The sequence below is a fragment of the Akebia trifoliata genome, chromosome 4, assembly GCF_017979445.1.
Source record: "Akebia trifoliata isolate Shusen 1 chromosome 4, ASM1797944v1, whole genome shotgun sequence".
Classification (NCBI taxonomy): domain Eukaryota; kingdom Viridiplantae; phylum Streptophyta; class Magnoliopsida; order Ranunculales; family Lardizabalaceae; genus Akebia; species Akebia trifoliata.
In genome coordinates, this window is record NC_141378.1 from 23,419,376 (window position 1) to 23,530,747 (window position 111,372).

Consider the following 111,372-nt stretch of genomic DNA (forward strand, 5'->3'; position numbering starts at 1 on the left):
GGCTACCAACGGTGCTCTAACAACAGAGTTCTAATACCATTTGCCATGGTCGTTTTCTTTTGAAACGAGGTCGTATGGCACAAGGGGGTGCTAATCCACAAGCAAGCCTGTAAAAATGATCATGCACTACGAACGTAGTAACCAAACAAGATAATGGGAAAACACGAAGTAAAGTCTGGAGGCAACTTTGTTGATATAATATTGATTATGCGGGATAACACGTTACAAAAGCAATAAGGTGTGTTACATTGCAAATGATGATCCTATGACACGCAAGTTCCACATAGCTTGGCGCGAGGGCTTTCGTCAACGTGGGTGTAGGTCGGGGATTGGGAAGCACTAGACACCCTTCTTACAAAAAGTATGCTAAGTATTTCCTAAGTTTCTAGAAGGAAACATCAAAAGTAAAAGCTGATCATACTTCCTTATTACTAACATGCCACTAAGCTAACAGATATGCCCTGGCACAAGGCTGATATAACTTCATAGTGAACCTTACATAATGTTACATGGGTGCTCCCGGGTGACTCCGCGATGAGCTTACACCTAACTTTAGGTGATAGAATTTAGGCCATCACACTTAGGCACATGTTAAGAGGCATTTAAAAGAGAAAAACACTTTCCTTACTAACCTTGTAAGATTTGAAGTCTTACTTATTAAGGGTCTTTTTGCTAAACTGGATAAAAAAGGTGATAAAAAGAAATTCAAGAAAAAAAATTGGGCTTAAGATTTTGAAAATGGACAGATATCGAACTTCCCTGAAACTCCTAAATTTAAAAACTAAAATTCAACTGTGAAAATAAATTTTTGTTTAGAAATTATTTTTTTGAAAGTTCATAGAATTTTGTCCTTTACAACCTTAAGCATGGAATCATATTTAAGGATGCCACAAGGTGAGTAAAGTGCCCTTAGTAAGGGTGGAATCTTTACTAACTTACTAAGGCTAGTCAGACTTGTTTTAAATACCTTGAAAATAAGCATTTGAGGGTGTTTTTGGAAGGTAAAAAAATGGATCTTGTTGTCTTGTGCCCTAGGGAAAATGGGGAAAACGTTAAAGTGCAATAAATACACTTTGGAAATTGGAATGTGACGATATTTCTGTAAAAAAAACAATTTTTTAACGGCATTTTCAGTACAAAATTCAATTTCCAAAGTGTATATATTGCACTTTAACGTCTACAAGACCCAAAAAAAAAGTAAGGACGTTTTAGGTTTTAAAATAAATTTTGAACAAGTGTATGTGATGCATCTTAATGTATGCCCATGGACACATGTTAATGAAACCACTCGCCTAACTAAAAACAAAAATGTTAATGATCACAAAATTCGTTGAATTTTTCAAAAAAATTGTAAAATTCCCTGAAATAGATGCTATCGGATTAATTCAATGAATTGAAAATTAATCATGGAATATGGTAACATTTTTACCCTTCTCCTCCAAAATTTTGGTTTTTTCAACATTCATCAAGAAAAAGATAGGATTTAAAGAAGTTAAAGATGATAGGTTTAGTTAAGAAATCAAATTTTTAAAAACAATTGTATTATCTCCAAAATTTTATTGAATTTTTATGAAATTTTACCGAATTTATCTGAATTAATGGAATTGAACCCTCACTAAATAATAACCCAATCCGAACTTTGTGACTATGAACGAAACCACTCATAATTTGAGTAACCTAGGTGATTGGTAGCAAACTGCAACTCTATTCCATCCATAGATAGTTGGAATGAGCTAGCCATAATTCCTGCATGATTACTATCCAAACTAAGAACAAGTTAGCATGGAACAAGAAAATACAAACATACAAATTAGTTAGGGAAAATTACTCAATAGTGCTTACCATGCACCCTAAGTTTTGGGGTGTCTTATTAATAACCTAAATTCAAATTGCCGAAGATAAGCCATTGAAATAGTCGATCTTGACAATTTGAATTGTTGATTTTTCAATAATTCATGTTCAAATGTCATTGAATCAAAGGTTGATCATAATGATTTGAATTTATTGACCTTGACAATTTGAATCATCAATCTCTCTTAGATAGAGTTGGTTAAGTTAGTTTGATCAGTTTTGATTAGTTGTCAAAGTGGTTAGAAAGTTAGTTTTAACTGATTCAGTTTATACAGTTGGTTAAGTTGGTTTGATTAGTTGTCACAGTTGTAAGAAAGTTAGTTTTAACTAATTCAGTTTATACAGCTGGTTAGATGTTTATATATTGATCAATGTAAACCTTTTGTAACACACAATTTTCATAATATAATTTTTAATTCATCTTCTTCCTTTTACTTCTGTTATGGTATCAGAGCACATTTTTTAAGCAAATTCTCAGTTTTCTTCAAGAATGGGTGAAATTCCTCATTCTTCCTTTCCGCATTCATTTTCTTCTGAAACTCCATATCTTAATGGAGATCAATCCAGTCCTTACTATCTTCATAATGGTGATAGTCCTGGTTCCATCCTTGTTTCTCAACTGCTGGATGGTGAAAATTACCACACATGGAGTAAATCTATGATGATGGCTCTGACTGCGAAGAACAAACTTCATTTTGTTGATGGAACATTAAGCATGCCAGTCAATGATGTAGCATCAAAAATGGCGTGGAATCGATGCAACACAATGGTATCTTCTTGGATCCTCAACTCTGTTACAAAGGATATAGCAGCCAGCATTATTTGTATCACATCTGCAGCAGATGTTTGGATGGATCTCAAAGAACGTTTCTCTCAGAGTAATGGCCCTAGGATTTTTCAAATCCAGAAGTCAATCTCTTCTCTTACTCAAGAGAACCTCTCTGTAAGTGTATATTACACTAAACTCAAAGCTCTTTGGGATGAGCTTCATACATACAAGCCTGTTCAATCTGTTCCTAGTTGTTCTTGTAATCTAACAAGGCAACAAGAATATGTCATGCAATTTTTGATGGGCTTGAATGATACTTTTTCACACATAAGAGGCCAGATATTATTGTATGATCCTATGCCTCCTATAAACAAAGTATTCTCCCTTGTTCTTCAAGAAGAATGTCAACGTGAAGTTTCTTCTTCAGTTGGATATTTCAATCACAATACCACTGCATTGCTGAGTCAAGCATCTCCAGCATCTTCAGCACCTCAACGATTTAGCAAATCCTTTAACAAGAAGGAGAATCGTTCTCTTTGCAGTCACTGTGGCATTCTTGGCCATAATGTTGAAAAGTGCTATAAGCTTCATGGCTATCCACCAGGGTATAAATTTACAAAGAATAGGTCTGCTCCTCCAGTTGCAAATCACATTGAATCTGCAAATCAGACTTCCAATGTTCCTCAATTGTCTCTAACTCCTGAGCAGCTTCAACAAATCATGGCAATAATCCACCTTCAACCATCTGCAAATTCACATGCTCCTCATGCATCTGTGCATCAAGTAGGCAATTTACACACTCCTGAAGATCATCTTATTTCCAAGATGTCAGGTATATCTTCCTTGAATATTAAACATTCTGTTTTTTATTATTCCAATTGCTTCAATGCTGCAATCTCACTCAATCATAATCTCTCATGGATTATTGATACCGGGGCTACAGACCATATGGTTTGTTCTGTTTCTTTATTTACAACCATAACTGCTGCCATTTCTACTCATGTTAAACTTTCCAATGGTCAGCTTGCATTAGTCACACATATTGGTACTATTCGTATATCAGATTCTCTCATTCTCACTGATGTATTGTGTGTACCCTCTTTTTCATTCAACCTCATTTCTGCCAGCAAACTCATTAAGTCTCTTCATTGTTGTTTCATATTCCTTGATACTTTTTGTTTTTTGCAGACTCTAATTCCTTGGAGAACGATTGGAGTGGGTAAAGAAAGGAATGGGCTATACTATCTACTGCAACAACCATCTCAATTTTCTTCTTTATCTCTTCCTGTTTCTAGTCCTAAGATTTCTGTACATTCTGTTAAAAATGTTTTGGATGATCTATGGCATTATAGGTTAGGTCATATATCATCTTCCAGATTACACTTGTTGTCTTCTTTCATTCCTGAAATTTCTGTTAAACAAAATAATGTTTGTACAATATGCCCTCTTGCTAAACAACGTAGGCTTCCATATCCTGTTAGTGTTTCTAAATCAAATAAAATCTTTGATATGGTGCATTGTGATATTTGGGGACCATTTGCAGTTAAATCCCTTACTGGTTGTCAATATTTCTTAACAATTGTTGATGATTACTCAAGATTCACTTGGGTACATCTTATGCATACCAAAGCTCAAGGTCGACCACTTGTCCAATCTTTCTTTCAAATGGTTAAAACTCAATTTGATTCTAATATCAAAGTTTTTCGTACTGATAATGGTCTAGAGTTTTGTATGGATGATTTTTTTAGTTCCAAAGGCACCATCCATCAATTAAGTTGTGTTGAATGCCCTCAACAAAATGCTGTAGTTGAGAGGAAACATCAGCATTTATTGAATGTGTCTAGATCATTAAGATTCCAAGCTCATTTACCTTTACATTTTTGGGCTGATTGTCTCCTTACAGCAACTCATATCATCAACAGACTTCCCACACCTCTCTTATCTAACCAATCTCCTTTTCAGCTTCTATTTTCAAGAGTACCAAATTACTCTCATCTTAGAGTCTTTGGTAGTCTTTGCTATGCTTCTACTCTTGACAGGTCTAGAAGTAAATTTACTACTCGTGCAATTCCATGCATCTTCATTGGTTATCCTTCAGGAACCAAGGGTTATAAATTGTTTAATCTCTCAACTAAGTCAACCATCATTTCCAGAAATGTGGTTTTCTATGAGCACATTTTTCCTTATGCTTCTAATCTGTTAACATCTAATTCAGATGGTTGCTTTGTTTTTCCCACTGCTGTTCCTGATTTAGAAACAGAAAATTTTGAACATTATGTTATACCTCATTCATCAGTACCTCCTACAGTTCCTATTTTATTACCTCCTGTTGTTTCATCACCATCTAATGTTCCCACTCGACAGTCTTCTAGAATTAGAAAAATTCCAGGTTACTTGCAGAACTTTCATCATAATGTATCTATTCCATCTACATCACTCTCATCTGTTCTTCAAGACAAATCAGATTCTACATCAGGTATTAAGTTTCCTCTTTCTCAAGTTCTTAATTACTCAAAACTTTCATCCAAACAACAATTTTTTAGCATGTCAATTTCTGCCAATGTTGAACCACAATCCTTTAAACAAGCTGTTCAGTATGCAGAATGGCGTGAGGCAATGAAAAATGAGATTGATGCACTTGAGAAAAATAAAACCTGGATTCTTATGGATCTTCCTCCTGGAAAAATTCCCATTGGATGTAAATGGGTTTATGAAAGCGCCCTCGATCCGCGGGGTGCGCGGATCCGCTTTTGACCCTTGAGGTTTGGGAGTCGCCACCTAGTTATTGTGGTCTAGGAACCAAATTGACCCTACAATGGATAAAAAGAACTAATCTACTATAGAAATCTGAATCCGGGGATCATGTTACGGGGTTGGAAGGTGTTAGGCACCAACCCCGCCCGGCCAATGCCGGTCTCTACTTATCCCAAATAGATCTACATTGCTAATGATAAACCTAGATTAAAAAAATAATAAAAAAACCTTACCTTCGATCTGTAAAAGCACTATTCCCTCAGATCTGAAAAACAGTTCCTTGCACCGTATTCCTTGCTTCGTTTTGTCTCCGGATCTGATTTCTGATCTCCGAGGCAAGGTGTCTCCTTCTTGGATCTGAATGCTTTGAATTTGTGGTGGATTTTTGGGATGTTTTTGGGAGGTTTTTGGATGTTTTTTAGGCTAAAATAGGAGTAGGGGTGTTAGGGAAGGAGTTGGGGCTCCAAAATTAGGGTTTTGGAGGGGTTGTGGGGGCTTCTTCACCTACTTTTTCTAGGGTTTTTTCTTTGATCCGAAAATAGGGTGTGGAGGCTCCTATTTATAAAGTTTTTAGAAGCATTTAGGGTTTGATTAGGGTTTCTTTTAGGGTTTCAATTAGGGTTTTGACTTAGTCTTTAGGGTTTTAGGGTTTTGACTTTAGTCTTATGAGATTGACTTGATTAGTTTTAGATTAGGGTTTGGATTTAGGGTTTTGACCTTAGTCTTATGAGATTGACTCGATTAGTTTAGATTAGGGTTTTTACTTTAGTCTTACTTAATTGACTTTAATTTTGACTTCAGTCTCACTTGATTGACTTTAATACCTTGACTTCAGTCTTGCTTGATTTACTTTTAATTTTTGGAGAACCTCCCTCTAAAATATCTTTAATTCTTTGGACCCCCAAATGGAGGGGTCCTTAAAGAAATATCCCACGAACCCTCAACAATTTTGCCTGAGAGTCCAATTAATCGATTTTTGAGGTTCAAAGTTTTGAATTAATTTCATTAATGTTTCACTTTAAATATTTAATGTTTTATTTATTAATTTCGAATTTTTTAATTATGAAAATTGTGAAATTATCGTTTTGCCCCCGGAGAGGACTTTTCACGTTTCAAGTCAGTTTTTAATGTTCTAGGATGTTTTAGAATCGGTTTTTTCGTAAGGAATTCAATGGGAATGTTGGTTTGTGTCATTTATGAAAATTTTTATGTGAAATTATTGTGAATTTTATGAGGGGCATTTTCGTAATTTTGTCAAATTCTTGTTAAAATTGGTGAAATGATTTATTTGGTTCCGATTTGTTATTTTATGTGTTCGAGAGAGTTTTCCTAAGCGTAACGTAGGCTCTAGGGTTGTTTTGAGGTTAGGGGTATTTTGGTAATTTAATCATTTTTAGTGATTTTTATCGTGAAGCTTCTTTTTGGTTTGCAAGATGATGATTTCTATGTTTCTGGGGTCGCATTTTCCTAGCGTAGCGTGGTTTCTAAGTTTTGTCAGTTCGAGATACCTTATCCGGATTTCTGAAACATATCTGGTAACAAAATAAAGCATTGGAATAGACATCCATCATTGGGAACCTTTGCGATCGGGTCGACGAGTTGATTAATCAGGCGAATGCAAAAATGGGGTGTCTACAGATGCCCCTCTTTGGCAGAGGGTTGAAGCAAACTAGATAGCAAATCTATTTTGGTAGATAGTGCGATATCTGAATGCCAAAGCTAGTGACAGTTCATTTTGCAGCCTGATTTAGCAATTCGTCGGGGTGTTCGGATCCTTGAGGGTAAACTCTCCCCGAACTAAAAGAAAATGTCAGGTCCTTGAGCGCGAGCTCTCACTGGCAGTGTCAAATCCTTGAATTTAAAAAATTCTCATTGACTGATATAACAACTGTGCAAGTGTGTGATTTAAAATCTGAGATAAATTTGAGTAAAATATGAGTATAATTTAAGCATAATCTGAGCATAAACTGAGCATAATTCCGAGAAAACTTTCGACGAAAACTGAGCAAAATCCAAGATAACCCTTGGCGGCATCTGAGCAAAATCCAAGATAACCCTTGGCAGAAACTGAGCAAAATCCAAGATAACCCTTGGCGGCAACTGGCGGAGTATTATCCGAGCAAACCCTCGGTGGCATCTGGCTGAGCAAAATCCGAGCAAACCCTCGGCGGCAACTGGCTGAGCATAATCCGAGCAAACCCTCGGTGGCATCTGGCTGAGCATAATCCGAGCAAACCCTCGGCGGCAACTGGCTGAGCAAAATCCAAGATAACCCTTGGCGGCAACTGAGCAAAATCCGAGATAACCCTCGGCGGCAACTGGCGGAGCATAATCCGAGCAAACCCTCGGTGGCATCTGGCTGAGCAAAATTCGAGATAACCCTCGGCGGCAACTGGCTGAGCATAATCCGAGCAAACCCTCGGTGGCATCTGGCTGAGCATAATCCGAGCAAACCCTCGGCGGCAACTGGCTGAGCAAAATCCAAGATAACCCTTGGCGGCAACTGAGCAAAATCCGAGATAACCCTCGGCGGCAACTGGCGGAGCATAATCCGAGCAAACCCTCGGTGGCATCTGGCTGAGCATAATCCGAGCAAACCCTCGGTGGCATCTGGCTGAGCATAATCCGAGCAAACCCTCGGCGGCAACTGGCTGAGCAAAATCCAAGATAACCCTTGGCGGCAACTGAGCAAAATCCGAGATAACCCTCGGCGGCAACTGGCGGAGCATAATCCGAGCAAACCCTCGGTGGCATCTGGCTGAGCAAAATCCGAGCAAACCCTCGGCGGCAACTGGCTGAGCAAAATCCAAGATAACCTTGGCGGCAACTGAGCAAAATCCGAGATAACCCTCGGCGGCAACTGGCGGAGCATAATCCGAGCAAACCCTCGGTGGCATCTGGCTGAGCAAAAATCCGAGATAACCCTCGGTGGCAACTGGCTGAGCATAATCCGAGCAAACCCTCGGTGGCATCTGGCTGAGCATAATCCGAGCAAACCCTCGGTGGCAACTGGCTGAGCAAAATCCAAGATAACCCTTGGCGGCAACTGAGCAAAATCCGAGATAACCCTCGGCGGCAACTGGCGGAGCATAATCCGAGCAAACCCTCGGTGGCATCTGGCTGAGCATAGTCCGAGCAAACCCTCGGTGGCATCTGGCTGAGCATAATCCGAGCAAACCCTCGGCGGCAACTGGCTGAGCAAAATCCAAGATAACCCTTGGCGGCAACTGAGCAAAATCCGAGATAACCCTCGGCGGCAACTGGCGGAGCATAATCCGAGCAAACCCTCGGTGGCATCTGGCTGAGCATAATCCGAGCAAACCCTCGGCGGCAACTGACTGAGCAAAATCCAAGATAACCCTTGGCGGCAACTGAGCAAAATCCGAGATAACCCTCGGCGGCAACTGGCGGAGCATAATCCGAGCAAACCCTTGGTGGCATCTGGCTGAGTAAAATCCGAGCAAACCCTCGGCGGCAACTGGCTGAGCAAAATCCAAGATAACCCTTGGCGGCAACTGAGCAAAATCCAAGATAACCCTTGGCGGCATCTGCGCAAAATCCAAGATAAACCTTGGCGGAAACTGAGCAAAATCCAAGATAACCCTTGGCGGCAACTGAGCAAAATCCAAGATAACCCTTGGCGGCAACTGAGCAAAGTCCAAGATAACCCTTGGAGGCATCTGAGCAAAGTCCAAGATAACCCTTGGCGGCATCTGAGCAAAATCCAAGAGAACCCTTGGCGGCAACTGAGCAAAATCCAAGATAACCCTTGGCGGAAACTGACTGAGTAAAACTGAGAACAAAGAAATAAATCTGGGAGAGAAACGATTGAAAATGAGTCTGGAGAAGAGTGGTTGAATCTGGGAATGAATAAATTTGGGACAGAATGGATGTCCTATCTCCTATGTGAGATTCAGAATGCATTTGTTTGAACCTCTAGGTTTTTAAAAAAGTTTTGTAAATTTAAAATCTGAGTTTGAACCTCAAGAGTTTTTTGAAAAACTGCTATCAAGAGGGTAACCTTAAGTTTGGAATTCTCATTTTAGGATTAACATTGCTCAAAAACAAAATATCCTTAGTTTGACAATAAACATGGCATTGAAAATAATCGAACACATCATAAAGAAGATGCCCCTGGTATAAGGAGGAAATTACATATCTAGAGGAGAAAGAAAAAAATGCCCCTTGTATGAAGGTTTGAAATATTTGATTACCACAAGCGCAATAAAGATCCAACTTTTAATTTTATTAAAGATTTTGAGTCAAGCTCAAGAGAACAAAATATTTCCTTTTGAGACTCATCATAGAATTCACCATTCTCTCCATTGGTTCACTTGGGGAAGTAAGAATTTTCAGATCGATCGTAGACAAGATACTTGTGGCTTCTGAATCTATGCCTGGTTTAAGTTGAGTATTGAACTTGATTATTCAGATTTCTGACGTTTCAGCTCGAACTGCTCTCAGCTTGGGATTTTCTTCTGTTTTTTTTTTATTGCTCTAACTTTTGCCTAGATCGCCTTTCCAGGTTTTCAATCTATCGAGCTTGCTCTAACTTTTGCCTAGATCGCCTTTTCAGGTTTTCAATCTAGCGAGCTTTTTCTTTTTTCTTGGCTCTGATTGTTGCCAAAGTTGTCCTTTCAGATTTTCAACTTTGCGAGCTTGCCTTAATTTTTGCCTAAGTTGCCCTTTTCGGGTTTTCAACTTAGCAGGCTTCATCATTTTTTTTTATCTTTTTCTTTTTCTTTTCCTCTGACCTTCTAGAATTACTGTCTGATCATGTTCTACTACCCTCCTTAACCTTTTCACACGGTACTTAGGAGGACTTTTATAGGTAGGCTTGGGACTAGGCATAAAATGAAAGGGATTTTGAGGCTCAAAAACCCAAATGCCCCTTGTGTGGCATTTCATTTAAACTTTTTCTTGAATTTTCTTTCCCATTCTTTTGAATTTTTTCCTTTTTAGATTTTTTCTTCATCGGGGAATCTATTTTTTTATTTTGGTGTGGTCGGGCCTGAAGTAACTTCTCAGGTTGCCTACGTACCCCAAATTTTTGGGATCAGACCAAAACGTAGTTCGGATCTTCCCTCCCCTAGGTTAGGTGATCGGGCTGAGAAAGAAAAAAAGGCATCATTCATTTTTTTTTTTTTTTGAAAAGGCTGCAAAGGGTTGAGAAAGGAGATAATGAACTAGGTAGCAGGAAAATTGATTCGGCCAAAGATGGCCTCCTTAAATGTAGTACCATTTGATCTGGTCAAGGTTGGTTGACTCTGGTAGTTCACTTCCATCATGATCTTGAAGTCTGACGACTTTTCCAGACAGTATTTCCTTAATGAATGAATTTCTCCAATTGGGTTCAGACTTTCTCCTATAGTCGAGGAGGAGTGTTCAATTTTGATAGTTAAATCCTTGACTTGTAAATGATGAGCTTTGACATTTTTGTCAAATGCACGAATGATTTTTCTTAGATAAGCTTGCACATGGTACAGGGCTTTAACTCGTTTTCTTCGATCAAGTTTAATTCTTCATACTGCTGACGAACCCAGTCTACTTCTGACAACTGACTTTCCATCAAGACCTTGAAATATAGGATTTCCAATTTAACTAGCAAAACTACTTCCATATCATATACTGGAGAGTAGGGAATAGCTTCAATAGAGGACTGCATTGAAGTATGATGTGCCCCTAGTGTGAATGGTAATTTTTCTAACTAATCCCAGTGTGATTCACACATTTTCTTGATAATTATCTTGAAACTCTTACGAGTTGCTTCAACTGCTCCATTAATCTGAGGACGGTAGAGTGATGATCTGCGATGCCGGATTTTGAACTTTGTACACAGAATAATGACTTCTGCTTTGAAGTACGACCCATTATCAGAGATCAATTCAAAAGGTATCCTCATATCGACTGATAATATGTGATTTGCAACTCAAGATGTAGTAAGGATAGTGCTGATACATTTTATAACATCTTCTTTGATTCCATCGATATAGACGAGTCAATATATAATCCGTGTTAGACAACACCCAAACTTGCACTTAACATATCATCATAGGCCCACGTGAACAAGTCTTTGAAATTTCTGAGTAAATTCATTATCCCCTCGTGTTCCTTTAGGGATAAGATGGTTTCTATTTGAATCTCTTTAGGAATTATATTTTGTTTCGAGGTCAAAGACCTTTCCTTTCTCGATTAAAGGTTGAGCCCGACTCTTATCTTCTTGTTCAGAAATGAAATCTATCAAATTATTAGTTAATTCGTTAATGCGCTTGAGGTATTCAAAAATTTCTTTTATCCGATCAATTTCAGATAGGGCAACAGACACCTCTATAGACTCGATGAACTAACTTGACTCAATAGGAAAGAGTAGACTCATTCTAAGGAAAACATGACCTTGCTGGAAAAAGGGACTCGAGCTAACCCAAATGACTCATAAAAACTCAAGATAAGTACTCACACGAGTTTGATTAGGATTGAGGACTGAGATATTGCTTATAACCGGTAGGATTGAAGCACTATGATCTTTAAAGAACAACTGGACGATGTTGAGGTCGTTTCTGACTGTTGATTTGATATTGACGTTTACTCTAACTGACCGGATTTACAACCCTACCTAGACGATGGACGATTGAGCTTAGACACAATGATAACCCTTAAACCTCTTTGAAGGTGAATTTAACCAATTTCAGTGTCACCCCCTTGATAACATTTTAAATGAACCCTGAGATTTTATTGAATTTTGTGCACCAATCCATTAAAAAATTCGTCCATTCAATGATTATTCAGAAGAAAAATAATTTTACTGCACTCTTGAAAAATATTGACAACTAATGTTTTCATTGAATAACAACTTCAAACATATTTCAATAATTTTTCATGCAAATATATATCTTTTGTAAATCATTTTTCCTTCATTTTCTTTTCTTTTGGAAAATATTTTCTTCTGAAAAACATTTTTTCTCTGAAAAATAATTTTTATTTGGAAATATTTTCTCTTGGAAAATCTTGTTCTTATGGAAAACATTTTCTAGAGAACACTTTTTTCTTAGAAAACATTATAACACTTTTTCTGGAAAACACTTATTTTGGAAAATACTTTTTCTAGAAAATACTTTCCCTTCGTAAACCATTTTTCTTCTTTGAAAATTTGATTTCTATTTCGATTTAAATGGTCCAGTCCATCAGGATTGTTGGATCGAGTTGGGCTGGGTCATTTGCAAGAGATGGATTTTTTATTGGGTCGGTGCACTCATTTTGATTTTCAAAAACAACATTTTTTTCCTTGAGGACAATCATACACTCTGATCTCATCATTCACATACATTCATCCAACAACAGACATTCATTCAATAAACAACCCGGGAACACCCACGATAAGTTCGAGTCGTGACCTATGGGGAAGGTTTCTAGACTCTAGGCTTATTACGTGCAATGCATTTTTATCTGGCCACCCTTGCCCAAGCACACCTATATACCTTTCGATACGTGGTGACTTGGTTTGATATACCATATAGGTGATAATCTAAAACCTCAATTCACTTCTCTGAAGCCAAAAACAGCCCGTTTGATCTCCAGTTGAGAGGTGGCGCACAATGCTGAGCAAGGGCCCACTTAAATACCTCTCGTCTAGAATAGACGTAGTCTATCCCCCTCGTACAGTAGGGTACAGCGGGGCAAGATCTGCTTAGGCACCGGTTTTGACCAAGAAGTGCAATTGATATACTTAGATTACTTTTATACCCACGGGTACGAGTCAAGAGTTGTAGCTTTCATAAATGGTTTGGCATCCCACGAGGGGACCGACCACGTACTAGTACTACGTTGGCAATCGGGACATGTGACTGTGTGGTTCACAATAGGTCAAAGGCTCAGGTCACTCCAGCCTGGGTGCATCAATATGTCTCTCAGAATCACCTGATCAGACGGTATTGATGCCCCAGTTTGATATACCCTAAGGTACGTGACTGGAGTTGTGGGTTTCATGAATGACGTCGCATCTCCGAAGAGACCGGGCCACGCACTAGTGCCACGTTGGCTAAATAGGACGTGTAAGTGCTCAAAACAGTAAACGTGCATGTGGTGTGTGCAAAGCAAGGTAGGGTGTGCCCGGGGCCTTTTTTTTTTTTTTTTTTTTTTTTTTTTTTTTTTTTTTTTTTTTAAACACAATGGGCCCATGGGCCTGATCACACTATCACAATATGGATATTAGAAAAAACACAATCATCAAGATCAAAAATAAGGCATGCACATCAAAATATATATCAATCAAGGCCATGATATATCAGATAGGTAATCGATCGAGGCAGTGCAAAAGAGAATACAGATGATCAATCAATCAGGATTGCACTAAAAAGAATATCAATCATCGAAAGCATCAAGATCAAGATTTAGGCATGCACATTAATGACATATCACAATAAAAATCCCTTTTTTTTTTTTTTTTTTTTTTAAATTGAAAAATAATTTAATTTGACCAACACAAAGAGATTTCAAAATTTACTAAGGATCACTAGGCCAACGTGGTCATTTCATCGGTAATCCAATACCATAGCTTTCTAGACTTTAATGGAAAAAACTCGGATCTAAAAGTGAAATTCACACATTTTTTTTTTTTTACTTTGATCCAATGTTTTGAAAATGAGTGGCTATAAAATCAAATTTTAATTCAAAATTCAAAATAAAAATTAACTTTGGAAATTTAAAAAAAAAAAGTTTTAGAATTTCATCCGCCACAAGCACGTGGCATTGGATCACTTTTGGATGCCACGTGGCGAAGTCAATGACTCTTAGTAAGAAGGAAATCTTACTAAGCTAGTAAGATTAGCTCATAAAAAAAATTTAAAATTTGATTTTCATGTTGCTGCCAACCACACGCAAACCCCAATTAGCATGTTTTTAATATGTTGCTACCATTACACAATAAAAAGAAATTTATACATTGCTGGCAGCACAACAAAGAAAATGAAAGTAACATTATGTAACACAATTTTTCTTTGCTGCCAGCACACCATGTATCTCAATTTCCAGCACACAACCAACACACCACTCTATTTTAGATCGTCATGTTGCAACCCCACACATGTTGCCAATACAGCACTTCAAGAATTTTATGTGTACATTATTGCTAACAACACACATTTCAGATTTTTATTTTTCTTGTTTTATGTTGCTGTCATAACATACATCCAAAATTTTTTTTTTTTAAAAGACTGAGTAAAAAATCCAGCGATTGTAATCCGAATTCCCCAACGAAAAAAAATTGCTGAGATCAACAATGATCAACATATCTTCTCTCGGAATTCATCAAGGAAAAAATCGAAGCACTCCGAAATGATCCAAAAGTCCAAACAACTTGTGCTGTCCTTACAGCACTCAAATTAAAATCTCATCGAAAAAAACTTCGATTTAAAATGTTGATTGGCGTCCAACCTATTTTGACATTGCAGCACTTAATTTGAAATCAGATTGAGAAAAACGAGATTAAGAATGAGCCAATTCTTTTCGAACAATTCTTGTGATATGAAAATTTGAAATATTCGGGTTCTCCTTTTTGGAAACCACGGATGTGTTCCAAGACTTTCAATTTCGTTGCTTGGAATTGCATCTTTGTTAGACTGATCGGGTTTCACAACGGTATATTTGAAGTTTAAAACCACACAATAGATGAGATCTAGATCCTAAAAACAAACACGAGCATCGATAATCGTTCAAAAAACTCAAAAAGTTCAGATCGAGGAAAAAGTATTTGAGGAGAAAAAAAATTCAAATCGAATCACCCATTACTGATTTCAGATCAGACTTCATTCAATCTTCTCGAAATCAAAAACCTTTGTCTCATACTTCAAAGCTTGTTCACATCTGAATGCTATGTTATAGCAGATTACAAGACTTGTGATGTAGTCACTCATCTCGTTAATTCACCATTTAAGCCTTCGCCTTCGAGGTTCCAATTAATGGGTCTTGTAAAGGATTAATTTGCTTAGCAAATCATTCTTATAATCATATGTACAATCCTCCAATAAAGGCTGCACTGATCACCGATCTCTCTCTTTCTCTCTTCTTCAAACAAGATCATGCCAGTTTATTATGAATCTTTGCATCTCTCTTCGACAGAAAGAAACAAAGTCGATTTTCTCTCGGCAAAATTGTTTCAACTCGAATTGACTTCAAGAATGGATAACGGTTCTACACTGAAATCGACGGCTTTGGTGAAGTTTTAAGTCGATCTGAGCCGACTTCAACCGATTGAAGATAGAGACCGAATCGGTCTCTGTTAAAACGATGAAACCAAGTGTAGAAGAAAAAAAAAAAAAAAACCTTTTAAGAAGATGGTGTAAAAAAATAAAGAAATTGATTTTATTTGTGGCACACCGATCCCACCAGCACATTGTTGCTGTTAAGGTGGTGTGAAAATTTTTTAAGAAGAAATTTATTTGCGGCACACCAACCACATTGTTGCTGTTAGAAAAACTTTTATTCATTTTTTTTCCTTTCTTGCTGTCAATGGACAGCACGACTTGTCTAAAAAACAATCAGTCAACCGATCAAACACCAAAGATTTTATTATTTATTGTTTCTTTAAAACAAATATTGTTGAAAGGTATATCATACCCTCCCTCAAAATATTGTCGAAAGACAGATTGCACACAATAAAAGGAAAATCTTTTTTTTTTTTTCTAAAAAATATCTACACAAGCATCTAAAAAGAAATATAAAATAAAAAAACTTCATTTATCCATCATCATTATCCTCCCATCCGTGATACAACCATCCATCTTGAAATATCACACTATTTAGGATCATTCTGAATGGCCTTTGATTAAATCATAAAGATTAACATTTTAATCAAAGTGCTCCGAGTAGAATCAGATAATTAATGATGTACTAAAAAAAAAAATAAACAAATAATAAAAAGAAACTAACTAAGAATTAAGTAAAATAAACTAAAACAAAAAACTAGGTCGTTGGCAATGCTCCCATACTTGGGGTTTTTCAAGTCTGATCCTCAATGTCCCCAGTGGAGTCGCCACTGAAAGCGCCCTCGATCCGCGGGGTGCGCGGATCCGCTTTTGACCCTTGAGGTTTGGGAGTCGCCACCTAGTTATTGTGGTCTAGGAACCAAATTGACCCTACAATGGATAAAAAGAACTAATCTACTATAGAAATCTGAATCCGGGGATCATGTTACGGGGTTGGAAGGTGTTAGGCACCAACCCCGCCCGGCCAATGCCGGTCTCTACTTATCCCAAATAGATCTACATTGCTAATGATAAAACCTAGATTAAAAAAATAATAAAAAAACCTTACCTTCGATCTGTAAAAGCACTATTCCCTCAGATCTGAAAAACAGTTCCTTGCACCGTATTCCTTGCTTCGTTTTGTCTCCGGATCTGATTTCTGATCTCCGAGGCAAGGTGTCTCCTTCTTGGATCTGAATGCTTTGAATTTGTGGTGGATTTTTGGGATGTTTTTGGGAGGTTTTTGGATGTTTTTTAGGCTAAAATAGGAGTAGGGGTGTTAGGGAAGGAGTTGGGGCTCCAAAATTAGGGTTTTGGAGGGGTTGTGGGGGCTTCTTCACCTACTTTTTCTAGGGTTTTTTCTTTGATCCGAAAATAGGGTGTGGAGGCTCCTATTTATAAAGTTTTTAGAAGCATTTAGGGTTTGATTAGGGTTTCTTTTAGGGTTTCAATTAGGGTTTTGACTTAGTCTTTAGGGTTTTAGGGTTTTGACTTTAGTCTTATGAGATTGACTTGATTAGTTTTAGATTAGGGTTTGGATTTAGGGTTTTGACCTTAGTCTTATGAGATTGACTTGATTAGGGTTTTGATTTAGGGTTTTGACCTTAGTCTTATGAGATTGACTCGATTAGTTTAGATTAGGGTTTTGACTTTAGTCTTACTTAATTGACTTTAATTTTGACTTCAGTCTCACTTGATTGACTTTAATACCTTGACTTCAGTCTTGCTTGATTTACTTTTAATTTTTGGAGAACCTCCCTCTAAAATATCTTTAATTCTTTGGACCCCCAAATGGAGGGGTCCTTAAAGAAATATCCCACGAACCCTCAACAATTTTGCCTGAGAGTCCAATTAATCGATTTTTGAGGTTCAAAGTTTTGAATTAATTTCATTAATGTTTCACTTTAAATATTTAATGTTTTATTTATTAATTTCGAATTTTTTAATTATGAAAATTGTGAAATTATCGTTTTGCCCCCGGAGAGGACTTTTCACGTTTCAAGTCAGTTTTTAATGTTCTAGGATGTTTTAGAATCGGTTTTTCGTAAGGAATTCAATGGGAATGTTGGTTTGTGTCATTTATGAAAATTTTTATGTGAAATTATTGTGAATTTTATGAGGGGCATTTTCGTAATTTTGTCAAATTCTTGTTAAAATTGGTGGTGAAATGATTTATTTGGTTCCGATTTGTTATTTTATGTGTTCGAGAGAGTTTTCCTAAGCGTAACGTAGGCTCTAGGGTTGTTTTGAGGTTAGGGGTATTTTGGTAATTTAATCATTTTTAGTGATTTTTATCGTGAAGCTTCTTTTTGGTTTGCAAGATGATGATTTCTATGTTTCTGGGGTCGCATTTTCCTAGCGTAGCGTGGTTTCTAAGTTTTGTCAGTTCGAGATACCTTATCCGGATTTCTGAAACATATCTGGTAACAAAATAAAGCATTGGAATAGACATCCATCATTGGGAACCTTTGCGATCGGGTCGACGAGTTGATTAATCAGGCGAATGCAAAAATGGGGTGTCTACAGTTTATAAGATTAAACATAATTCAGATGGTTCCATTGAAAGATATAAGGCTCGTTTAGTTGCTAAATGTTACAATCAATGTGATGGAATTGACTACATTAAAACCTTTTCTCCTGTGGCTAAACTCACTACTGTGAGAACTATGTTGGCCCTAGTTGCTTCTAAGAAATGGCACATTCGACAGCTAGATGTGAATAATGCTTTCTTACATGGAGATTTACCTGAGGAAGTATACATGGAACTACCTCCAGGTTTTGATTCCAAACATAAAGGTCGTGTATGCAAGCTCACAAAATCATTATATGGTTTAAAGCAAGCATCAAGGCAATGGTTTTCTAAATTTTCAAATGTCCTTTTAGAGCATGGATTTCAACAGTCCATGGCTAATTCCTCTCTGTTTACTCGATTACAAGGAGATTCTTATATTGCGCTTCTTGTGTATGTTGATGACATTCTGATAGCTGGTAATAGTTTAAATGCTATCAATGTTCTTACTACATTTCTAAATTCCAAATTCAAGCTTAAGGATTTAGGACATGTCAAATACTTCCTTGGTTTGGAAGTTGCTCGCAATTCACAGGGGATTTCTCTTTGTCAAAGAAAATATACTCTTGAAATTCTTCAAGACTGTGGTTTATTAGCAGCCAAGCCTGCCTCTTCTCCAATGGACTCCAATTTGAAACTCTCTCGTGAAGATGGTGATCTTATTTCTGATCCCACTGTATATCGAAGATTAATTGGCAGGTTGATTTACTTGACAATCACAAGGCCTGACATTTCATTTGCAGTCCAAATTTTAAGTCAATATATGGAAAGTCCAAGACAACCACATCTTGATGCAGCTCACAGGGTCCTTCGATATCTAAAAACAGCTCCAGGACAAGGAATTTTTTTCCCTGCTACTTCTAGTTTTCAGCTGAAGGCCTTTTGTGACAGTGATTGGGCCGGCTGTATTGATTCTCGAAGATCAACTTCTGATTTTTGCTTGTTTCTTGGAGATTCTTTAATTTCTTGGAAATCTAAAAAGCAAGCTACTGTCTCCAGGTCCTCTACTGAGGCAGAATATCGCTCCATGGCATCAACAACATGTGAAATTACTTGGATTTTCTCCCTTCTTAAGGATTTTCGAATTCATCATCCTCAACTAGCCTTACTGTTTTGTGACAGCAAAGCAGCTCTTTCAATTGCTGCAAATCCAGTTTTTCACGAACGCACAAAACATATAGAAATAGATTGTCACATTGTTCGTGACAAGATACTGTAAGGTTCCATTCGCACAATGCATGTATCATCTAACAACCAACTGGCAGATTTGTTCACCAAAGCCCTTGGAGTTGCTCCATTTCTCTTCTTACTTTCCAAGATGAATGTCTTAAATGTTTTCTCTCAACCTTCATCTTGAGGGGGGCTCCTAGATAGAGTTGGTTAAGTTAGTTTGATCAGTTTTGACTAGTTGTCAAAGTGGTTAGAAAATTAGTTTTAACTGATTCAGTTTATACAGTTAGTTAAGTTGGTTTGATTAGTTGTCACAGTTGTAAGAAAGTTAGTTTTAACTAATTCAGTTTATACAGCTGGTTAGATGTTTATATATAGATCAATGTAAACCTTTTGTAACACACAATTTTCATAATACAATTTTTAATTCATCTTCTTCCTTTTACTTCTGTTAATCTCATAAAGAAAGAAAAAGTAATTTTTACCAATTAGTTAAGTGAGTTTACGTACATGAGTATATTCAAGGGTTGGTTGGATGAATTGGACGATTGAGCAAAAGAAGTGACAGAGCTGATGGAGCTGAGGTCCAATTTCATCACTTGAAGCTTAGCTCTGGGGTTCTCTTTGAGAATTCTTTCTTTAGCCCTCAAACTACTCTCCAAATTTCTACAAGGGATGATGACTTTTGCCCCTCTTAAAGCCATGACTCTAACGGTTTCTTCTCCACGCCCACGTGTTGCTCCTGCCATGCATAAATAAACGTTTTCACTAAAAAAATTATATAATTTATTGTAAGTACTTCTTCTAGGCAGGACACGTGCATGTGTATTTCGTTGCTAGGAGTATCTATTTAAAGAGAAGAATAAAAGTCATGTAAGAAATGACTCTTCAGGTCTAGGTAGGGTTGTCAATGGATCATGGTTGATTTGGTACCAATTTGATAAGAGGATTGGATCGGTTTCATAACTGATTCGATAATTATAATAGATTATTGGATCTCAATATTATATTAAGGTCCAATCCCAGTCCGATAACAATGGAATCAACTCTGGATCGGACCAAACCCAATTTGATGTCCAAAACATCTAAATAAACTTCATCTTTTTAAATAAATATATAAAATAATCTATGTAATTTCGAACATTTATCGGGCCGGATCCTTATCAGATTGGGAAATAGTACATTGGATCCCTTTTCAAAATCTAAATCATCAATCCATACCAAAGTTAACCACCAGATGGGTGGCCAAGTGGTAGCACTTCGGGATCAAGCAGGGGTGTGCTCCCCCTGTGGTCTCAAATTCGATTCCCACCAACTACTAATATCAGTGGTCACGGACCGCAGGATTAAAATCATGTTTCGCAAGCCTTATTCAGGGAGGAGGGAATGGCCCAGATACCCTTCTAATCAAAAACAAAAAATCCATACCCAAAGTTATCAGAACATATCATATTTCAGTTCTGACCTTATCCATAGATATTCTAATGAGAAATAATCAAATCAAATGGGCAAAGATCACCAATCATGATTATTTGTTGTGGTTGGATTGTAGGGAATTTCAGTAAAAGCCCCTGAGAAATTGGCAATAGTAGGGTCACCCCATAAAAATGTAAGATGAGATCTACCCAACCTCGAAGGTTGTATTATGTCTGTTTAGATAACGTTGCATTTTCTAAATACTCCTCCAGAATTTAATTTAACAAAAATGCTATTGATGATGTGCCCCCTTACCTAAATATCTCCTCACAGATTAATGGAAAATTATCAAACTTAGAAAGATATAAATTAAAGGACTCACAAGACAGATCAAATTAGAATAAATATTAATTAATGAACCTTAAATATCTCTATCTCTTCATCATTTCCTTGTATTTTCTTTTAGAAAAAAAAAATTATAAAAAGAACTTTTCTTCAAGAATTACAGAGAAAAGAGAGAGATTTCAAAATCTTAAGTGAGAAGAAAAAAAAAATCATTTCTTTATCAATCATTTGAAATCAATCCTCCTTGAAAAACACCACACACAATCATTTTCTCTCTCTCTTTCTTTCTTTCTCCCTTAAAATCCATAAAACTCCTTTTCATTTTCTTCAAAGATTCTCTCTTGTACAAATACAAACACATACAAACAAAACATTTTCGACTCCGTGGTCTCTCGAGTTTAGCCGTCCATCTAATTTAACCATTTTTTCACGTAGTGTTTAAAAGAATTCGACCCCCTATTTTTCACATGATGAACAGGTCGATCATTTGGAATATTTTGTTGGTTAATATAATATATTATATTAAATTTTGGACTTTTTCTAAGCCCAAACCATGGTTGAGGCTCTCAATAAAATAAACACTAGTTGAGATAAAGATGAGAAAAACATAGATTTACTAGAGATCAGTACTGTTTTTAAACTTCCAAATAAAATGAATGTGAGAATGAGAATGAGAGAAAACATATATAGAATAATGAGCAATGGAAGGAAGAGTGAACCTGTGACAATGGTAGTAAGCCTGTTTGCGTCGATCCCATCAGTGACTTCTTCAGCAGTAGAGGATGAACAGAACCGGGTCGAGTTTCCCCACCCAAACCAGCTCCAAACACCCATATGGTATATCTTTAACACTATCTAGCTAAAGTTGGAGACCAAAAGGCTTTTTTAAGTATTTTGTAGGGTTGTAGAAGGAAGAGTACAAAGGGGTCCTCTATGTCCACCATCTTCATTGTCAACTGAATCAAAAGCCTGTAGCTATTCGTGTTGTTGCCATCAAACAGATGAGATGAAAATTATTGGGTGATTAAGTTTTAGATATGCCACCTCAATGTTTTGGTCAATATTAGGGATACCCTTTCACCTAGGTCTTTTATCAGAGACTAATGTAAATAACTTAAATGCCCTCATCTTCGATCTTGAAACCCGTTGAAACATTCTCATTGGTCCGTGTGTATTAAAAGGCATTTCAAAATTACAAAAATATTAGATCACGTTGGTTTGCTTTTTCAATAAACATGCACAATGAGAACGTGGGGTCTCCAAAGGTCTCCAAAATCACACTCCGAAAAATCTAACTTTGTACTTGTCCGAATCTCTGGTCTTATTCTTAAAGTTTGAAAGGTGGAAGGAGATAGAATTCTAAGGTTAAAGATGATTGGTAGTAGAGACAAAAGCATAGGTCTAGCAACGGATCGATTTAGTACCGACAGGGGCGGAGCCAAGCTTTTCCTATAGTGGGGGCAAACTATGGTTAGTTTTTTTTTTGGAGAGTAAAACTATGGTTAGTTGTAGAGTGAAGATGAATGATTTAGGGAGAAATTAAGAGATTTTTAATTAGAAGTTGAAGAAAATGACATTTAGGTCATTTTTAATTAATATGTCATTTTCAATTAATATTTGAGAAATCCCGATCAAAAGGCAATGTCATCAACAAACAATTGAGAGGTGAGGGAGTGGGGACAAATGGGACGTGTAATTAGTTGAAAATATAGGGGTGTCTCAAACTTCTGTGGGGCCAAAAATTAGAGGAAGGTGAGGGTGTGGGGCAAATGGGGAGAGAGGTGAGGGAATGGGGACAAATGGGGCATTTAATTAGTTGAAAATATAAAGGTGTCTCAAAGTTCTGTGGGGGCAAAATTTGGAGGGAGGTGAGGGTGTAGGGGCACATGAGGAGAGAGGTGAGAGAGTGGGGATAAATGGAGCATGTAATTAGTTGAACGTATAGGGGTGTCTCAAAGTTCTATGGGGACAATTGCCCCCACCAGCTCCTTACTAGCTCCGCCCCTAATTACCGAATCAGTGCCACTCCAATACCAATCCGAATTTTTTTTCAAGTGTACCTAATCCAATCTAAACGGATTAATGAATCTGTGAAGCAAATTTGATCCATTTCGTTTCATCCTTTATCCGAAACCGATCCAAACACATGCCGTATTTTCAAATTGTAAATGTTCAAAAATTTTAAAAATATAAAATCGCATAAAATTTTAGAAAATTTACTTTCCTACTACAAATATAGAGGGAAATAATAAAAAAATAAAAAATAAATATTAATAATATTTTGTCTATATATATTTATATGAAATTAAGAATTAAAAAATTATTGAAATATGTTCAAATCGTATTGGGGTACATCCGAATCCAATACGAAAATCTGAATTTTCATATTTTTTGGATAAGATCAATTTGGACATCAAGTATATTTCGGATCATTACTAGCTCTAGTTACAACTAGAGTTAAAGATGAGGGTATTTGATGATCGCCTGAGGGATGATAGATGACATACCCATATGTATAGAAGATGAGGCACTCAAGTCCAATGGACCTTGCTTGGATCATTATCGGTTTACGAATTTTAATCTGGTGTTAAAACAAATAGTTGTTCTACAATAAATTGATAAACGAATAAAGGAAAAAAATAATTGGGCTTCTTGATTTATACTTGGAACAATGAGATGAGCTTAACCTTTAAGAATTACTAAGAGCAAACAAAAATTTATTGGCGCCAATTACTTACTAGATTGTGTTGTGAGAAGCATTGAAGCATAACCAACTTTTCTAAACCTCCACTAAGAAGAAAAGGAGTGATTTTTTGCCCACATAATTTCTCCTCATAGTGCTCACAAACTCTCTAGGGCGTGCCACATCAAGCCTAATGAGGGTAATTTTGTAAATTGGTACATCATTAAATACACGGGCACATCTGATTCGTGGATCCTGGATTCTGTGAGAAAACAAAAATCGAAGTTGATGATTTGTCACAAACACCATCTTTTTTAAGGATAAAAACCTCTCAATCTTTCATAAGCATGTGGGTTTGAAGATATACCCTCAATTTCATGGCAAAAAGGATCTATGATTAAGATTGAAAATATGTTCTTCGAGATCTGGAGATGTAGATCTTGTACAATAAGTTCAAGGACACCGAAAGATGACAAGGTTGGCTTTAATTGATGCAGTTGTGATGCAAATTTAAATTAATATGTGCATGAGTGATTGGTATTGCTGCTTTGCCACATGAATCAATCTAACGGCCAGGGAAGAGAAAATCTGAGTTTGACCCAAACATTCATCAAAGCCATTCATATTAAAAGAGTTTCTGAAAACAAACAAAACAAGAATGAACAAACTAAGATTTATTTTCTTCTTTTGTTGTTGGGAGATAGAAGTAGCGACACTAACCAACAAGCAAGATAATTATTATATCTTATATGGTTTTTTTTTTTTCTAATGTATTTATTATTTTATCTTTTCGTGAAAATTAAATAAAATTATTTTAGAATTTATAAAATAGTATCGTCTAAATATCTAAAGTCAAAATGGTTTTTTTTTTTCTTTTTTGTATAAAACCTTGCTAGGGTGACATGAAATAACACTCAAAGTAGCAGTACATGTGCAAAGAGCCATCAATTTCCTCGAGTGTTAAGTGTCATATCTTGAGAAAACGCATCCATAGTTTTCTTGCACTAATCGTCCTCGGGTAGTGCTATTTCAAATTTTTATCGAGTCACTTGCAATTTTATTTTGTATAACCATCTATTGTACAAACATTTATTACAATTAGGCTGGGTATGTTTGGAAATGGTACCTTAAAATTCTGATTGGTTGTTAGGTTCACCAATTTCATGGAGTTGAAAACTCCAAGAAGATCCTCAACTCCCATTTTTAAAGGAGTTGTTGTAACTCCCACCTATCGAGTTGGCTTACTTGAGTCATCTATTACATAAATCATTCAACTCACTTTACATTATTTATAATCTAAATTTCTATTTAAATAATTTTAATTTTCTAATAAAATTAAGTGATGAGAATAAGACATAAAATAGGTCAGATTTTCTCCCCAGGTCATACCTTTGATTCTCTATATACCCCTCCACATAAAAGTGGCTATATTTAACTACTGAACACATGTTAGGTGGTTGGTACGTGTAGTCTGCAAAAAGAAAATGGGTTGGATTTTATCCGATATTCAATTGATTCGAATATAAATTTAGTGGATTTGGACCCTTCGAAGTAGATCCAAATAAAAATATGGGTCGGATATGGATTGATGTCCTTTAATCCGAGTCAGATCTAGGTCAAATACGGATCCATCCTATATCCACTTAGATCCACATGATATTTTGCTTTGAAAATTATTATTTTTTACTTTTCAAAATATATTTTATCTACTATTTTAATATAACATGAATTCTTAAAAAATAAATAAATTGTAATAGTAAAATTTAATAATATAGCAAATAGAAAAGAAATGTTGATCAGTCCAAAATTATTCAACCCAAATCAAGTAATTCTGTCGAGTGGCTTCAAATATGGATTTTGTGTAATCAATTTGATTTCGATATGATTTTAGCTAATAAGATCCGAGTTGGATTCAGATTCAGATCCAAATAAAAAATTCGGATATAGATATACTCATATTAGAATATATTTAATTAAAAAATCATATTTATTTAAGATAATAAATATTTAAATTATCAAAAATTAATTATTTTATCAAAATATATAAAATCCTTTTGAGTCGGTCAAATTTTATTAAGTATAACAATATTTTCCTGGTAATAAAAGAGTTATATCGGATCTCAGTCAAATGCGAACAATTCATCATAGTTGAATTCCTACACGAAACCAACCACTAGAATTTATTTAAAGTGTTCGAATAAAGTCCAACTCCAACCAACACCCACTCCTAAACGTTTTATCACTAATGACAAATATTAGTTATATTTCAATGATAGTATGAAAAGTTGTGAGGTTTGCTAACGTCTCCAAGATGCATTGTATGAAAGAATTCCCCTATAGAGAGAACTTCCAACATCCCATATTTAATAATAATATACGTGCTTACATTAGATGCAACATCTAGAATTTAGATTTCTCATCTCAAGGAGAAAAATAAAAGAGTCGTGATAAACGTATGTGCTAAAATGTATATGGTCTGTACGTGACTAACGTGGCAAAGGTACAAAATCATAGATCTTTTTCTTTGGGATACACAAGGAAAAAGATCTATGGTTATGAGCCCTTACCATGTTAGTTATGTACAGATCACATATGTGTTAACGCATTGTTTTATCATTTGTAAAAGAGGGGGGAGGGGAGGGGAGGGGGTGGAATAAGGGTAAACTTCAACATAATTAATACAAGTCACACCCAGGAATTCACATTGATAAATGGACCATGTCTCCCTTAATATATAACAATATGCTATTGATCCACACTTCTTCACTTCAAATACATACACCTCTTATGGGACAATAAGGGTGAACTTGAAGATAATTAATACAAGTCACACCCAACTTTTTCACCTTCTCTGGAATTTACATTGATAAATGGACTACGTCACTCTTGATAACAATATGTTATATATGCATCCACAGTTCTTGACTTTACATACACCTCTTATGGGAAAATAAGGGTTAACTTCAACATAATTAATACAATTTACACTCACCTTTTTCACCTTCTCTAGCAGGTCAAAGCCAAGATTTTATTGTAGTGGGCCAAAGTATAATAAATGGTAGAATTGAAAAACTTGAATATGAATAGTTTGGGGGAGAAATTAAAAGATTTTTGGTTGGATGTTAAAGAAAAGGCTATTTAGGTCTTTTCCAATTAATCCACAAGAAAAGGCCCAATCAACAGACAATGGCATCTTCAAAAATTGCAAGGGGGCTGTGGGAAAAAATTGGAGGGAGGTGATGAGGTGGGGCAAATAAGGAGGGAGATGAGTGAGTGGGGGCAAATGAGGCATGTATTTAATTGAAAATACAAGACTATCTCAAAGTTCTATGGGGGCAATTGCCCCACAAGCTTTGTCCCTGTCCTCTGGAATTCAAATTGATAAATGGACCACATCAACATTGATAACAACATGCTAGGCATCCACACTTCTAATACATACACCTCTTATGAGACAATAAGGGTGAACTTCAACAAATGTAAAAACTCGCTAATTAACTTATATATACCCCCCATTCAAGCATCATCATTGTCACGTCCTAATTGTCAGTGTCAAGCCCTTTCTAGGGCTAAGAGCAAGCTACTGGAACAATGGCCGACATATCATCAACCTAAACCTTATAAGCAAAAGTTTAAGATTATGTGCCTTAAAAGAAAAGTTGAGATAAAACCAATTGATGGGAAAATGGAAATAAGTACTTTATTGTCAAGTTATACTAACAAAGATTGGGAAATATTAGTGTCAAAGGTCTTTAGTTTGGTGTCATTTTGGGCCACTAGTGCTCTTAAGCAAGTCATTGCTGAAATCCCAAAGCTTCATGCCCAAATCCTTATTTTGAGCCTGAGAAGAAGGTTGAGTTTCACAGCAATTGGCAAAGTATTTTCCAGTGACACCTTTCAAGTCAGGATGGAGAGCCACATAACAAGTTGTCGATGCACCCTATAAGACATCAAATTTCACAACCTTAATTAGTCAGGTCAAGTGCCAAGGGTCTGTTTGATTTCCCATTGAAAACTAGTGGGAAAATGTTGTATTTCCCCTTGAATTCAATTTTCCACCTTGGGTGATTTTCCACCCTGGGAGGAAAATTGGATTTCCACCGCCCCCCTCCCTTTTTCCTCTACAAAATGATTTTCTGACATCTCAAAGCTATTCTTTTTTTTTTTTTTTTGTAAGGTATCATAATGTTTTTCTCTCATAGTAATTAGCCCACCCTCAAAAAAGTTAAAAAATAAATAAATAAATAAATAAATTTAGTTGTAAAACTCAAAATCTCGACTTCACTTGGATGTTTATCGAGTCAAGTTGACTTGAATGGGTCAAATAAAAATGTATTAAATTTATAATATTTAAAACATTATTTATAATATTCAAAATATATAAAATATTTCTCCACAAAAATATTACATATTACCAAATAACTCAATCAAGTTTCTAACCTAACTTAATTCAAGTTTATTTTTTGAGTTGATTCTTCCTAACTAACGATTGACTTGATATATTCCAAGTTGAAGTCAATTAATTCCATGACTTCACTCGAATTGTAGGGCTAAATCACCTCAAAATTCAATCCAATCAAGTCAAGTTAGTTTCAAGTAGATGAGTTTTAAATCTATGCAATAAAACCATGATCGTCATGTCATCATCCTCAAAAAAGTTGAAGATAATTGATTTTGGAAAGAAAAGTCAAAGAGACCAACAAAAGTCCACAGACTGCCTAATTAACCCCAACATATTGAACAAACCTTGTGCTTCAGGACCCGCAATAAAGAATGTGCTAAACTATTACTATTAGAAGGCAGCTTTGTTGTAATGGTTAAGAAAGTGCAGCTAGGATTTTTAGATCATTTTGTATTAGTCTATAAGAGAAGACTAAGATCAAATGGTATCTCTAGATTTGAAAAAATAGGGGAAGAAAAAAATAAGGGTTTTTATATCATTTACCATTAGCTTATAAGAGAAGACCAAGGTTTAAAAGTCACGTCATTCATAGTTTTAATACTCAAAGGGTATTAAGTGATTTAGGCTCTTAACTTTCACAAGTTAGGAGTTCGGGCCTTATCTCTTATGGTTTGGGAGTTTACCCTCAAAAGTTGCCACGTAAGCAAAAAAGTTTATTTTCACATCCAAAATGCCCTTTACCCTAATCTGACGCTAAACTTGTTATTACAGTCCATTGTCAGTGTAATTATTGCACTTTTTCATAATAAATATATTTCTCTCACCTCTCTATCATTTTCTTTAAAGCTTTCATCAAAATGGTTGAAGAAGATTTCAGACAGAGAAGTGCATTCAAAAGAAGATTGGAAACACATATAAAAATTAAGAAGAAGATTTCAACCGGAGAAAGAGAAGTAGTTGAAAAATGGGAAATCGTCTTTGTTACGAAGTGTATTACCTTCGTACCGTAGCGTAATTTATTTATAACACAATGCTTAATCGAATTATATCAAACTTTACAAAGTTATCTTGTGTATATCATCATGTCATGCTAAGTCGTCACACATCTTTTCAGATGTCAAATAATTTCCTTTACAGGTGTAATTATTATATTTTTTTCATAATATATTATATTTCTCTCACCTCACTGTCATTTTTCTTGAAGTTTTCATCGAAATAGTTGAAGAAAATGAAGATGAAGATTTCAGATGGAAAAGATGTTTTAAAAGAAGATTGAAAACATAAGTACAAAGAAGAAGATGTAATTGAAAAATGGGAAAGCACCTTGGTAACGAAGTGTATTATCTTTGTACTATAGCGTAATTTATTTGTAACATAACATATCATCTAATGATATTAGACTTTATAAAGGCGTCATGTGTATATTGTTATGCCATGTTGCGTAATCTTATTTACTTCCTCTTTTTTACATTTCTTACTATGAGGAAGAGGAGACAAATGGATGGAAAGTATGGAGGTTGGAGCCAATACCAAAAGTGTAGTTATATAAAGATGGAGTTTCTTTACTTAAGAATGGAGCTTCGTTGTTGTTAATCATGTAAAAATGGAGGAACGACCAATATACCAGTAGCTTAAAGGTGTAAAAATAAAGGAGAGAGCAAAATACCTACAACCAAAATTTCATGGAGAAGAGAAGGAAGATGCTTGTAAAAATAACGAAGTAAGCTTCAATGAGAAGTTTTGCATAAAATTATCTATACCATCTGCTACAAACTTGACAAGGTTGAGGAATATTTAGGTCTTTTGGTAAAGTATAAGGGTAAAATGCCAATTCATAAGAGATGAGGCATAAAATTCTAGCTTGTCAAAGTTAGGAGCATGAATCACTAAAAACCCCGAAACTCAAAATCTCTACTTCACTTGGATGTCTATCGAGTCAAGTCGACTTGAATGGGTCAAATAAAATGTATTACATTTTTTATTTTTAATATTCTAAATAAATAAAATAGTTCTCCACAAAAATAACTCAATTAAGTTTCTAACTAACTTAACTCAAGTTTAGTCTTTGAGCTGATTTTGCCTAGCTAACAATTGACTCAATATATTCCAAGTTGAAGTCAATTAATTCCATGATTACACTCAAATTTCTTAGGGGTAAATCACTACAAAATCCAATCCAATCAAGTCATTTTCAAATCGATGAGTTTAAAATCTATGCAATGAAACCATGATTGTCATGTCATCATCATCAAAAAAGTTGAATTTGAAGATGATTGATATTGGAAGGGAAAGTCGAGGGTTGTTTTAGTTCATTTTGTATTAGTCTAGAAGAGAAGACCAAGGTCAAGAGGTACGTCCATGTTCGAAAAAATAGGGGAAGAAGAAAAAAATAATGATTTTTATATCATTTACCATTAGCCTATAAGAAAAGACCAGGGTCTAAGCATCATGTCACTGATTTGAAAATACAAGGAGATATCTCAAATAATTTCACAAGGCAGAGCCATTCACCTTAAATGAGGGAAGAGTTAGTGCCACGCTCCTGTAAAGAACTGTGGTGCTAAGCATTTGTCTTTCAGTTCCCCACGTTATGATGAATATTTGTGATACCCTTATAGTTTTCATATTTTCTCTAGAAAATCATTTTTAGGAAATTATAAAAAAGAAGATGAATGTGAAAAATGAAGTGTTTTCATACCTGGGCAATGCTTTTCAGAAAAGGCTTCATTAAGGGAGAAGCCCAAATAAATGCTGGAAAAAAAAAAAAAAAAAGATAAGATATAACTAATAAAATTTGGAGGTCATTTTTTTATTAATAATAATTAAAGCTCCATCATACTCACCTTTTAAATTTGATGAATGACGGATTAAATCAGTAATTATAGCTCCTGGATGGAGAGAGTTTGCTGTCACATTAGCTCCTTCTTCCTGATTCAATTTGTTTGATAAATACTTGTTAGGATTATCTTAGACTAATTACTTTGTACATAAAAGTGTCCCAACAACCAATCAACCTGTCTCATAGGTAAAGAGAAAGGGATCATAGATTGGCCCATAACTCTCTGTCCATTGGGTTCTTATAAATGCAAAGATGATGAGACTAAAGGCCTAATAGTCTAGCCCTTGGACCACAAATCTTTCTATCTTTCTTTCTTTTTTAGTTTATTTATAAACTCTTACTCAAATGCTCTTCCATTAGTGATCTTTATGGGATTGGACTAAATATGTGTTTGTATATGGTCTGTTGTTGCTATCGATCTTAATGTGGTTTGTGCTTTCTTTGTGTGAAAGTTCTGGACCCATAGTGAGCCTAAGTCAAGCCTTAATGTCATGGCCAGTTTGATATGTATGTATTGCATGAATAAGGCCATTAATTGCCTGGTTAATAGGGGTTAGGACATATATAATCTACACCCTTGGAGAGACGATACCATCCAGTGGCCATTTCAGACAGTTCAACTAAAGTCGAGTTCAATGCAATATATGGTTCGTAATTAAACAAAGTTTATTTTGCTTGAAATATCATCTTAAGCTTAATAATTAAACAAAGTTTGATTAGGCAATTATTTGGTGGGGGTCATTTCAATTTTATTCGGATAAGTCTAAGAAAGTTTCAAAAAAATACAATTGGAATTATTTCATTGATTATACAAATAACTCTTTTCAAGGTTTCTTCGAAAAAAAAAAAAAAAAATCATTTTATGAAAAACAAAATAGCAAAAATAACAGAAAATTGCATACAAAACACAAGGATATACGCAGTTCAACAGAATACTTAAGTCCACAGATCAGATAAAAAAAATCCAATCACACTATTTTCTTTGAGTTTTATAACCCTAGAGATCTCTAACAAAAACAAGAATAGAGAAAAATGTGTCCATCTACCCAAAAATAGAAACCCTTAAGAAAATTTTAAATAAATACCTTTTTTTAAAAATCATAAAATAAAATAAATAAATAAAATAAAAATTGGTCTGGGACTCCACCCCCGAGCCTCTGGACAAAGGTGTGCATCCCCTGCTCTCCTAACCACTGACCGGTCAACAAGACCCTAATAGGGCGTTGCCCCCTGTACCCTAATAGAATACAAGACATTTACACAACACATCTTCAATCTCCCTAAAAACTCTTACTTTATTCTTGAGATTTGAAAGTTGAACAAGATAGAATCCTATGATTGAAGATTAAAGGTTGGTAATTTTTGGTTTTCAGAAAATTGTTGATTAGTCCATTGATTCTTTGATTTACTTGATTGATCCCTTATTTTATGAAATTTCCTAATTAACAAAAAAAAATTACTAAATTTTGTGACAGTGATGTTAACTTACCTGTAAATGCCTAGATAACTCATTTGCATGTAGCACGATAGAAAAGGGATTTAGAAAGGGGGAGAATAGGGTTCAACCCCACCTTCATTCTCTTCTTCTTATTTCTTCTTCTACTTGGAGGTTCTTGGAGATTTAGGAATGGATTTAGATAAAGTTTAGGTAGGCTCGAAGGCTTTAGGAAGTAATTTGGACAGAATTGTCTCTTTTCTAAAACACCCCTCTTTGAAGAGAAATTTGGACAAAAATTCTCCTTCTCCTTTTCCTCCTCCCTTTTTGCCTTAAATATGGTCATACATTAAGGATGGATTGGTCATTAGGTACAAATTCTAGAAAGTTCTCTAGGGTAGACAAATTAGTCAAAAACTTTAGAATTTGATCATTTTACATTGAATACCTTGAAAATCCTTTGAATGGTGAAGAGTGTAGAAGGGATAGAAAGGGAATTTACCTCTAATGGGTCTCAACAAATCAAAGTTAGTGGGGTAATTAGCTTCAAGTGGGGATCAACTTGATCAGAGGTCCTTGTTAGTAGAAAATGAGAATTTACAAGAAAACCTTGGTGATAGGTTTATTAAGAAATTAAACGATGGGTAAGAAGATAAAATGGAAGGATTTTCTTGAGGAAAAAGCTATTAAATGAGGCTTAAAGGGTAATTAACCCTCAACAAATTCGAATGCACATAGACTTCCTAACTATCTAACAAAATTGGCCTTAGGTGACCAATGGGCAGTGCAAAATTTCCTTCTGGCCATTGATAATGTACGGCCAAGTTAAAAAATAAGTATGGTCGTTGATTACCACCATACTGTGCAATTTATTACTCTAGTCAATGGTAACCTATGGCCAGGCTAAAAATTAAGCCTGGCCGTTTGTTACCTCCATAACAGGCTAAAATCACAAATGCAGTTTATATGTCAGCTCATTGTGGGATCCTAGCAATCATTCGAAAATCGATTTGTGTCAAATCCTTTCTTGGAAGGCTTTTGGTGCTCTCAAGCTTGGTCTAAGGCAAAAATGGGGCGTCTACACTTATAATACTATTATTTATTTCTATCAAATACCAATGATATCTTATTTCCTCTCAACATCCACTCTCTCTATCCAAAAGACATTATTGACAATGTGGGTCACGTTGGCAATCCAACATCCCAATGCTCCTAATTCTATGGTAAAATTCAGATTAAAAAAATTAAAGTGAGGCATGTAAGGTAAATTGCTCTTTAAAATTTTAGAAAAAAAATACTTTCCTTACTAATTTCAATATGAAAAGTTTCCTCACCGCATCATCTTGTGGGATCCAAAAACGTGATCTAGTGTCACAAGGTTGTGGAGGAAAAAATTATAAGAACTTTGAATTTTTCTTAAAAAAATTATTTTTCATTTTTAACTTTAATTTTAAATTTAGGAGATTGGTAGCCATCAACTTTAAACACCTTAGATCAATCTCAAAAAAGATGTTTCTATCTTTCTTTCTTTTTTTCTTTTTTTTTTTTTTTCTCTGAATTTTTTCTTTTCTGGTTCAAAGTTTTAACAACTGTCTTCCAATATTAAAAAAAATAAAAATACTTTCCTTAATAATTTAATAAGATTTTAACTCTTACTAAGGTTCCTTGAGCTCAAATGGATAACCACATTGGCAATCCAACGCCGCAGTCCTTTAGATTTCATGGTAAAACTCATATCAAAAGAGGAAAAAAAACATTCAATTTCTTTTTTCGTTTTTTAGAACTTGATCCAAGGTTTTGAAAAAGGATGGCTACGGAACTCCAAAAATTAAAATTAAAATTTATTGGTGAAAAATAACATTTTTAATCTTATTTTTCAAGTTCATAGAACTTTATCCTCTACAAACTTGTGCCATCAAATCATACTTTTGGATGCCACAAGGTGAGTTTGACGAACCTTAGTAAGAGTTGAAATCTTACTAAGTTAGTAATTAACACTAGTGGGACTTACTTCCAACATAGAGACATGTGTCGTAGGCATGAATCCAATAACATAGGTGAGGACTCAGGACATTTATTCTCAATTTTGTGACAGTGATTTTAGGTAGAGTTACCTGTAACTGCCTAGATAGCTCATTTGCATGCAGCAGGTTTGCAAGCTTAGATCGAATATAAGCATCATAACCATTGTACCTACACCCCAAAAGAAAATTAGAATAAATAAATAGGAGATCTTTGGGCCAAAAAAATCAACATGATCAAACTATTTTCAATCACCTGATCTGTTATTTTTTCTCATAGCCCAAAGGAGTAAAGTTGAATGATTGATATGGTTCTCATGGATCGGATTGTACCAAATTGGTACCAATACAAAAAGCAATTTATTTGACCCGAACTTAATCCGGACCCAATGGAATCTGTCAATTTTAAATCCAGACCCAATCCAATATGATATGTATTGTTATAATCAATTTTTTAGAATTGGTCTTATCCAATCCGATATGATTTTATAAAAAAATAATGTATGTTGGGATGCACTTAGTAAAAGTTGGTGTGGTAATAGAAGCTCTAAAAAGCAGTTTGTAGAATTTAAACAAAAAATGTGTGAAATAGCTTTACCTAGTTGGGTCGTTTAGTCCCTCAAGACTCATCCATGATCTCAGAGAAGCCACATGAGCAATAGAGGAGACATTGACTATTCTACCCTCTATCCCAGTTTCTTTAGCTGTGGTTTTAAGCTTGTCTAATAATAAATTTGTTAGTAAGAAATGCCCTGCATCATGCAATATAGAAAGATGAGAAATATTATTTTGGTCATGATAGGACTGTCAATGGATCAGATCAGCATCAAAAATTTTGATCCGATCCAAAAAATTTAGTCCTGATTGAGGATTTGGATTTTTATAGCAATGTCACAGTCCAATCAAATGTGAGAAATTAAGTAAATTATATTAAATATTTTACTTAAATATATGAAGTTTTAGCCAATTGAATTTAATATCAAATAACTAAAAAATTAAAACAATTTTGTAAATGTGAATCAAAATATAATAAAACATAAGAAGCTTCGACGAATCTTACCAGTTTGACATTTGTTATTGACCTGATTGATTTGATCAAAAAACAATTGAGCTCAATTGTAAAAGTAAGAAATTCAATTATATAAAGGGTTCACCACGAGTTTATATATATATATATTTTAATAACCAAGTATCCCTATCACAATGTGAAAAAAGCTCAAATTTGACGGTCTAGGCCGTCAAATTTCATAAAATTCGACGGAAAAAGGGGTTGAATTGGCATCAAATTTTTTATTGTCAAATTTTTGTTTTCGACGGTTTGAAATTGTCAAATTAATGAAGGATGAGAAAATTTGACAACTCTAAGCCATCAAATCTGGGAATATCTAGAATTTTGACGGTCCTAGACCGTCAATATTCACTTTCAAAAATTCGTGGGCCTTTGCCCGTCAATTTTTTATGTAGAATTTTTCAATTTTCACATAGTGTATAGACAGTAGACCAGGGTTGTATTTAGGCTTCCCAGTCCATAGCCCATGGTCTTGTCGAAGAACTAGTCCTCACTCTTGGGGCACATGTAATGCCTGAGGCTATGAGTTATTTGGATTCTAATCATTGGATTTCTTATTTTAACAATTGGAATCATTATTTTTTTTTTTCATGAATCACCAGATTATAACTCTAATTAAAATAGTTTAACAATAATCTTATATGTAAAGGTAATATGCAAGGGTACGTACTAATATATGTACTCAAGGGGATTTGGGTGAGATATGATGTTCGAAAAGGCCAGTTACCTAGCCCTTGCTAATTGAGTTTACTGTTCTAAAACCCATCATAAAAAATAAAAATAAAAATTGTAAGGGTACTTTTGTATTTTAAAATCTCTATATTATAATGAGAGAAGGAGTAGAAGTGGTTGGCCAGAAAAACTTGAATCTCACCTCCTTCACATTTAAACTTAATATAATCAAAGGTCATTTTGGCCAAAAACCTAGAAAATTGCAACTCACGAGTACTTTTGTTTAGTACTTTAGTTTTCACAATTATAAAAATATAAGTATCACTCTACAATCTTCATAAAATAAAAAAATAAAAAAACCTTTAATTAATGTTTAAAATTATGAATAAGTGCTTTTGATGCATGTACGTTTGCACATGCCACCTTTAATTTTAATTAAAAATGAATTTCACTAACAATACTGTAATACCCACCCTTCTCTCATTTCTACACAAACACGTCCCATGTGATCATTACCCTTTAAAATATATACTTGAGAAATTGAATTTTGTACTAAAATGACTTAAACCGGATGCTTATTCCCAAGGTGTATTTATTGCACTTTAACATGTGCCTTAGGCACATGTTAAGAGGCATTTAAATGAGAAAAACACTTTCCTTACTAATTTTATAAGATTTGAAGTCTTACTTACTAAGGGTCTTTTTGCTAAATTGGATTACCACATTGGCAATCCAACACCACAGCCCTCTAAATTTCATGAAAAAGGTGGTAAAAAGAAATTCAAGAAAAAAAAAAATTGGGCTTAAGATTTTGAAAATGGACAGATATCGAACTTCCCTGGAACTCCTAAATTTAAAATCTAAAATTCAACTGTAAAAATAAATTTTTGTTTAGAAATTATTTTTTTGAAAGTTCATAGAATTTTGTCTTCTACAACCTTAAGCATGGGATCATATTTTAGCCAAGTGCCCTTAGTAAGGGTGGATTCTTTACTAACTTACTAAGGTTAGTCAGACTGTTTAAAATACCTTGGACATAAGCATTTGAGGGTATTTTTGGTTCGTAAAAGAATGGATTTTGTTGTCGTGTGCCTTAGGGAAAACATTAAAGTGCAATAAATACACTTTGGAAATTAGAATGTGAAGATATTTCTGTAAAAAGTAAAATTTTAAGGTCATTTTTTGTACAAAATTCAATTTCCAAAGTGTATTTATTGCACTTTAACGTGTACAAGACCCAAAAAAAAGTAAGGGCATTTTAGGTAGTAAAATAAATTTTGAACAGGTGTATTTGATGCATCTTAAGGTGTGCCCTTGGACACATGTTAACGAAACCACTCGCCTAACTAAAAACAAAAATGTTAGTGATCACAAAAGTCATTGAATTTTTCAAAAAATTTGTAAAATTCTCCGAAATAGATGTTATTCGATTAATTCGATGAATTGAAAATTAATCATGGAATATGGTAACATTTTTACCCTTCACCTCTAAAATTTTAATTTTTTCAACATTCATCAAGAAAAATATAGGATTTAGAGAGGTTAAAGATGATAGGTTTTATCATGAAATCAAATTAAAAAAATTGTATAATCTCCAAAATTTTATCTAATTTTTATGAAATTTTGCGGAATTTATCTGAATTGATAGAATTGAATCCTCACTAAATAATTACCAAATCCGAACTTTGTGACTACGAACGAAACCACTCATAATTTGAGTTACCTAGGTGATTGATAGCAAACTGCAACTCTATTCCATCCACGGATAGTTGGAATGGGCACGCCATAATTCCTGCATTGTTACTATCCAAACAAAGTACAAGTTAACATGGAGCAAGAAAATACAAACATACAAATTAGTTAGGGAAAATTACTTAATAGCCCTTACCATGTACCCTGAGTTTTGGGGTGTCTTATTAATAACCCAAATTCAAATTGTCAAAGATCAGCAATTGAAATAGTCGATCTTGACAATTTGAATTGTTGATTTTTCAGTACTTCATGTTCAAATGTCATTGAATCAAAGGTTGATCTTAATGATTTGAATTTATCGACTTTGACAATTTGAATCATCAATCTCATAAAGAAAGAAAAAGTTAACTAAATGGACTATGAGATTAGTAGAAAAGAAAGGTTCGTGTGAATACAAGAGCCAAAAGTACTTAGAACGTAAGTACTCTCAAAAGTACTTTTTGAAGTACTGTTTAGAGTAGTTCTTATAGAGTTTTGTGTTTGGATGCAGTTTTTGAGAAGTACTTCTAATAGAATTTTGTGTTTTGATGAGTTGACAAGGGATATATTGAGTAAAATGTAAAATCTCTTCAGCGTATAATTGGAACTGCAAATTATGTTCGACAGACAAAATTGTTCCGCGCTAAAACAGTTTTAAGAAGTACTGGTCTCGGTACTTCTCTCAGAAGTACTATTTTTACTCTTTTGCGGAATTACTTCTCCAAATACTTATGTATCAAACGATTGATATAGTGTTTTTGGCTCCCCACAAGAGCCAGAAGCACTTGAAGAAGTCAATCCAAACATGTCTCTCCCTCATCAGGGTTTCTTAAGTAATTTTTACCAATTAGTTAAGTGATTTTACGTACATAAGTATATTCAAGGGTTGGTTGGATGAATTGAACGATTGAGCAAAAGAAGTAACAGAGTTGATGGAGCTGAGGTCCAATTTCATCACTTGAAGCTTAGCTCTGGGGTTCTCTTTGAGAATTCTTTCTTTAGTTCTCAAACCACTCTCCAAATTTCTACAAGGGATTATGACTTTTGCCCCTCTTAAAGCCATAACTCTAACGGTTTCTTCTCCAAGCCCACTTGTTGCTCCTGCCATCCATAAATAAACTTTTTCACTTAAGTACTTCTAGGCTGGACACGTGCATGGTATTTCGATGCTAGGATTAATTTCATGTGTATCTATTTAAAGAGAAGAATAAAAGTCATGTAAACTGGAATTGAATAGTGAAAATTAGCGAAATGACTCTTCAGAGTCTAGATAGGGTTGTCAATGGATCAGGGTTGATTTGGTACCAAACCCAATGGAATCGACTCTAGATCGGACCAAATCCAATTTGATGTCCAAAAAATCTAAATAAACTTCATCTTTTTAAATAAATATATAAAATAATTTATGTAATTTCTAACATTTATTGGATTGGATCCTTATCAGATCGGAACATAGTGTATTGGATTCTTGTCAAAATCTTAATCATCAATCCAGACCCAAAGTTTTCAGAACAGATCATATTTCGGTTCTGACCTGATCCATTGATAGCCCTAAGTCTAGGAACGTTGTCCGATTATCATGATTCTAATGAGAAATAATCAAATCAAATGGGCAGAGATCACCAATTATGCTTATTTGTTGTGGTTAGATTGTAGGGAATTTTAGTAAAACCCCTACGAAATTAGTGATAGTAGGGCCACCCCTACAAAATGCAAGAGTAGATCTACCCCCTTGACCCAACCTCGAAGGTTGTATTATGTTTGTTTAGATAACGTTGCATTTTCTAAAATCTAACTAAAAGAGAACCAAAACAAAAATAAGCAAAACAAAACAAATTTACATGAGAATTATAAGGTGAGGGGGTGAGAATTATAACATGCCCTTTTAATTCATTTTGTGAATGTTGAGATGTCCATTTTTGTGTTGAAATTGATGATGTGCCCCTTACCTAAATATCTTCTCACAGGTCAAATAAGAATAAATATGAATGAACCTTAAAATATCTCTCTCTCTTCATCATTTCCTTGTATTTTCTTTCAGAAAAAAAATAATAAATATTAGAAAAAGAACTTTTCTTCAAGAATTATAGAGAAAAGTGAGAGATTTCAAAATCTTAAGTGAGAAGAAAAAAAAAAGCATTTCTTTATCAATCATTTGAAATCGATCCTCCTTGAAGAACACCACACACAATCATTCTCTCTCTCTCTCTTTCTTTCTTTCTCCCTTAAAATCCATAAAACTCCTTTTCATTTTCTTCAAAGATTCTCTCTCGTACAAATACAAACACATTCACACAGTTCTCTCCCCATCACATGTTTTGGACATGAAGGAGAAGAAATGAGTGGATGGTGTTAAAAAACAAAACAAAAAAGACATAACAAAACAAAACTTTTATCCTCATCCCTCGGGATATAACAGTATAAACTCTACATATTTAATATTATCTTATAGTTTAAAAAAAAAAAAAAGATAGTTTAACTGTTAATGGGACTTAGCCGTCCATCTAATTTAACCATTTTTTCACATAGTTTTTAAAAGAATTCGACCCCTTATTTTTTACATCATGAACAGATCGATCATTTGGAATATTTTGTTGGTTAATATAATATATTATATTAAATATTATATGAAAGTGAGAATGAGAATGAGAGAAAACACATATAGAATAATGAGCAATGGAAGGAATAGTGAACCTGTGACAATGGCAGTAAGCCTATTTGCGTCAATCCCATCAGTGACTTCTTCAGCGGTAGAGGATGAACCGAACTGGGTTGAGTTTCCCCACCCAAACCAGCTCCAAACACCCATATCGTTTATCTTTAACACTATCTAGCTAAAGTTGGATACCAAATGGCTTTTTGTAGTAATTTGTAGGGTTGTAGATGAAAATTAATGGGTGATTAAGTTTTAGATATGCCCCCTCAGTGTTTTGGTCAATATTAGAGATACCCTTTCACCTAGGTCTTTTATTAGAGACTAACGTAAATAAATTAAATGCCCTCATCTTCGATCAACCTCTCGGCTTGATATCCGTTGAAACATTCCCATTGGTCCGTGTGTATTGAAAGGCATTTCAAAATAACAAAAATATTAGATCATGTTGGTTTGCTTTGCAATAAACGTGCACAATGAGACCGTGGAGTCTCTAAAGGTCTCCAAAATCGCACTCCGAAAAAGCCTTGTCCGAATCTCTGATCTTATTCTTAAAGTTTGAAAGGTTAAAGGATATAGAATTTTAAGGTTGAAGATGATTGGTAGTAGAGGGAAAAGCATAGCTCTGGCAACAGATCAGTTCGGTACCGGATTAGTGCCACTCCAATACCGATCTAGATTTTTTTTCATGATGTACCTAATCCAATCCGATTGGATTAATGAATCTGTGAAACAAATTTGATCCATTTCGTTTCATCCTTAATCTGAATTCGATCCGAACACATGCTCTATTTTCAAATTATCAATGTTCAAACATTTTAAATATATAAAATCATATAAAATTTTAGAAAATCTACTTTCCTACTACAAATATAAAGGGAAATCAAAAATAATAATAATGTTTTATCTATATATATTTATATGAAATTAAGAACAAAAAAAATTATTGAAATATGTTCAAATCGAATTGGGGTACATCCGAATCCGATCCAAAAATCTGAATTTTCATATTTTTTAGATAAGATCGATTTGGACATCAGGTATATTTCGGATCATTGCCAACTCTAGTCACAACTAGAGTTAAAGATGAGGGTATTTGGATCGTTTACATTAATCCTTTAGTAAAAACCTATGTCAAGGGGGAGATCTTATCTGTTTGAAAACAAAAGAGGTATCTCTAATATTGAGAAAAAATGGAGCGGCATGTCTAGGCTCAAGCCTCACGTGAATAATATGAGTCTTCTTTGGTTCATCCCCATATAAAATAATATAATATTTTAGTACCCTCCAACAATCACATGTTCTTTAAATAAAAGACATTCGATTAGTTATATTTGATATCAATAGTCTTTAATGGCTATAATTAAATTGTTCATTTGTTGAAGAATTTGATGATTATTGGTTTACGAATTTTAATCTAGTGTAAAACAAATAGTCGTTGTTCTGCAATAAAGCGATAAATGAATAAAGGAAAAAAAATAATTGAGCCTAACCTGTAAGAATTACTAAGAGCGAACAAAAATTTCTTGGAGCCAATTACCTACTAGATTGTGTAGTGAGAAGCATTGAAGTATAACTAACTTTTCTAAACCTCCACTAATAAGAAAAGGAGTGATTTTTTTGCTCACAGAATTTCTCGTCATAGTGCCCACAAACTCTTTAGGGTGTGCCACATTAAGCCTAACAAGGGTAATTTTGTAAATTGGTATACCATTAAATACACGGGCGTGTCTGATTCGTGGATCCCGGATTCTATGAGCAAAAAACGATCGAAGTTGGTGGTTTGTCACAAACACCACCTTTTTAAGGATAAAAAACTCTCAATCTTATATAAGTATGTGGTTTGAAGATATACCCTCAATTTCACAGTGAAAAGTGTTAGAAAAATTAGAACTTGAAAAATTTGCTCTGAGGCACGTAGTAATCTACGTTGTCTTATAGACAACAGACGCCCCCACTCCGATTAAACACGAAGATGTAGATGGGTTGCTGGCGAACTTCTCTTCAGGATACAACAGAGCCCAGTTCCAACACAACTGTATATTTCCTCAAAATTTGCACTATTTTGAGAAAATTTGTCACACAGAATCTCGGATACACGAATGCCTCTTTTTGTAGAAAAATTTTTGAATTAGTTTTCTTAACAGAATTAATCTCCATAAATATATAACAATTATAAAAATCACACCCATTCGTAAATAGTTTTTGAATCTCAATAGGTATGAAACCCATTAGAACTACTAGGCACCTATTCGGATCAAGGAATCCGTTAAGCACCCTTAGGCCCCTTCGACACCTTTCGGATCGGCCTTGGTGCCTATCCAAAAATGGACGGCCCTATAAAATATTTAATTTTTCTCTCTCTCTCTTTCTTTCTTTTTTATTTTATAACTTATATATATATATATATATATATATATATAGTTATAAAATAAAAAAGAATTATTAAATTTCCATATAGCTTGAAGCCATTAGGAGCTCTCAAGGAGAGAGTCTTTGGAATGAAGAAAGAGTTGAGAATATATTCTTATTTATAGGTTTAAAAATCCCTCCAAAACATTTTAAAAAGCAATGTGGGATTTATAAAGATTTGAAAAAATGAGCTAAAAGAACTTTTACAAATTTCAATCCATGTGAAAAGTTATCAACCAATAGAAATGTTCTTTTAAAAAATACTTACTTTTCTTTAACAAAAAGTACACCAACCATAAAGTAACTTTCAAATATCATTTTAAAATAAACTTAATTAATTTTATTTGAATCAATTTTAAATAAATATTAATCAACATTTATTTTAACAAAAAGGATCTATGATTAAGATTGAAAATATGTTCTTCAAGATCTGGAGATGTAGATCTTGTACAACAAGTTCAAGGACGCCGAAAGATGATTAGATTGGCTTTAATTGATGGCAGTTGAGATGCCAATTCTGATGAAGATGGATTATTGTTGTGTAATAATTGATGGATGAAGTAGGTAGCATAGTTTGATAACAATGTAGATATGAAACTCCCTTTTTTTCTCTTTTTTTTTTTTTTTTCTTTTTAAATTTAAATCAAAATGTGCATGACTGATTGGTATTGCTGCATGAATTGATCTAACGGCCAGGGATGAGAAAATCTGAGTTTGACCCAAACATTCATCAAAGCCATACATCTAAAAAGAGTTTCCGAAAACAAACATGGAGATGACTTGTTTGAAAAAATGCTGTTAAGACATTAAAAGAACAATCAAAACAAAATGAACAAAATAAGATTTATTTTCTTCTTTTGTTGTTGGGAGATAGAAGTAGTGACACTAACAAACAAGCAAGATCATAATTATATCATATATAGTTTTTTTTTTTTTTTTACTGTATTAAAAATTAAATAAAATAATTTTAGAATTTAATTATAAAATGGTATAGTTTAAATATCTAAAGTCAAAATGTTTTTTTTTTATTGGTACATAACCTTGCTAGGGTGACATGACATAACTGTCAAAGTACCCCTACAAGTGCAAAGAACCATCAATTTTACTCGAGTGTATGAGTGTCATATCTTGAGAAAAGGCATCGATAATTTTCTTGCACAATTCGTCCTCGGGTAGTACTATTTCAATTTTTTTCAAGTCACTAGCAATTTTCTTTTGTATAACCATCCATTGTACACACATTTATTACAATTAAATATGTTTGGAAATGGTAGTTTGGGAGTTGGAGTTACAACTCCCACTTTAAAACTCTAATTGGTTGTTGGGTAGGATTTACAACTCCAGAAAAAAATATCTTTAATCCTAAAAATCGAACTGGCTCACCTGAGTCATCTAGTACATAAATCATTCAACTCACTTTACATTATTTATAATCTAGATTCCTATTTAAATAATTTTAATTTTCTAATAAAATAAAGTGATTATAATAAGCCATAAAATAGGTCGGATTTTCTCCCTAGGTTGTGATTCTCTATATACCCTTCCACATAAAAGTGACTATAATTAACTATTGAACACATGTTATGGAGGTGGGTACGTGTAGTCTGCAAAAAGAAAATGGGCCAGATTTTATCCGAAATTCAATTGATTTGAATCTGAATTTAGAGGATTTTGACCCTATGGAGTAGATTCAAATAAAAATATGGGCTGGATATGGGTTGATGTCCTTTAATCCGAGTCAGATCTAGGACAAATACGCATCCAACCCTATATCCGCTTAGATCCAAATGATATTTTGCTTTGAAAATTATTCTTTTTACTTTTCAAAAAAAAAATTTGTCTACTACTTTAATATAACATGAATTCTTAGAAAATAAATAAATAGTAAAATTGAATAATATAGTAAATAGAAAAGAAATGTTAAACAGTCCAAAGTTATTCGACCCGAATCAAGTAGTTCGGTGGGCGGATCCGAATATGGATTTTGTGTAATCAATATGATTTCGATATGGTTTTAGCTAACACGATTCGGGTTGGATTCGGATTCAGACCCAAATAAAAAATTCAAATATAGATATACTCATATCCGAATATGTTTCATCACAAAATCATATTTATTTAAGATAATAAATATTTAAATTATCAAAAATTAATTATTTTATCAAAATATAAAATATTTTTGACTCGGTCGAATTTTATTAACTATAACAATATTTTCCAAGTAATAAAGGAGTTATATTAGATCTCAGTTAAATGTGAACAATTCACAACTGAATTCCTACACGAAACCAAATACTAGAGTTTTTTTAAAGTGTTAGAATAAACTCCAACTCCAACCAACACCCACTCCAACTACAAATCCCACTAACTACCGCTTCCAAACACACCCTTATATACTTTATAAAAATGTTTACTATGCAAGAATCAAAATACTCTTTTAACTTTTTATCACTAATGACAAATATTAGTTATATTTCAATGATATCATGAAAAGTTATGGGTTTGCCAATGTCTCCAAGATGCATTGGATGAAAGAATTCCCCTATAGAGAGAACTTCCAACATCCCAAATTTGATAATAATATATGTGCTTACACTAGATGCAACATCTATAGTTTAGATTTTTCATCTCAAGGAGAAAAATAAAAGAGTCATGATAAACATACGGGCTAAAATGTACATGGTCTGTACGTGACTAGCATGGCAAAGGCACAGAACCATAGATATTTTTCTTCGGGATACACAAGGAAAAAGATCTATGATTATGTACTTTTACCACGTCAGTCGTGTACCGACCGCATATGTGTTAATGCGTTGTTTTATTATTAGTAAAAGAGGGGGGATGGGAGGGGCGGTGGAATAAGGGTGAACTTTAACATAGTTAATACAAGTCACACCCCGGGATTTAACATTGATAAATGGACCACGTCTCCCTTGATAACAATATGCTATGGATCCACACTTTTTCACTTCTAATACATACACCTCTTATGGGATAATAGGGGTGAACTTCAACATAATTAATACAAGTCACACCCAACTTTTTCACCTTCTCTGGAATTCACATTGATAAATGGATCACGTCTGATAACAATATGTTATGCATCCACACTTCTTCACTTCTAGTACATACACCTCTTATGGGAAAATAAGGGTGAACTTCAACATAATTAATACATGTCACACCCACCTTTTCACCTTCTAGCAGGGGTGGAGCCAAGATTTTATTGTAGTGGGGGCAAAGTATAATTAATGGTACAGTTGAAAAGCTTGAATATGAATAGCTTCGGGGAGAAATTCAAAGATTTTTGGATTGAAAGTTAAAAAAAAGGTTATTTAGGTCTTTTTCAACTAATCCATGAGAGAAGGCCCAATCTAGAGACAATGTCATCTTCAAATATTTGCAAGGGGGCTGGGGGGGAAATTAGAGGGAGGTGATGGGGTAGGGGTAATTTATTAGTTAGATAACCTTCATGGACAACAAGGTCAATGCCACCAATCAACCCTAAACTAGAACGAAACACTAACGCAGAAATATTGAATGTTTCAATTTGTTCCGATAGAGACAATGTTGGATAAACCATGCACAACACAACCTCCTTAAGTTGATCAAGAATAAAAAATTAAGATGTAGACTATAAGAGTGTTCAAAAATATATATAAGATCCAAAGGACATATACGAACCAAATGTAAAAACTCGCTAATTAACTCATATACACCATTCAAGCATCATCAATGTCCAATCCTAACTGTCAGTGTCAAGCCCTTTCTAGGGCTAAGTGCAAGCTATTGGAACAATGCCCGACATATCATCAACCTAAACCTTATAAGAAAAAGTTTAAGATTATGTGCCTTAAAGAAAGGTTGAGATAAAACTAATTGATGGGAAGATGGAAATAAGTACTCTATTGTCAAGTTCCATAACAAAGATTGGGAAACATTAGTGTCAAAGGTCTTTGGTTCGGTGTCATTTTGGGCCACTAGTATTCTTAAGCAAGTCATGGCTGAAATCCCAAAGCTTCATGCCCAAATCCTTATTTTGAGCCTGAGAAGAAGGTTGAGTTTCACAGCAATTGGCAAAGTATTTTCCGGTGACACCTTTCAAGTCAGGATGGAGAGCCACATAACAAGTTGTCGATGCACCCTATAAGACATCAAATTTCACATCCTTCGTTAGTCAACTAAAGTGCTAAGGGTCTGTTTGATTTCCCATTGAATGGTGGGAAAATGTTGTATTTCCTCTTGAATTCAATTTTTCGCCTTGGGTGATTTTCCACTCAGGGAGGGAAATTGGATTTCCACAGCCCCCCTCCCTTTTTCTTCTACAAAATGATTTTCTGACATCCTAATGCTATTCTTTTTTCTTTCACAAGTTAGGATTTTGGGCGTTATTTCTTATGATTTGGGAGTTTACCCTTAAAAGTTGTCACATCAGCAAAAAGTATTTTTTCATATCCAAAATACCCTTTATTCTGATATGACACTAAACTTGTTATTACCGTCCATTGTAAGTGTAATTATTGCACTTTTTCATAATAAATATATTTCTCTCACCTCTCTGTCATTTTCACCAAAGCTTTCATCAAAATAGTTTAAGAAGATTTCAGACAGAGAAGAGCTTTCAAAAGAAGATTGAAAACACATATATGAAAAAAAAGAAAAAAATTTCAAACGGCGAAAAATATGTAAATGAAAAATGGGAAAGCGTCTTTGTAACGAAGTGTATTACCTTCGTACCGTAGCGTAATTTATTTATAACACAGTACTTGATTAAATTATATCAGACTTTATAAAGGCATCTTATGTATATTATCATGCCATGTTAAGTCGTCACACATCTTTTCAGAAGTCAAATAATTTCCTTTGCAGGTGTAATTATTATACTTTTTCATAATATAATATATTTTTCTCACCTCACTACCATTTTCCATGAAGTTTTCATCGAAATAGTTTAAGAAAATGAAGATGATGATGAAGATGGAAAAGATTTTTTAAAAGAAGATTGAAAACATATATGCGAAGAAGAATATTTAATTAAAAAATGGGAAAGCACCTTGGTAACGAAATGTATTACCTTTATACCGTAGCATAATTTATTTGTAACATAGCATATCATCTAATAATATCATACTTTATAAAGGCGTATAGCGTTATGCCAAGCTGTGTAACCTTATTTACTTATTCTTTTTTACATTTTTTTTACTATGAGAAAGAGGAGACAAATGGATGTAAAGTATGGAGGTTGGAGCCAATATTAAAAGCTTAGGTACATAAAAATGAAATTTCTTTACTTAAGAATGGAGTTTCATTGTTGTTAATCATGTAAAAATGGAGGGACGACCAATATACCAGTAACTTAAAGATGTAAAAATAAAGAGAGAGCAAGATACCTACAACTAAAATTTCATGGAGAAGAGAAGGAAGATGAATGTTTAAATAACAAAGTAAGCTTCAATGAGAAGTTTTGCGTAAAACTATCTATACTATCAGCTACGTACTAGATTTCAGGTCTAGGTAACAACTCCCATGACAAACCTGACAAGGTTGAGGGATATTTAGGTCTTTTGGTAAAATGTAAGGGTAAAATGCCAATTGATCATAAGAGATGAGGCCTGAAATTTTAACTTGTCAAAGTTAGGAGCCTGAATCACTAAAAACCCCAAAACTCAAAATCTCTACTTCACTTCGATGTCTATCGAGTCAAGTCAACTTGAATAAAATGTATTAAATTTATACTGTTTAAAACATAATTTTTAATATTCTAAATAAATAAAATATTTCTCCACAAAAATATTATATATTGCCAAATAACTCAATCAAGTTTCTAACTAACTTAACTCAAGTTTAGTTTTTGAGTTGATTTTGCCTAGCTAACGATTGACTCGATATATTCCAAGTTGAAGTCAATTAATTTCATGATTTCACTCGAATTTTTTAGGGCTAAATCACCACAAAATCCAACCAATCCAGTCATTTTCTATGCAATAAAACCATGATCGTCATGTCATCATTATCAAAAAAGTTGAAGTTGAAGATGATTGATATTGGAAAGAGGGTTGTTTTAGATCATTTTGTATTAGTCTATAAGAGAATACCAAGGTCAAGGGGTACGTCCATATTCCAAACAAATAGGGGAAGAAGAAAAAAACAAGGATTTTTATATCATTTACCATTAGCCTATAACAGAAGACCAGGGTCTAAGCGTCATGTCACTGATTTGAAAATACAAGGAGATATCTCAAATAATTTCATAAGACAGAGCCATTCACCTTAAATGAGGGAAGAGTTAGTGCCACGCTCCTGTCAGGAACAGTGGTGCTAAGCATTTCTCTTTCAGTTCCCCACGTTGTGATGAATATTTGTGATACCCTTATAGTTTTCATATTTTCTCTAGAAAAATCATTTTTAGGAAATTTTAAAATGAAGAAGATGAATGTAAAAAATGAAGCGTTGTCATACCTGGGCAATGCTTTTCAGAAAAGGCTTCATTAAGGGAGAAGCCCAAATAAAGGCTGAAAAAAAAAAAAAAAAAAAAGATAAGATATAACTAATAAAATTTAGAGGCCATTTTTTCTATTAATAATAATTAAAGCTCTATCATACTCACCTTTTAAATTTGATGAATGACGGATTAAATCAGTAATTATAACTCCTGGGTGTAGTGAGTTTGCTGTCACATTAGCTCCTTCTTCCTGATTCAATTCGTTTGATAAATACTTGTTAGGATTATCTTAGACTAATTACTTTGTATATAAAAGTGTCCAGCAACCAATCAACTTGTCTCTTATGTAAAGAAAAAGGGATCAAACTTTGGCCCATAACTCTCGGTCGATTGGGTTCTTATATGATGCAAAGACTATGAAACTAAAGGCTTAATAGTCTGGCCCTCGGACCATATTTTTTTCTCTCTCTTTATTTCTTTTTTAGTTTATTTATAAACTCTTACTCAAATGCTCTTCCATTAGTGATCTTTATGGGATTGGACTAAATATGTGTTTGTATATGGTATGTTGTTGCTATCAATCTTAATGTGATTTGTGCTTTCTTTGTGTGAAATTTCTGGACTCATAGTGGTCCTAAGTCAGGCCTTAATGTCATGGCCAGTTTGATGTGTATGTATTGCATGAATAAGGCCATTTCTTGGTCAGTAGGAGTCAGGACATACACACTTGGAGAGACGATACCATCGAGCAGCCTTTTCATATAGTTCGACTAAAGTCGAGTTCAATGCAACATATGGTTCGTAATTAAACAAAGTTTCATTTGCTTGAAATATCATCTTAAGCTTTGTAATTAAACAAAGTTTGATTAGGCAATTATTTGGTGGGGGTCATTTCAATTTAATTCAGATAAGTCAAAGAAAGTTTCAAAAAAATACAATTGGAATTATTTCATTGATTATACAAATAACTCTGTTCGGCTTCAACAAAAAAACAAATCATTTTATGAAAAATGAAACAGCAAAAAGAATAGAAAATCACATACAAAACACAAGGATATACGTGGCTCGATAGAATGCCTAAGTCCACAGATCAGATTAAAAAAAAATCCAATCACAGTATTTTCTTTGAGTTTTACAACCCTAGAGATCTGTAACAACAACAATAGTAGGGAAAACATGTCTATCTACCCAAAAATAGAAACCCTGAAGAAAATTTTAAATAATTACCTTTTTTCAAAATCCTAAAAAAAAAAAAAAAGTGTCTGGGGCTCAACCCCCGAGCCTCTCGACTGAGGTGTGCTTCCCCTGCACTCCCAACCACTGACAAGTCAACAAGACCTTGACAAGGTCATTGTCCCATGTACCCTAACAGAATATAAGACATTTACACAACACATCTTCAATCTCCCTAAAAACTCTTAATTTATTCTTGAGATTTGAAGGTTGAACAAGATGGAATCCTATGATTGAAGGGTAAAGGTTGGTAATTTTGGGTTTTCAAAAATTTTTTGATTAGTCTATTGATTCATTGATTTATTTGACTGATCCCTTATTTTATGAAATTTCCTAATTAACAAAAAAAGATTACTAAATTTTGTGACAATGATGTTAACTTACCTGTAAATGCCTAGATAACTCATTTGCATGTAGCACGTTTGCAAGCTTAGAACGAGCATAAGCATCATAAGCATTGTACCTATCTCAAATAAATAAAATGAGGAAAAAAATGTATCTTTGATTATAATATCTTGACATCCATTAGATTTTAAAGAGAGAAAAAAATGGTAGAATTTTAAATAATAAATGTATGAAAGAGCTTTACCTAGTTGGGTCGTTTATATTCTCAAGACTAATCCAGGATCTCTTAGCATATCTATGAGCAATAGAGGAGACATTAACTATTCTTCCTTCTATGCCAGTTTCTTTAGCTGTGGCTTTAAGCTTGTCTAATAATAAATTTGTTAGTAAGAAATGTCCTGCAAAATAAGATACCCAAAATAAAATTACAGTAATTTTTTATTTTTAGTTATTGAACCAATCACGAATAACCACATGTAGTAATTTTTTTTCTATCTTTTTAAATGCTAAATTTGTTTGATAATTAAAAAATAAAATAAAAATTATATCCTGTCAAATGTTTCTTTATTATTGATTTGATAGACAACTAAAAATTAGAACAAATTTGTTTTCATTAAGCCATACCATGTAAACATGATCGTAGAACATAATGCACATGTGATGCACTAAATATAGAAATGTGAATTACAATACAATATACTATAAAAAAAAAATTGGATAAATCTTACAAGTTCTTCTTTGATTTAGACCCAGCATAATCAATTGATAACAAGATCCGATATGATGAAATTTTAATAATAATCATCAACGCTGATGCACAAAGAGAGAGTTCAATGAGGGAGGAAGGATGGTGGAAATATAGGGGATGTAACATGACTAAGAGATCATGAAAGAAGAAAATGTAGATTTTAGAAAATCTAAAATGAGAGAGAGAATAATACCAACATATAATTAAGGATATTTTGTTTATATTTAAAAGAAAATTGTTAAAGGGTCGGGAAAAATAGTTCTTTAAAAAACACATGATCACAAAACATGAAATCCAATATTAAGGTTGTATCTTTGGGACATACATTATCGTGATATGTTGGAGGGTAAAAATATGCAAGACTTAAGAGGATTACATGTGTTATGAAAGGAGAGTTCTAAAGGTAAGGCATACTAGTCTCAAGGGTCGGAACAATAACGTTTAGGGTCAATCGAAAAAAGAACGAACCCGAAAGTGGAAGGTTGGGGACCTACTCAAGAATTGTAACAAACGGTCAAATCCCTAAGAATCAAGGATTGGCACGCGGATTTAGTAATATTCCTTATCGAAATAATCCTGGAATAAAAGGAACCGAACGGGAAGGAAAATCAAAATAGAAAAAGAAATTACCAATTAGGGATAAGGAAAAGTCCAACATGGGGGATCTCCCCCATTCTCTATAAAAGGAGCATGTCAATGCCACTAAGGGATATGCTAATTTTTTGAATACTAAAACTCTGGAAAGCTTTCTCTTAAAATTAACTTAGGTATCAAGGACTTTCTAGTGCATGTCCCCTAGGAGCAAACAAAGCGAGAGAAAATAGCCTGGCAAAAATCTCAAATCACGAGGTAAATCACAACATTTACCTCCACAATTAGGCATCATCTGAGGGATTTGCAGACACCCCATTTTGGCCTAGGTCGAGCCTGAAAGCATCAGAAACTTTTTGAGAATATGCTTGACCTAAGAAAATTTCAGAGGGTTTGAAAACTCAAAATTTGCAAGCAACCAAGGTCTGAGGACAATTTTTAGCCAAATTTGACTTGGCCAAGGGTAATCCAAGGCTAGAAAAAAAATTTGGCCTGGCCAAGAGTAACCCACAGCCAGAAAGAAAATTTGACCTGGCCAAGGACAACACACGGTCAAAACAAATTTTAAGCCCAACCAAGGGTCGCCACAGCTAGAAGGAAATTTTGCTTGGTCCAAGGGTAACCCACGGCCAGGCATAAAATTTTCTTTGGCCTTGATTCACCCAAGGCCAATTATGTTTGGCAGTTTCTAACCCATGTGTACTTGAATTTTATTAGAGTTAATTGCCTTTAATCCCATCTCTTAAAGAATCTTTTCCTAAGAAAGTCTCTCCATTTTATTCTTTTACCCATCATTTAATTCTTTAATGAACCTACCATCATAGTCTTTGATCAGGGTCTAGAATGTCATTTCTAGAGCCCTAATTACATAGACTTTATCATTAAATCATACACTAAACCTTCTAATTCCATAGAGTTCATTGGTAGTCCATAATAATTCATGTTTTCAATTTAATTATGTAATTCGGAACTAATTATTGTTATTTACGTGTAACAGGAAATATTCGCAAGGTTTCAAAACGAATTTGAAAAATCTGAAGTTACTATTGTGATCCAGGATCCAAAACTAAACCGTGGACCAAAATTCAAGTCAATTGACCAAAATTATACCATGATGGTATGGTCAATGGCGACGACGCGATCAATGAAAAAAATCAAGCCTTGAGATTCGTATTGAAGCTTGGCAGCTGAAAGACATTCGTATTAAAGTAGGGCTTTGGTATTTTTGTAATCACGAAATGTTGTCGAAACCCTAACTACCCAAGAAATCTGAATATGGTATCACTATAAAAAAAAGACCAAACTAAATAGCACCTCATCTCCAATTTCCCCCGGAGGGATCTCTTATCTCTTTGAAGATCAACTTCTTTTTTTTCTATTTTTTTAGTTTTAGGTTTTTATTTCATGTTTTTTTGTTTTACGAAAGTTATAAAGGGGCTCTATCAGTTTGAAGTCGAGAAGCAATAAAGATATTTTTTTTCTCTCTCATCGTTATTTTTTTCTTTTCTCACTTTTTTTACTTTATTGTTCTTGTGATGACCATTGGCTAAATCTTCGTTAGATCGATTGAGAAAGTTGGAGCAAGATTTATTAGTGTTTTACTATTCTCCTAATTACTTCATAGCTTTATTGTGGTAGTGTTAGGTATTTATTATTAAGTTAACCATTGAATGTTTTTCAAAATTTTGATGGTTTCTTTTTTTGATAAATTCAAGAAAAAACATGCTTTACAGAGAACAATTAATGTTTATCTAATAATCTCAATTTAATTTATTGTATACTTTTGATCCGTTTATATTATAATTGTTCGATCTTCTAATCCACAAACATTAGTTTTGTTTAGTTGATTGAGATAAAAAGAGAACCAGAATTCACTAATAAAGCTTGTGAAGGTGGATCTAATAAATCTACACTTTTCTATCGTATTTTTAAGTCTTTATTTTAGTAGTTTATTTTAGATAAATCTCTTTTGAAAACTATTTTTAATCGTTTCCATAAACTTGAATTGGACTGAAAGTAAAAATATTTTGGATTAACGTTATCTTTGTGGTTCGACCCTTGATTGCTAAGGTTTTCTTTTGTTCTTTATTTTATCATCATCTACAGTTCGAACAATCTTCTTGTAATTTTCATATTCTTCCAAAAAGACCCTTAATCAAATTGGTCCTTATATAAGTGTAATTACTACTTTACCCTCATCTTGTTAGAACTAAACCAAGGTAAATTAAACTTATGACTTCTAAGTCCATCCTCAATTTAAAAATAGTCAATGTAATTAGACCAAGTTCAATGGGTTTTGACAAAAATACCCAACTCAAAAAATTCTCTAGAACATGTAAACAAAGACATTATGAATCGTAGGTTGTTAGAGGATCAGTTAGGCTAGATGACCTTAATATCCAAAACCCAAGTCCATATTTACATGCCATCTAGCCTGATTCTCTAGGATTTGACCTAAAGCCAAAGACCTAGGACTATTTTACCTTCCTCAAAGAATTTTCTAGAAACTATTACCTCTTACAATCATATCCTTTTGATCATAATGATTGGTGAGACCTATAGGTGAGTGAAAAACCATCAATTCGAAGGAAATAAGTAGTGGTAATTTCACTTTTCTTTATAGGTTTTAATGAAAATATTGGGAACCCTATGATTTAAGATAAATTTATCCCTAAGTGTCTATCAAAATCCTATAAATAAGACCTCATCCTAAGCAAAAGGGAGAGCTCATTTTTGGTGATTTAAAATTCTATCAAAACTCTCCAAAACCTCTTTAAGCCTTCTTATTTTCTCGAAACATCTCTAAAAATTCCTAGAAGAACAAATCAAGAAGAAGAAAAAAAAAGGAAAGAATGAAAGAAGAAGACTAAGGTGGGGTTAAACCCTCCATTCTCCCCCTCTAATCTATCCATTCTTACTACCCCTTTCTATACATTAAACAAGCTTATTTCATTCTTTACATTGTAACAATGTAGATCCTTATTTGCAGTAGTGAGGCTAAAAGGTAGAGAGTAAAATCTCCTAGAGTAATCTCATCTTATAAGCCCTCAATAAGTTCTTTGAAAGCATTAGATTAGGTTTTCATTTCTTTCTTTATGTTCATGCAATTTAAATTCATAGTGTAGATGCTTTACTTTCTTTACTTTACTTACATTTTAAGTTTCTTAAAATAATAATTTTTTATTTAACCTTTTTGTTGTGGCAATATAGCTAAAGATTAAACCCTCATTAGAAGTAATCTTCTCTTGATATGTCCATCATATGCATACACTTTGCACACACTCACTTCTAAAATGGCTACAAGTAAGATTGTAAGTCCCTATAGACCTATATTTAACCTTTAGAACCAACAAAAATAGTCTAAAAAATGGACAAAATCTCACGCATAAGGTCTCTAGTATTTTCATGGTGGTGTCCAAGTGAGCACATAACCCTCAAAAAGAGCATTGGGATCCAAAAAGGTGAAATCCATGTCGATTCCCACCAAAATCCTAGGCTCATAAAATATTTCAGCAAGTAATATTTTTGTTTTAGCTTGCTCATTAGCTTAGTTTCTTAGTTTTCTAAAAATAAACTACAGTTTTTTTTTGCTTCTTACTTTTTCCTATAATTTCTCTTACTCTCAAAACCCAAAAAAAATTTCTTAATCACACCATTTGGTCATTTATTAGTAACAATCTTAGGATAGGAAAGACAAGGTGCCTAACACCTTCCTTGTCCCTTAACTGAACATTTTAACCTTAGATTTTCAAGAAGACCATTTCCTCTTTTCTTATGGATATGAGTCACTACAAGCCAGCAAAACAAAATTAAAAAAAAAAATTATAGTGTCCATTTACACTTTAATTTAATGATAGTGACTCATAAATCCATATAGGTGAGCTCAAACCTCCCTAAAGGTTTCGAAGCCTGATGACTCCATTGAGGAAACCAAGGGTTCAAACCAAAATTTTAATGACCATGGATATTGATTTAGAAACCTTAATTTAATGTTTTCCTTTTTTAACTAACATTCTTATTTCTTTTGTGTTCTTTCTTGTCAAGTGGTAAATGTATGTAATAATGGGGGATTCATTTGGGGTTACCTAGTGGGATTGATTTACTTGTAAAGTTGGCACACCTTTTTTTTAATGCACTTGTGCACCTCTCGATCATAGCCAATACACAAACCACATGTCCCATAAAAATTCTCTAGTCCCGGATCCAAGTAATCTTGCGCTTTGAGGTCGCTCACCTTAAGACACGGAGACGAAAATATTCAACTCAATCACCAACCTATGAAACACTTACTTCAGCTTGTGCAGAAGTTTAAAGATTTGAGAACCATCAACCTACCTATCGCCAACCATGCATAGCCTTCAACTAAAGGTTAGGATATGTTTTGAAAAAACAATCCCAATAGATTGTGTGCTAACTCCTTGATGCTTTATAAGTTTGATGTCAAGTTGTAAGGTTACGTTTTGATAGTCATGTAATAGAATAGGGTATCCAACCAATGATAAGGGGGAATTTTCTCTTTTTCTCATTTTTTAAGACTTACATAACATTCCCTAATGGCTTAGACTCCCCAAAGTCAGTTTTCAACTTGAAGACGGTTAAAACCCATCAAAACTAGTTGAAATCTAATGTTGGGAAGAAAAAAAATTTGCAAAAAAAATAGTTTTGGTCCATAGGTTACCCATGGCCAAGGCAAAAATTTTGCTTGGCAATCTCTCAATCATGGTCAGGGAAAATATTTGCCTAGCCGTACCTTACCCATGGCCAAGGCAAAATTTTTGCCTGGTTGTACCTTACCCTTGGCCAAGAAAAAAATTTTGCATGGCCATACCCAACCCATGGCTAGGAAATATTAGGACACAAATTGGTCCCCCTATAACCAAAGGAAGTTTTTGTTATTATCCGCCTTTACCCTTGGCCAATACAATTGTGTGGTCTAATTTGAAATTCAACCATAGATCGGAACAGAACCTGGACTTTTTCCCACTCTTGTCTTCTTATGGTAAATTTAAATCCAATGTTTCTTCACATTCCCACTTAGAGTCGAGTCGAGGGTTGTTACTGTCAAAGGTAGCCTTGATTTTAGGTCCAAACTCTAGGTTTATTAAAGTATTTCGAATTTTCTCTAGTATAGGATTAAGACTCAATGTCATCACTACAATCATCATAGGTTTTCCTATGCCATTAAGTGGTCAATCTTTGTTTGGGTGAACCCAATCAAATAATTTGAATTAAAAAAAAAAAGGTTAAGAATCTGTCTCATATCTCGATCCCACCAACTTCTAGGATTCGTAGAGTTCTTTCCAAATAAGACTTAAGGCTCTGATTCTTTAGACGTATGTGCTTCTATAAGTCTAGAAGTACTCATCATTTCAAATCCAACTCCAATCCCTAATTCTAAATTGCACTTAAATCCAAAGAGAGGTGACAAGCTTTTCACCTCAATCCATAAGATAGACCTCCACACTCCCTTCCTTAGAACTTCAAAATTCTTAAGAAACATAGTATCGTCGATCCTTATTTATTTTAGGTTTGTTAGAATCTTTTATGATTAACCCTACTCATGGGTCCCTTCATTATTTCTCGTCGGCAAGGGCCGTGCAATGCTATCAATTCTTATTTATTTTAGGTTTCTTAGAACCTCTCATAATCAATCCACATGAGGGTCACCCCCAATCATCTTTTGTCGACAAGGGTCGTGCACACAACAAATCCTTATTTGTTGTAGGTTTGTACGAATATCAGGGTTAATCCTATTATAAATTCATGGGTTCAAATCTCATATAATCGAAATACCCATTTCCAAGGTTTAAAGGCAAAATGATCTTATACAACGAATCCACTTCAAGACCTTTCGGGTACAAATCTCATACAACCAATATACCTATTTCCAAGGTTCAAAGGCAAGGTGACCCAATACAATGAACCTTCTTTAAGGCCTTCCGTGTTTTACCTTACACAATCGAGGTACCCAACTTAAAGGTCTAGGGTATAGCACCCATACAAGGGACCTTTTCTTTTATGTCTCCTACATTCGAGCCATTTTTGTAATTCAAATTTATCAAAAACCTTTGGACCTCTTAAAGGTCACTTTAGATTGTAGATTGGATCTCTTAAAGATCTCTAGACCTTTAAAAGGTTATCCTAGATCGAGCTTTAATGTTAAAAAGTCTAGACATGGACCTGTCTTCATTTTTATAACTCAAATTCATAATCTTACACTTCCTTCTGTAGTTCGAGTCTCTTAAAGACCTTTGAACCTCTTAATAGTCAAATTAGTCGTACTCTCTTTCATAGTTCGGATCTCTCAAAGACCTTTGGACTTCTTAAAGGTCAAATTAGTCACATTTCCTTTTATAATACGAGTCTCTCAAAGACCTTTGGACCTTTTAAAGGGTAAATTAGTTGCATTTCCTTCCTTAATTCGGGTCTCTCAAATTCCTTTAGACCTCTTAAAGGTCAAATTAGTCGCATTATCTTTCTTAATTTGAGTTTCTCAAAGACCTTTGGACCTCTTAAAAGTCAAAATAGCTACATTTTTTTCATAGTTCTAGTCTTTCAAAGACCTTTGAACCTCTTAAAGGTTAAAATAGTTGCATTTCTTTCTTTTTTTCCCCTATTTCATTACTTAATGGTCCTTAGTAGAACATCTTAGATTCATTTAGGATAGTTCATTTACATTCTTTAGGTGTCAAAAAAATAAATAAATAAGCAATAAAGGCTTGCAATTATGATCATTTATCCTCCTAAGTTTTCAAGGTCTCTTTTGACCTCAACTTCTATTGACCTAAAACAAAACCATATATATATATAATAAAGTCATCATTTTCCTAGAACTAAAAATGAATTTTTTGTCTTTTTCTTTACCAAGGTACTTATACTTCAAAATGATCTTCTATGCTAAGGATGTAAAAATTGGTCGTCTAAAGATTAAAGGATTGAAAAGAGGGACCACAACACAAATTCAGTATCATATCAGTTCTACGGCTGTTATCATAGAGCCAATGGTAGAACTGAGTCTCCAACTATTGAAAACTCATTCGTTATAAACAATTCAACTGGAAATCATCTGGTTAGTAAAGAAACATTTGAGAAACTAAACAATCAAGTGGTATTAATTGGGAATATGCTATCAACACTAATTCAGATTCCGAGGGTTATTCAAGCTATTCAGAATCATGCAAACGATTCAAAATAGTTTAGTTAGCAAATACTCATAGTGGCACCAACTCTTGATCCTACGTCGGCATAAGCTCAAAAAAATGTGCCAACACCAATATCGGTACTAGATCAAACCATGAACATTCCTTCCCTCATTTTTACTTAATGTCCACTTCTACACCATGCCAAGATAGCACATGAAGGAGAGTCAAATTGGGTTAGGATGCCTGAGAGAAACTACGCGGAGAACAAACTGTCAAATAACGTGGATGGGATTATGGAAGAATTGAACTAATTAATAGGAGGAAATTCCCAAGATAACTTTGGGTTTGATGATCTATGTTTCTATCTGGACTTCATACCACCAACGGACTTCAAGAGTCCAAAGTTTGAGAAATACAATGGCATTATATGTTCTCTCACCCATCTAAAATTGTATTATCGCGTTATGTGCCAATTCGAAAGAAATGACAAGCTCCTAGTGTAGATGTTCCAGAGGTGCTTGATTGGGATAGCACAAAGATGGTTCACCCAGTTGGACCATAATAAAATCTAGTATTGGAGAGACTTAGCCACCATTTTTATGGGAAATTATCGGTTTAATATAGATGTGGCGTTGAACAGACAAGGTGTAGCCAAGATGACAAAGAAGCCCAAAGATACCATCTGAGAGTATGCTCAACGATGGAGGGAGTTCGCTTCACAACTGAAGGCTCCCATGACAGAAATCGAACTGAACACAACGTTCATCTCAACACTAGGACATCATTACTATACACATCTCATAGGACACACCGCATCCAATTTTTTCTCATTATACGTAAGAATTAAAACCCTAATTTAAAGAAACCTAGTCAATCAAATAAGACTTAAGTCAAAATCATAATTCACCTTATCTAAAAGAAACATAATTAAACACCAACTCTTCCAAAAAATCTATAAATATGAGCCTCTACAACCCAATCTCTCAAGTAAAAGAAAATCCTAGGAAAAATAGGTCAAAAAGTCCCCTTAACCTTCTCCAAACCCTGATTTTGAAGTCCTAACCCCCTACCTATCATCCAAACCCTAGTTTTTGTTCAAAAAATCTCAAAAATCCTCAAAAAAAAAACCTAGAAATCCTTAAAAAATACTTAGAAATCCATCAAAAAATTAGGAAACACTCAGATCTAAAAAGAAGATACTTCATCTTAGATATCCGAAGTAGACCCAATGAGGGAAGCAAAGCAAGGAATCTCATATGAAGAGTCTTCCGCCAGTTCTGAGGGAACAAATCGTTGCGATCATCTAGGTATTTTTTTTATTTATTTATTTTTAGGTCAGTTTAGCAATGCAATAATTTTTAAGAAAAGTAGAAATCGACATTTGTCGGGCGGAATTGGTGCCTAACACCTTCCGATCCCGTAACGTGATCCCCGGACCATTTCTTTTTCGTAGATTAGTACCTTTTTTCGATTTTGAGTCATGTTTCGATTCCTAGACCTAAAACTAGGTGGCGACTCCCGCGGATCAAGGGCGTTTTCACTGAGATATAATAAACTTTTGTTTAAAAAAATGCCCATATTTTGAAATGACAAAGAATAAACGAACACGCTTGACTTGAGTGATGTCATCCTTTGAAATTCTAATACTCTTAAAAACATCATATGCGCAACTTTGAATAGATAAATATTGAAAGTTTAGATTTTTCTTTCGAGATTTGAAATTAATTTGTCTTTCTTCTTTTTGGATCATTTAGTCAAATGAACCTTCCTTTGAAAGTTAGAGATGATTTCGATGTCTTCTAAGCTTTTATCAATTTAGGCCCTGACATTGTCCTTTGTATGAACCTTCTTCTACGGCACAAACATTGAAGCAAATTTCTTAGATTCTCCTTTCGGATTCTTCTTTAATGGTGTATTGACTTTTGCTTAGATCATCCTTCTAGTTTTTCAATCTAGTAGATTACAAATTTTTTATGCTCTTCCTTTTGTTTAGACCATCTTTTTTATTTTCAGCCTAACGAGCTTGCCTAAGTTGCCCTTATGGGTTTTCAACCTAACAGGCTTTTACTTTTCTTTTTCGAAAGATTCTTTTTGGTAATAGCACGAACTTCCCTTAACCATTTTGAGTGATTCCTAAAAGAAATTTTTAGGTAGGCTTATGATGGGGTTCAGAAAAAAAGGATATACGATTCAAAATATTGAAAAATACCCCTAATCTAACATGCTCTCCATTTCTAATATAAAAAAGTTTAGTTTCTTTTCAAAATGCCCCTAGTTTGGCATTTCAATTCTTCTCTCTTTGACACTCTGGATGAGATTTTTCTTTGAAAAACACTTTCTTCTTTATTCATTTTTTCTTTGTGTTCATTTTGATGAGTATAGATCTCTATATCTTTTTTTGATAATATTATTTTTGTTTGAGACCGGGCCTGAAGTAACTTCTCAGGTTGCCTAAGTATCCCAATTTCATTTGGGATCAGGTTTGAACGTAGTTCGAACTACCCTCACTGAGGTTTGTTGGTGTAGTTTAGAAAGAATAGCTATATTTCCATGTAGGATATGAGGGCTAGCAAAGGAAAATTTTGAAAAGGGTAAGATCGTAAAAATGCATCGATTGAAGAAAGGCCTACTTAAATGAGGTATCGCATAATCTGGTCGAGGTTGGTTAATAGATTTGCCTTGTAAGGTCTCTTTGACAATGATTGATCTGCCCTAGTTGGGCTCAAACTTTCTTTAGTGGAACTCCATTTTTTTGGATGAGTGATTTCATTTTCAACATTGAGTACTTGAGTTGGCTTTCATTTATAATCTTGACATTCAATTCTGGCTCTAATAGAGTATTTTTTTTTCTAAAAGGAAAATCATTGTCCCTTGTTTGTCTTGATGTCTTCATCTTTAGCATCCATAGTGTAATGTTTCTTTCCTTGACATCGGAGATAATAAATTCTAAATATTACGCCTTGTATCTAACATGATAAACTCCATGTCTTTAAGTGTTTGATCCAATTTGATGGGTCAACTTTGAGTATCTGAACTCATTGGTGACATTTAATTTTTTTGAGTGCAATTCATATTCTGAATTTCTTACCTTTGTTCAAGATCCACTCAAGGTACGATATGTCTTTGAATTGTCAAAGTAACCTTCGATTCTAGGGATATATGTTGTACCCACAAGTGAAATTCCTTTCTTAACTTAAACAATCATTGGACAAAAGGATTCATTGTTAGAAGATACTGGTACTTACACTTAGCATATCCTCATAGGATCATGTGAAAACATCCCTGCGCTCTTTGAGTAAGTTCATTATTTTCTCATGTTCCTTTAGGAATTGGGTAGTTTTGACTTGCACTTCTCAAGTATTATCCTTAGTTTCAAGGTTCAATTATCTTCTTCTTTAGCCTTTGAAAATTTGTTGCACACATGATAATGAAAATACTTTTTTATTGCATTGGAATAAAAGGATTTCATTATTAAACTAGAACAAAGACTCTTGTAAATAGAACCACTCTTTGAAATCTAAAACAACTTGGATACTAACTAGACGGATTGGGCACTATGAGACAAGAAATAAAAAGAGAGACAAGGATAACTAGATGGTGTTTTACACAGAAGGCTCGACATTTCACTTAAAGATTATTTTCCCTTCGTTGATGAGGTCCTGAATAGTGTGGAAGAGAAATATGCATTTGTTGGTGTAATGTCCTGTAACCTAGTGAAACTCGCAGAATTAGTAACTTTTATGATGTTTTGAAGGGCATTAAGTATTGATTTAGGCTGCAATGACGAGATCAGTCATTTCTTTGTCAACATCTTCAAGACAATACTAAAAGTCATCCTGAGATCGTCAAACTTTCTTTTGGGTAACTACCGATTGTTTTGGAGTTGAATTTGCGACCTTTGGTCTAAACTACTTCATAAACTCTTCCACAATTTCTTCTTAGGTGTGAAGGCGAGATTGTATTAGCAAGATAAAACATTAGAGAGCGGGTCCTTCAAGAGTGGTGTAAAATAATTGTACCATTTGTTCATCTCCCAATCCTCGAAGATGCATGTCCCTGACATATGTTTAAAGGAGAGTTCTTGGGCAAAAAGTTTCGTCATACTAGGGCGTACTTAGTAGTTCATATTTTTTCGAAGGATCGATTCTAGTCGTTGAATCCCCTTCATGTCTGTCTTCGTTGTCGTGGCATACCATTATTGGATGGCATTGGCAAACATGATTCATCTGGTTCACAACACCTTACATGATTTGACATAGATTAGTCTTGTTGAAAACTGAAAATCCTTTAAAAAAATAAATTGAAGATCATGATCAATAAGGGTAAAGGATTTGACCAAACAATGAATACTATGCTAGATGACTTGAGAGAATAACCGGGGTAAAAATGTATTAGACAGACTTAACACAAAATAGGATGACGTAGAATGTTTTAGAGCAATTTCAACTAAATAAAATATTTTCTTCGTTGTTGAATCTAAATGCATCCTTTATCATCGTCGGGTTTATCAAAATGAGAAATTAATAGAATAACCCATAATAAGATGGGCAAAGTGAGGTGGCTCCATGAATGAATCCACGCAGTCAATCAAGTTATTGGTTTTATTCAGACCAATCTGACCTAATGGGTTAAACTAACCCTTTCTTTGCTTGTAATCAATTAGTCCATTCTCTTTTGTAAAAGTTGATCAAAATATTTGTTCAAAATGGGTCAATTGATTAACTACGAACTATTTCGATCCATTGGGATAAACTGAGTGGTTTATGACCAAGAACCAATCAATCTAATTGATTTGGTGTAATTCAATAAGACCCATTTTCAATTAAACTGACCGATTGGTTTGATGTGAACTAGGTTCAATCCAATGGATCGGCATAGTTAATCAATTAAGTTAATTTTATTGGGTCAGACCGATATTGCAGGTTCAATTTCAGAGGGGTGGACCAATCCACCCATTGACCTTTTTGTTAGATTGAATGAAGCAACCTGGGAGCACCCACGATAAGTGTGGGTCGTGTTCTATAGGAAGATTCCGAGATTCTAGGTTTATTATATGCAAAACAATTTAGCTAGTCACCTTTGGCCAAGTGCACCTATATACCTATCGAGCATACTCAATCAGACGATATGTGGTGACTTGGTTTGATATACCGTATAGGTAGAAGGCTAGGATTATAACCTTCATAAATGGTTTAGCATCCCACAAGGAGACCGACTACATATTAGAAAAAAGGCTATGGTCACCCTAACATGGGTGCATCAATACACTTTTCAGGGTCACCTGATCGAACGATACGAATTCTCCAATTTTATATACCATAGAGGTACATGACTGGGGTTGTGATTTTCATGAATGACGTTGCATCTCCTGCATTGCCTAAGGGGATCGGGTCACGTACTCGTACCACATTGGCTATAAGGGACATGCAAACATGCAATGCATCGTAATTTAGATGTGTTAGTGGTATGTGCAAATAAGGTGGCGTACTCCCGGGGCATTTTTTAGATAAATGGGCCCATGGGCTAGATCAGATCATCAAAATATGATATTACATAAATATTTATCAAAAAACATATAAGTATCCATAACATCAAAATCAAGATCAATGCACGCACATCAAATATGTATATCAATTAAGATCAGGGCATATCAAATAGGCAATCAATCAGGATAGCACAAAATTAACCAATCATCGACCAACCATTGAAATAGGCACAAAAAAAATGTTTCATTATATATAGATGTTAAACTCAACAAAACAAAAAGATTTTTTTTTAAATCAATTATCATACACAAGCTTCAATCCTAGGCTCAAAGGAGAAAGCAGACATAAATTCTTTAGCTTTCCCATTCACAAAACACTTGGACAATGTAGTTTATTCATTAGCCACCAAATCAAATAAAATATAACTACTAATCTCACATGAGTTCACATAGATCAGTATCTGATCGTTAGATCCCACATAGTTTATATCAGCTTTCTTGCCATAAAACTAATGTGACATCCAAAGAAGCATTACCACTATCTATTGCAATGATCGATCCTCTTCAGAAAACCTCTACACTTTAAGACTTGCTCTTTCTAGGCACTCGGATAAGACCGCAACCAGCATTTCACCTCTACATTCATCCACATCGATGGAATACTTAAAAAAAACTAGCAACAGCCTTGGGTACTCAAAGAGCCACTTCCATGCGAGATTGCAAGCAACAATAGTACCTGATAAGCTAAGGAAATATATAATTTATTTTCCATCTTTGATTGTTATAACCAACAAGTATTCCTTAGATAGGCTCCTCTGCATATTAGTTGCCTTCACATCTCAAGCCTTACTAAGGAAGTAAACGGTCTCATCTCTGGTTAATTCAGATCCCATTGAGTTGTTGGTCTTTTGACTTAGCATAATTTCTTCTTCCCAACAATCTTTACCCAAGTCATAGACTTTAATAGAAAAGCTTGGCGAGTATAGATCTCTATACTTTTTTTGGAGAATATTCTCTTTTTTTAGACTGGGCCTGAACTAACTTCTCAAGTTGCCTATGTACCCTAATTTAGTTTGGGATCAGGTCTAAACATAGTTCGAACTACCCTCCCATGGGTTGGTTGGTATGGTTTAGAAAAAAATGGCTATCTTTCCATGTAGGATATGAGAGACTAGCAAAGGAAAAATGCATTGCTCGTATATACATATCCCTGACATACATGCATAAGTAAGCTCTTGGACAAAAAGTTTCATCGTTATTAGGCATGCTTAGTAATTCATATTTCTTCTAAGGATTGATTTTAATTATTAAATATCCTTCATGCCTGTCTTGGCATGCCACCACCGAATGGCATTGATAAGCACGATTCATCTGATTCACAAAACCTTGCATGATTTGATATCGATTAGGTGTAGTAAAGATTGATGATCTTTTAAAAAAATAAATTGAAGATCAAGATTAATAAAGGCAAAGGGTTCAACTAAACAATGAAGATTATGCTAAACGACCAGTTAGATGACTTGAAAGAAAACTTGGGTAAAGATGTATTAGACTGACTTGACACAAAATGGGATGACAAGAATGTTTTAGAGCAATTTGGACGAAATAAAATATTTCCTTCGTTATTGAATCTAGATGCATCATTTATTATCATCGGGTTTACCAAAATGAGAAAAGAATGACCCACAGTCGGATGAGCAAAGTAAGGTGACTAGTTTAATTTATTTGATCAGATTGATCAAAATAAGATAATGAGCATTCGTTGATTTGACTGGCTCCATGAATGAATTCATGCGCCAAATCATGTTGTTGGTTCCATTCAGATCGATCTTACCTAATGGGCTAAACTAGCCATTTCTTTGCTTGTAATCAATTGATTCATTTGATTTTGTAAAAATTGATCAAAATGATTGTTTAAAATGAGCCAATTGATTAGCTACGAACTATTCCAATCCTTTAAGAAGAACTGAGTGGTTTATGACCAAGAACCAATCAGTCTAACTGACTTGGTGTAATTCAATAAGACCCATTTTCAATTAAACCGATCGATTGGTTCAATGTAACTAGCTTCAACACAATAGATTGGTATAGTTTATCAATTAAGTTAATTTTATTGGGTTAGACCGATATTACGGGTTCAATTTGAACGGTGTAGACTGGTCCACCCACTTTCCTTTTGGATAAATTGAATAGAGTAACCCGAAAACACCAATGGTAAGTTCAAGTCGTGACCATAAGAAAGTTTCTAGACTCTAAACTTATTACATGCAATGGAATTTATCTGGCAACCCTTGCCTAAGTGCACCTATATACTTCTCAAGCTTACTCAATCAAACGGTACATGGTGACTTAATTTGATATATCGTATAGGTACGAATCTAGGGTTGTAGTTTTCGTAAATGGTTTAGTGTCCCACAAGGAGACCAACCATGTACAAATATTACATTAGCAATCAGGACATAGGACTTTGTAGTTTACAATAAGAAAAAGACTCAGGTCAACCAACATAGGTGCATCGATATACCTTTCAGGGTCACCTGCTTTATATAGCATAGAGGTACGTGATTGGAGTTGTGGTTTTCCTAAATGACATCACATCTCACGTGGAGACCAGGCCATGCACTAGTACCACATTGGCTATAATGGACATTCATGCGTGTAATACAGCATAATTTAGACGTGCTAGTGGTGTGTGCAAATAAGGTGGGGTGCGCTCAGGGCATTTTTTAGATAAATGGGCCCGTAGGCCAAATCAAATCATCAAAATATAGATATCACATAAATATTGGTCAAAGAACATAAAACCCATAACATCAAAAATCAAGATCAAGGTATGCACATCGAAAATAGATCTATTAGGATCATGGCATATTAGATAAGCAATCAATCAGGATAGTGCAAAAGAAAACAAAAGTGATTAATCAAGATAACACATAAATAAAATTAATCACTGACCAACTATTGAGATAAACACACAAAAAACTCTTTTTAACTAAATTATGTTATATTAACAAAACAAAAAGTTTTCAAATTGAATAATGTTTTATAAAACAAAAAGACTTTTTTTATCCAAATGGTGCTTTATAATATGTTTTAATAGATGAACGAAGTAATTATGTTCGCTCTATCATAAGAATGAACATTGCAATCCTTCAAGAATATCACAATCAGTAGAACCTATAAATAATTGCTGCAAACCCCCAAAAATTAGGTGAAAAAGATAAGGGATGCACATCCTATTCATATTTATTTATGGTTGTGCGACTTTTGGATGCAATATTCCTCTTCTTCATTCGACTAAAAGGTCATATTGTCAGATCCATGATATACATATAGATCACCTAGCTCCAAGATTTATAAGATTTGAAGTAATAGTCGGGTGTAATCTCCTTCACCTTGTAGAGCTTACTATAAGCAATTCTTGGGAAATCATGATGCTCATTGTGGTACCCAACACTCCATGTCAAGAGGTTCAAGGGCCCATAGTACGAATATGTCTATTGGTCTGGCTTAAAAATGTAGTGCTCTAGCCATCGGGTGCATCCCACCACCAAAAAATGTCAATAGGATCATGTAATCGAGAGACTTCCAACCCTAGAAATAAATCATAGTAGCATTAAGGGAAAGTTGGATGACCAAGTTCATGAACTCCCATAGACTGGGGAGTTAAGAAAGAAAGGCCAAAGGATGTAGAAAAAGAGCTGTAAGAAGACCCATATGGACTTGGTCAAGATGTTGGTGACAACACAGACTTCAGTCTGGCTTGGGATGTCTACATCAATGCCATCGACACCTTGAAAACGATGGTGCTCTAAGTGATACTTCTGAAAGGTGACGGACATAGGGACGCCAATAAGGAAGTTGGCGAAGATTTTAAGGCATCGATTGTATACAAGGGTTGAGAATGCAAAGTTGTGACTTGGCTCGTGAATGGCTAAAAATAGATTGTGGTTGAGAAAATAGCCAAAAAAGTAGGCAACTGTTAGAATCTTCAACCAGACTGAATTGTATAAGAAAGTTGCAGTCCACAACTGAAGCCCATGGATCAGGTCCGAAGAGTTCTCTGATCTGAGGGTATTGAGAGAGGATATGTTGCCTTCGTGAAGCATGCGGTTTGTCCGTGTAAGACCATAAGAAATCCATCGCCATCATTCCAATTTCTTCTCTCTCTTCCACCCCCCCCCCCATCTCTCATTCTCATCTCTATCTCTCTCTCTCTCTCTCTCTCTCTCTCTCTCTATCTCTCTCTTGCGATCCATTTTCTTTTCTTATTTTAGAAAAAAAAAAGTAAAACTACTCTCCAATTTCTAAAGAAATAAAAATAAAAATAAAAAAAAGTAAACTAAAATATCAAATGTTAAATAATGGGTTCCAACAACACGTCCCCAACAGTTGCGGGAAATTAAAATATCAAACAATCAAAGGGCATTTCACAAATACGCCTAAAACTGTGGGAAACTAAAATACCAAGCATTCCTAATGAGATTTCAAAAACATGCTCAAAATTACAAATTAAAATATGAAATACTCACTAACATGCAAAAAAATAATTAGGCCAACTTTGCAATGCATCAATCTTTAAGATTTTCAAATTTGATCTTCAATTATCCTCAGTGGAGTCGCCATTGAAAGCGCCCTAGATCCGTGGGTGCAGATTTGATATTTTCTTTTTTGAGGATTCGTCACCTAGTTTATGGTCTATGAACCAAAAATGACTCTAAATAAACAAGAAACACATAACTGCAAAGAGATTATGAGTACGGGGATCAGGTTATAGGATTGGAAGGTGTTAACCACCAATCCCATTCAACGAAAGTCAGTCTCTACTCTTTCCAAAGATTTACACGAAAAAATAGCCTAAGTCTAAAATAAATTCTTTTTACTTGAGTGACTGTGACAATCTGTTCCCTCATAAAGTAGCAATGAGTATTTTTCATATGCATCTTCTCGATTTGTCTTTGCTTCTAGATCTGTTCCTGATCTCTGAAATGAGACTTTCTTCTTCTAGATATAGATGTTTTATCACTTTTGTAGTATTTTTTGAGTGTCTTTAGGTTGAAAATTAAGACTTGAGGGTTAGGTATTTATTTAGGACTTCGGATTTAGGGTTTTGGAAAAATTTCGAAAAAATTTTGACATTTGCTTTTTAGGATTTCTCAAGACCTCCAAAATTAGGTGGTGGACGCTCTTTTTTAAAGGCTTTGTTGATAAGATTAGGGTTTGATTATGTTTCTTAGAGATAAGATCTATCTTTAATTAATCTGTTAAGTGGCTTAGATTAGTTTCTAATTAGGTTTTATTTGAACTTTTAATTTTTTAACTTACGTAGAATGAGTTTTTTAAATTTTAGAGAACCCCCCCCCCATGGAAGTTTCTTTATTAAATTATTATAAATTCTTCGAGACCCCCGATGGAGGGTTCTTTATTAAATATCAGGTGGGCCCCACTTGCATAAATGGGCCACCACTTAAAATTTAGTCCATAAACTTAATTAATTGAATTTATTTGTTCAAAATTTATAATTTGATTTCACTTTACGTTAATTAATATTTTAATTATTAGTTTCGGATTTTTAAATTTTAGGATTGAAAATTTATCATTTTGCCCTCAAAGAGGATTTTTCCGTTGGGATGTTGTTTTTTGACATTTTGGGATGTTTTGGAATTAATTTTTTGTACGGAATTCAATGAGAGTATTGCTTTTGGTCACTTATAGGTTTTTGGCATGAAATAATCATGGACCCTATGAGGGGTATTTTGGTAATTTTAGCAAATTTTATCAAAATTAGCTAAACAGTTTATTTGATTTTAGTTTGTTATTTTATGTTTTTGAAAGAATTTTTGTAAGTGTAACATGGCCTCTAGGGGTGTTCTGGCATCAGAGGCATTTTGGTAATTTGATCATTTTTGATGATTTTCTCATAAAGGTTTTTTTTGTCTCAAAATGATGATTTCTATGTTTTGAGTCATATTTTCCTAGCGTAACAAGGTTCTAAAGTTTATTTGCTTGAAATATTTTATCCGAGCTTTGGAAATATATCTAGTAAGAAATAAAAAAATTTAGAATATTCATCCATCATTGGGAATCATGGCAATCGAGTTGATAAGTATTAATCAAGCAAGTGCAAAAATGAGTATCTACACATGGTTGATTCCATTGGCTTTTGAAAGAGAATGAGAGGAGGCAATTTATTTCAAAAGGAATTCAAATCTTTCCAACCTCTCTTTCTTTTCATTATAAGTCATCTTCCACTCATCCACCAAGGCATCCAATTGTGCCTAGAGCTTGGCCTTCTAAACTTGGAGCTCACCTATTTTTTTTCACTCTTCTTCTTCAAAGAAACCTCGAAGTCGGCCAATGTCTTTTTTGAGTCTTGATTTATTGGGGCCCACTGCTTCCAAATGTATTAGAACTCCTTCTACTACCCCACTTCTTCTTTGAGGATAGAAATCTTTGATCTTTCTGAACCACAATAGCTCAACTCTCTTTAAAAAGTTGGCAAAGCATTTTGGAAAGCTTAGCTCGCCCTAGGGTGAAACAAAAATAGAGTTGTAGACTTACATAATAATAAGAGGTAGGGAGGCAGCATTAAAGTATAAAAGATGTACAAAATGTATAGAAATGGAAAAAATTAAAGAAAAAGGCTATGTGTAGCAAGGTCAGAAGTTACCTGAACAAAACTCTAGAAGATTTCATTGAACAATGACTCGAAATCCATGTTAAGAGAGGAGTAGGTGACATATTTGTCACTTAAGTTGGGTCGCCTAGAAGATAACCCTGGCTAACCCCCCCCCCCCTCCCCTCCTTGAGAGCAAAAATGGACTCGAGGATCCGAAAACCCCAATTTTTGGGCACAATAATAAAGGCCATTTTCCATGTCGGAAAGGGCCTAAGGGTTTGAAGAGGTCAAGGTAGTCTACCCTAACCCTTTCCTAAAGGTCAAGTGAGACCTCTTGTTGGCGAAAAAGGTCGAGATCTGGTTCACTACTACTCTAAGATACGAGTAACCTTTTGACGAGCTTTGTCATCTAGCCCAAGCTAATTTTTAGTTTGGGACAAGTAAAGGATTTGTACTTCAATGTCTTAACCAGTAGTATTAGGAGTAGGAGAGTTGCTAATAAGGGCATAAAAGGGGGCTTTCCTCACACAAAAGGGGTTCTCTATTTCTTTTTTTCTCATCTCTTTTTCATTTCTCTTTTTCTCCCATCTTCTTCCTGGTCCCTTCAGTGATGTAAAGAGGACTAGGGGTAGGAGGGTCGGGTGTGTCATATAGGGTGACTTCAAGCCTGAGATTGGAATTGGAAGGGAGAGAGGAGTGTGTAAAATTCAAATCCAAAGTAATGGGGGAATGAAACTTCGGGTTGGTGATACACTTCCTCAACTTCTTGTCTTAAAGGATTGCTTCAAGAATGGGGACAGGAGATGGATGAGTATCCTTCGGGTACCCTGCAAGATCAAAGACTGGATGTTCAAATAGTTGGGAAAGCAATTAAAATCTCAAGCTCAAGTTACATCCAAACTTCTAAGAAGGGGCATTGTGGAGGGTCAAAATCCACAAGCCTTAAGAAGATAACATGTGTCATAGAAGGGGAGTTATAAAGGTAGGGGGTACCGGTTTTAAGGTTCGAGGGTTTTTTTGTTGGAACAATAGCTCTCAGGGTCAATCGAAGAAAGAATGGACCTAGGAGTAGAAGGATAGGTACCTGCTCAAGAATCGCAACAAACAATCAATCCCTTAAGAAAAAAAGATTGGTGCGTGGATTTAGTAATATTCCTTACCGAAATAATCTTGAAATAGAAAGAATCGAAAGGGAAGGAAAATCTAAACAGAAAATCAATTACCAATTAGGGATGAGGATGAATAAGGAAACATCCAAAAGGGGGGACCTCCCCCATTCTCTATAAAAGGGGCATGCCCATTCCACCAAGGGGTAAACAAATTTTGAGTACTAAAACTCTGAGACGCTTACTATAAAAATTGACTTTAGCATCAGAGGCTCTGTGGTGCAGGTTCTTCAGGAGAAAACGGACAAGAGAGAAAAGCTTGGCAAGAATCTCGAATCACGGGATAAATCACAAAATTTACATCTGCAATATGTATAAATCCTGATTGCTCGATTTCCTATTTAACAGTTAGGATCATGTTTTTTTTTTTCATGAATCACCTTATCCCAATCCTCAATTGTACTTGCCTATTTTAAATTTTAATTAATATGAATTTCAATAAACAATACCTATGCTTAAGCCTCTCATTTTGTGTTAATGCATGCACATGCATGTGATCATTACTTTCTTACTCATAATTTGAGTTACCTAAGTGATTAGTTCATAATTTGAGTTACCTAGGTGGTTGGTTGCAAACTGCATTTCTATTCCATCCACGGATAATTGGAATGGGCAAGCCATTATTCCTGCATTGTTGCTATCCAAACAAAAAATACTTAGCATGGAACAAGAAAATTCACACACAAACATACAAATTAGTTTGAGAATTACATACATGAGTATATTTAAGGGTTGTTTGGCTGAATTGAAGGAGTGAGCAAAAGAGGTGACAGAATTAATGGAGCTGAGGTCCATCTCCATCACATCAAGCTTTGCTTTGGGGTTCTCTTTGAGAATTCTTTCTTTAGTCCTCAAACCACTCTCCAAATTTCTGCAAGGGATGATGACTTTGGCCCCTCTTAAAGCCAAAACTCTTGTTGTTTCTTCTCCAAGCCCACCTGTTGCTCCTGCCATAAATAAATAAACTTTCATTTTACACAAAAATATATATAGATTTATTTCACCATTATTGGTTACATAATCAATCATTATTATCATAAAATATTACATCATTTGGACTGGAGATGGAGCATATCTCGACGTTAGGATTAGTCTAGTGTAGATCGCCGGCATTGATTGATGTGTATCTCAAGGACAACCTAAGTGAGCATCCTGAGATTTGCACCTCTTCTATCATACCAAGTGACAGGATTAAAAGTGGATCTTACCAGGTTAAAAAAGAATATGAGGAAGGAAAAACTCCTAATTAATTAAATGGTTCTATTATTTGAATTATAATGAATTGGACAAAATTATGGATTTATTAGGATTGATTACCCTCATTATTATTTTTTCTTTTATTTTGGGAGAGTTGCATCAAACAGACAGCTGAGAATAGAAGAACACAGATTTACTTGATATCAGTACTACCCATTTAAGGGAGTAGTACAAATTTTTCTAGAGAAACATTTTTTTTTGGGGGAATTCTTGACATCTAAACTGCTTCTCAAAACTTTGGTTTAAACTTCCAAATGAAATAAAACAGTGAAAATGAGAGGAAACATAGAATTAACAAGAGTGAACCTGTGACAATGGCAGTAAACCCGGTTGCGTCGATCCCATCTGCGACTTGTTCGGCCATAGACGATGAACCGAACGAGATCGACCCTCCCATTCCTAACCAGCTCCACATACTCATATCTTTTATCTTTAACACTTTGTTGCAAAAGTTGGAAACTGTAGAGTAGAGTGGAAGATAGAAGATGAGAATGAGAATGAGATGATGTTGGAGACAAGGGTCCACGTCCACTACCTCAAATAAACTAAAAGCTGTGTGTTTTATTTACATCCAACATAAACATGTGGTGTAAATTATCGGGTGATTTAGATATGCCCCTACATTTTTTGGTCAATATTAGAGATACCCTTGTGTTTTCAAATGGATTGCATGCAAACGTATCTCATTTGACTTTGGTCAACTTTGAGAAATTAAAATGATCTAAATCCCTCATCTTCAACCTTCCAAGAAATATGTCATCGATGCAATCCTGTCTTGAATGCATTGTAGAAAATCCTTAATATTTTTATCCAAAAATCATATCTTGATCTTGTGGTTTGAAGGTTGAAGGAGATAGAATATATCTAATATTGAAAAACTTACCCCAAAAATCTGTCGTCATGAATTAAAAGTTGTTTCAACAAACACTTCAAAAATGAGCGGCTTCTGAACTCCCCGATATTTAAAATTCAAGTTCAATGGTGAAAAATATCTTTTAATTTTTGATTTTTTTTAAGTGATGTTTTTGAGTCACACACAAGAAGAATAAATGTAAGTACTTTCTCACCAAAATAAGAAATGAAAAGTACCTTTTTCATTCTCTCATATAAATGAATAAATAAAAATAAAAAACCTTTTAGATCTCAAAGTACTTTTGTCACCTAAAAGAAGAATTGGAAGTCGGGGTGTGATCATTAAAATATAGAATGGTTATCCACCCCCAAACGCCGGGTGGATAAGCTACCTTTTTTCAATGGACCAACTCATTATTGAGGATAAGATGCTCTGAAGTCAGCCCCACACTTTTTCATTTAGAATGATTAGACCTATTATGGTACAACACTAGGACTTAGTACTTATTATATATATGAGGATTGTTTCGGAGGCCCTAAAGAGTATCAAGCATTGCACCAAGTTTTTTGAACCATTAGATTTGACTAGATTCAACGTTCATTCTACATTTAATTTGACAACTGTAAAGTTTTTCCGACTTTTGCGGAAAAAAAATTAAAAATAAACCCTTCTTTTCTGACTTTTACCTCTCCATCTCCTTACGTTCACTGTCTTGCACAATAACGACGAGAGTGGAAATACTCTCACATTCATCTTCTACAGAAATCTCTCCCCTTTCTTGTTTCACCTCTTGTTATTCTCACAAGAATTCAAGTCAAATTTTGACTAATTTTATCTTGAATTGAGAAGAAATCAATCAATATACATGTCTGTGTGGTCTCCCTTTGATTAACTTGATCACTTTCCAAGTGATCATTGATGATGGCCTTTAAATTAAAATTGGACTTTAGACTTATTTGTGATTCTCGAAAGCAATATTAGTGGTGGAAATCTTTCCACTTTTCTTCTCCTTACAATTGGGCAATGTGCAAACTAAACATGGAACTAGTGGCTTAACATACAAAGATAACACAATTGTATCAAATGAGAAGGCATGGATTATGGATTAAAAACATAACCCACTATCAAACAAAATTTCTAAAGACGTTCGGGCTTGAGAAGTCTCCATCCTCAACTTGAACTCCAAGAAAAGAATTGAAGGGTAAGAAATTGATTTTAAAGGAAAAAAAAATTGATGAAGAGGTCAAATGAGCAATAACAATTGTAATTGCTGCGGCATAAAGTTGTTGACATGTTTAGTAGAAAATATAGACATGATTTGGTTTATATATCATACACCTAATCAAAAGCATGTTTTGTAAAATGTTGATTACAGAGAATAACTCCACATCCTCTGAAATGGAAGTAGAAGCGAGAATTCATTCAATAGTTCGGCGATCATGTTTGGATCTAACAGAGTCGACAATGGAGACCCACAAATGAATGGAAGTCGAGATTGAGGATGAGTAATGGTTGTAGTAATAGAACACAATGACACGAGCAGATGGTGATTGATTTTACCAACATAATTTGTGAGCAGTACATCACGATGAAGCCTGAAAAATGTTTTAGATGATTGGATGGGATTGTGGATCAGAATTTTTTTTTTTTTTTTTTAATAGATTGAGTAAAGGAGAAAACATGTGGTGTTATTTGGAATGGTTTTGAAAATATTTGAATGACAAACATGAAATAAAATAAAATAAAAAAGATAGATTTGATCTCATTTGAGGGAGATCCGACCTCCAAAATCAAATTCGAGATGATTAGTCTTCAAATTGAAATAAAATTTTTATAATATTTTCTTGACAAGTTTTCTGATACAAATTTGGAGAGTTGAATAATAAAAAATCAAAACTGCACATTACAATTTAATCTCCTACAAAATAGGGATTAGTTCTCCAAACTATCAATTTACCCATAATTCATGTACAAGATACACCTCTCCCACTTTTCCCACTTAGAATAAAATACTAAGAAAAGATCCTATGCTTCTCACTTATTTAAATTAAATTACATCATTCGATAGGTATATCAATGGGCATGATGTATTTGACAAAATGCCTACGAGTCATAACTTGAGAACGATAAGAGATTAGACTGAGATCCAAAACCATGACTGACCTGATCGCATGATCCAAGCCAGCCAAGGCGCTCTTATTTCATGAAAACTTCTGATAAACTGAAAGGCCCGTTATCTCCCTTAAACATTCTATTAAATAAACATTATTTACATACATGCAGGTATATAACTACATTCACTACAACGATATAATTGATTAGTGTATCTCTACACACCTTACTAAATTACTACATATATAACTACTACTCTAATAGGAGTTATTCAATATTTAAAACCCCCATTTCGAATTTATTTAGGGCATGTTTGGTAACACTTCTAAAGTCTAGAATCTAAAGTCTGAAGTCTATTTTCTAAAATCTGGAATCTGAAATCTTATTTTAGAAAAGTGGTTTGTTTATCATTTTTAAAAGCTTCTAGATACAAATAAAATTTTAAAACATAATGGCCATTTTGACAATAATACCTCTTTGTAATTCTAATAAATTGTTAACCGAAAAACATAACATATTATGCATGATGAAACCATCCACACATTTAATTTCGATTTCTAACACATCAAACACCTAAATGTATTGTTTTCAATTTGAATTCATACTTGAGAAATTATATTTCAACAAGATAATACTCAAACAATAAATAATCATTCATTTTCTAGATGAAAAATATAAGGTTTTAAGGTTTGTATAAATATATAAGATTTTCAAACACGAAACGAGAGAAAGGGGAGAGACTTTAACATTACAATTGTAGAGGAAAGAGATGTAGAAAAATTAAAGGGTTTTAAGGTTCATATAAAGAAAGAATAAGTAATAGGAGGGTATTTTAAGAATAAAAAAAATTCAGATTTCAGAAGTTTCGTCCAGTATCTCTCCATCACTGGTTCAAAACTTCTGAATTTTGGTTCTGAAGTCTGAAATCTAAACTAAAACAAACGGAAATAAAACTTCTAAAGTCTGAATTTTAAAGGTGGACCACCTCCATTCAGACTTCAGAAGTGTTACCAAACACACAGTAAAATATTATTAAATTCTATACAAACATCATGTAGTCTACATAATCCAATATGAAATTAAAATTTTCTAATAACAATAAGAAGAATTAACAAGAGAGGAAAAATAATCCTTAACTGACATGAAACTCTCCACTTGCATGCACTTCCTTAACCCTCTTCTCATATTCATCTTCGTTATCATCATCCTCTGTATCTTCATCTTCTTCCTTGCACTCCTCTTCATCTTCTTCCCCTCCCCAGCCGAAGCCTCCAACAAACCTTGATGATGGAAGAGGTATTCTTGCCTCACCCACAATTTTCATTATGTCATCGATACTCTGGAGAGAAAAGCTTGAGTTCTCTCTTTGGTAGTAGATTGCTTGGGCCGACTCTTTTAGTTCCCTTGGCAAGTTCTTCAAGAACCAAGGGTGGTTCTTGATTTCTGTGATGGAAATCCTCTGCAAGTTCAGTTATTTATCAGAAAGAAAAAGAGCAAAAAAAAAAAACTCTGCAATTTCACCAATGATTAAGCTTCCAAAACAACACTCTCTCCAAGCTACTTTGAGACCATATCATCCTCAGTGAACCTACCACCATACCATACCTATGGCCCACCAAGTCACCTACCAAAATAGCCCAATAATCATATTGAGCTTCTAATCTAGAGCTAAAACTGACTGATCTACTCATGGTTGTTACATGGGTTGAACCAAGAATACCAATTTCGGGTATTCACGGTGACAATTATTTAAAAAAATGTAACATGAGAGGACAGAATCACCTGCAACCATATGTGCTACCCACATGGGTTCAATGGCATCATTGAAGAATGACCCCACATATACCACAAGAAAATGAAAAACAAAGTTAAGTCCTCATATTGACTCAGAAGGAAATCCTATTCCTAATCCAACAGAATGATTGTAGACTACTGCAAGGCTGTTTGTGGACCTTACAAGGGCATCCAAACAATCCTATTAATTTGTGTATCGTAATCGTGAAAGATTATGATTTGTAAAGAAAAACTTCTTATCGAAGGTGTTTCTTCTAACCAATTCTCCCCGGTATAAAAAGACATCTCTCACAAGATTGCAATGAGAAAGCTCAAAAATTATTCTATCCATGCTAAGTAGCATTTCAAAGGAGGTGGGTTCATACTTGTGACAATCACAAAAGCTTTCCTCTCAAAGAATCTACCTGACAAGACTTCCAAATAACTGAAATATTACGGACTTGTTTGAGATGACAAAATTCCTAGATTAATTACATTTCTGGTGAAATTCTATTAATAGATAAATATTAGATGCGGAAGTTACATAACCGTATAACTACACATTCTAATCATAAGATAATGATCCAAAACATCTTGATGCACCTTAATACATTACATCATAATTGATATTCTAACACTACCATGCCAAATGGATTTCCCTCTACCACCACCAAGGGTTTTGTATGTATTTCAATACAGTCATAGAGTAAGTAACATCTCCAAATTATTCAAGAAGTGCCTCACATAGGCAAAATCTAAAATCCACAAAGTTCTTACCTAGCGCACTATGGTTAGTAACATGAAGATTTTTCCATAATGAGAATGTGGCCCTAGAAGATCTTTGACAGTCTAGCATGTACACAACACAACTTCTATAAGTTGAAACAGAATGTAAACAACATACACATTTCGGTTTGACAAGGTATCGTAGGACAATGATAGGCACTGGAGCTGATAATAAACTAAGGGAACACAGATAGTAGCAGAAAATTGGATGAGAGAATTTATATTTAATCTTTGAATTGGTACAAACTAACCAAGCATTCGAGAGGCTTGGAAACTCTCCAAAATGAGCAAGCTCAATACAAAATAAAACTTCTTGTCCCCCCCCCCCCCCCCCCCCCCTCAAACCAACTCCTCTCCTTATATTCTCCTCACCACCTAACCATAACAGAAAATCCTAACAGAATTATTATTCCATAACAGACCCCACTCTCTATCATAACAGAAAATCCTAACAGAATTATTATTCCATAACAGACCCCAACAGAATTATTATTCCATAACAGACCCCACTCTCTACCATAACAGAAAATCCTAACAGAATTATTATTCCATAACAGACCCCACTCTCTAATCATTACTTATACGTCAACTGTCCTGTAGAATCCTGGAATTACCCCTGCGCCTAGAATAAGTGAAACGCACTTGTGGCCTAACATTACCTCCCGCCCAAACATTCACCTTGTCCTCAAGGTGAAAGTCAGGAAATCGTTGTTGAATCAAGTGAAAATCCTCCCAAGTTGCCTCATACTCAGGCAAAGACTTCCATTGCAGCAACACTTCAACTTCTCCCGGCTGGCCATGAGCTTTAGGACGTACTCCCAACAATACTTCTGGTTCCACCACAAGTTCAAGCTCAGGAGTCAATTGAGGTGGTAATATTGGTGAGGAGGAAGACATTCCACGTGCTGGCCTCAACTGAGAAACATGGAAAATAGGGTGAATCGTTGTTGTCTGAGGAAGCTCCAATTTGTAAGCCACCTTACCAATGCGCTGAAGGACCTTGAAAGGGCCGTAGTAACGAGCAGCTAATTTCTCATACTTACGTTGAGCGAGGGAACGCTGCCGGTATGGTCTCAATTTCAAGAAAACTAAGTCACCTTCATTGAACTCTTCATGGCGACGCTTGATATCAGCTTGCAACTTCATCCGCTGCTGAGCTAGAAGCAATTGCATTCTCAAATCATCCAAAATAGCATCACGATCTTCCAACAACTGATCCACCAAGGACACCGAAGCAGCTCCTCGCTCATAACGAATAAGAGGAGGTGGATCTCGACCATAAAGAGCACGAAAAGGAGTACAACGAGTAGAGGAGTGAAAAGAAGTGTTGTACCAATACTCTGCCCATGCCAACTAGCAAGCCCAACTACGAGGCTTTTCAAAAGCAAAACAGCGCAAATAAGTCTCAAGGCATCGATTGACAACTTCCGTCTGTCCATCGGACTGAGGATGATAGGCAGTGCATCGTTTTAAAGTAGTTCCTTGCAACTTAAACGGCTCACTCCAAAAATGACTCAGGAACACTATTCGATCAGAAATAATTGATTGAGGAATACCATGAAGCCTCACAATCTCACAAACAAAGATGCCAGCAACTGATAGCGCAGTGAAAGGATGTTTCAAGCCAATAAAATGAGCATACTTACTTAGTCTGTCCACCACTACTAAGATAGTATCCCAACCCTCGGAACGAGGCAGCCCCTCAATAAAATCAAGAGTGACCTCATCCCATACTTGTGCCGGAAGTGGAATAGGTTGCAGTAACCCAGCGGGAGTAGTGGCCAGGTGCTTGTGTTGTTGGCAAACTATGCATTCCCGCACGAATCTGGCTACGTCTTTGCGCATGCCTATCCAATATAACTCAACTGCAAGACGCTGATAAGTTTTTGTTTCTCCCGAATGCCCCCCAACTTGGGAGGTATGAAACTCTCCAAGTAGAGTAGAAATGAGCTTAAAGGACCGAGGAATAACGAGTCGATTCTTATAAAACAAGATCCCTTGTTCTACTGTAAACCCAACATGAGATTGAGTACCCGAAGTGATTTCATCCCTTAGTTTCTTTAGAAAAGTATCCTCAGCCAATTCGACCTTTAAAGAATCCCAATGCTGCCACTGTGGAACTGCCAAGGTGGAACACTCCACTTGATCTGACATGCGAGAGAGTGCATCCGCTACCCGATTACTTGCCCCACTACGGTATTGAATATCGAAATCGTACCCCATGAGTTTAGTAATCCATTTTTGATACTCAACTCCAACAATTCGTTGTTCCAATAGAAACTTCAAACTCTGCTGATCTGTCCGCACAATGAAACGCCTTCCAAGCAAATAAGGTCGCCATTTCATCACTGCAAACACTATTGCCATTAATTCCTTCTCATATATGGACTTCAAGCGAGCTCGGGGACCTAGAACTTGGCTGTAATAAGCCACTGGCTGCTGTCCCTGGGTAAGGACAGCCCCTAACCCAAACCCAAAAGCATCCGTCTCGATAATGAATGACTTTGTGAAATCGGGCATTGCCAAAACAGGGACTGAGGACATAGCACACTTAAGACCCAAACTTATCTTTTTTAAGCTAATCAGTCAACGACAACGCAATTCGAGCATACCCAGCCACAAACTTTCGATAGTACCCAATCAAACCCAAAAATCCCCTTAATGCCTTCAAGTTAGTGGGCATTGGCCAAGCAATCATGGCTTGGATTTTGCTTGGATCAGCCGCTACCCCTTGTCCAGAAATTATATGACCTAAATAAGCCACTTGAGTTCTACCAAACTCACATTTCTTTCTGTTAGCATAGAGACTATTGGCGTGCAAGACTTCCAAAACTTGTGCTAAATGCTGCTGATGGGACTCCTCTGAAGGGCTGTAAATCAGAATGTCGTCAAAGAACACTAAAACAAACTTCCTAAGATAGGGCCGAAAAATATCATTCATCAAGGATTGGAACGTAGCGGGGGCATTCGTAAGACCGAAGTGCATGACAAGGAACTCGTAATGTCCATCATGAGTTCGAAAAGCCGTTTTATGAATATCCTGGTTGCTGACCCTGATTTGGTGGTAACCGGACTTCAAGTCTAACTTAGAAAAAAATTCCGCACCGTGTAACTCATCAAGGAGTTCATCAATAACAGGAATTGGATACTTATCTGGTACTGTGGCCTTATTTAAAGCCCTATAATCCACACAAAAACGCCAGGAACCATCCTTCTTCTTAACAAGCAAAACCGGGCTCGAAAAAGGGCTATTACTGACTTGAATTATTCCAGTAGCAAGCATTTCCTTGATTAATCTTTCAATCTCATCTTTCTGGGCATGCAGATAGCGATATGGTCGGACACTAATCGGTTGGCTGCCCTCTTTGAGCACAATAGAGTGTTCATGTCCCCTATTAGGAGGTAATCCCGAAGGCATGTCAAAAACAGCTTCATAATCTGCCAAGACTTGGTGCAGAAACGGCGGCACCTCAGGACTTTCTTCACCCAGACCCTCCAATTGATTAAGCTCCACCAAAATTCCAGCTCCCTCATGTTTAATGGTTCGCATCATAGCCTTCAAAGAAACCAGAGGTTTCCCAAGGGAAGGATCCCCACGCAGAGTGACAGTCTCACTACCAAGCCTAAATTTCATCACTTGTGTCTTCCAATCTGTATGAGTCATTCCCAACGTCTCAAGCCACTGAATTCCTAGGATTACATCAGAACTCCCCAACCCAAGGGGCAAGAATTCTTCCACAATATCAATCCCCTGCAAATGAAGAGTTACCCCTCTGCATATGCCTTTACCGCATACCGCAGTTCCAGTTCCCATGGTCACTCCATAAACCTCAGTTTTAACAACAGGTAATTGTATTTTATTAACCAAATCTAAGGAAATAAAGTTATGAGTTGCACCTGGGTCAATCAAGACCACCACCTCTTGTTCACCGATCATTCCCTTCAGCTTCATTGTCTTTGGAGTAGTTAAGCCCACCACCGAATTGAGCAAAACTTCCATTACTTGATTAAGTTCGGTTGTCTCCAGTTCAGCCACTGCTTCTTCCAATTTGTTAGCCTCCCCCAGCTCTCCTTCATCGACATCGTGGGTAAGAAGGACATTCAATTCCTTCTTCTTGCAGCGATGCTCAGGTGCCCATTTTTCATCACATCGAAAACACAGCCCTTTTTCCCGTTTCTTTTGTAGCTCTGAATCGGTGAGCCTTCGCACCTCTCCAGAAGATTTGGCTGTAGAATAATTTGCCCCAAAAATTGGTCGAGAAGCTTCAGAATAGGAGCTTGAGCTTCGCGTTGACCATCCTACCCGATTAAGCCCTCCAGCTGGTTTGTGGGCCTTGGTCACCCACAACTTCTCTTCTATCTTTTGGGCTAAGTCCATGGCCCGGCCCAAGTTACTGGGTTCCAAGATCCGAACCTCTACTCTAATCTCTGGTTTCAACCCATTGATGAAGTTTCCCAAGGCTACTTCATCAAAAACATTCTCCAGTGGCACCAACAGCTCAATAAATTTCCGGCGATACTCCTGCACGCTACCTTCTTGAACAAGAGCCAACCACTGTTCATGGAGTGAGCAAGTTTGAGTTGATCGGAACTGCTTCAAGAGGAGAATCTTCATCTCTTCCCAAAGAACAATGGAACGTTTCTTATTTTCCCATTGATACCACAGTAGAGCATCTCCATCAAACGCCACGATTGCCGCCTCAATTTTCTCTTCATTCGTAAACCGATTGTGGGAGAAATATCGCTCCGCCTTCAAAATCCATCCATCTGGATTCGAACCATCAAACAATGGCATCTCAAGTTTCCGGAATCGGACTTCATGGCGAAATCCGTTTGAACTCGAGCTACCATCTATACCATGAGCTGATGAATTGTTCCGAGCTGTATCTTCTTGCAATTTAATGAACTGTTCGAATCTTTTGTTCATATTCTGCAATTCCTCCTTCAATGTGCTAATTTCCCGATGAACTTCTTCTTGCACCGCACCAACCACTTCCTCCATAGAATCCATCCGTTGAGCAACATTTTTGGCTGCCATTTCCCAGGTACATTTGCTCTGATACCAATTTGATAGGCACTGGAACTGATAATAAACTAAGGGAACACAGATAGTAGCAGAAAATTGGATGAGAGAATTTATATTTAATCTTTGAATTGGTACAGACTAGCCAAGCATTCGAGAGGCTTGGAAACTCTCCAAAATGAGCAAGTTCAATACAAAATAAAACTTCTTGTCCCCCCCCCCCCTCAAACCAACTCCTCCCCTTATATTCTCCTCACCACCTAACCATAACAGAAAAACCTAACAGAATTATTATTCCATAACAGACCCCACTCTCTATCATGACAGAAAATCCTAACATAATTATTATTCCATAACTAACCCCAACAAAATTATTATTCCATAACAGACCCCACTCTCTACCGTAACAGAAAATCCTAACAGAATTATTATTCCATAACAGACCCCACTCTCTAATCATTACTTATACGTCAACTGTCCTGTAGAATCCTGGAATTACCCCTGCGCCTAGAATAAGTGAAACACACTTGTGGCCTAACAGACAACCCACTACCTCTTTTAAAAATAAAATATTTAATTTAGAAAACCTCCTCTTATGGTCCACAGGTACAGTCGATTTCATAAAACAGGGGGTTGATTTGAACTGTCAAAATTCAAGAGAATACATGTACAATCAGAAAACCTCATTGTTTGGTCACTGCTTCATTTCACAATAAATGACCAACTGCTTGTGGATAGAATCCACAACACCTAGCTCCATAATGAAGTTTCCCAACCACAAAGCATGGCAAGTAGCCTCATAGCAACTGATGTATTTCGCATGAATAGTAGAATCAATCATGATAGACTGTTTGAAGCTCCTCCAAGAGACTACTCCATGTGCCCTCTTCTTCTTTTTCTTTGTTTTTATAAGTATAAAACAAAAACAAAAAGAGGGTACATGGAGCAGTCTTGAATTTGGATAATTCAAATCAATCCCCTGTTCTATGAAAATCAATTGTACATGTGAACCATCGAAGGAGGTTTTATAAATTAAATATTCTATTTTTAAAGGAGGCAGTGAGTTGTCCCACAATTCCTTGCTAAACCGGAAGAGTATAGGTAATCCTTCAACTCTAACTAATATAAAACGTCTCACCAATCTCCCACTTGGTTTATATGTGCAATCTTAGATTTGTTATAAAGAAAAACAAAAGGATTGAAAACTTTTAAAGAGAGTTGCCAATCTTTATTTTGAAAAAACATTATCTAAAATCATTTGGGTTCTTTAACTTTCACTTAATTCCAAAAACAAAGACAACAGCGAATCATGAATGTTTTGGTGGTGTTATATAATTTTAACACTTAAAAAGTTCCATGGTTTTAATGTTGGTATTGTCTCTAAACTTAAGAGTTCACTTTTATATGATCTTTCATTCAAGTGGAGTATACATGGTAATGCACTTACATCAAGCAATCTAAAAGCGAATTCTCATACACATCATGCTTCATATTCATGTATGTCATCCTGATACATTACGACAAACTATCATGTGAAAAACTATCACCCTCCTATCAAGACAAAAGTTTACCAATGTGTTGCCCAGACACATCTAACCCAAGCATACTAAATTGTATTACTAGGCTAAACTTTAACCCTATAGCATATGCACAAAGTAAATATCAAGGTGTACGAATAATCAGGAGCATTGAAAACAATATATTACTAGTATCCAAATAACAAGAATCAAAGAAACATCAATTAAGCATGATAAGACAATCCTATCTAAACTACAAAGTCTAATGACTCTAATATTCTCATGCAACTAACATGCTCCTTAAAGACCTTTGATTAGAAGATCAGTCATCATAAAACTGGTAGCCAAATGTGGAACTTTAATAACACCCTCTCGCACTATCCTCACACACTAGAAGATACTTGATCTCTATATGTTTATTATTTTTAGTCATCTGTTCATTCTATACATATTTTTTCATTGCTTCATTGTGCCTGTGTTTATTTTTTTAGTCATCAGCTCATTCTTTACATGATTGGACAATCTTATCTACACTACAAATTCCTTGAGCTTCTTGATTCAATGCAGAGCAAAACAATAGCTCATTTCTTTTTGACTACCCTGCAAGATCGAAGTGATGAAAGGAAAATATTATCTCTAAGAAACCCTATAATACACCAATTGATGGCATTTTTTTTAGTGTTAGGGTTGGGAACGGTTGTCCTATTTATAGAGTTTCTTCCACTTCCGCTCGTCGTGGTCGTGGGAGAAGTGATAAGACCCACTTCACTATACATGGACATCATACCCAAGAACTTTGATTGCCAAAAAATTGGTTTGTATCCACTTGAATTTGGATAATTCAAATCAACCCTTTATTTTATGAAAACGAATTCTACATGTGGACCATACAATGAGGTTTTCTGAATTAAATATTTTATTTTTAAAAAGTGTAGCAAGTTGTCCCACAACTCCTTGTTAAACAAAAAAGAGTATGGGTCATCCCACAACTCCTACAAAATAGCAAACATCCCAACAATCATGTCATAATTGATTTTCTTTTACTCATGTAATTTGGATGCTAGCAATAAAGTGTTTTCAGTGCTCTTGATTATTCTTATTCCCTGTTATTTACTTTGTGCATATGCTATGAGGTTAAAGTTTAGCCTGGCAATACAGTTTAGTATTAATGAGGTATGCTTGGGTTAGATGTGTTTGGGCAACTCTTTGGTAAAACTTTATCCTGATTGGAAGGTGATAGTTTTTCATAGGGATGGCAATCTTGACACGACACGCAAACACAACTTGAAAACGATATGAAGTTAGTAGGTTTGGATTGAGCCTAATTGTGTTTAGATCATAATTGTGTCAACCCATCTAACCTGGTTATTAAATAGGGCGTGTCTAGCTTAGGAACATCAACCAACTTAAGCTGTGTTGACACGTTTAGTTATTACGTCATTCATGTGTTGTGTTAATCCACATACAACCAAACTCATATAATCCATTTATGTAATGACATATAGGAGGTGTCTCAAATATCAACAATTATTTAGGAGTTATTAAAATTATCCATTTTCCCAAAATGTGGGCATTTTTTCGCACACATTTTCATAATACATATTTCTTTTTTCAGGTGATGGCCAAAACCCCTAAATCCTTATTGGTTGCAACTCTCTCATCTTCGTCTCTACAAATTAAGAAGTACACCACATAGGTTACAAGTACCTCTTTATCTCCATCTCCCTCTATTTCTCTTTATCCATATCTCTCTATCTCTCTTTCTCTTTCTTTCCATCTCTTTCTCTTATAATTTCTAAAAAAAATTACTTAGTAGAACTATTTGATGCACAACATCAAGTACATGCACATCAGGTTTTTTGGGCAACTTCTTTTTGGGATATGCATGCCTTCTGCTCTCCCTTGTGTTGGTTTTAGTTTTACCACAAATGTGTCTAGACTAAGTCACAACACTATATTTGGTATTGGAAATGGAACCTATTTTTTCACTTACGATTAGAATTTTATTAAACAAGTTGCACAGGTTGGGTCAGGTTACCTATTTAATAAATGTGTCAAGAACGGGTTTAAGTTTTTGACACAATTATTAAACAGATCGAGTTTGGATAGGGTAAATTTTAGAATACCTGTACCTCAACATGACATTGACACAAACACGATCCGACCCAACCCTTTTTTCACATAACAATTTGTCATAATATATTAGAATGACGTATCATGAGTACGAAGCATGACGAGCATGGGAAAGCAGTTTTGGATTGCATGATGTAAGTGTTAGAATAATGAATGATAAATTAGAGTTTGGACTTGTCTCAAATTATAGAATCTGAGTTCATACCAACAGTCACATGGGTAATTACAAAATTTGTTCATAACAGTCATGTGGACGGAAAATTGTTAAGAGTTGCTATACCTTTTCTAAGAGTTATGTACCTCTTCAAAGAGGGGTATTAAATGTACCTTTTCCAAGAGTTATGTACCTCTTCAAATAAGCGCATTAAATGTACCTTTTCCAAGAGTTATGTACTTCTTCAAAAAGGTGTATGCAATGTTAATAATTGCAATACCTTTTCAAAGAGTTATGTACCTCTTCAAAGAGGTGCATTAAATGTTAATAGGTGTAGTACCCTTTCCAGCAGCCATGTCCTCCATGAATAAGTGTTTAACTGTCATATTTCTTCGATTTATAGTCCATCATTCATTGCATTTTTTATAGAATTTTTCTTGATCATTCTTCATACTAGTTTCATAGAGAGAGTGTGTGAAAATCATAGTTGTTCCGGTGTTCTTGTGGTTCGAAGTGTTATTATCACAAGAAGGAGATCGTTATATCCTAGGAGATAGTTGCCAAAGACCATGAACACCAGTGTGGGGCGAATATTGTCTTAAGGACATAGAGTAAAACTCTAGTCTCGGTCTCATTCATTTTTTTCTATTTTTTTTTATACATCACTGTAAGTGTTTTTGAATATTATTTTAATTTAATTTCCATTGAGTACTGTTTACTTGCTTCTTAAATAGAGAAAGTATAAAGTCATATTCAATAAGAATAACAATCTTAAGACAATATTCCATTCATAATCAGTATTTCATTATTGTAACAGCAAGAGTTTTATTACATCAGTGGCTCATCTTTTTTTTTTTAATTTTGTTTTGGTATAAATTGTGACATCTGTTTTAAATCCTAGTTGTTTATTATTTAGAGTTCGTATTGTACATGAATGACTACTACATCGGTTACAAATTCTATCGCTCCTGTCACTATTCCAACCCATGTTAGTCATGGGGAGAAACCCGAGAAATTTTATGGGGCTGAGTCTAAGAGATGGCAACAGAAAACGTTGTTTTATCTCACTACATTAAATCTCGTGAAGTTTCTACATGAGGAAGCCCCTACTTCAAAAGAAAATGAAACTAACGATCAAGTAGTGGCTGACATGATGTATGGAAACATTCTGATTTTTTTATGTAAAAATTATATCCTTAATGGATCGGAAAATACATTGTATAATGTGTCTAGCCAAATCAAAACTTCTAAAGAGCTATGGGAGTCTTTGGATTAAAAATATAAAATAGAAAATGTCGGCATGAAAAAATTCGTCGTCAGTCGTTTTCTTGATTTAAAAATGATTGATTCAAAGACTGTCATAAGTCAAGTCCAAGAGTTACAACTCATTTTGCAAAAAATACATGCAGAAAATTACCACCAACTTGCAAAGACTTTAAAAATTATTTAAAGCACAAACGTAAAGAGATAGGACTCGAGGACTTAATTGTGAGATTGAGGATAGAAAAAGATAACCGTACTTCTAAAAAGAAAGTGGGAAATGTTTTTATGTAATCTAAAGCAAACATTGTGGAAGCAGGACAAAAAATAAACAAAAAAAAAAAAGCATTCTAATCAAGGTCCAAGCCAAGGTTATTCAAAAAGGTTCAAAGGAAAATGATATGTGTCATAAGCAAGGTCACCATGCCAAGGATTGTTGTTTGAACAAGGGACGAGAACTTCAAAAAGAAGACAAACAAAATGCATATGACCATGGAAGAAAGACTAGTAACTGATATTACTGACATAAAGCTTTCAGCCGCAGTGTCTAAAGTTAATTTGGTAAGTAACCCCAAAGAATGGTGAGTGGACATTGGAGTTACTCGCCATACTTGTTCAAACAAGAAAATGTTCTCTTCATATGAGGAAGTAAGGATTAAAGAAAAATTATTTATAAGAAATCTAAAACTTCCATGGTTGAAGGCATAGGCATGGTTGTACTAAAAATAACCTCGAATAAGGAACTCACTCTCAACAATGTGATGCATGTTCCAGATATTCGAAAAAACTTAGTTTTAGGGTCTTTGAGCAAGAATGAGTTCAAGTTGGTTTTCGAATCCGACAAATTCGTACTTACTAAAAATGGGGTGTATGTGAGCAAAGGGTACTTGACCAATGGTCTGTTTAAGATGAATGTAATGACAATTGTGTCCTTAGTTTCTAATATTAATAAAGTAAATTCTTCTGTTTATGTGCTCGAGTCTTTTAATGTGTGGAATGATAGATTAGGTCATGTGAATTTTAATATCTTGCGTAGATTAATAAATTTATATTTATTGCCTAAATTTCATATTAACCCAAATCACAAGTGTGAAACGTGTGTGAAGCTTAAATTGACCAAAACACCCTTTCATTCCGTTGAAAAAAACACTAAACCTCTAGAGTTAATTCATAGTGATATTTGTGATTTAAAGTTTGTGCAAACTAGAGGTGGTAAAAAATATTTTCTTACTTTTATTGATGATTGCACAAGATATTGTTATGTGTATTTGCTAAGGAGTAAAGACGAAGCCTTAAAAATGTTTAAACATTACAAGAATGAAATTGAGAATTAACTTAGCAAAAAAATAAAAATAATAAGAAACGATAGAGGCGATGAATATGAAGTACCTGTTGGTGAGTTTTATATAGAACCAAGTATTATTCACCAGACTATCGCTCCTTATTCACCTCAATCTAATGGTGTTGTTGAACACAAAAATCAAACCTTAAAGGAAATAATGAATGCTATGTTGATAAGTTATGGTTTACCCCAGAATTTATGAGGGGGAAGCAATTCTTTTTGCAAATCACATTTTCAACAAAATACCTCACAAGAAAAATGACCAAACTCCATATGAGTCATGGAAAGAACGAAGCCGTCATATAAATATGTAAAAGTGTGGAGGTATTTAGCTAAAGTAATGGTTCCTACCCCTAAATAAGATATAACCAAAAACCATTGATTATATATTCATTAGTTATTCGCATAACAGTAGTGCATATCAATTCTTTGTGCACAAATCTGACATTCCTGACATACATGTTAATACCATTATTAAGTCAAGAAATGCTTCATTTTTCCTTATAAAAATATATAAGAAATAAGTTCTCATAAAAGAACTCATGATACTGCAAGTAGTAATTCTCAAAGGAATATAGACAAAAAATCTATAGAAAATGAGGATGAACCTAGACGCAGTAAGAGAACTAAAGTGATTAAGTCATTTGGGCCTTTCTAACTTATTTGTTAACTCCTTAAGCTCCATTTTGGCAAGAAGCTATTAATAGTGAAGCTGAATCCATATTACAAAATAACACATGGGAACTGACGGATCTTCCATCAGGTAATAAACCTTTAGGCTACAAATAAATATTTAAAAGGAAATTGAAACCTGATGGAACAATTGAAAAGTATAAGACTAGATTAGTAGCAAAGGGCTTTAAACAAAAAAAAAGGCCTAGACTTCTCTGATACATATTCACTAATTATCAGGATAACATCCATTAGAATGTTAATAGCAATTGTTGCATTACATAAGTTTGAAATTCATCAAATGGATATTAAAACAACTTTCTTAAATATAGAATTAGAAGAAGAAATCTATATGGAACTCGAAGAGTTTATCATTCCTAGACATGAAAAGAAGATATGCAAACTTACTAAGTCTCTTTATGGATTAAAGCAAGTACTAAAGCAATGGCATATAAAATTTGACAATGCAATGTTGTCAAATGGCTTCAAGATCAATGAATGTGATAAATGCGTATATGCCAAGAGCATACAAAATGGCTATGCAATTGTGTGTCTCTATGTGGATGATATGCTTATTATAGGTAGCAATAATGACATCATTAAAGCTACTAAGAAAAGGCTTACCAAAAATTTTGATATGAAAAACTTAGATGTTACAAATATTATATTAAGAATAAAGATTTCTAAAACATCTGATGGACTAATATTATCTCAATCACACTATATTGAGAAAATACTAGAAAAATTTAATAAATACGAAGATAGTCCAGTAAAAACACCTATAGATGTAAATTTACATCTAGCTAAAAATATTGGTCAAGCTATATCTCAAATAGATTATGCTTGTATCATAAACAATTTAATGTTTGTCATGAACTGCACGCATTCTGACAGCATACTCAGTTAATAAACTGAGTAGATATACAAGTAATTCAGGAAAAGATCATTGGACGGCATTCATTAGGGTTTTTGGATATCTAAGATACACTCTAAATTATGGGTTGCACTTCACCAAGATATCCAATTGTACTTGAAGGGTATAGCGATGCTAATTGGATATCAGACACTAAATACTCCAAGTCCACTAGTGGATATGTATTTACAATTGAAGGTGTAGCCGTATCATAAAAATCTTTAAAGCAAACTTGTATTGCCAGATCCACTATGGACTCTGAATTTATAGCTTTGGATAAAGCTGGAGAAAAGTTGAATGGCTTCGTAATTTCTTAGAAGATATTCCATGTTGGTCAAAACATGTGTCAGCAATATGCATACATTGCGATAGTCAATCAGAGTAATATACATAACGGTAAATCTTGACATATTCATCGAAGACAATACCGTGAAGCAGTTACTCTCAAATGGAATAATTTTCATAGATTATATCAAAATCAAAGGATAACCTTACGAATCCATTTACTAAAGGTTTGTCGAGAGATAAAGTTAACTGTTTATCGAGGGGAATGGAATTTTTTCATAATGGCAACCCAACCTAGTTGACTGGAGATCTCAAGATCTAGGTTCAAAATGGACAATCAAACCCTGAAAGATTCAATATTAGCACTGGGAAGAAAACTACTCTCAACCATTCCTACGATGAAACAGTGCTACCTGCAGCGTGTATTAGGATAAGCTATGATTTTAATGATTACTATAACTTGAAAATTCAAGTAAGTTAAGACAAGATACTCTTAATAAGAAATCACATATATGAGTGTGGAAGGGGGCCGTTTCTATGAGAATTTTAAAGGCTAAAATTATCTAGAGCACTCATGAAACCAGGAATTATTCAGGCCAAAATGAATACAACCACGAGAATCAACTATATTCAGAAAAGAATTGTATGAATTTTATTGTCTAAGTTTACACTAAAGGCTGAAAAGTTCAGGACATCATGTTCACTGATTAGCCAGTAAATCTAATAGTCTTTCAATAGGGAAGGTTCAAAGCCGCAAGCTACCTATCTCGATGCAATTATTTTCCAATTGTACTTTCTCAAGTGTATGCTTTTTCATTTGCATTTTTTTCAATTAATTTCCATTCATGTGGGGGATTGTTGGGATAATGAACGATGAATTAGAGTTTGGGTTTGTCTCAAATTATAGAATTTGAGTTCATACCAACAGTCACATGAGTAATTATAAAACCTATTTATAAGAGTCATGTGGACAGAAAACTGTTAAAAGCTGCAATATCTTTTCCAAGAATTATGTATCTCTTCAAATAGACGTATTAAATGTACATTTTCCAAGAGTTATGTCCTCTTCAAAGAGAAGTATTAAATGTTAATGGTTGCAATACATTTTCAAAGAGTTATGTACCTCTTCAAAAAGATGTATTAAATGTTAATAGATATAGTACCCTTTCCAACAGCCACCCTCTATGAATAAGTGTTTAACTGACATATTTCTTCTATTTATAATTCATCCTTCATTGCATTTTTTATAGAATTTGTCTTAATCATTCTTCATGCTAGTTTCATAGAGAGAGTGCAAATCATAGTTGTTTCGTTGTTTTTGTGGTTTGAAGTACTACTATCACAAGAAGGAGATCGTTATATCCTAGGAGACAGTCGCCAAAGACCATGAGCACCAGTGTGGGACAAATATTGTCTTGAGAACATAGAATCAAACTCTAATCTCGGTCTCATTCATTTTTTTTATCTATTTTTACGTATACATCACTATAAGTGTTTTTTAATTTTATTTTAATTCAGTTTCCATTGAGTATTGTTTACTTCCTTCTTCAATAAAGAAAGTATATTGTCATATTCAATAAGAATAACAGTAAGTGCATTACCATGTATGCAACGCTTCACATAAAAGGTAAACGCTCAAATCTAGAGACAGTACCAGCATTGAGACAATGGAACAGTCTTGGTGTCAAAAATATATAAAAACACCAAAACATTCATGATCCATTATTGGCATTGTTTTGGAAGTTAAGTGAAAGTTAAAGTACGCAAATGATTTTAGATAATGTTTTTTTTTTCAAAATAAAGAGTGGCCACTCACTTTAAGCTATTCAACCCTTATACTATCTTTTTAACTAATCTATGATTGCAAATATAGACCAAGTGGAGATTATTAGAACTTCTTCTATTTTGTAGGAGTCTTGGGACGAACCACACTCTTTCAGTTTGACAAGGTATCGTGGGACAACCCACTACCTTTTTTAAAAATAAAATATTTAATTTAGAAAACCTTCTTCTATGGTCCATATATACAATCGGTTTTCATAAAATAGGGGTAGATTTAAACTATCTAAATTCAAGAGGGTACAACCAAATGTTTTGGCAATCAAAGTTCGTGGGTGCGATCTGCATGTATGGTGAAGCGGCTCCTATCTCTTATCAAACGATCATGATGGGCAAAAGTGGAAGAAGCTTTATAAATAGGATAATTGTCCCCTACCCTAACACACTGTCATCAATTTACATGTTACAGGGGTTTTAGGGGTAGTGTTTTCCTTTCATCAATTTGATCTTGCATGGTGTTCAACAAGGAAGGAGTTACTGTTTTGTTGTAAAGTAGAATCAAGAACCACAAGGAATTCTTATTCTTATTCTATAGCTTACTTGGCAAATCTCTTCTTTTATAGATGTGTTCATCAAAACATCTTGTAGATATTAATTATTATTTTGATTAATAAAAGAAGGCTCTAGATCTGTTTTTAAGGGGTCTTTGACCCAACATTTTATACGAATCTATCTTTTCCCCTAAGTCTAGGTCAAAACCCAACCCACTAAAATTTGGATCAGATCTTATCCGATCCAATAAACAATCCATAAAATATGAATACACATAATATGGTTATATACAACCAAATTGAGTCTTAATCAGATCAGACTTTGGGTTCAATCTGATCCATTGACTGATGTATATGTTATGTATTACCATTTTGATTGTTTGTGAATTGAATGACCCTGGTTTATAAAATTTTCCCTTTACTTTTGTTGGGCGATTGGTTTGTATTAGTTTTGTTTATCTTTTCTTAGACACACTTGCTACTCACACAAACATGGGATATGGAGTATGGACAATAATTAGGTCTTTATTTTCACATTATAAGTAGATTGCCTCTCTTGAATTAAAATACTTCAATAAATTCAACATTAGACATACCCTTGATGGATTTGCATTGAATATGCAAGCAAGGAGTTGCCTGCAATCTTGAGATATGTGAACATAGTTGGGGATTCTGTATCGAACAGACATTATTCGCTGCACAAAAAAATATATATGAAAGTTAAGGTAATAACCAATGACTAGAAAAGTCAAGGAAACTACAATAAATTAAGAAAGTAAGCAAAGAACAGAAAGAGCACTTACTCAAATGGTTTTCCTGAAATTCCTGGGGTCATCTTGGTCTTCAAAAGGGTATGCTCCCACCAGCATAACGTAGAGAGTTACTCCACATGGCCAAATGTCCCCCGACTAAACAAACACAAAAGATACAGTAAAATTAATGAAAAAAAATTCAAGTGGGAATGATATCAAGTCTCTTATCTGTAAATGAACCTTTCATGGTTTAAAATAATCAAAATCAAATAAAAAGGTAATTTCTAAGTATAGCTTTAGTTTATCAGTTCATCATTATCAAGCTTACCCAAATTATTTAGGGTTGGAAACACAAATTCAATGTCTTTACTTAATGAGTGGTTTTTTTTCCTTGCTAACATTTTCCCAAAAATTTAGGGTTTGATAAGTGATAAAGTTTTTGACATATCAATGAGTTACATTTAAATAAAACAGCAAACACAAGAAACAAGTGACATGGACATACGCACACACACACACACACACACACAAAAAAGGTATGCTGCACCTATGGTCCAAAATGAACCGTACTAAGCATGTCAAAAATCTAGGCCACCAACTTGTTAATTTGAAGCAAACAATCAATGGGCCAACATGGAAACAGTCCATTTCAACTAACTAAAGGGTACCGACCTTACAACTATAGATAAATGTGGATAGTTTTCAAGTAGTAAGAAAGTAAGATTAGAACAATTAGAATTCATATTCTTGGGCCATCCCCAGTATAAAGGTGAATGAGCCAAATTGACAAGTTGATGTGCATAAAAATTGTAGGCAGTTTTTTATGTTGCCCACTCCTTGAGATTTGAAACGTAGTCCTTCAGTCGTCTTTTTCAATGTACCTCTGCGTTTCTAGTTATCTTCTCCATCAACTTCACCTGAAAGGACACCAGTGTGATGCCGGCCAAAGGGCCTCTGACAATAAATTAGCAAGTTGAGAAAATTGCAAAGCAAAAGGAAGAAGAAAGTAAAGCTAAGTATATGGGTTTGTGTCCTGGGGCTTGAGTGGGAGAAATCCCCCATTTTATAGTGGGGCCCATTTAATGGTGAGTAGTGAACTCACTTGTAACTGCTCTTCCATGATGCCTTGCATTCATGCTCACAAGTCATAAATACCCATGATGCTTTATATTAACGATCATAAAGACCCACCTCGCAAGGTATTTAATATTTTTAACTGACATGAGTGGTAGTCTTTATTATGTAACTACTCCAACTCATAAACTACTTAGTTTTCCAAGTTCTCAATTAAGTTATCCACCCATGATTGCTTTGGATCTGGTTTTAATAGATTGTCATCGGATATTTAGTAATAAAGTTTAACTCCTTATCTTGTTCTTTTTCTTTTTCTTTTTTTTGATAAGTGGAACTCCTTATCTTACACAAGATGTTGCTACCTTGGCAGCTTTATCCGAGGTAATTTCTTCTCTCAAGTTTACTCAAGATGTATTACTCCTTTTGCAACATTCTCATGGGAATATAAAGGGAATAATAAGACGAAAATCAATTTTGTACATAAAAGGATAAGAAGAAATTGTGTGTACTACAGAGAACGAAGAAAAAGAATTTGAAATACATAGGGCAATCCTCCTAACTTGGTGGAAGGGGGGGTTGGGGTCGACTGCTTCAAAGGGGTTGAGCCACCTATCACTTAGATAAAGGGGGTCGGCTACTTCATTGTGGCTGAACCAACTATTTCTTAGATAGGGACCGACTCCTCCCTTTTTCGGATGGATTGATTTTGATACTTCTTTCCTTTTTAAACTAATCCCAAGGATCAAAATAATTTGGTTCCTACAATGCCCCTTCTTAGGATTTAAGATCTTGATGTGACCTAAGGTTGTTTTTTTTGGATAAGTAAATATTGATTATAATATAAACTAAATTTAAAATATTGGAGGGAAATTTCTCTTTAAAACTTTTGGGTCCCTACACTTATAAAAAGAAAAGTCTCCCATTATTTTCTCATTCTTCTCTTTCTCTAGGTGGTGGGTGGAAAGCTCCAAGTTGAGGGAGGTGTTCTTGGTTGGAGAAGGCCACAAGGAGTTACCGTTCTTCATTTCCGATCAAAATTCCAACAACCTCTACTGTGTGTTTGATATTTCCTTTCTTCGTCTTTTATTCTTTCTTATTTGTTAACATTTTACTTTTACACCAGTTCTTGTATTTTTCTATATATTTTTCTTTACCCTATCCTCGTGCCATTACCTAACTTAATAACATCTTTAGATGAACTTCATGTTCATTTTAACTTCTCTTCGGACATACAATTTAAGAGAATGGATAGTGTTGACGATCCATCGATCGGTCCCAAGGAATGCTCATTCTTCCTCAATCAGCTCTACTCAGGACTTGGGTTTCCCATTCCTAGACTTGTTAGAGAATCTTTTTGCACTTTTTAACCTTCATTCCACTAGTGTGAATGGGAACTTCCTTAGGATAGTTTGCAGCATTTCTGTTTTGAATAAGGTTCTAGGCATGGATCTCGGGACCGATGAGCTCCTATTCCTTTACACTTTACTACCCTCTCCTTCTGGCCGAAGTAGTTATTACTTGAGCTCTAGGAGCGATCCTTTGATTACTGATTTAACTAACTTTGATAAGTTTTGTTACTGTGATCCCATTATCACGTCAGACAATTGAGAATTTGACGATTTATCATTGGAAAGTAGTCATTTCTATTCCAAAATCTCATGGAACAAAAGGTAGCATCTCTTCAATTATTTTACTCTCTTTTTCATACTTCCTTCTTCGTCTATAGATTTAATTGATTATTTTAATCCCTTTGCTTGTAGGGAATTTTTTCTTGAGACAATCGAACTTGAGTTTTACTCGTCAACTTTTGGTTGAGCAGGCTCTCAACCTTCCTATTGCTCAGAGGGATTTCTAGGCTTTACCTAGGGCTCTCAACTTTTGGTTGAGAGTTCCATGTCCCCGGTCTGTTTTTGCCTTAGCTTTGCCCGTCCATGAACCAGTTGAGGGTGCTACCGCTCACAGTTCCCTTACAAGACCGGATCACAACAGAGTTTCTTGTGCCGATCCTAGTATGTCAAGTGATTCGCCAGTCCTTCCCACTATTGGTCCTTCTCATCCTCCTCTTCCAAGGAAGAAGAAGAATCCCACAACGAAGGCAGTTGAAAAACGATCGAAGAAAGACCCCAAGCCTCCATTTGATGCTCCTACTAATCATGCTCGTACAATTCCAGCAAATACTCCTTCTGCCTCAGGTGATTCGATTCATAAATGTTGTTTAATGTGGGATATGATAATAATGTCTTGATGTTTCAATTTTTTTAAAAAAATTCATGGTGTATTGTTTTCCTTAGAAGATGATGATTAGACTTCTTTTAGCATCATCAAAATGTATAATTGTTATCATAGTTACCGGTATTCCGACTTGGTAACTATGATCATAATTGAAAAGAAAATTTAACGTAGATGTGTAGGGTCGTGGGGTGATGCACTAAGATGCACATGGATGATCTAAAAGTTCAAGGATCAATGTGCGCCATACGACCAAATCCAAGGAATGCAGAATAAAAGCCTGCACGTCATACAAAATTTCCTTTTAAATTATTCATATTCACTTACTCCACATGCCGATGACATTATTTGAAGTTTGCCCCCAAAAGCACTAAAATCTAAGTTCTTACAACCAATTGCACATATGTGACCCACCCAACCCATCCAAGGTTTGCCCATGGTAAAAAATAACTCTAGTTTCTCACACAAATCAAATAACTTATGATGCCATAAGATTCCAGCATTATGAGAAAAACTATGCTCTACCTGGCGAAAACATACTTTGAAATATCCATCTTCAATGGTGCGGGAGCAAAACCTCTGTAGCACGAGTTTCTTGTAGCTCTCTGTAGCACCTTTAGAAAAGTCCATAAAACACCATAATCAAAAGAAAAAAAAACCATTGATTCCTCATGGATTCACTACTTACATCAAATTGTACCCAAAAACAAAAAAAACAAAAACAAAAACAAAAACTAAAAAAATCAACAATCTACATTTTTTAGTATGATTAAGTGTTTAGAATGGACGGTCAGTGAGCTCCTGAATTTAAACGAACCAAGGTTGTTCTCTAGATGATGTGGCGCACTGTCAATCGTTGGTGTGCTACAGAAAGCTATAGGGAACTCGAGCTACAAAGGATCTGCTCCCCAGTCGTGCACTCACTTCTACCCCCCATAATTGTTTGATTCATTTCTCGTGAATCTGCAATAGCCAACTGTAGGAACCAAATTAAACATTCCACGAGATTACCAAAATAATCTCGAAGATGGAGAAAATTACTTCCCGATTCAAACCAATTCAACCTGATCTAAACCAAAGAGGGGCTAACCCTAGGTGGCTCGACCACTAGGTGACAGTCAAACTACCCTAACATTGTGATAGGTTATTCGACCACAAGGTTGCAGTCGAACCCCTATCAAGGTGATAAGTGGTTCAGCCCACTATGAGCTCCTTTGTTTCAGGTATGGACATTCCTACTGACCACACCTTGCAATCCCCCTTCAAGTTCATTTGGGGCTCAAAAGCCCCCTCTAAGGTTCATTTTTTTACATGGACTGCATCTCATAACAAATTACCGACTCTAGATTTCCTTATCAAGAGAGGTTTTGTAACCCCCAATTGTTGTTTCATGTGTTATTCGAACGGGGAATCAGTTGACCATATCCTAATTCATTGCGAATTCTCTCATCTCATTTGGTCCCATTTCCTTCAACTTTTTAAAGTGTATTGGGTCATTCCTAAATCATCATTGTCTATGTTCCAAGGTTGGGAATCTAATCTGTTTTCGGGAAAAGAGAAAATCATTTGGAATTTACTTCCTTTTGCAATGACCTGGGAGCTTTGATTAGAAAGAAATAAGAGGATATTCAAAGGGGATGCTTTTTCAATTAGCGACATTGTTTTTTATATTTTAGGGTTATTATTTTTTGGTGTAAGATGTAACCCGACTTTAAAGGGGTGTTTGAGGAGTTTGCTTATCGTTGGGATTCCTTATATAATAGTTGATCTTCTTGCTTTGATTGGTCACCTCAACCGGTCGTTGTATGTCTCTCTTTTTTGTTATTTATGAAATTTATAATTATAAAAAATAAATAAAAAAATAGCCAAACCCCCAATCTCCAAGATAGGAGGTTCGGCCCGCTGGAGGGGCCATCCTCTTCCCCCTCTCCGATGCACAAGGCTCTGCCCATTGGGTTTCGTAGTCTTCTCCTTCTCTCTCTTGAGCTAAGCTATCTCAACATCCTTCTTCTACTACTGCTAAGATAAAGAGAATGTGACAACCCACTATTATCCTCTCATGGAATTTCTACTAGTTAGATATGAGCTACCCAAGTAGTGATGCACCATAGAAAGTGTTACTACCAATTCAATCCCCATCTAAAATAAAGCTACCCGAGTAGCAACATGATAACGAATGTATTGTTACTAAGCTACACCCATAGCAACATAATTACGCTACTCAAGTAGCCACAATAAATAGGTGTTATTACTGCAGTAATCGTTGAGTCCAACAGAAATCATATCTGAAGGAATTACAGATGCATAACTTGACTGAGTCAACTCTAGGAATTGAATAGTCACTAGTTACAAAATAATAATCATTCCTAATGTAAGTTACAAGAACCATTAAGAGTGGGTCTTAAAGATCAGCAATGCATCATAGGGCTTTAAAGACATAAATATAAGGTAACATGAGGAGTGGTTACAACCTACGACTAAGTTTAATGCCCTATATTAATGAGTTTACTTTGTAAATAAAGAGATTTCTCTCACTCAAGCTCCAAGGCAAAAAACACACAATAGTTCTCTACTTCTAATCTTCTTCTCCTAGCTTGGCATTTTTATCAAATACTAACTTGATTATCAGAGACTCTTTGGCGAGTACCACACCGATGTCTTTTCAAGTAAAGACTGACAAAGATGACGATCGAAAAAAGAAAGGTTCATCGGAGAAGACAACCGAAGTACAACATCAATTACAACAGGATCTCGAAAAGTGGGAAACCCGAAAAATCTCCTACACCAACACTATTTTTTTTTATTGGTTATGATAACTAGTTGTGAGCATCGTTATCAAGTTTATGGGTGGGCCACCAACCCATGATGGAAATTAAATCCAAGGATAAGAAATCATCATATTTTCAATGTTTAGGTCCACTAAAGAGGGGTGACGGAAAATTAATGAGTTCATTTCATTGGGCCCAATAAAATTGGAATGCTGCAATTGGTGCCCCAACTTTTACTTACTGCACCCCAATTTCTTAAATTATTTATCACGCCCCAATTACAAATTAAAATACACTTTTCAAACATTACAAAGATTTGGCCCAATCAACATATCAAAATATTATAATACTCATTCAATTAATTTCAATAGTTGTTTACACCCCAATTTCTTAAATTATTTATCACACCCCAATTAAAGATTAAAACACACTCTTCAAACATTATACACTCGTTCAAACAATTTCAGTAGTTGTTTACAATTATGATTAGGCTCATATAAAATCCTAAGTCGAAAAAATAGAAATCCAGCAAAAATTGAGAGAATTTTTATTGGCACCCCAACTTTTACTTATTTTCAACCATTCACTTAATTTCTTTATTTTTAATTGGGTGTAATAAGTAAAAGTTGGGGTGCCAATAGCAGCTCTTATTTTTTTAATCTTTATTTTTTTTTCTTAAAACTAATTAAGTTAGGGTGTTTTAAGGTCAAGAACAAAAGATATAGAAAGAAATCGTAAAATCTTTCTCTTAAACCCTATTTTCTCCACAAAGATTTCTTCATTGTACCTTCAATATTCTTCCAGAGTTTGATTCTCTCATTTCTTATCAAACCAAAATGTTACTTAGTAATTAAGATATGCGGTTATTATGTGCATTTTTTTTTTTAATTTGTAAAAAAAAATAATTAAATCTCATATTTTTCTCTTGTTTTGTGATTTGGTCTTCCTATTATTGATGGTGGATGCTAGTAATGGCTAGAGAAAGTGGTAAATAGGTGGGTATAGGTGGAGGTAATAGACCCCCACTTGAAAACATGAGATTGAAGTTGATGGATCAAATACCTATTCAAGGAAGTCATATATTTATGTCGAATGTGTGTATTGTTCTAATGTAGTAAAGATGGATGAAGAGGTTGAAAGACCATTTTGCATGCATTAAATAAAAATCTTACTCCATACCCACATGCATCTAAAGATGCTAAAAAGGAAATGAAAGCTTATTTATTGAAAGGGATGAGAAAATAAGAAGATTAGCCAAAACCATTTTGAAACTTTGAAAATCGAAATGATATATAATAGTAGTCCCATAAAAATGTTGCTTTAGATCTATAGTTTTTTATTTATTATGAATTTTTTTTAATATATTTTTGGGGATTTTTTATAAAATTGTCGAGACTTATGCCTCAGCTCAGGAACCAAAACGCCTCAAGTGTGCCTTGGAACTTTAAAACACTGCTCTCAACCATTCACTTTTTTTTTTAATTAGAGTGTAATAAGTAAGAGTTTGGGTGCCAATAGCAGCTCTCAAAATTTGGCAAGTGGCACTTTTAGAGTGGATGCATCAATCTTAGCTCTTCCTTTATTGCACCGTTGCTTTTGCCCCACAACAAGCCCAAAGAGTGGGTCCCACTCTGATTCATACTTACATGTAAGGACAAAAGTAAAACATGGCGGAACAGCTCCGACAGCAAAGATTGTCGCGCAGCACAATCACAAACAAATAAGGTTGCCCAAAAACAGAAAACAAATTACGAAATTACCTTGCCATCGCATTCTCTCCGAGAGAGTACCTCCGGTGCGATATATGCTGGTCTTCCAGCAGTCGATTTAGGTCTTGAATGCAACAGAGACGACTACATTATCAAGAAAATCCCCAAAAATATAATAAATTTTCAAATTTTTTCCATAAAATTAAAGATTTGGAAGATGTTTTCTCATCCTCGAGTATCCGAAATCGCAGATTTTCAGACGTGGTGCAGGGTTTCCATCTAAGTGTTCTCCAGCTTCAGATCTCGATGACAGATTTGCTATAAAACATGAAAAAGAAAAAAAAAACATTTTTTTATTTTTAAAAATATTAAATAAATATAAATCTGTTTTTAATTAATATTTAGTTTCATTTATCATTGAATGACAGTAATTGACGCCTGAAATAAGTTGTTGCAAGAAACATCTCGCCTGGATTTTTATTTTTTAAAATGGAAAAATTAGAACAAAATATATTTAAAATTGATTTAATTTTTGTTAAAGAAAAAAAAAAGATGACCTCGTCTTTGCTGAATCTCCCAGCGTTGCAAATTCGCTCAAAAAGCTCTCCACCTGCGGCGTACTCCATGACAATGGCGAGATGCGTAGGAGTTAAAACCACCTATAAACATCATAAACCCTGAGCACAATAATTGATTCAATTATTAAAGATCATCGTCAGTTTATCTAAAATAAAGTAAAAATTAGAGGCTCGCCTCCTTGAACCGGATTATGCTTGGATGCCGAAGCGATCTGTGGTTTATGATCTCTCTCGCAAGATTTTCATCTATCTGAAATCAAAATCTGTTAAAAATCGACCAAATCAAAAAAAAAAGAGAGGGGGGGGGAGAGAGAGAGATAGATTTTCACTGAGAAGGGACCTTGTGACCTCGCTCGATATATTTCATGGCAACTAGCTCTTTGGTCTCCTTGTTCCGCATAAACCTCGCCACACCGAAATTTCCAGAAACAATATCCTTCAGCAGCTCGTACTTCTCCATTTCTCCTCTTTTTTATCTTCTCAGTAGAGGATTTCAATGCTTTTTCGGCTTCGATTCATATGTTCGAGAGTACCCAGTCACAATTAAACCCTAAAAACAGATGGATTTTCTCTCTTCCCTGCAACAGAAACCTTTGGATTTAAAAACGATCTCCAATTCAAGCATCGAGAGAGAGAGAGAGAGAGACGGGTTTGCAGTACGAAAGAGAAAAAAAAAATGAAAGATGTCATTTCAAAATGATAGTTATATTGCCACATAACACTGTGTTTGGATTGAGGGAAGGGGAGGGAAGGGAAGAGAAAATTTGTAATTTTTCTTCTTTTCTCTTGTTTGAATTGTTAAGTGAGGAGGGAAGAGAAGAAAAATGGAGGGAAGGGAAGGGAAAAATGATAAAATTTTGTTCCCCCCAAAATCGGAGTGACGAGGAGGGAAGAGAAGGGAACAAAATTTTGATTCCAAATTTGTCCTCACTCTTTTGTAAAATTTCCAAAAGAAATAGATATTGACAGGCCGTTTATTACTACTTACACCCCAAGTAGTAAAACAGATTTCAGAAACCCTAGAGGTGTACAGATTACAGAACGAAGGAGCCGACCTCTCTCTCGAGTAGGAGACGACCTCTCTCTCTCATTCTTTTGGTTTTCTAAAATGTCTACCACCATATGGAAAGCAGGAACCTTATTAAGTATGAACCAGGCTTTCACAGCTTTGTTCCGCACCATGAAACATGCTTTGTTCACACCATGAAGCTTCAGATGCAAGAGCATTCGAGTATCGCCGTAAATAATGGCAAAGTGTTAGAGAAGGAGTGGCGAACTGAAATACCTATTCTCCGTGGGGGACCTCACAGGTTTTCTGTTGTCTTCTCTGCTTAATAATTATGCTAATCATGAAAATGAACTTATAATTCTTTTATCCAGCTTTTACACATGCATTTTACCTATTAATCATATTCAATGTTTGGTTGTGAAATGTAGCTATGAGTGTTACAACACTTTGGCTTTTTAATAGCTGGTTATATATTAAGAGTATTTTTTTTATGGTGTTTGTTTCAAGTGACCCTGTTATTGAAGTTTTTCTTTTCATACCAATAGGCTGGGTGCAGGAACATAGTTTTGAAATATTGCTCAAGCATTATATTGCATAATGATTGTGTGTACCCATATTTCTACACCTTTTATAATCTTCCAATGCATGGTTGAGCCTTTTTATTGTTAGTGATGTCCCCATGTGTCATCATCACCGGCTCATCTTCATGCCTTATCCCCAAAAAATTGGGTATCAAGTTACATATTCAGCAAAACCAAGCCCAGTTTATGTATAAATAGGTGATTGATGGGAAATGACTTCTGTAAAAACATATGATCCCATTGTGTAAACACGAAATCCAACTGTTGGAATTTATGCGTATCCCAAAAGACGTATGTCGGATATATTGATTTCGTGTTTACACTGTTGGGATGTTGTGTTTTCATATGAATCATTTTCCACCAATCATCGGAACCTGATCCATATATGTCCTTTTAATTTAAAATCTAATTCTTCTTAAAATGTGAAATCATTCCAACTATTTCTGGTAAGTAATTCATCCATTTTACTCACTAACATTCCCCTTTAAATTAGGATATCCAATTGGTGGTTGGTAATCTGCTAATGGCATAAATGTCTAAGTAAACATCCTTATCACTCTTATGGATGCACAAGGGAACAATAATAAGGTCATGACTCATCTGCAAGGATTTGGCTGAAGTTCCTTTGTTTATTTCATTTTAGTTTTATTTTTTATCGATTCCTTTGTTTATTGTCGTGGTTATAGTTTTTGGAAAAAGCTTGTATTGGGGATTTTTGTTTCCACATTCATAATTTGGAATACAACTTCTCTGAATGTTGGCTGTGTAGAAAAAAATAAAAAGTATATTTTAATATTGGTTGTGTTTTTCTTTGTTATTTTCTTAAGAAAAACAAATGTAATCACAGTGTTATTTCAACTGTCAACATCATTGTGTACATGTTTCTTTACTGAACCATTAAGTGTCACTGGCTCTAAGCTTCTCATTTTGATAATCTTTTGTGTTTTTCATTTTGAGCCTTTTTGGGTGCCGCCTATGGTGTTATGACCCATTTCCATGCCTTTTCTTCTTCAGTGTGTTTACAAATTTAACGTTCAATTTCCAGGTAGTATATGATGATGTTTACATGCTGGACGGGGAAATGAAGTGGAAAGTTATGCCCTCCATGCCAAAGCCCGACTCCCATATAGAATTTGCATGGGCTATTATCAACAACTCCATTGTTCTTGTGGGAGGCACAACAGATAAGCATCCAGAGACCAAAAAGATGACCCTTGTCGGAGAAATGTTCCAATTTCATTTAGATACATTGGTATTGAACTTGTCCTTTAATTTACCGATCTCTATATCACAAGATCCATTTTTTCGTTCCTCTGCTATATATATCTTGCAACATATTGCTGCCTTTAGACACTAAACTATGTTGCTTTGGTATATAAATACACCAAAGCAACAACCCACGAGAGTGGCGGAAACTTGTTTCATTTTACCTTGTTTTGTGAATGATGAACAGTTGACCTACCTAGATCATCTATTATTGGTTCTCTAAATAGAATTATTATTGCTATAATTACTCTCGGTGTTACCTTTCAATCTCATGGTTTGTTGACGATTTTACAGAAATGGTCAGTAGTTGGGAAGTTGCCTTTCCGAGTGAAAACCACTCTAGTGGGATTCTGGGACGGATGGCTTTACTTCACATCTGGGCAGCGGGACAGAGGACCAGATGATCCAACACCAAAAAAAGTCCATGGAGATGTGTTCAGAACCAAATTGAGATTGTGATCTCTATTCTTTTACATCAATCATACCAAATCAATGTGTCTGTAACATGAGGCTTTCGCAAATCTTTTGTTTTTCGGTTAATTCTTTGTTAGCTCTATGTTTGTTGACTTACAATTATTGTTCAACACAAATGATTGATATTAAACTAATCTTTAATGCTAATTGGTCTCAGCATTGAATTGGTGTGCAATCCATGCACCTAACCCGGATAGATTGATCAATTGGGTTCATCAAGTTGGATCTACTAATTATTGAAAGAGTTTCTGTTTGGTAAACAAACTAATTCTGCATCAGTAGGTTGGGGTTTGAGACCACAAGATGTTTCACTTTCTTTTTTATCACCCAAAAGTTCAGTGGAAGGCCTAAGTTGAGTCATAAATCAGATCTTTACTATTGTAATGCGAGAAGGCAAATTGAAGTAGTTTGACACCAAAAATTTAAGTGATCATGATAAATGCCTCACTTTTATATTTAAATTTAATATGATAAGAGTCATTTGAGTCTTAAAAGTTAAATCCCTGAGAGCCCACAATTATAAATCTCTAACATGTCATGGCTCTAAATCTAGATGTGCCAGAAAAATTTAAAAACAATCTCTAAATAACAATTCATTTATTTAAATACCCATTTTTTTCATATATAAATGTCATTTTGACTTCCATCTTTCTATGTAACATGTTTGAAATATAATTTCTTTTTCCAATCATTTTTATTTAATCCGAGATTTAGAGATTTAAAATTATGACTTAGTTGGAATTCAAATTGATTTAGAGGAGAGTATCTTCTTTATAGGTTGGAGTTGCTCTAATGTACATTACACATGCTACCAATTAGTCGTGAAGTCGATAGTAAAAGGTCCTTCTGCGAGTCCCTTAAATAATTTTTCCTAATTAAAGAAAGTTGCTATTAATTTAAGTGCAAAGGTTATTTGTAGAATATGAAGGGTATAATAGTCATTTAGATTAAAAATAATTTCTTGGTATAATATTTAGTTGGAAGATGAATATTTATCATATTCTTTATAAATGAGTTTAGGTGTTTATATTTTGTATCTTTGTATAAGTATAATTTTGTTCTTTAGACTAAGAAGGGTATAATAGTCATTTGACAAGAATAATTTCTGTTCTCTTCCCTTATGAATCCTAACCAAACAGGAGAAACTTAACTCTTTCTCTTCTCTTCTCTTTTAATCCAAACAGGGTCAAGAGAAACTAGTCTTCTCTTCCCTTCCCTTCCCTTCCCTTAATGAGTTTCTCTTCCCTTCCCTTCCCTCAATCCAAACACAGCGTTAAGAGCACTCTAGGACGTGAATCTAATTCATTCTTAACACGTAGGGCTGCAGGCTGCAGTTTGGACGTGCAAAATCCGAATCCGTTGAATTCAAACCTGAGTCCGGTCTAGGAATAGTTAGTTTGGGTTCAGTTTTGGATTTCGGTCCCGACTCAAATCGGATTGGATTTGAGCATAGGCATCGAGCAATTCAATTTGTCCCAAATTCGAACTTAATATTTCTTATATCTTGATATTTTTTAATTCAATATTCATATTTCAGTATGTTTGCTCTTGTTTGTGAAATCTTTTATTCTCATGCAATAACTATATTATAATTTTAATTATATTTTTTTCATTTAAAATTATAATTAACAATAAATAAAGATGATTACTTGAGTTAATCATCATTTCTTGTTCTTTAAATTTAATTATAATTTTATATATGTAAGTTTGAAACAAATTTTTATGATAAATAATTTTAAAATTTAAATTTGTTTACATACCACTTAGCTTTGTATGAACCTTTCTCGTTACTAAATTATCTAGCATTAATGGGGAATGAATTAACCTAACTAACCCGACTTGGGTTGGATTCAAGTTGAACAGTTCATGCCCAAGGTTAGGGGCGGAGCCAGGATTTTCTTGTAGTGGGGGCAAACTATGGTTCGTTGTATGGTTGAAGAACTTGAATGGTGGGAAAATTATTTGTGTTGAAAAATACGATTGGAGGGAGGTGAGGGTGTGGGGGCAAAAATTGGAGGGAGATGAGGGTGTGGGGGCAAATGGGGAGAGAGGTGAGGGAGTGGAGATAAATGGGGCATGTAATTATTAAAAAATATAGGGGCATCTCAAAGTTCTGTGGGGGCAATTGCCCCCACCAGCTCTTTACTAGCTCCACCCCTACCCAAGGTTGAGTTGCGTAAGGTTGCAAATTGGTGTTTGTCAATTGGATCCGCTTTCGATCTCTAAGATGAGGTATCTTCCTCCTAAATATGAGTTTTTTCTATTTTATTTTTTTTTTATTTTTTTTATTTCTAGGTGTTTTTTGAGGGTTTATGGGTGTTTTTTATTTATTTATTTATTTTAACTGGTGTTTAGATGTTAGATAGGGATTTGAGACTTCAGATTTAAGATTTTGGGAAGATTAGGGAGAGTTTCTGGCATCTCTTTCCTAGAGTTTCTCTTGACTTACAAGATTAGGTTGTAGAGACTCATATTTATAGAGTTTTTTGAAAGGTTTTCAGTTTGACTAAGTCTTTTTAAGATAAGGATAATAACGGTTTTCATTATTACATACAATGAAAGAATATTTTTTAGTTTTTTGGAGAACCTCCTTAATTATATTTTAGTTCTTTAGGATCCCAAATGGAAGGGCTTTTTAATAAATATTAGGTGGGTCCACTAGAATAAGTGGGCTTAATTAATTAATTATATTTGTTTAAAATTTTAAATTTAATTTATTAATGTTTTACTTTAAGTTCATTGATATTTTAATTAATATTCAACTTTTACTTAAAAACCTCGATTTATAGGAACTGTAACTAAAAGTAAACTTTTGACAATATTCTCGTACATTGAGAAAATCTAAAAAAACTTGCGCTCAAGAACATAAAAAAAATTTCCCATAAAATGAAGAGATTTTGCATATTAAATGATGATTTCTGCTGCGTGGAATGATATCGATCGATCACATAAAATGATTATTTCTATTACATGGAATGACACTAATTAATCGTAATGAGACAATAAAATTGAAAATTTAATTTTAATCATGAAATTGGGTATTGGACCCTTACCAATAATAATTTGAAATTTTACTCATTACACCCCAATTTGAAATAAGATGAGTTGTCAATAGTAATTATCGAAATTCAAAATCAACCAATCAATTAAGAATTTAATCGATCGTGAATTAAAATTTAAAAATCAATCAAACCCATCATAAATCGAAGTATAATCATCGATATAATTCAATTTGATCAATTTCACATCCAATCAATCCAATCCACAATTTAACCTAAAAACATTTAACCCAATCAAATCATCAAATTCGATCAATTTTATTTTTATTTTTTTTTAAGTTGCTATTGCCACAACAATTTTTGCTAACACCACACCAACTGTTTATTGATTTGAAAATTTTATACAACATTGACAAACATATTATATTTCTAACATCACTAAAATTGATAAAAATAGCACATGCAAAAATTTTCCAAATCAATAAATCATCACATGTATTAAATTTCTCAAATCGATAAAATAACATCATCATATGCACAATTGATTTTCAAATTGGTAATGTAATATCATATGCACAATCAATTTACTAAAATGGTTAAAAACTATAACACATATAAATAAATACCGAATTGATTAAAAACAACTCATAATATATGGGAAGAACTATCAAAATGATTAAAGTCTCTAAATAAAGTGAATATCAAGTTAACTAAAAAAAATTA

General features: G+C 34.7%; 5 protein-coding genes and 3 pseudogenes across 8 annotated transcripts; 2 read left to right on the top strand and 6 right to left on the bottom strand.

Annotated features, from left to right (window-relative positions):
• The first annotated feature begins 2,341 nt into the window (after window positions 1-2,341).
• On the top strand, window positions 2,342-3,246 carry LOC147404533 (uncharacterized). Its single transcript, XM_086437856.1, has 2 exons — window positions 2,342-3,149; window positions 3,242-3,246. Exons 1-2 carry the CDS (start codon window positions 2,342-2,344, stop codon window positions 3,244-3,246), a joined length of 813 nt encoding a protein of 270 aa, XP_086293982.1.
• A 22,849-nt stretch (window positions 3,247-26,095) lies between these two features.
• Window positions 26,096-40,834, bottom strand: LOC147404534 (short-chain dehydrogenase TIC 32 B, chloroplastic-like). The gene is made up of 8 exons (XM_086440543.1): window positions 40,659-40,834; window positions 38,834-39,065; window positions 37,957-38,036; window positions 35,091-35,244; window positions 34,586-34,664; window positions 31,041-31,125; window positions 30,896-30,948; window positions 26,096-27,735 (listed from the first exon to the last, which is right to left on the bottom strand). Exons 1-8 carry the CDS (start codon window positions 40,771-40,773, stop codon window positions 27,559-27,561), a joined length of 975 nt encoding a protein of 324 aa, XP_086296669.1. The 5' UTR covers window positions 40,774-40,834; the 3' UTR covers window positions 26,096-27,558.
• A 5,799-nt stretch (window positions 40,835-46,633) lies between these two features.
• LOC147404535 (short-chain dehydrogenase TIC 32, chloroplastic-like) lies at window positions 46,634-74,599 on the bottom strand. Of its 2 annotated transcripts, none has more exons than XM_086440542.1 (8): window positions 74,364-74,599; window positions 73,516-73,738; window positions 73,358-73,437; window positions 51,294-51,447; window positions 51,089-51,167; window positions 49,637-49,721; window positions 49,489-49,541; window positions 46,634-47,173 (listed from the first exon to the last, which is right to left on the bottom strand). In XM_086440542.1, exons 1-8 carry the CDS (start codon window positions 74,476-74,478, stop codon window positions 46,997-46,999), a joined length of 966 nt encoding a protein of 321 aa, XP_086296668.1. In that variant the 5' UTR covers window positions 74,479-74,599; the 3' UTR covers window positions 46,634-46,996. The 2 variants fall into 2 exon arrangements, with proteins under 2 accessions (XP_086296668.1, XP_086296667.1); XM_086440541.1 differs by having other exon boundaries at window positions 73,516-73,747; window positions 74,364-74,598.
• Window positions 65,318-66,281, bottom strand: LOC147404536 (F-box only protein 13 pseudogene; annotated as a pseudogene).
• Window positions 68,252-69,203, bottom strand: LOC147404537 (sphingolipid delta(4)-desaturase DES1-like pseudogene; annotated as a pseudogene).
• Window positions 74,600-76,727: 2,128 nt separating the features above from the next.
• Window positions 76,728-105,000, bottom strand: LOC147404538 (serine/threonine-protein kinase SAPK7-like; annotated as a pseudogene). The gene is made up of 7 exons (XR_015177824.1): window positions 104,661-105,000; window positions 104,496-104,570; window positions 104,300-104,401; window positions 103,794-103,886; window positions 96,014-96,118; window positions 95,807-95,905; window positions 76,728-78,481 (listed from the first exon to the last, which is right to left on the bottom strand). The product of XR_015177824.1 is annotated as a serine/threonine-protein kinase SAPK7-like (transcript).
• LOC147404539 (uncharacterized) lies at window positions 79,915-95,798 on the bottom strand. The gene has a single exon (XM_086440544.1). It carries the CDS (start codon window positions 84,617-84,619, stop codon window positions 82,160-82,162), a length of 2,460 nt encoding a protein of 819 aa, XP_086296670.1. The 5' UTR covers window positions 84,620-95,798; the 3' UTR covers window positions 79,915-82,159.
• Window positions 105,001-105,206: 206 nt separating the features above from the next.
• LOC147404540 (kelch repeat-containing protein At3g27220-like) lies at window positions 105,207-107,780 on the top strand. 2 transcript variants are annotated; one of them, XM_086440545.1, is made up of 3 exons: window positions 105,207-105,630; window positions 106,925-107,162; window positions 107,471-107,780. In XM_086440545.1, the coding sequence occupies exons 1-3, from the start codon at window positions 105,443-105,445 to the stop codon at window positions 107,633-107,635; spliced, it is 591 nt and encodes a 196-aa protein (XP_086296671.1). In that variant the 5' UTR covers window positions 105,207-105,442; the 3' UTR covers window positions 107,636-107,780. The 2 variants fall into 2 exon arrangements, 1 of the variants encoding a protein (XP_086296671.1); XR_015177825.1 differs by having other exon boundaries at window positions 105,209-105,630; window positions 106,956-107,162.
• Window positions 107,781-111,372: the final 3,592 nt, after the last annotated feature.

Excerpts from the sequence above, each read along its gene's own strand:
- LOC147404534 (XM_086440543.1), bottom strand. The coding sequence starts at position 40,773 with ATGGGTGTTTGGAGCTGGTTTGGGTGGGGAAACTCAACCCAGTTCGGT. Across the intron at positions 38,037-38,833 it reads CAACCCTTGAATATACTTAT|TAACAATGCAGGAATTATGG; the intron begins GTACGTAAAATC and ends TTGTTTGGATAG. Across the intron at positions 34,665-35,090 it reads GGACTAAACGACCCAACTAG|GTACAATGGTTATGATGCTT; the intron begins GTAAAGCTATTT and ends TTTGGGGTGTAG.
- LOC147404540 (XM_086440545.1), top strand. The coding sequence starts at position 105,443 with ATGGAAAGCAGGAACCTTATTAAGTATGAACCAGGCTTTCACAGCTTT. Across the intron at positions 105,631-106,924 it reads CTCCGTGGGGGACCTCACAG|TGTGTTTACAAATTTAACGT; the intron begins GTTTTCTGTTGT and ends TTTCTTCTTCAG. Across the intron at positions 107,163-107,470 it reads AATTTCATTTAGATACATTG|AAATGGTCAGTAGTTGGGAA; the intron begins GTATTGAACTTG and ends ACGATTTTACAG.
- LOC147404539 (XM_086440544.1), bottom strand. The coding sequence starts at position 84,619 with ATGGCAGCCAAAAATGTTGCTCAACGGATGGATTCTATGGAGGAAGTG.
- LOC147404535 (XM_086440541.1), bottom strand. The coding sequence starts at position 74,478 with ATGAGTATGTGGAGCTGGTTAGGAATGGGAGGGTCGATCTCGTTCGGT. Across the intron at positions 73,438-73,515 it reads CAACCCTTAAATATACTCAT|CAACAATGCAGGAATAATGG; the intron begins GTATGTAATTCT and ends TTGTTTGGATAG. Across the intron at positions 47,174-49,488 it reads TTCTGAAAAGCATTGCCCAG|GGTGCATCGACAACTTGTTA; the intron begins GTATGACAACGC and ends GATGTCTTATAG.
- LOC147404533 (XM_086437856.1), top strand. The coding sequence starts at position 2,342 with ATGGGTGAAATTCCTCATTCTTCCTTTCCGCATTCATTTTCTTCTGAA.